Here is a 121535-nt window from a genome sequence, read left to right on the forward strand (position 1 = left end):
TGCAAATGCCATACTCAAAGCAGCTACTCGTCTCTGACTATGGGATGTTCATCTGTGACTTTGCACCTGCTTCTGGTTCACTGCAGAGGAGGGATGCAGATGATGGTGTGACGTGGGCTTGATGACCTTGTGGTGAGGGTGGAGATGGGACACGGGCTCTTTGGTTCCTCATATCCTTCTGTCGTCTCTAGCCCTGAGAGATGATAGATTCATCCATTATACTGGGCTGCAGCCGCTCCCACACACACACACACACACACACACACACACACACACACACACACACACACACCACACACACCACACACACACACACACACACACACACCACACACACACACACACACACCACACACACACACACACCACACACACACACACACACACACACCACACACACACACACACACACACACACACACACACACACACACACACACACACACACACTGCAGAGAGATTTTATTCCCTTGAGGGGAGTGTCTGGTTCCCGTTCTATGTTTAGAATCCAAGAGGAAGGACTGTTTTTCTGTTCCAACTGTTGGTTGACTTTTAAATGTGACTGGCTGACTCAGCTTTGTCCTACAGACTGGACACCCTGATATCCTTTTGTCTCTTTTCATCTCCACTGCACACACTGAACACATGGAAAAATATCAGCTATATTTAGATTTGGCCACATTGGCCAAGAAATGGCTCTAAAGGGGGCCATGCGATTCCACATAATGAAATTAAGCTTTATATGGAAGGCTTTTATCAGGATGTCAAGGGTCCACATTGACCAACATGAGGATGGTTCTGAACCTGCATCTCATCACTCTGGTTTGTGGATGTTTCAAATCTTTATGTGTCCTTCATTTCTGTTACATGACACTGTACACCTCCCATCATGTTCTTGTGTATTTATACACACACTCACACATATAGTGCACACACTAACTGGATAAACAACAACAACAACAGTGTGATGCCATTATGTGTGATAAGAGGTCTGTCATCACATCTTCTCAAGGCCTCCTTGGGGCCAGCTTGTGTGGGCATTTCTGGGCACAGACGGTGCCCTCAGAAGCCCTGGCACCAGTACGTGCTAAACATGGCCATGGCAAAGGAAAGTGCTAATTATGTCTCTAGTATGCCCCAAGGGTAGAACTGGGAGAGTCTATGACAAACCTGTGAGGTCTCTTATTGTAAGAAGGAACTCTAATGCTTATAAGCAGCTCTTGCTTATGCCGCAGCACTGTAGATGCAGATTTGTGTTCGCTTGTGGAAAGTGGCAACATGCTCATTTAGATACAAGTGAGTGATCTCATGCTCAATATAAAAATGTGTGTTAAGTGGCACTATATGTACTATACTGTGGTATTGTAAGGGGTTGTTTAAAACATATATTAATATTCCGTGCAATCTATCAGGTACGGTCCCTGGGGTTCTGTGGGTGGACCCTACTGTATCTACAGTGATCAAGTCTCAGCAAGGCACCACCCACGTATTCAAATCAGGATCACTGCTATTATGTATTACTAAACCTGATTAAATATCAGCTGGATAAAGATGGGATGGAAATAGAGATGTGGATTTTAAATCAACTTTTGTTTTCTGTGACTCTGTCATGAATTTAAGTGTGTAAATTCACCTATAGTTTGTGTTTGGAATAATAAGCACTTTCTCTATCACGAGTAATTCACACACACAAAACACTCAGAAAGAGAGTGAGAGAGCGAAAGAGAGAGATCATCTTGACAAATAGAGTGACAGACACAGAGAGAAGTATACAAAACAGACAGGAATTATTTTAATTTATATTTTCATGAAACAATTGAACATGGGTTTACCATATCATCTGGCTCCTCTCTCCATTCTATTTCCTGACATACCAGACTTTGGGTCTACTGTTATAAACTACAGTAGCACGTAGTCTCTTGATATGAGATTGAGAAATACATTCAGGCATAATTCATTTCACATTGATAAATTAAAGCACAACTTTTCCTGCCACACATGTCAAGGCAAGCTGCTTGAATGCATTTCCATAATTTATGGGGATTTTTGTGCATTACTTCAGCAATAGCGCCCTCTACTGAAATATCCTGATTTCTCAGTTGAAGCCCAAATGACAAACCAAGATCAACACTCATAGGTTCAACTCATGGGAGAGGACCAAAGCACAGGCGAGAATGTAAACCAACAGAAAACAAGATTCTTGCATTTTAATAAACAACCCTTTTCCAAGTCAACATTCCGTGTTTATCCTCCCCTCTCAACTTCTCTGTTCAGTCCTGCAGACATCCAGTAGACTCGTTTTCACAGGAACCCTTCAACAACTACATTTATCTGATAAAGAGAATCACATGAGAATAAAACTGGTGCACTATCCCTTTAATGGCTATCACTCCCATCTGTGTGCGTCTGTGTGTGTGTGTGTGTGTGTGCGTGTGTGTGTGTGTGTGATTGTGAGAGAAGGACCCCAGCTCTGTGATATCAGTGTTTTCCTGCCTTTTAACCGCTAAGCTGCTTGCATGTTGTTATCTGCCAGAGAAAAGCAGCAGGAGACTGAGGTCTGGATTGCCATGGAAACCATTGTAGTTGCCTCCACTGTGATTGGGTGCTGCTGGAGTGAGCAAGTATCTGCTATTTCGGTCATTATTCAACACCTCCGACACAAGCTCAGTCACAGGACAGCCACTGTAATGCACACAGACACACACAGACACACACACATACAACATGAACACACACAAACAATCATCTCATTCAAAGAAAATCTATTTCCAGGCATAGTTCTTTTTTAAAAAAATATATATACACATGTTAAAATGCGAGACATCAGTCAGTTCCCAGGGACAGATATTTATATCTTTTTCTCAGATTTGTGTTGGAAAAAAAACCTACCCGATGTTTATTGACATGCTGAACAGTATCGATTACAAGAGGGATTCATCCATCAAACTATATGTTGAATGATTTCTTATTTGAGTTCACCATCTCACCATCTCACCATCTCACCATCACGATGCTTTTACTGCGATGAACACCCCCTGCAAAACAAACCTTGTATCACACACCATACATAGATTTCCAACTACACCTCTTCCAAAATCACAGCAATCTTGATGTTGAACAACATATTTCTCCACATTCTTGATACACTACAATGATATATACAACAATAGAACACATTGGTCTGTCATGTGATTTATTGAGTAAAAGAATATTGGATTGGTCAGTGATTTGCTCTGCTGTCTCCACAGATCCTGAACGCTTTCACAACCAGAGATGAATTCCTCATGTTGGGAGTACACCCAGGCACAATGAAAGGGGGCCACTGTCACACATTTACCTTTGTAACCGTGCAAGCACACACACACACACCCACACACACTGACACATACAATGTCAAGACCTGTCTATACCAACGCAGCCTTTAGGATATCCCTCAGGAGAAAGTGTAACTCAATGATTCCAGTCCTTTGATGAACAGAATGTTATGTCATACGAGAATATGACATTCTGTGAGTTTTCCACTGGAGCTTTTTAACATTGTTGTTTCCTAACCTGACCGTGATGTTACGCATTATTGGATAACAAAGCTTTTGGCTGCAACTTTGCTAACAGCTATAAGGTGAATCGTTTCGCTAAAACTGTTAATTTAAATTACTGAAAGGAAATCAATAGCGGGTGTATTTCTTTCATGTGCCGTTGTAATAGTTTTACCTACAGAGGGTGCATTATCTGTCATACTCGGCTACCTGTCTCTGTCTCATGGATACAAAGCTATCACAGCACACTTGTAGAATAGTAAACAAACCTATTCTACAGTGAACTGAACTAAGCACTGTATGTGCTGTGGGCTGGGCTTTCTGCATTATAATCTCAGCTCATTAACATTAACCATTGTCGCTTTCTCCCTCAGGAAAGCAGTAATCCACCCTCGTGAGATGGCTTTCACAGGATTGTGATGAGGGAGATCCTGGCAATCCAGCATAAGAATAAAGACGGGGAGAAGTAGCACAGCTGAGGTTAAGAGTAAAGGGGATTTTCTGTCCTATCTGTTGTTGTTTTTTTTTTCTTCTCTTTTTCTTTGTCAGACTGTTTCTGTCAAAACGAACCTGTGTGACCTTGTTGGGGGGCAGCGAAGACGTGGGGAGGAAAAACAAAGACAGGGATCTGTCAAGCGGTGATCCTGAGGGAGGCTACGCCTGTGAGGCACTAAGACCCAGTGGAGAGCAGAGAGGCTGGGTGCTGCCTGCCTGCCTGCCTGCCTACCCGCCTGCTTGTCTGCTCCGCACTGCTCTGCAGTTGCCCTGAGCGCGTGCCGGAGCCTGCACACGTGTGTGTGGATTGGATGTGTGTGTGTGAGTGAGTGTGTGTATGGGCCATTGTGCACCGGGGTTCTTGGAAGACAGCAGAACGTTATCCTGCTCTCCTTTTTGGTTCTCTATTTCTGCTCATGTTCTACGTTCGCCACCTAGACCATCGGAGACCTGGTCAGAAGAGAACTGAGAGAAAGGCATTGTGTGTGTGTGTGTGTGTCGTGTGCGTGTGCCGGGATGTCTTATGTTGTAGGAGTAGAGGGTCAGAGCTGGATGGGGGAAGGATGAAGAGATGAAAGCGCCAGGTGAGGTGGAGACACAGGAGCTCTTCTCTCCCTCTTGCTCCCTGTATCTATTTCTCTCTCTCTCCTGCTTCCTCTTGCTCCCTCTGCCTCTCTCTCTTCAGCTCCCTCTTACTCCCTCTCTCTCTCTCTCTCTCTCTCTCTCTCTCTCTCTCTCTCTCTCTCTCTCTCTCTCTCTCTCTCTCTCTCTCTCTCTCTGACGTGGGGCAGTGTTTGGGTTTGGGAGAGAGCGAAACTGGTCCACTTCCTCAGTAGATTGTGAGCCAGTGCCAGGAGGTAGCAGCTTTATCCAGACTCAGGTATGTCATCCTCCAATACTGACCTCTCTCTACACCTGGACTTTCATGCCTTCAGATCACGATCACGGCTAGGCCATAGCTGTCACAGAACATAGAAGTTGACATAGATAGCCATGAAACAGTACACTTATTTCCGTGTCTAGAAGCCAGGAGATAGACGCTGAATGAGGGTCACTGAATTGTTGAACAACAAGCTAGCTTTCTCGTCGCTGTAAACCCTGAGTCATGTGCATATGATGGGGTCATATGTTTCTCAATTGGCAGGCAAGATTCCGACATTGGCTCAAATTCCTGGTTCACGTGAATTGTTCAGAGCTCCTAGACAGTGAGAGTGTTGAAAGCTGTTTTAACAGACTCTTAAGAGTAGAAGTGGGGGAAAAGAAAATGTCTATGCCATGTTATTCTGTGTGTTTTGGACCAAAATGATTTGGGTTCACAAATTAATTGAGTTCCCAACTTTAAGAGTATGTTCTCCACCAATGCAACCTCTCAGAGTTATGTAACCGAGACAACCGTCTTCTTCTAGATAGGTGGCCAACACAAATGTAGAATTGTGTCTCTATTCATGTAGGAATCAGAATGGATGAAGCCTGGATGATTGACAAGTTGTTGTCTGGTTGTCTGCATCAGCGTGTGGCTGCTGTCCATTAGCAATAGTATTAAAGTGCAGTGGATGCAATGGTTTAACCGTTGTGTGGCTGAAAGGCCTTTAGAGATGAGACATGGTGGTAATCTAAAGACCAGACCATCCCAGATGGTGCCTTTCCAAATGGTTGGAATTATTACGTGATGACTCAATAGCAACTCTTGTACTTTATTTCCGAGGAAAACGAGAAGAAGACGCTGGGCGAACAATAAAGTAATCAATGCTAACTTGACTAAACATCTACAAAGCTTCATGGTTATTACCATGTCATTGTTAAACTTGGTTTATTGTTGACTTATTTTGCCTCAGAATAATTTCAATTAGAAGCCTATGTATTTTTGTGGTTTGTCAGTCAAGATCAGCAACCCTAAGTGGCTGGAAAAGAACAGGCTCAACAACAGTATCGTACCTCACGAAATGGAAACATTTCATATGCAGGTACGAAGCTTATGGAAAAGTACCAAAAGTCTTGGTGTGTGTTCCATGACTGTGACGGTGTGAGGGGTTGTGACCAGGTGAGGTTGTGACAGTAAACACAGGACAAGGCATCCCGATGATTAGGCTCTTCCTGTAATTGGGAAGCAGGCAGTGATGGGGCTGGAGCTGAGTGCTGTGCCATCGTGGCTGTAAACCCACAGCTTATTATAGTACCTCCTTACTTCTTGTCCCACTTTAAAATGAGCTCGATTCCTCATGACATCATTGATATTCAAAGAACACTGATAATTCGATTGCTTCATATTTGGACATTGATAAGATCCGTGAACCGGTGTTTAATTTATAAATAAATTAAAATCATGATTATATGAAATACAATATTTTTGGCAGATCTAAATATCTACATTAGAAGATATGATCCCCGGTGCTGTCGAATGTCAGTCTAAGCAGAAAATTATATCATCTGAGTAGAAAACACTGCGGTACTCTATAAATTATAAATATAACTATAAATGTGTTAAAGTGACATATGGCCTGATGCATGCTTTTGGCTTTTCCCTAAGGGTTTGGGTGTCCTGAAAACACACATTTGAAGATGCAGATGTCAAAGACGTAGTGAAACAAGTCATGACTATAAGTGGATATTCTTGAAGCCTGAGGCATCCTGGTTTTAGATTAGAAGATTTAGTACACATTTACTGCAATGTAATGTTTTACCAACATAAATAATCCCAAATTATTTTCTCTAGGTGTATTGATGACTATAAAAGAAGGATACTGTTTTATTTGGACTTTGATATGTGTCTAGGAGATGTCCTAGACTTAATTAGTTTGATAGAGCTCTATAATGTTTAAAATAAATAAGATGTGGGTCAAGTAGGCAGATGTGAATGGTATTCAAAGCCTTGTTTGATGGGTCCATTTGATGGCTTCAGGTGCACCAGAGCACATGAAGAGAAGATCCAAGCAAGGGTTTCTGCTGTGAACAGAAATACAATTAATTTGACACCCGTTTGATACCTGTTTTGTTTTTTTTACCAGAATTTCCCTCCTCTTCAGAATCCATTCTTGAGTGGAGGCTCCTTGAACAGAGGAAGTGTCAAGTGCAGTCGTCAAGCGCGGCCTTCGATACTACTCTGGGCCCAGGACCACACAGAGTAAACATTGATTCCGATTTCGATGAAGGTCGTGCCATGTCCTGCCCCAGCTACCCTGGCTGACAGCGCTACTTAAGTCCAGTTTTTCAGTTCCATTCTACGGCAGGGGAGGATGGGTGATGGGCCTGTGAGTTTCTGTGGCCTCTCTCCTCATCCCACCCACTCATGGAGCCTCCAATCACGCCCAGCCCCTGGTGGAACACTTCCCTTCCTCCCCCCCCCTGGCTCCCAGCCTCTCTCCACCCCAATGCCTCCTCCAATGTCAGCCAGTCAAGCAGTGGTGGTGGTGGTGGTGGTACACTGACACAGTCCTTGGCGCTGTGTGCCATGCTTCTCATGGACATCCTTGCAGTGGTTGGAAACCTGGCCGTGATGGCTGTCATCACCAAGACCCCGCAGCTGAGGAAGTTTGCCTTTGTGTTCCACCTGTGTCTGGTGGACCTGCTGGCGGCCCTGGTGTTAATGCCGCTCGGCATGCTGTCCAATCGGGTTCTGGTGGACGAGGCCTTGTGCCGGTGCTACCTCTGCCTGAGCGTGTGCCTGGTCAGCGCCGCCATCCTCTCCATCTCCGCCATCAACGTGGAGCGCTACTACTACATTATTCATCCCATGCGTCACGAGGTCAAGATGACCGTGGGGGTGGTGGCGTTGGTGCTGGTTGGGATATGGGTCAAAGCCATTGTGATGTCCGCCCTGCCTTTGCTGGGCTGGTTGCTGCAGGGGGACAGGGGTCCTGTCCTGGCTTCGGGTCAGAGATGCTGCTCCCTACACTGGAGCGGGGGTGGAGAAACCACACGCCTGGTGTTCATGGTCTTCTTTACCTTCATCTACTTCCTGTGCCCCGTACTCATCATCCTAGTGGTGTACTGCAACATGTTCAAGGTGGCGCGGGTGGCAGCCATGCAACACGGGCCTCTGCCCACCTGGGTGGACACGCCTCGGCAGCGCACGGAGTCGCTCAGCAGCCATTCCACCATGGTGGCCAGCCTGGGGGGGGCCCGCACCACCCCTCAGAGGACCTTCAGTGGAGGGAAGGCCGCGGTGGTTCTGATGGCAGTAGGGGGCCAGTTCCTGTGCTGCTGGCTCCCTTACTTCTCGTTCCACCTCTACTCCGCCCTGGTGTCTACCTCGACGACCTCCATGGCCCAGTTAGAGGAAGTGGTCACCTGGATTGGCTATTTCTGCTTCACCTCCAACCCCTTTTTCTACGGATGCCTCAACCGACAGATCCGTGAGGAGCTGGGCCGCCACCTGGCCTGTCTCTTTAAGAGGGCGGGGGAGGGGGAGCAGCTGCCTAGCCGGGAGGCCTCTATCGAGGAGAACTTCATGCAGTTTCTCCAGGGCACCGGGTGCAATCTGGAGTCCCGTAACTCCCACAGCAGGGCCAGCCCTGGGGAGCAGAAGGAGCAGGATCCCCCTCAGGACCCGGCTGTCCAACAGAACACGCCTGCTGACTTCCACATCCCTGGACAAATTATAGAGGAGACCTCAGAGTTCATAGAGCAGCAGCAGCTGAACAATGACCTAAACTTAGATAACCACTGCAGGACCCCAGCTGAGCTGTAGCTATGAAAGTGTAAATGTCCGATTTTGCTGTCTGTTAAGACAGTCTTTTTGACACTCTTGGTTTTGTTCACATTTTCTAAAGTTTATGAAGTATAACACAGTACCTGACAGTGCTTTGAAGTCAATGCTACACTGGAATAGAGCTTGTATCCTTGAAGAATTCAGGTCGAGTTCAATATGCATTCAACTGTCAATAGTGTTAGGGTTCTTTGCAGTAAACAATGACATGTCGCATGGATATCCATTTTCTCAAGACCAAACCATTACATGAAATACACTGCCAGTTTGTTTTTCCCCTAATCTTTTTCTGCATTTTTTTCTTTCTTTGTTAACATCCTGATGAAATATGTATTGTCTTTTGATTTAGCATAGAGGAAGAGAGTATTTGGTCCTGACATTCATTCCCTGCATTTCAAATAGCACACTACCTGCCTATATAGTCTGTCAGACATTCAATGTCCCATTACATGATACGTATGATACACTGTGCCAGAAATGCCAGGATGACAAACTACAATACATCCTTTAGCATTTTTGCAGTATGGCAGTCAGCATGCCTTTCTGGCTATTCTGACCCACAAACCTCTGCATAGCATCAACAACAGAGACGATGGAGACCACAGAACAATAGTAGACAGATACAAACCTATTTGCATCAGTTACATTGAGTAATACTGTTGCATTTCATGCAGACTGGATGCAACAAGATATAATGTAAGCATAGCTGCATTATCTACTTAAAGAAACATTTACATTATCTTTACCATCCAAATGAACCTCAGGAAATAAAGTATATAATGAACAACTATAATAATGTAATCATAATTTAGAGTGAATTTTAAAACTAAGGATTCATATTTTTGGGCTGGTGCAAAAAATGTTTTACATAATTTTTCAGTGTGTCCTTTAGGCCATTAGAGCATCTCCAGTTTCCCCCATTGAATTTATTTATAGTCGCTTAGCTGCTTTTTGCAAGAACAACCTTATAAAGAACTAAAGATCAGATATGAGATAATTCTGGTGGGCCAGTGTTCCAATTAATTTCATAAAGAAATGTATAGGGAGATAAGCACAGAAAGCATTTTCATGAGAGAATATTTATTCTACTCCCTCGTCTTCTAATGTAACCAATAAATTAATGCAAATTTAGTTGTTTTCCTCTTGAGACAAAATAATATTCAGAGCCATTTTGCTAACAAGACTATTTAACAGCTGGTGCTAAGTCTATTTATAGTAAACAGGCACACACATGTTTTTTTTTTTTTAACTAAATTCTAAATATGCAACAATGTTGTATTTATTTTTGTCAATTCACATAGCTAAACTTCAGATACATATAGTCCTGTATAAACAACACACAAAAAAGTATACAAATCGCCTAATGAATGATAAAACGTCATAATCTCCTTGGCTGATATCACTGCTTTATCATCCATTGGAGCATTTGAAACTACAAACGTGAGGTCCAAATATCAACTGCAAGAAATGTGTTTGTTTCAGTGGAGGTTTAGTGAAGCTACTGAATGCCTCATAGAAGTAGATTGTAAAGATTTTGACCAATCACCATCGTCTACCAATGTTGATGCTATTTACAGGTAAACTTTGGAACAGTCTGGGTGCTGTAATGTTTAGCCATAAACAACTTTGGTTTGTTGTGAATACATGACACAGGTGTGACAATGCTTACACATGGCATGGTTTGCCTTTGCCCTCTTTAGCATTAAAGTGGGGGACATCAATCATTTTTCAGATCTCAGGGGGAATAAAAACTACTTGCACAAGTCAGACATATCTAGATATATTTTACAAACACAATTCTGTGGTAAAAATAAACGGCCCTTGTCTTCTCCCCTTTTCTGGACGCCTTTTATCTGTTGAATTACTTTGATCTGTTACTGTTGCACATAACACTGTCTCATACTGGACTTAGTCCATTGGGATAATCACAAGACATGCAAAGCAAGGCACTCTGGGAAGTTTTCGATTTGGTGGATGTTGGAGAAAAAAGGACTCTTTGTCACTGAAGACATAACGTTCCTAATTAACTTGTGTAATGACTTTAGTGCTGACTGTTGTTTTGCATTGGCCTGTTTATATCATCTTGTTAAAATAAAACAGCGATTTCTTTTGCATCAGATTGTGGTATGGTGTGTTACTCTTAAATGAGTGTTAATTGGATTAAAGATAAGCAGAACATGTCATCTTTAGCAAGTACAACACCAGAGTATTAAAATATCCTTTCCATTACTACAATCGACTGTGTCCAGTTTTCTCTGTCATCAAATCCCATGCCATTCTGGGTTGAGCTGTCTTGATTCTTTACAACTAAATCTTAATAGGCTAACAACACGATTGCTGTTGCTTGTCAATTTATTCTGTTTAAATCGCTAGCCCTAGTGGCAATGGCAGTCGAATCTTGAAATTACAGGATGTAGGATTATAATGAAACAGTGGAGCAACTATTGTAGAGAAACAGCACAAATCCCTCTCTGTGTACTAGACAGCAGCCATTCTTCAATCTGCTCTCTTTAAAAATACAGTGTCAGGAAACCTGATACCTGTTTTCCCCTTTATTGGTCAAAAAAACAAAGAAGGAAAGCAACTGTTGACTGTATTGAAGTATGAAGATTTTTAATGATGAATAGATTTCCAATATCTATTCATAAAAACTGACATAGTGTATTGTATGTTTGGATATTGTTAAGTGGTTCATATGAATAGCATAGACATGACATTCATTTAACTTTTTAATGTACTTTCATTTGTACCCAAGATAATGAGTGTTTGTTTCAATTCAGAATTTTTAGGCATTCTTTTTTCTTTTCACATTTCCTCTGTATTGGTTCCCCATCAAAAGTATCAATTAAATACATAGATGCCTTTGGAATGTTTCATTTCACAATTACAGATCACATGACACAGTGACACAACCGCAACTGCCTTCAAGTAAACGTGTGTGTAAATTGACGCATAATGTGTGTCTTGTGCCTGTGTGCCTGTGTGCATGCATGTCTGTGAACACGCAGGTGTATTTCTGTATGGTTGTATAGGCAGCGGGTGATAGCTGTGAAGGTCTCGAGGGATGGAGTCACAGGGGTGAAACGTAGCCCTAGGAACAAGATGAAAGAGGGGTGACATTTGAAGTAGGCAGGACTGACAGACTCATTATGAATGAGAGTCGGTGGGGGGATGTTGTGAGTAAAGCTGCAGAGCTCGATAACCTAACTCACGCCCACACTGACCTGTCTCTCCCTGACCTTAGCCTCTGCTTCAGAATGCCACACAAATGAATATCAACTCAACAAAGATGCCCCCCCCAAAATCTGTTGACACTCCCTGTGGTGACACAAATGTAATCACGTTTGACGATGGTGTGCTAATACAATGCATATTGTAAGGAAACCTGGAAGTTAAATGTATTTTACTCGCATCGCGTCATTAAAGACGCGTGTCAGCGCTTTCAGCACTGACCAAAAGACACAACCTTTGATCCATGGGAAGACAATCAAACGTATTGCCGGTTTTATTCTTAATTTCATCTGTTTTATCTCCGTTTCTCCATCCAAACGATTAATCCCTCTCTCATTTGTCCTCCCTCTAATCGTGCTACTCTGTGATGCTGCCTGACCGATGGGAGTGACTCATAGCTTTGATGTGGCTGAATAGGGAGCCTCCTGCAGGTTGGTGAAGCCCTACCAACAGTCTGACCTTTCTGTTCATTTTCAACAGCAGAATGAAAGAGCAAAAAAGGAGGTCTCAGTCTCAGTTTAGTAGACTGCTCGGTTGATTGGAAAGGGGAATTCATATAGGTGTTCACCAAACCCTCAGTTCAACAATTAAGGATAATAATAATAAAGGAATGATTGACCTGCTATTTTAAGACATTACTTGGTTTGACAAGCACAAAGAGCTTTAAATACATATGTGTTTTGTCACCTATGAACATATGTTATAAAAGCTCAATTGAAATGTCAACCTAACAAAGTGACATTTGCAAGTGTCAGCTACATCTCAGATTTCCCTGGCAAGCACTGAATGAGGTCCACTGATTACTGACCTTGATACTACAATAAGTTAGTTTTTTTCTTCTTTTTTAAGCGTTCTTTGAGTCTTTCAAATTGTAACAGGGTGAATCCATTCCACATGGCTTTCTCACTTATGCCAGACTTCTCTGAGATCAGCTGTTTCCATGGCAACTTATCGCCAATGACATTTTGGGTTGGCTAAGGTAAGAGGAGCGGGAGGATCCAGGATCCTGTTCAGAAGGAATCACATTTACAGAGCTCTCAGAGTCAGACAGATGTGAAAACCTGTGGTATACAAGTGTAGAACAGGGTTTTTTCAGTGTCTGGAAGGTCAGCACTATACTCTGCAATGCGTGAATGTTTTTGTGTACCAGAGATTTGCGAAAGTCTCAGGTTTGACATGGGGCACATTGGACTAAAGGTGAAACACTCTCGGGAATTGGGAAGCACATTCTCATCGACAGTTCCACACTTTAAGATGGGCTGAACTATATTTCAACCACTTTTTCAGTAGACCTAGTCCTATGATGTGTGAATAATGGATTTAATATGAACACATTATTTGGCTATATTAACATACTTGATCTAAAAAACACATGAAACAACCACTAACAAATTACAATGATGTCAACTTTAGCATACAGGAAATGTAATAGATTTCTGACAATAATAAATATATTCAGCCATACATTTCTCATGACCTTAGAACTAAAAGGAATGTAAACTGTAACACACTTCCGGGTGTGTGTGCCACCCTCACGCTCCAATGCTTTGAGCAAATCAGTGCAATGAAGCTATAAATTCATTGGGGGCGCTCTTACCACACCTACGTTTAGCCCAGAAACGAATCGTTGAAAACGTTACTATAGCCTACTTATAGTAGCCCTCTGTGTGTGAACTGTGGTACCTGAAGTGGAAGTCGGAGTCAGACAAATTTCGATTTATTATGAAACATATTTGCACATTTTGAAGATGCTCTGTAGGCTATAATATTCTGACCAATTGAGGGAGGACACAAAGGGCAAACTAAATTCTACTACAATCTTCATAATAATAAAAACTGTTACGGATTAATCTACTTGGCGTATTTTAAAACCTAATTGATGGGAGTCGATAACGTTTTCAAGTTGGTCTGACAAAATACCACATTTCCCATGCAACACAAGGCTCGTCTCCTCGTTTTTCTCGCGCATCAGCTGTAGTTGTTCATGGAGCGCGCGGAGAGGCAGCTAAATCTTTTTTTGCGTTTTGGACGTCCATATGGACGTCCATAGACTGACGGCGATGGCTGCTGATCTTTGCATGGATGGACGGACGGCGATGCTGTTCAGAGTGCCGTCCATAGAGGGAGCATATATTTTGGACGGCGTCATAGCCGTCCATACGGACGGCGATGCTGTTCAGAGTGCCGTCCATAGAGGGAGCAGATATTTTGGACGGCGATGGATTAGCAGGGACGTCCCTCGTGCCGTCCATAGAGGGAGCAGATATTTTGGACGGCGTCATAGCCGTCCATATGGACGGCGATGCTGTTCAGAGTGCCGTCCATAGAGGGAGCATATATTTTGGACGGCGATGAATTGAATGTTTAGCAGGCTGTTGAGCTAACAGAACTGCCGAAGGCTACCATAGCATGTAGCTAGCTACATTAACTTTGGATGACTCAATCTTTTGTCAAGTTAATTTGTATGAATTGCATGTTAGTGCAATATTTACGCCTTCTGTTTTTTTACATAATCAGCAGTATGATCTCATGACAATATAGACTTGAAAAACAATATGTTATGGTTTGGGTTTGCCTATAGGCTACATATATTTTAATTATTTCGAGAATTGTTAATAAAGACTCATTTAAAATTTTAACATTGTGTTATGACCCTATGAAATACAATGCCTTTTAGGGCTTTACATAATCATCAGTATAATCTCATGACAATATAGACTTGAAAAACAATATGCCTATGTTATGGTTTGGGTTTGCCGAGATATAGGCTAGGCCTGCATATGTTTTAATTATTTCGAGAATTGTTAATAAAGACTCATTTAAAATGTTAACATTGTGTTATGACCCTATGAAATACATTGCCATTTAGGTCTTTTAAACCGTCAGTTTTAAGTGTTTTATGGGTGGATTTGGAGCCACCAGTCAGTAGCTCCAATGTTGCGCACGAACCACTTTGAGCGGAGACAAATGCAAAACGTAATAGCCTATGGGCCTAACACTCCAAATTTTAAAATTTTAAATGAGTCTTTATTAACAATTCTCGAAATAATTAAAATATATGTAGCCTATAGGCAAACCCAAACCATAACATATTGTTTTTCAAGTCTATATTGTCATGAGATCATACTGCTGATTATGTAAAAAAACAGAACGCGTAAATATTGCACTAACATGCAATTCATACAAATTAACTTGACAAAAGATTGAGTCATCCAAAGTTAATGTAGCTAGCTACATGCTATGGTAGCCTTCGGCAGTTCTGTTAGCTCAACAGCCTGCTAAACATTCAATCCATCGCCGTCCAAAATATATGCTCCCTCTATGGACGGCACTCTGAACAGCATCGCCGTCCATATGGACGGCTATGACGCCGTCCAAAATATCTGCTCCCTCTATGGACGGCACGAGGGACGTCCCTGCTAATCCATCGCCGTCCAAAATATCTGCTCCCTCTATGGACGGCACTCTGAACAGCATCGCCGTCCGTATGGACGGCTATGACGCCGTCCAAAATATATGCTCCCTCTATGGACGGCACTCTGAACAGCATCGCCGTCCGTCCATCCATGCAAAGATCAGCAGCCATCGCCGTCAGTCTATGGACGTCCATATGGACGTCCAAAACGCAAAAAAAGATTTAGCTCCTACTGAGCGCGCGACTGCGCAACTTCCAAGTGTGACGGGACCATGAGAAAGACAGGACACATGTTAAAACTGTATCAATGGGTTGCCGATGAAAAATGTTTCTATTTAAGTGGAATTTTTTCTACGGCCAGCGCTAAGCAACGTTTTCCAAACAATCCAGAGTTGCAAGAATTACTTTGGCTACCATTTACCAAAGAAACCATACTAGTTTAGTGGCGTTAGTTTACCACCCATCTCCCTTGTGGGTCTAGTTGGGTTGACGAAAAGTGCCAACGCCTTTCAGTCTCTCGGTTACTGGCTGAGGAAGTTCACGCATCAATAAAAGCGTTATTATTTCGCTAACCTGTGTGCACAGATTTTTGACACAGGCATTTTTGACATAGGCACAGGCACATTGTTGAAATGGGTTGCACAATTAGCGCTGAGGATAAAGCAGCTGTGGAGAGGAGTAAAATGATTGATCGGAACCTACGAGAAGATGGAGAGTTAGCATCCAGAGAAGTTAAACTACTGTTACTTGGTAAGAGCTGATTGTCTTAATTTAACCTACAAGGAATCTCTGGCCGAAGGCAATTTTTTAATGTGCCTGCATTTGTCATTTTGTAAAGTTGCAGTTATAAAACTACGTGCCACGATACTTTGTGAAGTTCCATCCGAAAGTCCGTCAATGTGAAGGATGGGGTTTGGAAGTTGCAAAAATTATCTTGATTTTTTACAGTTTCTCACATTCACATTCCGTAATTATTTAAATAGTAGCTAGAAAAACCTTTCTCTGTGTATCCCCTGACATGTTACAACTGCCAGTTTATCAAGAGATGGCTGTAGCTAACTGTTTAGGTGTCAGTTTGTTCAAATGTTGTAAAGTGGTCAAGAGAGGGATAAGCTGTTAAAATATCGGTTACCTGCTTACTGGTCACCCTGGTCACGTAGTGACCTCACAGACATTACGGGTATGGCCTGTCTACACCCCTGTCCAGGATTGAGGATATTTAAAAGTTATTTTGAAACCAGAAATGAAACCTTTATGCATGGAAGAGAATGCATGAACTGCCAAATTCCTCAGTGCAGTGGTGCTAAGGGGGCTGGTGGTGATGTGGTGTGTAGTCTCAGTCTAGAGAATATGGTTGCCAATGGATCCACCCAGCCTCCACCAGGATGTGAATGGATCCCCTTGTGAATGCATTGCTGTCATCACAGGTTAATCTCTGAGGAGCACTGATAGTAGGAAGACACTTTACAAAACAGTAGTGACACAACGATCCCAAATAGACTATTACATCAAATGGAAACATTCTTGTGGTTTGACAACAGGGTGTAGAGGGGAAAGTGATTTTCCATTAACTGCCCCAGCTCCAATGCCTGTGTTAGAGCAAGAGGATTCAGAAAAAACACAATGCCCTTTGGCTGCTGCTCTCCACACCAAACCACAATGTTGGAAGCCTGAAAACATTTCCAAACATTATAATCCTGACCTCGAATGGTGATTTTCAAGTATCCATCAAACATTCTTGCAAAATGAGGCTTTCACTGTGGTTTTGACCCCCCCCCCCCCCACACACACACACACACACACACACACACACGCACACACACACAAAGGGACCTGGAAAAGGCATATGCTTAAAGTAATTATTATTTTAAATACATAGCATGAAGCCATTAGTGCTGTTTATGAATGTGGGTGTATGTGGGAAGGTGGATACATTGATGACCATCCATCCATGTTCTCTTACACAACTTCTTTTTGCAGTAATATATTTGAGTGATGAGAGATGATTCTGTATTTCATGTGCAACAGTATTGTTATGTATATACTAGGCCTATATATATATATATATATCGTTTTTTTTTTATCACTGAATCTTGAAAACCTGATGGCCATTGGCCTGTTTGTAACATATACTACATGAATGTATGCATCTCTATCGCATAAATAATTTTACATTTACATATAGTCATTTAGCAGTCACTCTCATCCAGAGCAATTTACAGTAAGTACGTGGACATTCCCCCGAGGCAAGTAGGGTGAAGTGCCTTGCCCAAGTACACAACGCCATTTGGCACGGCCGGGAATCGAACTGGCAACCTTCAGATTACTAGCCCGATTCCCTAACCGCTCAGCCACCTTTCTCCTGGAAGTTAACCTGGGGTTAACCAACCTGGGATTAACCAACCTGGGGTTAACCAACCTGGGGTTAACCAACCTGGGATTAACCAACCTGGGGTTAACCAACCTGGGGTTAACCAACCTGGGATTAACCAACCTAGGGTTAACCAACCTGGGGTTAACCAACCTGGGATTAACCAACCTAGGGTTAACCAACCTGGGGTTAACCAACCTGGGATTAACTAACCTGGGGTTAACCTGTTGTTAACCCACCTGGGGTTAACCTGTGGTTAACCAAACTGGGGTTTACCTGGGTAACACCTCTTTTTCTGTTCCTCCTTTTCTGTCCCTCTTTTTCAGTTTCTCTCTCATATATATTTAGATACTGTTGTAAACTTTCTACGTTCTACAAAACTCCTATATGTTTATCATATGCACCACCCTGCCATAGTAAATTCTTTGTTTTGCAAACTTACTTGGCGAAAAAATCAGATTCTGATTGTTTTCTATTCATCCAGCTGGAGGGAGTAGAAAGGTGGATGTGGGATGGTGGAATGTTTAGATTTCATACAGTTCCCTGAATAAGCAGGTTCAGTTTTATGCCGTTTTTGCCGTCAGCCAGCACAAAACAATACCACTGTGGTGTCTTTGGTGATGGAAACCAACTTACTCTGTGCTGTGACAGAGTTTTTTATACAGACAGTTTTTTGTAGTGATGAAGGCCCCTGTGTTATATGAACTTAAGTTAAAACAGTGTTGGCCTGCCAACATTGTTTAGAAACTAAAATGCATTTCCTCAAGCTTTGTTTGATACAATACTCATTGGGAACCAAACATGTAGGATAGTATTTGGGTCTGTATTGTGTCATTTAGCATCCACAGCATTATTGTGCCATGCAATTCTACTAATCTTCTGAGCATGCTGGTGCTGAAGGAATGCCTACCTTTCTCAAATCAATATATCTCTTATAGTTGTTATAATTCAGTTGTGTAGACTCCATGATGTTTGCTTATCCAAGCCAAGCTCAATGTGCAGAATGTTTTACTTGAAACTGGTGTCCATATCTCTTCCAATACCCCACCCATACACCATTGTTTTTAAATATTATTGTGGACAATTCTGTAAACAGAGAGCTTGTCTTTCAGGTGCAGGAGAATCCGGGAAAAGCACAATCGTGAAACAGATGAAGTAAGTTCACTTATGGCAGCATGTTGGCAGCATTTTACATTCTATCAAGCTCACACACAAACATGTGACTGTCCCCGTATCTGGGATGACCGTGACACATGCATGCCACTAAGTATGTTCCAATTTCAGCTCTCTTGTTTGAGCGCCTAATGGTGCAGGAAGGATAGCCATCACAGCCGAGTTCATCTCTGTTCAAAGTGCTGTAGAGGCAGAGATATGGCCTCATTTGGCGCCACTCAGGCAGAGAAGGAAGCTCCTCTTTTACATAACAGGCTACACAATGGCCACAAAGGCCAGCCATAGCCTGGCAGGGCCTGAATAGTCTCTCCCGGATTCCCACATTAAGCGTGCACATTCACCAATGCGTAAACTACCTACACTATTAACAGACCGTTTGTTTTCTAAATCACCTCGTCCCAGATGAGCAAACAAAACAAAATGTGTTCAATTTGTCAGAAACAAGAATGACTCCTCAGTGTTATACTGTTGATTTCCATAGGATTAAAATTGTTCATACTAACTTTGTTTCCACTTAGAATCATTCATGAAGATGGCTACTCAGAAGAAGAGTGTAAGCAGTATAAAGTGGTGGTCTACAGTAACACAATTCAGTCCATCATAGCCATCATCAGAGCCATGGGGCGCCTAAAGATCGACTTTGGAGATTCCATACGAACGGTATGTTTATGTTGCAGTATCAGCCTGTCTTTCATGTATGGCCGATGACAGTTTCTTTAACAACAGTGACACAACTTGTTTTAACACAAGCACAGTTTCAGTCTATAAGTCTGAAATGCAGCAGAGTCAGAGTTAGCCACAGAGTCTTACGAATGGGAAATGTGTGTTGCCAGGACGATGCCCGTCAGCTATTTGCCCTCGCTAGCTCGACAGAGGAAGGGGTGATGTCTGTAGAGCTGACCGGCCTGATCCAGAGACTGTGGATGGACGGTGGGGTCCAGGCCTGCTTCATCCGATCCAGGGAGTACCAACTCAACGACTCTGCCTCATAGTATGAGCTCACTAGTGCCTCGTCGACACATTAAAAAAAATCTCAAATTGAATGTGTGAGCTTCAGTACATATGCTTGGAGATTGGTTATTGACTGAAACTATGTACAGTTGCAGTACTGGAAACCTGGGCCAAAAATGCATGTGTATTTTGTCCGAGTGAAGTATTGAATCTTGTGAAAATTGTGAAGTTGTGGCTAACTTTGGCATCTATTTTTCACATACCATGACGAATGTAGGTTAGAAAGAAGGTCATGTCTTTATTTTGGAAACACAGTCCTTGTCTTCCTTGTAGGTGCAATCTGTCGACACTCCTAGTCTAGGGAAAACTCTGGAGTCAGTCAGGGCATACAGTACACTCTGTTTTCACTCAACCTCACCAGAGGCCAATGTTTATCATCCATCAAAATAAGAGCCCATATTTAGCATCACTTATCACTTCTCACATAGTCCTCCGTCTCTGCTATCTGTTTTTAAAGAACATGTCCTCCAGCTCATCAGACCAGATTGTCTTGTCTTGAGGTTATCCTACTCACTGTTATGTCTTTGCATAATTACTGGGTCAAGGAGTTTATCCTGTGTTTTGCTTTCACCATTGGTGTTTCCATGAATTTGGTGAGTCATAAACTGTCAACCTCCTACTGTGAGAGGCTGTGGTTTGATTAAAACCTCCAGTCATCCTCGTGTGTCTGTCTTTGTTCCCCCCAGCTATCTGAATGACCTGGATAGGATCTCCCAGCAGAGCTATGTGCCCACCCAGCAGGATGTCTTGCGGACCCGCGTTAAGACCACCGGCATTGTAGAGACCCACTTCACCTTCAAAGACCTGTACTTCAAGTCAGTACACCGTCTACTCACCTTTCTCCTAGTCAATACAAGTGAGCCTTTGGTGGTGTCATACTAGTTTGGTTATCTGCCCTGTGGATTTACCTAAAATTAGGTCCTTCTGGCATTCGGCATTGGCTTCCTAGGCTTTTTTTTAACATTCAATAATCAGTAAACAAAAATTGAATTAATTAGTGCTTCAGTTTAGTTATCTGTGGTTTAGATATTATTAATCGTCAAAAACCAATAATAATATAATTTTTTACTACAGGATGTTCGACGTGGGTGGCCAGCGTTCAGAGAGGAAAAAGTGGATCCACTGTTTTGAGGGCGTCACTGCAATCATCTTCTGTGTGGCCCTCAGTGACTACGACCTTGTCTTAGCTGAAGACGAGGAGATGGTGAGGAAAAGCCTCTTTCACACTGTCCTGTCCGTATTTTATGAAGACGCATACAATAGGGGTGGGGAATCTTTTGGGAATCTTTTGGTACCTCACGATTGTACATGACAACAGTCTTGATTCTTGTCGTTTCATTCATCCCACAGAACCGTATGCACGAGAGCATGAAGCTCTTTGACTCCATTTGCAACAACAAGTGGTTTACAGACACGTCTATCATCCTATTCCTCAACAAGAAGGACCTGTTTGAGGAGAAGATCTGCCGGAGTTCCCTCAACATCTGCTACCCAGAGTACTCAGGCAGGACACAATGACCCTCCTGAAACCCACAACCAAGTTAGAAGCCTTATGAAGTCTTCATAAACCCTTCATAACAAAGAGTCATCACATTGTTTATGCACAAATGTTGTGTGACATTTGGATGGAAAAGGTGGTTAAACACTTTGCATTTTGTAGCATAAATTACCTTCAGTTTCGAAGCATGGGTTTATGAAAGCTACATAATGCAGTGTGTTATTTTTGTGCCTGTTACATTTACGCATTCTCGCTGATATTAACTGTTGTGAATAACCATATGCTGCTGAATAATTTACTCATGCGTTATAGAGGTTAAGTCAAAATAGAAGCCTTAAATATTCATGTTACTTCCCTGTTGTATTAAAGGTTTTTCAAAGCTTGTCACTTTGAATGACCCAGACCTTTCTCTTGTTCCTGATGGGGTCAGACACCAACACTTATTTTTGGACTAGAAACTCAGGGGGATTCATAGCATTCAGTTCAAAAATTCATAGCATTCAGTATTTGTTTTGAAATACAGGCATACTGGAAAAGATGCCCATGTTCATTATTCAGAAGCAACCTTGCATTTGAAGGACAGTATATAGTCACAATATACAACAGTAATTGATTTGTCTTGGATTTTTGCCAAATTTACTTTAATCTTGTGTGAAATCTGAAAATACTTTTACAGTGCTGTGAATAAACCAGTGACCTCCAAGCGGCCTTTCAAAATGACTTGGCTTCTCCCCTGTCTCTAACAGCCTTTCCCACTTGCTCTCTTGCCCATTGCTTCAGGTGCAAGCACCTATGAGGAAGCAGCAGCCTACATCCAATGCCGGTTTGAGGACCTGAACAGACAGAAGGACTCCAAGGAGGTCTACACCCACTTCACCTGCGCCACGGACACCAAGAATGTGCAGTTTGTCTTTGACGCCGTCACTGACGTCATCATTAAGATCAATCTGAAGGAGTGTGGCCTCTGCTGAGGTGCAAGGACCAGCAGGTCAGACACTTTGACATAAAACAGATATCTAGAAATAAGATCCATGTTAATGTAATCTAAGTAATCTTCCCCTCTTCATTCTCAATGTAGGTTTGGTGTGGAGACCTGGGAGTCCAGGCTGAGAAATGACCCTGGGCAGTCTGCAGTAAATGATCTGGAAAGTAAGGATCAGAGTGTTGGCATTGCCATGCTGCACGCGGGACCGGAATACTGACAATTGCCTCTTTTATTTTGCCTTTTTTTTCTCACAATTTTTCCTGACAGTGGTTCATAGTCTTGGCTCACACTAAGCGGGGCAAATCTGTTGGAGAAACTAGTAAAGCAGTCACTGTGGGTTGGTTTGGAGCCTTGACATGTTCATGGCTGTGGTGCCAGTAACAGATTAAATGCAGATTATTCTCATCCCAGTGCTCACGTCTGCTCACACTCCTTTACACAAGGACCAAAAACAGGAGGCTGATCATTACACTGATGATCTCTATACCATGACAAGTTTGTGCATGTTTTGCACCAATATGATGCTTGTACTTGATAATTTTTGTCCTTTAAAAGCCTTTATAAAGTATTTGTAGATGAATGTTTGTACAGTTATTTATACAGTAAATTGTATAAATAATCCCTATACATTATTAGAAAACATTATGAGGGTAGCCAGCTGATCAAATGGTATTTTCGTGTCCCCACAAACTTGACCAATATCTGCTATCTTTTTACAAATCCATTTGTTTGTAAAAATCGAGTTAGTTTCATACTTTCGTAAATGGCTTATAATGGATAGTGATTATAAAGTGTTTAACCGAAGTATGTTTTATTATTTCTTCGGTGGTTGGGATTCCAACTCGCAATGTATTTTTTTTAATACCCAATCAGACCATGTCTAAAGATGGGACCCTTGGTTTTAGATGTCTTTAGAATTTTAGAATGCACTTGGAAAAAAAAAACACCTAACCGTTGTGTGAATGCTATAATGTATGTATTGATAGGAAATTAATTTTAATTCATTTTATGTACATTAGTTTTAACCTGTTAGGTGTGGGATTTTAAAGTGGTTTTATGAATTCAGTTATATTTTACCCTCCTTGCTATTTACAATTAGAAAAGGACCACATTCTTATAGAACACTATTTTTATAATTTGGGTGCAATGCTCACTATAAAGCACAATTTTGTGTGGAAAACTTTAAAGTAAGATCTGTGTGGATGAATGTGAATATTCCCTCAACACTTTAGATAAATCTAGCCGTAGGAAATAGTTTGACAGTCACTGCTTCATATTTGAAAAAGATTTGTTTTACAAAGAGGATTGTTACAATAGGAGTCATTGTGATCATGCTTCAAGGCTCATAGCCCATAAAGTACCATGCCTACATGTTCAAAATAATGTTGCCAAGTAGCATCCCAAAAATGTGATAACACTAACATAACTTCCTTTTCAGAAGCAAACTTTGCATTCCTACAGATGATATTCAACTTAATTTGACTTTGCACAGATTGGATTGTTCATCTAACACTATTAAATGATGGCACAAAGATCTTAGCTCTTCCATCATTTGTTCCTGTCCCTCTCACAGCAACCAAATCACCAGTGGAAATATCCATGTTTTGTGATTCTGTTGTGTTCCCACTCAGCTTAACCTTTTGGGCTGGACCCACAGCAAGGTAAAGCCCTCTCACCCAAATGGAGTAGACAAGCAGGTCATGCAGAATAGGAACAGTAGTGCAGGCCTCTGTGACGCAACTTCCTGTTTCAGCTGCACTCCAAGCGCTGTCCCATCCATACCGCTCTGGACCCCACAGAAATACACTACTGAAAGATACTGTCTATGGACTTGTTTTGCATGCAACCTCTGCTTTCTTGTTCCCCCTCTATTTAACAGTGTTAACAGCGTGGTCAGTAAGGTTCAGTGTCTGTTTCAGCTACTTTGAAATGATAAACAGAAATTAAGTTAATGCATCTTTTATTTCACGGCTCTACAATTCACAAAAAAAAACAGATTTACAGATTCCAGCTTCTTAACAAAGCGACGTGGCTGTAGTATTTCCTTCTTTCATGGTATTCCATATTTGTAAGTTGACTTTCAAAATATAGGGATTTATCTACTCTTATTTACAAAGTATCTAATTTACCTACCATGTTTCATCCTTTAAAAAGTAGTGTTTACATTAAATGTTAGATTGTGTAATGCAACACATTCAAACTATTAGAATAGTTTGAATTAGAATACAGTTTTGTTTGAAATCTGAACATATGTACTTGTACTTGGAATATCTGTGATACCTATTTAGCAACTTTAACAAGTTAAGAAAGTGAGACCACAGAGACTACTGTACTTCAGACAAGAAACAATGCTGTAATGTTGCTATTCAAAGTAATCATTTTTCTTTGTCAGGATTCGACAGGATTTAGATTTCTGTCAGCACAGAAAAAACCCTCAAATTCAATTACTTTTCTTAAAAAAAAAATTACTGCATGGGCATAAGGGTATTGGGACTTGTTGGTTGGTGTTTCAATCCAGTTGGACTTTGAATGCACTGTGTAGCAGAGTCATACATGAGAATGACGTGAGAGGAGTATCGGTAACCCAGGGCCTCTCGTGGGATCAACAACGTTTATGTAGCAGCCAGACGTCCTGGTACTTCTCTCTGTGCTCCACACCGGTACAGCTCCCAAACAATGCCAATGTGTCAGGTGAAGGTTAAAGGAAGGGAAAGATATTCTAGAGGAAAACAAAAGATAAAAGTGACTTTACAATGTATTTAGATTCTGCATATCTCTCTTTAATTTCCCAGGAATGTTTTTGGTGAATTTGTTTTTGAATGGTTTCATTCAAACATTTAACCAATTTAGAGCATTATTACACTGCACTTTATTTCAGGAAATATTTGTGTCATTCACTGCGATTTCCTCCAACTCATTTTAATGAAAATTCTTCATATAATTGTAAATCTTCTAAACATGATAGTAGGAAGAGACAGAACCATGCAGTTGAAGCAATGTTTAATTATTACAATGTTTGATGAGATCCACCTCACCCTCAGCTGCCCCAAAGGGTCTCAATAGACTGTGTAGTACGAGCAATGTGAGGTTTGTAGCTTAGACCACATATTGTTGCTTGGCAACTTAGGGGACCAGACATTATAATACTGTATGTTTTTTGTTTAATGGCCATCGGTCTGCAACTTGATCTGGCCACAGCTGAGCCTCATTACACTAAACCCCAGGATACTGTAGTGGTCACTACTCACTGGTGTCCTGTCCGCCAGAGGGAAGAGCATACCTTTTTTTTTTTTTCTCAAGCCGCTCAGAAAAGGCCACAATCCTTTAGGTTTTTGATGATGACGTCTGTCACGGCTCCGAACACAGTATCGATGTTCTTTGTGTCCACGGCACAGGTCAAGTGGGAGTAGATTTCTTTAGTGCCCTTTTTCATGTTCAGCTCCTCAAACTGTGACTTGACATAGGAGCAGGCATCGTCATATGTGTTTGGCCCTGTAACAGACGAAAGGGTCACGTACGGTCAGTTGATTTTGTTGTTCTGAATGTTGTGTTTATAGAACACAATTTTTTGGTGTAAGGATGATTTAATTATGGAAGAGGAGTGGGTAAGAACAACTCTGTTACTGTGTTTACTGCATTTTGTCTACTTCTTTCCTCGAGTTGAAACTGCATTTCACTCACCATCATAGTCTGGGAAGCAGATACTGAGGTGAACCTTCTTGATCTTGTCCTCAAAAATATCCTTCTTGTTGAGGAAAAGCACAATGGAGGTTGATTCAAAGAACCTGTGGTTGCAGATACTGTTGAACAGATGGAGAGATTCGTGCATGCGGTTCTGAAAAGATAAAAAATAAAACAAGTTTCGATGACTTCTTTCACTTATTTCCATAGATCAGTGAGGCACAATGTTCATCCCAACTCACCACTTCCTCGTCCTCTACCAGCACCATGTCATATGCACTGATGGCTGCACAGAAGATGATGCCGGTCACACCCTCGAAACAATGGATCCACTTCTTCCTCTCTGACCGCTGGCCACCGACATCGAACATCCTGTCCATCAGATATACCCAGCACATGAGTGAGCGGACAGTGACATCAGACAAATAACAAATAACACTCATATTAGGCCTTGTCGATATAAAATGATACACGCACAAAAGGGGTGGAGACTCACCTGAAGTGCACGTCTTTGCAGAAAAAATGCTCCTCAACAATACCAGTGGTCTCGACTCGAGATCGCAGCACATCCTGGTCATTGGGCACATAATCTGGCTTGGTGATCCGGTCCAGCTCACTGAGGTAGCTGTGGGAGACTTAACGTTAGTTATTGGCTAAACTTAGTTTGTTTTGTTTTTTACACAACTTGGACACAGTACATAGTTCTGTAGAAGTGTAGTGTAGTGTAGAGTGTAGAGCAGTTTGTATTGGGACTGGTCACGTGTATTCACTCACTAGGGTGCAGAGCTATATAGCTGATACTCAGCAGCTCTCTCAAAGCAGGCCTGCACACCAGGGTCCTTCCACAGCCTCTTGATGACTTCAGCCAGCTCAGTGGGCATTGTTCCTGCTTCAGTGGAGTCTGACAGGTTATGCAGCTTATGGCCGTCTTCCTGCATTCCAAACAGACCGATGTTAGCCTCTCAGCAAGTCACTACAGCAACCCTATTGCAGTTCTATCATCAACTCTAGATTGATTTACATTTAGTCGTTTAGTAAACGCTCTTATCTAGAGCGACTTACAGTAAGTACAAGGACATTCTCCCAAGGCAAGTTGGGTGAAGTGCCTTGCCCAAGCGCACAACGTCATTTTAGGCGGGAATCGAACCAGCAACCTTCTGATTAATAGCCCGATTCCCTAACCGCTCAGCCATCTGACCCCACTTCATACAGTTCCCACAGTTTTTACTTTGGATTTTCTCCAGGTTTCTACGAGGCTTTTCTCTGCAGGAAGGCTTGGTGTGTGGCTAGGCCTGTACTCACAGCTGCAGCTGGTGATCCATACTCGATGCCCAACGTATCCATGCCTCTGATGATGGCCAGAGCAGATTGCAGGATGTTGCCATAGATGATGCCTCGAAACCCCAATTTTTCTTCTTTCGTATAACCACCTTGATGAAGAATCCTTTGGAGGAAGAGACAGGGATGACGTACATTAACATTTAAGGTTTTTAATTAGTAAGAAAGTACCAAAATACTGTTACAAATTTGTGGGAACAATTTAAATAAAAGGCTAAGGCAGATACACAGAGTTTTCTGTAAGTCAGACTGAGTTGAATGCTACCAACTAAAGCTTAGAGTTGTGTAAGCATTTGGATGATATGTCCAACAATCAGGACATTGCATATCAAATAGTTGATGGCTCACCCCTGTGTGGCCTACAGTACATACAGCATGGTACAAATCAAGTCAGACATTTAAGACTGAATTTTACTAAGCATTTTCCTTACTTCATTTGCTTTACAACGGTGCTTTTCCCTGCCTGACCAGCACCTGAAAGAGAACGTAAACAATGTCAATGAGAGACTTTTCTATAAATAGATTGTGCCCAGTCAATGCTGGACTGTGGACGAACAGAGTTTACTGTAATGCAACCAGCTTAACGAACAAGGAAAACCTGCCCAGAATTTACAGCTAAGGACAATGATGATGGCACAACGTAAATGCTGCTTTCTTAAGAAATGAATGTGTAAGTTGCCCACGTGGATGTGTATTTCTTAAAGTGACAGTAGTGTAGATAAGCCTTTATTAAAGAGATCACTGACATTGAGACTACCCTGGGATCTCTCCTCATGTTATGCTGTAACTTTTCTGGTTGGTGCCGAAAATGGCTGCCTAGGTAGGCTCTCCTGCCAAAGTAAATTCCTTTTCTGTGCAAACTTTCATGGCGAATAAACACCAATTCTGATTCTGATTGCCTGTCAGAGCTGCACTGACAAAGAGGGATACGAGCAAAACCAAGTCTGATTATATCTAGGTCTCTTGCAAATTCTGTATCCTCCACCTTTTTGACTCACTTCCTCAAAATGTTTTCCTGGCTTTAGCCAACCTACCCTCTACAATCCTACTCTGCATTTTGAATATTGACAAGACAATCCCGAGGTATGAAGGTTAAAGCGACTCTGCCGTTAAAGCTGGTTAATCCCGCCTTGCAATTGGGTTTTTTCCCTGAATTACCCCTGGTATTCTGTCTTGACCTTTCTCCAAGGGTACTCCTGTCACGTCAGTCTCATGTACGACCCTGCTACACCGTGCATTCAATGTCAAACTAGATTGTAACACCAACCAACAAGTCTCAATATCCTTATGGTCCTGCAGTCTAGTTGTTTAAGAAAAGTTATACATTTTGAGTTTTTTTATAGGGAGGCATGGCATTTTAATCATGATAAGCATTGTCTTTAACCCCTGAAGCTGCTTGTATGAAAAAGGGAATAGTAGCATCACAGATCCTGACACTTTTTAAAAGATTGCTTTGACAACTGTACTGATCTACACCCTGTCAAATCCTAACAAGGAACAATTATTACTTTAAATAACAACATTACTGCATTGTTTCTTGTCTTGAAGTACAGTAGTGTCTGTGGTCTCATTTTCTAAACTAAACATGAAACCTTGTTCCACTTCCTGTCTCATTTTGTTGATTGTGGGACTACTACTTACTGTACCATTGTCATACACATCATCACTTCTCCCTACTCCCAATCTTGTTTTTGCTGAACTTCAATATCAGTATGTTAAAATTACAGTCATTTTACGAGTAATAGCGTGCATGTTTTGAGAGATGAGTAAGTGTCTATTATGATTTCTGGGTTATTGGATTTCTGTCATGGAGGAACCAAACAAGAGCTTACAATGGATCTGTACTAAATCAGTAAGCCTAATCGGATTGCTGTACCATCGCCCATGTCCAGTGTTTCAGTCAGACTTTAAGTTGTGACATTTTAAGTGTAGATGTCCAAGAAGTCAAAGATGTATCAACACTTTGGCCAATGATCATGCATCATTTGTTTAATGAGGAACTGAAAGACAATTTAGTAATGTAATTATGTAACTAACAACACACTGTTGTATTGTTTTATAGATTTGTGAGTGGACATGCCATATTGAACAGTTGCTCTCGCTAGAGACTATGCTAATATCACTTTTATGATAGAGAACAGTCTTTATTAGTACTTTGCCTGACTGCATTCATAACTGCATTGATACTTTGTTTGCCTACATTATCACGGTCTACAAGCTGTATACATTTTTTGTAAGGCTAAACACAAATCAAGGTTTATGCACCTGATGGTTCAGAACTTAACTTTCTACATAATGCAATTTACAAACATGTTTCTGCGAGGCGTTTGCTTCCAAAGTGATTAAATTGTTAGAGGGATTACAGGACTTGCTTGTCAATTGCATCTGACACTTCCAAGTGATGAGAAACCCAACGTCCACTTCCTCACCTATTTCTCTCTGTTATAAACCCGATATTAGTCCCCCAAATTATTTAAAACTTTTCTGGTCTCAATTTCTTGTGCCTGTAAAAAATGTTTTAACTCATTTCCTGTTAAGAATATTTAACAGAACTAAAAAGCATCTCATAATCCTGCTATCAAATCGCTCCTGAGAAACTTTGCTTCTGGCCTTGAGCATCTTGGTTTTTGGGCTTTGTTTTTTAACAGACAAAGACCATTCTTTTACTTTTACCATTGTCCAAGAATTTGTCAGCATTTTTTTTTTTTTGCTATTTTCTTTTGTATTTTCCAAGTTTGCCTGAAATATTAGTGTGATTTTTCAGAGTTAAAAGATCTAAAAAAAAATATTCTTTACTTTTTCTTTTTTTTTTCTCAAGTGTGAAAATGTGTCTGAAAAGGCCAAGACAGCGATATCTGATATCTGGAGAGTGTGTACACTTACCAAGCATTAATAGCTTGAATGTCTTAGAATCCTTGTCAGCATCTTCCGTGAGTTGCCTTTCCAACTCCCTGGCTTTCTTTGCCAATTCCTTGTCCTCTGCACTGCCCATTTCTTCCTCCTCATCCAAATCAAGGTCCTCGAGGTAAGACATTTTGACGATTCTCTGAACTTAGCTTACAGAGAAATGGGTTGCAGACACTATTCGTGCTGCAAATCAATTTCCAAATGGAAGGGGATTGCCCGTCTAGGAAGTGCTTGCGCGTTCCTGGTGTCTTCAAATTCTCAAACACTAAGATGATCAGGTAGTCACTTCTTAAGGGTCAAGACGTAATAGTGTCCGGTCTCTGTTCAGATGCAGGACGCTCTCTGTAATTCACCCTCCTTAAACCCCTTATGTCTTAGCTTGGGGATATCAGTGCCCTTTCCTGATTGGCTAACCATTCCAATTAGGGTAATAAGAGCATAAGAGAAGGTTGTAAAAAAGAAAAAGAACACACGCCCATTTTTGTCTTAATTTGATCTACGTGTATTGGACACCATGTAGTAGACCCCAAATGACCACAATATCAATAAATGCTTCACATTTATTTTTCATGTATAATGCTCACTAAAAAAATCTACACCCACTTAAAAAGACTTTCACCTTTTAACAAATGCTCATCTTGACTGCCTCAGGTTGCCTTCTGCACAGGTTTTACTAGAGAATGTTTTTGTACTTAGTTAATCCTTTTATCCTGGCAGAAAGTCCTTGCTGATTAGAAACAGAACACTAATGATGCCGTTGGCATTATACTTCACATGATAGGGGTACTTTTCTTCGAGTGATGTGTTGTGGCACAGTTGATTATTGTGAAATTGAGCATTGCGTGTTGTCCAAAAAAATCCCACCTTCTGTTACTTTTTCAAGGCACGCAAAAAACACAAGTAATTTGGCAAAGTTTTTGTGTATACTGATAAAGTATTTATGCAGAGGGAGTTTGCCAATTTTTCGTCTAATGAAGATGCTCGATAATATGATTATTACCAGCTAGAACACTGCGATCATCAAATGCAGGCCTATTAGAATTCACCAGAAGCAGTCATAAGAAGATTGGTGATTCGACCTTTGCTAATAATGCCCCAAAACTATGGAACAAATTACCCATAAATATTAGGGAAGCAAACAGCTAGACATTTTTTTAAGACAGCTTAAAACCTACCTTTTTACCGAAGCATTTAAGTAATTTTATCTCAGAAGGGTTTTACTTCTTTTATTTGTTATATTATTGTTGCCATTTTAATTATTACTTTTATCACTCGTATTATTGTTTTTATTTTATTTATGTAAAGCACCTTGAGCTACAATTCTTGTATGAAATGTGCTTTATAAATAAAGTCTTACTTACTTACTTACTATTAAATCATCTGGGCACAACTGGCTGGCCACTTGGGGGTGAATAACTTGTTCTGAGGATAAGAACTAAAAAATCTGTTAGCATTTTTTGCAGTCGATGGTAACAGTTTTCCCTGGAACTTAGATTATGGTTACTATCACAACAGACTACTCTTCATCCTTTTATAGCTAAGAGTTTAATTGAAGAACAGTTCATACAGAATGTGAGCCTTCAGTTTGACCGACTGTCTCGGTATCACTGTATCCATTTTCAAAATCTACTATTCCATACCTACAGCAGTTTCCTTATTATGTTTGCCGGGTTGTTCATTTGCTCTTTGAGTATTTCTTTTTTAAATGAATGGATTCTCTATTTTCACTTTGTCAACATTATAGATTGTAACTGTGTCTCCGGCATTATAAGCTTTTCAGGAATAGCTCAGTCAGTCAGTCACAGATGCAGCCACAATGACGTCAGAATCAAATAGGCTCATAGGATATGTGGAAGACTTACAGATATCCTGACCCAACAAGAGGGTGGAACAATAATACATTTGAATACATGAGGATACAATATATAATACATATTCATGGTTGCAAAACTACATGGACTAATATCATATTATTGTTTGACAAAGTTCACTTAACAACTATGAAAGACAAGCATACCCAAACTTATAAATTCATCACACATTTTGGAATGAAGAACTTACTCAAATGAACTCAAAGTTAATTTAAACTTCATTCCACTTTGTGACGTTATTTATCTTAACTATATGTGTTGGGTCATTAACGGTCTTGCATAAAATTCTCTACGTCTATGTCCTCAGAAGACCTCAGTATTGTCTAAATATATTTTGCACACACGTTAACTGTGAAGAAATTAACTGTAGGCAAGACATCTCGCAGTCAACGCTCCCCATTTTAGCTTACAGCTTCCCTCCCTTTCAGCTCACTGTTTGAACTCTGCTCTGGCCTCAGACTCAGTTCCAACATCTACGTCACTCTGCCTAAGAAGCAACTCTAATTGCCTGTGGCAGTTTTCTTGAGACCCAAATCCCTAAATGCTTTCAAGCAGAATATGGCAAGCTATTTATGGCAAACCTTCTAGTCGTAGTGGTCAATCCCATTAAATCCCATTAGTGTCTCGCTGGCATGAACTGGCTTCACACAGTCCCAACAGCACTGATCTGTTGACGAGATTACCCACAGATCAACCCAGCGTGGGTAGGGCAGAGCTTAAACTGGAGTGGCAGATGGCTTCTTGCTGTCTCTTGGTACAGGTAGCCAAGCAGGGGACCAGGGTTGGGCCTGGCTACTGGGGGTACACTAGAGTCAACAATAAGTCCCTGAAGAGGGAAGTTTAAAGATAGAGACAGTCAAACAAGTTGTTTGGGGTTGTTTTCAGAAAAAGCAGTCCTGCCAAGCTTTAACATTGTCACAATGTCTGTTTTGCGTATTCTGGTTTAAGATTTGGGCTAGTACAGTTCTTGGTGAATGTTGTGGAAGAATTCTGTTTAAAAAAGTTTACAGTGTAATGGTTTGTTCAGATGATGTTTTTACAGCATGGCTAATCCCTAGCCAACTCTGTTATAATAGCCTGTCAGTGGTTTAGGCCAGTGATGAGCTTGTGATGAGCTAGGCCTATATTTCTTTGTGCCATGCTTTTCATTAGCCTACGTTAAATACAGAGCCATAGAGAGATGGTTCTCTCTATAAACTGTAAACTATGAAGTGTTATGTAGGTTATAAGTTTGATCTATAGTTGTTTATATTCTGGCGGATAAGCGTGTCCCGTTTTTCATGGCAGCTAATGGCTGATAGCTATCAGGTCCATATGTGGAAAAAAAGTTTAGAAGAAAAGATTTACAAACCTTTTTGTGAAACCTTTTGAAACTCTTCTTTTTTTTTTACTTTCTTACAAAAAATATTTTATAAACTACATTCATATATGTAAAAGTACAATACTTATTTTTTTGTTTTTGTCATATGGGTTGGGTAACATAACACCTAGCATACTAAAAATAAGGCCGATATTATTATCAGTCTGACGACAACCTTTTGAATAATGTTTTTTTTGGTATGTAGCCTACTATTAGAAGCACAATTTCTTTAAATAAAGTATTTCAGATTTATGTAAAATTGTTATGGTGCCATTCTGTTGTGTTGTGATTAGTAGGTCTATCTTTAAAATAATCTAGAACTGAGACACTGTAATGTTAGTAATGGGTAGTGGAGACAGATAAAAAATGCATGCTATTCAGATGTGGTGTGTGTCTGTGCTTCATGCCACCCCTGCATAAATCAGTGACCCTGCGTGCGACTTGGAAGCCCAGCAGGCCAGGGTCTTTGTAGTCTATTTCGACCAAGGAGTTAATCCATAATGTTGGTTCATGACAGGGCAGTAGCCAGACAATGTTAACATTTGGGTTTTAGCCCAATCCTAACATCTGACCTTGAGTAGTCTGTTCTTAATTTAATCTCTTATAGGGACAAAGCCTACACATATGGAAGGTAGATTTTCTGTGTACATGTACAGCCTAAGTATCTGTAAGGTCAAGAGGTCCTGCAGCGAAGCCTCCACTGAGCAGAATATAGCACACAGCCCAGAGAGTAAAGAGACTGTGAGGCAAAACATGTACAAACTGGGACTTGAATGTAATTAACGACCACTTCAGCTGCTGAATGCTCTAGTGTATCAGTGCACAGACCACGGAAGCAATTCTGTGCATTCTATATCTGTACTGTCCAACTCATGTATTTAAGCATGGCTGAGAGACAGAGTTTTCACTCATGCCATCAGTTTGTCTTGAACTGATTGTTTGATCCGGGTACTCGACTAATAAACCAAAGTCAAACTCCTTTCCTTTGTCATGACTCCTTCCGGCCTGCCTTCTTCAGAATAACCTCCTTATCAACATAGAATGCGAAAATGTTTGAATTTTTTTTTTTTTTTACCTTTATGTAATATAAACATTACGTTAGACTCATGACTTGTGTTATCATGACTGTAGGTGCCAAATCTGATTATATCAATCAACAGGCAATTTCAAAAAGTCATTTATAAACTCCTCTTTTGGAGAAAAAAATACATTTACATTTATTCATTTAGCAAACGCTTTTATCCAAAGCGACTTCCAAGAGAGAGCTTTACAAGGTGCATAGGTCACCGATAATAACAACAAGATAGCCCCAAAAACCTTGCGGGTAGCCAAAACATGAAGCACATATTGTGAACAACCAAAATAAGTGCCAAAGGGAAGAACCATAAGAGCATGTAGTTAAACAAGTTACAATTAAACAACATGAATCGCTATAAGTACAAGTGTACCTGTAGAAAAGCAAGCAACAGTAAAAAATATTTCACAGCGAGCAGGGCCGACCAAAGCCTTTATGATAAAAAAATTGATTTGGGGGCCCCTCGGCGTCGCTTATCGTTGCCGAAAAAAAATATATATATTTTCACATAATACATTAAACTGTAATTTCATTTGCTCTTGGGGGCCCTCTGGTAGCCACAGGGGCCCTAAGCAGCCGCTTAGTTCGCTTATGCCTTGGGCCGGCCCTGGTGAGTAGTATTTCATAACCTGCAGTGGAATCATATCTTTGCAATGAGAGTGTTTACGTAGTAATTCTGTGGTTGGTAAATAAGTACACATATGGCTCCATCTTCAGGGCATGTTTGGGTCATACTGCAGATAGGATTAGTGTATTGTCTGTTGCCACTATACAGTGAACCAGTGTGTCCAGCAGAGGGTGCAAAACCAATTGATTGATTTTGTTTGCTTGTGTAAAAATAAGGCACATTTAAAAATGTAATTATTTTTAAACAAATATAGTTAATTATTATAGTGTTTCGCAAGAGGTGTGCATGAACTTAGACAATAATGATAATGAAAGTTTTATAATGCAATCACTAGTTCATATCTAGTTGATATTTAGAGAGAATAGAGTCATGAAGTACTTTTGACAACCTCACTTTATTCACACAGCTTCACAACACAACTCCACATGTGCCACATCCAACTCCCTTTTGTTGTACAACCCCATGTGAGGCATACAAAATGTATTAAAACTGTCAGTAATATAATATGTCAGGATGCCATTCACAGGGTTAGGGTTAGTATCAATGTATCAAAGTCCATATCATGAGATGAGTTCAAAAGGCAGTTCCTACTATAATATGTTAGTGTAACATTCACAGGGCAGTCATCCAATGTTGTCCCCATGTACCTGGGAGAGCTGGCCCCTAAGAACATGCGGGGTGCGATTGGCATCGTGCCCCAGCTCTTCATCACCGTAGGCATCCTCAGTGCCCAGGTTCTGGGCATCACAAACATCCTGGGAAACAGCACAGGTACAAACATGCCACGACCCCCGCAATCGGGCTTGTCTGTGCCTAACTGGTTGAGTCACATTTTGTACAGTCCTACTGGTACTGCAGGTTGAGTCCAGTTATTGTACAGGACTATAAAAAATATGAAAAAATATTTTACCTTGTGTATTTGGGTGTGTCTGGGTGTGTGTGTTTGTGGGTATCTTTTCCCCCAGGCTGGCCGTTGATGCTGGGCCTGACAGGCATCCCTGCCCTGGTAGAGCTGCTGCTCCTGCCCTTCTTCCCTGAGAGCCCCAGGTACTTGCTCATCCAGAAGGGGGATGAGAGGACCGCCAAGAGAGGTGAGACTGACGATACACAGCAGGTCTCCCTTCTTAGGAAGCCAGGAAGGGAGAGAGAGGGAGTGTGTGTGAGAGAGATATTTTTGAACAACACTTAACATGCTCTGTAGAAAGCAGCAACCTGCCAGCAATGGTTCCCATTGTTCAAATACTTTCTGAGACAGCCTTGAATATGGGCCAGCATCTGTCAGGGGTCAATGCTGTGAGTATTTCCAGTAAATGACTAATCATTATACTTTATATAGGGATATTGGGAAATATGTTATGGAACATAAAAACTATTTTTCTTTTAAGATTGTAAATAAACATGTGACAACCATAAAAGCATTTGTGTCCTCAGATCTACTACTATGCAGATTGTATGGTATTAGCTGTATGGTATTGTATGGTATGATTGTATTGTATTTGCTCAACAGATGTCAAGGAAAATCACATCCAGTATGGAACTGGGGCTGGTAATATTTTTATGACCATAACTGTGGTAAGTATCCCCTGTACTGTGCACACTATTTACCTGCATCAAATGTCTCAAAAGGTCAGCACAGCTATACTTACTCTGGATTGCTGCTTTGAGATAACATTGAGGGACTCCCAGGCCCTTAAAGTAGCTGTGTGATCCTCAGGTGTTCATTGTGGAGGCTTCAGGGAGAAAGCTGCTCCTCCTCATCGGCTTCGGGATCTGCTGTGGAGCCTGTGTTGTCTTGACTGTGGCTCTCAGACTCCAGGTACAGGTATACATCCTCAAAAAAGAAGAAATAATATACATAAAGTATACAAAGATGTAAAAAGATATGTAAAGCAAACTACATATTATATACCATATATATGCACTGCAAGGGTCGGGTATATCTTTGTATACTTTATGTATATTATTTATTCTTTTTTTGATGATACATGAGACATACAGGAGATCTACACCATAGCTCTTGGAGTTAAAGTCCCTGCTGACTAGTGTTGGAACAAGGGGCATTTAACAGGGTGGGTCGGGTATGGATGTGCAATCCATACCTGACCCACCCTGTTAAATGTGTCTGTTTAACTCTAAGAGCTTTGGTGTAGATCTCCTGTATATTTTTCCTTTTCTGTATCGGAAAGTGGAAGATTATTATAATCATGACACACTCACTGGCCAATGAACATCACCAGCTGCTCTGCTGTGTTGACAGGACAGTGTGAATTGGATGCCCCACATCATCATAGCCTGTGTCATCATGTACGTCATTGGACACTCCATTGGCCCCAGTAAGTAAGGCTCCTAAAGGCTTGTTTATTTATCACAATTGCAACTCTGAGCTTGGTTTGTCATGTGTTGTTTGGATGTACTAATGCATGAGATTAGTTAAGTGATGATATGTGTGTTTACTTCCTGAGAAGGCCAACTGCTGTGTCAGAGCTTTACTCTGATGCAGTTGGCTGATGTCAGGGCCAGGAATTGTGGGGTGAGGTTCACCACATGTGGTTTGCAGGTCCCATTTCAGTTGTGGTGACCACAGAGATGTTCAGGCAGTCCTCCAGGTCAGCTGTGTTCATGGTGGCAGGATCTGTACACTGGTTGTCCAACTTCACTGTCGGACTGGTGTTCCCTTTTATGGAGGTATGAATTTATCTAATGCACTCATCCAATGTAATGTACAGTGGGGGTAGTGGTGGAAGGGGAGTGGAAGGGATTCAAATCTGCAACTCGCCAGTGAAAAGGCCTATGTTATTCTGTGCTCATTTTTGTTTAGCCTTTACGAAAAGAGACCTAAACAGTTAACATTTGGTCAAGACAAACAAATAAAGAAGATTAAACATACTTCTCATGTTTTCCCTATTTTAACCTTGGTCCTGCAGAAAGGACTAGGACCATACAGTTTCCTCATCTTCTCTGTGATCTGCCTGGTTACCCTGATTTACACCTGGCTGGTGCTCCCAGAGACCAAGAACAACACCTTCCTGGAGATTAGCCAAATGTTTGCCAAGAGAAACAAGGTAGAGATCAAGCTGGGTGATGAAAACAGTCCTACCAAACAAGATGTCTGATCGAAGTGGAGATGGTCTCTACCTTCTGAGAGAGACATGGTGAGCATTGAATTGGAAAGAGCAACAATAATCTACTGCCATCGTATTTGACAATATGAGTCTTTTTATCTTTTTAAGTATGCCCCTTTTCCTCTGGAACCAGACACAGAACGTTGAACATATTGACAGCATATCTCAGATGTAATAAAATAAATGAACAAGATGCATATCCAAGTATTTCAGAAGTTTATTGGGGATGAAAAGATATGTTTATAATAAAGGGCTGATACTTTTGACAACCCACTCCCTGTGTTACACTTCTATAATATACTTATGTTATTCATAAAAGAATTAACAACATATGTCAGAGAGATTTGTGTTTTTAATGATCAAGTGTTGATTTGATATTGCCTCCAACCATAACCACAACTCTCAAACTCTGCGTTGTGTTGATAGTGCAAAGCTTGTGGATCTGGTAATGTAACTCAACACCATGATCTTGTGGTGTGTAAGTTAGGGGCACCTGTGGTCGTTCTGCAACTGCACCCCTCCATACAAGCTGAGCTGGGTCACTCCCCAGCTGAAGGCATTGCCCCTCATTGTGGAATTCCCACACAACATCTGCTCCTTTATCTCTGCCCGACTGAGCACGTAGTCCCACACATTCACGTCCGTCATCTGGCCCACAAAGGCATCGGAGTCAGAGATGCCCAGGAAGCCATCTTGGTCCTTCCCCAGGATGAACACCCCACCGGGGCTTATCATGTACTCTCTCTTCAGATACTGCTCCTTCCCTTCCAGTCCATTAATCCAGAGCTCTGCCCCTCCGGAGTGGGAGGACCAGGTGATGCAGTAGTTGGCCCAGTCTTGTGAATGGAAGCTGTGTGGTAGGTTGACAAACTCGTTGCCAATCCACAACCCCACCTCAAAACCCAAGGTTATAGTTAGCTCATTGTCATTGTTGTCGCTGGAGTAGGAAAGGACGGTGTGCATGCCACCGGGGTGTGTGCGGACATGCATGCATGCAGTGAAGGAGTTTAGGTTCATGGGGTGCTTTAGGTGGGCCAAGCCATAGCTGGCACTATTCCTTTCTGGGAAATGGAGCACTAGCGGAGACAGGGCCCGGGGCTCTAAAAACAGGCGACAAAGGTTAGGGACCTAAACGGCTAACTAACTAAAGCCTTGCAGTATAAACAAAAACGGATAATATTATGTATTTGAATGTTCTTCTGATAAATATATTTATTTCAATAAAAAAACATAGATATTGCTATCACTTATCCTACACCGGATATACTCACCATTTTTGGAGGGCCGTGTTTCCCCAACTAATTGTACAAGAGAAGACAAGTTAGCAACCACAAATAGCATTGGATGTGCTGTATCTACCATGTAAACAAGTTCAATCATGTCATGTTATTAAGGGAGTGAAATTGTTCCACTTACTTGACTCCATCCGCCTTCCAAGTGAAGAGATGAGACCCTCAATCTTTTGGAGCTTTGACTCAATTTCTTCTTGACGACAGAAGCCTAAATTCAGAGGTAGAAACACATAGTCTAAGATATACACTGTCTATTTGAAGTCACATAGGACCCATGATAAGTCCGTTAACATCAAGGGCTAGATATTTGCTGGTTAATTCATAGTAGGAATCCGTTGTAATTTGTTGAGTTACTAAGGGCAGATGCGGTGTGATTTAAGTGATAAAAAACGGTATCATTATTATTATTATTATCAATCCCTTCCAGGTATACATACTGCCTTTGCCCAAGCGAGGCAGGAAGGAGGATTCCACCACACGGTTATTGAGGGGCTGAGCCATGCGGTAGTCATTCCATAGAGTCTTGTTCTCGTGGTCCATCAGAGTACTCTCCAACTTCCTGATCTAAAGAAAGGAAAAGGAAATATTTACTATATCTACTCCGTAATTGTTTTTTCTACATGAAATGATTTTGAGGCAGACAACTGCTATATTATTTGAGTTGTTATTATTAATCTCTCTAAAATGAAGACTACATGTATACCTGATTATGGGAGAGAGTTATGGGTGTGTCAAACACAGTCCATAGAATGCTTTCATCACAGGGGGGAGTGGTCAGTGAGCCTTGGTACCTGAAGTAATGGTTTAGGTTCTCAGGCAACATGGAGCGGACATTTATGGAAGATATATTCATGGCCTGCCCTGTAAGAGAAGTGTAGACAAATGAGAAATGTGGGATGAGAGAATCAATGTGTTCCAGGACACACGTGTTGTGTTAATAAGGTAAGAAAAGAAGACGTAGAAAAAACTGATCACCTGCATACTTGATCTTTGAGAGATTGTTGATGAAATCACTGTAATAGGTGTTCTCAAAATGTCCATCCTAGAAATATGTTAGCAAAATAGTTAAAATACTGCATCAAACAACTGACCTTAAAATATTTGAACAGACGGCTGTGTAAGGAAAAGTTACTAAATAAGTTCCGATAGAACAACCTCCCAGATGGAAACCCTAGCTGGCCCTGTTAGTTGTGAAGCAGCAGCACACCAGCTTCTATCTGCACCACATTAACACTGCTGGGATCCATTAACACTGCTGGGATCCATGCCCCCTGGCTACGCTGCTACAGCAATGACCTCCCACAACTGAAAGTGCAACAGACTGCCAATGGCCTTAAGGCATTCCTCTGTAACCAAAATCTCACTCGATGTGCCTGCACGTATTGGGAAGTGCACTGGGTCATTTGCTAATTGGTCCAACACTTTGTATGTAATTTGTAGGTTCAAGTCATAGAGATTGACACATATTTTGGGCATAGTCCATTATTTGATGGTCACTGACCTGAATTTCAGTATTATTTGTATCTCACCTCATAGAAAAAAGCAAGAACTGCCAGTCCATCTGGTTTATCTATGGCCTCATCGAAGCTCTTGTACTTCTCTGCATTGTAATGGACTATATGGAGCTGAAATCACAAAGCACATGTATAAGTGTTTATCTTCACAAGAAAAATTGGTAGTTTATCAATTCAAAAGCATTTTCATATCTTTAATTGGTACTTTTTTCAACAGCAATTGTATAATTCCTTCTCATCTGGAATTGTCTCCTATTTTATGACATTTCAGAACTAACTGTACAATGCAAGAACAGTTACACAGATAAAACTTAGGCCTATTAAACGTTTGCTTCAATTTAGTTGGTTTTCAGTGTTGGGCTGCCTACCTCTGCCATGTATCGAATGCCGTCCACAGTGTGTTCAGAACCACTGGCCTCCATGTCCCAGCCCCCCCAGTGCAGGTGCATCTGGACCGCTGTGTAGCGGTCTGGAAGACCCTTGGTTATCACCATACCAGAAGGCAGGCTGATTTGAACTGTCAAAAATATTCTAATTAAATGTATGTGACAGTCTATTTCAAGTGGTGGTTTACACGATTGGTCTGATACTGCCTCTATTTGTATTTTGTTTGTATGAAAATCTTAAAAGTAAACTTGATCACAAATACCATAAGATAGAAGTGATTCTTTACCTGAGTGCCCATTGTTGGACATGAGAAATTTCCCTTTTTGCGCTTCATAGCCACTCAGTTCCAGTTGCAGCAGACTTGAGTTGTACAGTACGTTCCGCCGCTGAATATCAATCGGAGATTGTTTTTGGCCGCCGCAAGCAGGATACTCGTCCGCCCAATGCACTTGGTCCAGTGCCCCTTCTTTAAAATGAGTAACCCAGATCAACAAAGTTGAACAATCCAGACATACCACAAAACACACATCGAAAACGCATTATATTTGTTTTGTTGTAGCGACAACTAAAAGTAAACGACTCAAAATAAACTTCAGTTCTTGCACCTCCACAGCACCTTGACGTGTACCGTGGTTGGTAAAGATATTTGCATGCAGTCAATTTTTCACTCAACCCAGTATCTGGATGTCAGCCTTCACAAACATTGTGCGTAATTATTCCGATCTAACCCCATGGGTTTGTCATGTAGCCTATAGCCTACCCACATACGCACTACTTGATATTAACTGTTAGACGTCCACGTTCTAGACATGCTTCGTATTCATTTTTGTATCGTTACAATTATTTGGTTTGAAAATCTGAGTGCATTCCCATTTTTTGAATGCCTCTGCAGATAGATTAGATTCAAAAGCATAAGTAACCAAATAAGATTTTTTTAACGTACCTGTATATGTCCAATGTATTCCACTTACTCCAGCATAGACAGGACTGATGAGAAGGACATTGATAACAACTAAGAAACACTCCATTTCTGTGGAACACGTTTACGCACGACACATCTCAGAGAGGTTCACTCAACAACTGAAAGGAGGTGTTGGTACTATACAAGTCCTCCGGAACACGCCCTTGGGCTAAATTCTTCCCGGTTTCTCGATGTGTTATAGGTCCTCTATTTTAGTACTGATTGTATGAGCTTTTATCCCAAATTATATTACAGAAGAAAGGGCAGTGACTCATATTGCAGTCCCTAGGGTTGTAGAGCTAAATGTACTCAGTTAAATAGAAATTAACTCAAGGAACTAAAGAGTGTAGAGTAACTCGTGTCTTATTTTCTCTTGCCCAGATGTCTTCTTGTTTATATACAAAAAAAAATGGGAAAATAACATCACTTTGCTTGGTTAGAGAAAGGAATAGCTATGATCATCATAGGCTACTCAAAACCATCCAAGCATCAAACATGAATTTACATTTGAAATTAATTTTATTAAAACAATTAAAACTAAAATAACTAAACGAACAAATACTTGCATCTTCACCTCAAGGGTTTTAGGAGACTTTGAGGAGTATTATTCATAGCTCTGAATTGTGACATGTTTTTTTGGCATATATTCCTTTCACTATCAGTCTTACATTTCCTGCCATGCAGGAAATACATGAAAATAATCTCTCTTTTATGGAAACCTTCATGCAAGTATGGTCAAGTCATCTGTCCCTAAATGTGCTAGAGGGGAAATTGCCTTGTAGGAAAGCACCAGATGTGTTCTTGATGATTAACACATGAGTGCATTAGACCTGAGATGAGGAATAAGAGTGTACAAAGCACCTGTTACAACATGTCCCAACACCCTACCTCCAGGAATCTGCCGGTCTACCAAGAATATGCTCAATATGTCTGGGATTGTATGTATGGGATTACAGTATGTACCAATTTTTTGTTGTTGTTGATTTACTTGAATAAATTGCTCTGATGTGATAATCAGTACTGACATTTAGTCCATCTCCATTTTATTTGTATTTTCATAAATAATTGCTGCTGGGATTTCATAACTGTTTGTTTACCAAATCTTCAGCCGCATGGGTGAGTGACGAGTGAATGTTATGTAGTTGTGTAATGTCTATGAATTCCAGAAGGGTGGGGTTCCATGCCCACCAGCAGTGCAGCATGTTCTGAAAGACGTTAGCAGGGTTTTTACCCTCCAGACAAAACAACTTACCATGTGTAAGGGGATGCAGGGAGCTGAAGCGAGATGATAATTATATGTCTGACCTCCACATAGGAATTTTGTGTCTTTAGATTGGTGAGTCGTATCCTAATGATCCGTCAGATCCAGCAGCACCACACGGCTCCGAACGAAGCTTTAAAAATGCTTACTATTTTGATCCTTTCTTTGTCAACACATTCCTCCAAAAATTTTAGATTTCAATTTCAACATATATGGTTTCATCCTATTTTCCCAGCCATCTTGGTCCATTGTGTTCCTGGCTTCAGGTATATGGACAGCTGCTTCTCTGTCATTGGATAAAGATAGGATTATTTTATCTCCCAGGTTCTTTGTACAACACCACAGAGATGCTACCATAGCACTACTTGGACAGTTGTGCTTCTCTGGCAGGAAAAAGGGAACTCTTGTACAGTTACAACACTGTCAGTCTACCTGGAAGAATATTTTTTTATTTTGATAGCCCTGCTGCTGATTTGAAATAAGTATGTAATTTTGACACACACAATCTTTGGCATGCAACATCTAAAGTTAGACTTGTCAGTGACACAAAGTAGGTTAAATATTTCTAGCCATTTTCTCTCAATCAAACTGCTGCAGATGACCAGAAGGAATTGCTGAAAATATCAAGGTAAAGTACAAAATAAAGCACATAATAACATCCCCCTCTTCAGACCACAGAGACCAACTCTTTCTTCTGAGGCCGTCCTCTCTGCCAACGGGTCCTCACTCTGGAAGACACCAGAGAAACCGAATTTACTTCACTACTCTTTACTGCATATTAAAGACATTTTTATTTGCATCAGTCTACCTGCATCATTGCTACACTGTCTCCACCCAACCATGATCTGATACCCGAGCCCCAGAGAAGAGACCTAAGGGAAGTGACACTCGAGAATTTCACAAGATAGCTGCCCTCTTGGCAAGTCCTGCAGCTAATAAAAAGAAGGGGGAACTTTTTCGGAACACATCTGGAAAAGTTTTGTGAAGACCTCACTAAATTGGCCAGCACATTAAAGTTCGCCCAGATGGCATCAGGTCCGGCAGTCTTTTCACCATCCTAATAGAAATGACATATTCATTCTGGCTTTCAAGAGACCTTCTAAGTATGAAAACATTTCCAGATAATTAGGACCTGTCACAGCGAGAGAAAATTAGTTGAAATTGTTTGGTAAATCCGATTCGTCCACCCCATTTACACTGCTGAATTGTTTAATCTAATTTGCAAATTGATTAATAGAGGTCATCGGGTTAATCTCTCGCCAGGCTGTTCCAGAATCACCCCTGCATTGCCATTGCATTTCTATCTTTTTCCTTACTTCAACTAGACTTCCTTATTTCATGCATCTCAACTAAGTGCATACGCACTTTTTCTCCAGTGGGTTGGCTTCATAATTTGTCAGTTTATTTTTGGCTATTAATGCCAGATTCAAGATGTTTTGTTACCCAAAGTTATTTTGAAAAGTAACAAGCTTTTTGGTTGGGAATACTGAGTTAGTAACAGAATGATTAGACAATGAGACAATGTCAGATACCGTCGACTTTCCTCGTTTGGCGTCCCCGCGTGTCGACCACATGTAATAACTGCCGATATTGGCTGTCATTTCGCTGTTCGAAGCTCCTCGTTTTATATTGTGTCACGTGACATAGAACGATGGCACAAAAATAGCTTGCTTTACGAAAATTGCTTCATATCTCCAATGGAAATTTCTCACGGGAAAATAAACCAGGGTTAGCTAGTTAGCTAGCTAGTGTGAAGTTGGTGGTCATTTTTGCAATATGATAATTTGGTCCAAAAAGGTTGTCACCAAATCAACTAACCAACATCTATATGACCAACATCACGGGCTCAAGCACTGAACCAGTTCAGTGAAAGACTAGTGCAGACAATGTACATCCATTGCCAGTAATCTATTTTGGGCCTATTTTGTATCTCAAGAGGAAGCTTCTTTCCCAGTTAATCCTCAGAAAAAGCTATCATTATGTTATAAAAAGAGCTCTAATATTTAGCAATATTGTTGAAAATCAATATTCTTATGGTGTACATGTAGATGTATTATATATACTTCAACACAATGTATTTTCATTGTCGTTCTCTCATTCTCTATCTCTCTCAACAACAGACAAACTGAAATATTTTTGTAAACGCTCTCACTTTATGAGCCACCATCCATGTACTGTAGACTACAGTCGTCCTGTGGTTTACCCTTTCAGATGAGTTTGACTGGCCCCTCTCCCAAAATTGTATGGTAGCAGTAATGCATCATCATGCACTGGGCTAGTATTTTCTATAGGGCAGTAATCAGAATGCTATTATGTAAAAGCCCACAGAGCTCCACAGTGAAAGAGAAGCTTTTGGAAGGATTCCATATTGTGCTGTCATCTGCATTTATGGTCTGGCCTCTTAGAGATTGTATCTACACTGTGAATGTCGGTCAGATCTGTGTCATACAGGAATCAACATTATATTGATACATTGTACCTAGCCTCATAGCATGTATTAGTCTAGATGTGGTTCTTACCATGTACTCTCTATGAATATGAGATGAATGTGTGACATGGGTGGCTGACAGCATTCCTTTAGGAGAAACCTTGTACTTTTGAAACCTATTTGTAAAGACTTAAAAAAAAAAGAAGCCCACTATGGTTTATTCCTTCTTTTGCAAAGTAACTTCCATTTGAGGAGACATTTGGTGTGTGCTTGTTTTTTTTTTCTATCACCACATGTCCCTCTGCCCACATCTGTTCCATATAAAAAGTGATTTACTTCTGTGTATGACCTCCACGTGTTGACCTCCAGTCTAGCTGGTCGCTCCCCCATCCACGAAGGATTTTCCAGCCCAGTGACTTATTTTCCCAGTCTGCTCTGCCTCTCACCACGGGCTCGTCTGTCTGCTCTGCTCTGCTCTCTCTCAGCATCACCTACATCTGTTCTGGTTAGGAGACATGTCTACATTCAGATGTGCAGTCTTGTTGTTATCGCTTGTTGGGGTTTTCACGACCGTTCTGCCAGCGTTTTTCTCACCTGGGTTTGGAGTTGCCAGGGCAGAGGTCAGACTAAAGGTCTGTGAGTGCGCATGCACGTGTGTGTAATCTGACAGGAAGAAGCCGAGCTGTGTTTTCACGCCTCCAGCCTCTGTCAACACTGCAGCCAGGGATGAGAGAGAGGCACGGAGGCGGAGCCTGTCTCACTGCAGCACGAGATAGCAGGGATGCTTAGAAGCTGCTTCCCCACGCTGGATTAACAACGCTGGAATAACCCTCCCCTTCTTACACACACACATATCTCCTCACACAAATCTCAGACTGCGATCAACCCCCCCTTAGCTGCAAGCATCTGTATCTTTGTTCGCTAATTTTCTCTCACTCTCTCTCACTCTCCCTCTCTCTCTCTCTCTCACTCTCCCCCTCTCTCTCTCTCTCTCTCTCTCTCTCCATCTCTCTTTCCCTCCTGCTCACTCTCCCATTGCTGCTTGCTCACTTCGTGTCTCCCTCACGCTCCATCTGCAGCTTCAGCTCACAGCTCCTCACAGGAACACAGGCTGAGAGAGATGTCCTCCAACCTGCCCTCTGGGACTGGGGCCAAAGCCAAGCCCCAATCCCCTTTCAGGAAGAGGGGAAGCCTGCAGTACACTGCCAGCCCAGGTAAGTGGGGGAGCGTCTGGTGCTGTGAGCTCATATGTGAGTTTGCATCGTTCATACTGATGCAGCGCAACTGGGGGATGATCTGACTAGGGCTCAGTGACAGATGTTGCTGCATGAGAGTTCAAGGGGTGCAATGTTTTGTGATGTATATGGGAATATTTGTTTATGTTGTCTCTGAAGACTGAGTCACTGTAGCCGAAGCTATGGTGCATACACATTTTTGTGTATTAGTTTGAGTACGGTTGTTCAGGTGTAGTTTTGGATATAGAGTAGAACCTGTTGATTAAAGGAAATTCAAAAGCTCTAATCAAAAGCGTTTAGTGAAGATTTGGTTTTCCATTCGAGCCACTGTTATTCAACGGATGAACCTTGTGCTGGCTTTTTGGCATTTCCCAAAATTCTTTGCTTCAAATTCCTCATAGGTTGTTGTTTTGTTGTTTGTTCGTTTTTTTGAATTGTATCCTGTAGAGCTCTTCATGCTCAACATTAAACAGAAACTGAATGTTTTGCTAGACCTCCCTCGAGTCTGGTTGTAATGTGAAATGTCACGATGGAGCTGAAGCCAGCTTCTGTGTGAAATATGCCAGAGCCTTATTACTACATCAGTGGTTTTCTGATCCTCTGATCCTCTACTGAATTAAAGGATCAGAACCTTGTCTCGTGTCTCTGATGTGGCCACACCAACAACCCTTTGGATCCAGCAGGACAGAAACACAGCACCCCTTTTCATCATCCAGAAAAACAACGAAAAGATAAACGCATCTCATCAAAACGATCACATTAACAAGACAGTTTTCTTCTTGGAAAAAGAAGTGTTTTATGCTATTGACATGCAAATGATTGACTGTTGTACAGTAGCTAAAGAACGATGGTGTGGTACCCCGCAGTTCCAGACACACCCCAATATGTAAATGAACGACAGCATTCAACCTATCAGCATGTCAAACCCTCTAACACATTAGTCACATTACGATTATATAATGATTACATAATGTATAATTAAAGTATTTTATCATTATTGAAGCCCACACAGTTACACATAAGGATTTGTTGTACCCTGTTTGGATGGTGGATCAAACTGGATACCACTGGATCAAATACTGTGTGCTTTTTTTTTGTCAACACCCCAACACAAAGACACAGAAGATTGTTTCTGTAAAATAAATACTCAAAATACAATTGAGCTGATAGGGTACATTCATTTGTCACAGTTGATAAGACTTACTGCAGTAATAACTGTGTGTATGTGTGTGTGTGCGGCCATGCTGTGTGTGTGGCTCATATGTGAAGGTCTATGGAGCTCATTTTGAGCTCCAATCTGAGTCATTACTGTATGTGTCACAGGGGTTTGGGTGTTTGGTCTGGAGTCCTCTGAAAGAGAGAGAAAGAGATGGAAAAAGAGAGAGTTACAGAGATGCAGAAAGAGAGGGAGAGAGATAAAGAAAGAAAGAGGGAGATACAGAAAGAGAGAGACAGAGAGGAAAAGAGAAAGAAAGAGAGAAAGATACAGAGAGGGAGAGATACAGAAAGAGGGAGACATAGATACAGAGAGGGGGAGAGATAATGAGTGAGAGAGATAGAGAAATAAACAGAGAGAGATATAGAGAGGGATAGAGAGAGAGGAAGAGTCTGATGCCAGACTCATCCCCGTAGGCTGTGAATTATCCTGGCACAGCAAAACACACTGGTAGGACACAGCATCTCTGTTTGTGAAAGCTAAATAATGACAGACTGGGACATTCAGATGACTCACTCTTATCATCATCAGTGTAACCAAAACCATTTATATACGTTTATGTTAATGGATGTATAATCAATACAGGAAGCATTGTTACGTGGTGTTCAATACAACCATCCCATGTGCTTTAATTAAAATTAGCGTCAGCCTGTGTTCGGTTGCCATCCAGACTCCTCTCTTGGATTGATTAGATCAGATGAAAAGGCAGTAAAGCAACCAGGCAGGGACACTGCCCGTTTCTTAGACAACGAGAAATTATTTTACTTTCTTCCTGACAAACATTTGGCAATGTGTGCTTGTCGTCCATCCTCTAACAGTAGCTGCAGGGTGCGTGTGTGATTCCGCAGACAAATCCTGAAGAAGTAGAGGTAGGAGCAAAAGAGCCTGGGTGTGCAGGAACCGTGGATAAAACATTGTTCTCTACGCCCACACACCACTTAGCAACAAATGGATGGAGTTGGTGCGCGTAGCAGAACTCTATGAACGTATCCTTACAATGGGATGGAAGAACGTCCTTTGTTGGCTGTCTAGAAGACCGGTTGTAGAGGGCTGGTATACATCGCTTTCAGTGTGCAAGGGTCTGTGATGAGGCCGCATGTGTGTCATCCATATAATCATGGGTACATATTAGCCATGATTATATATTGCATCAATATATTTTCCATCTGTGAACATTTTGTCCCTTTGATATGTCATCTTTTCATGCTACCGCTACTATTGGATGGAATGATGGACTGGGATGATTGACTTTACTCATCTGTAATCAGTGCAGATATCCACATGATTGTATACAAGACCCTCATTTAAGACCCCTTCCATGGCCTCTGCCCTGCTTTTTAATCTCTGTCAGGCTAATTTAAATGATGTGGGTGATGAACTGTGGACTCTTGCCTCGTAGGTGGGGCCTTGTGCTGCAATGCAATCTCCCAGGGGTTGATGGAAGGGTGGTGAGGGTTACAGAGAGGGAGCTGTAGTCTCTCCATATTCTTCTCACTTCTTCGCACAATTACAGTACGAGAACAGTTCTGGAATTTTTCATTTGTAAACGTCATGGAGAAACGGACCAGATGTCTGGTAGGATCAATCCTTCAGTCTTTTCATACTTTCATACTATTCAATATTTTGTGCTGTTTTTCAGAAGTTGTTAAGTTAGATTTGTACAAAAAAATGGGTTTGACTTGTTGATGTTGGGTATGATGCATTGTGATGTAGTGTGATGTGCTGGAATGGATGGTTGGTAATTCCTATTTCTGCCTGTAATGCACACTTTTGCCCTCTAGGGGGAGTATGAAAGACACAAATGCAATCAGACTGAATCAGGTTTGAGCTTGGTCAGCGACATCATGTTTGCAGATATTGTGGTTGACCCGCAGGGAGGTGATTGGTTGACAAGGAAAATTTTACATGTCTTGATTGCCTGCTGACAAAAGATGAAATTGTTCCGTGAGGCTTTTCAGCAGGCATGACTGTTTCCCCTTGAGTGGCAATTTTGTTAACAGCTGGGTTGCCCGTTAGAATTTGATTGCCTGTAAAAACTTGAGTCCCTCTGGGTTTTTGTAACTGAATATTGGGAAGAAATGGCTGTGCTCTTTCACAATACGCCAAATCAGTTTATTTTTTTAACTCAGGCACAGTTGACTAAGAGGACTGAGGAAGGCATAGGGGAAAGCTTAAAAGTGTATGTATGGAGTGAATTGAAAAGTGACTACCAAGATTCTTGCCTTACTTACTGCTCTAGAAACTATTGTCTGTCAGACTATCAATCACTGCAGTAAGGGGGGAATCAAACAATCCACTAGTCTCACAAACTGAATACCTGACCACTCTCTTACTGTAGCTACCTAGCAACACAGCCTTTATGTAAGAAAAGCTGTTATCCTCTTGACCTCGTCACTGGTCACAATCCATCATTTGTGTCATTGATAAGATCTGTACTGATACTGTCCACAGCCTTCTCAAATGCCTGTGTGGACACAGAAGAGGGTTAGATGGGTTTCAACTGAATCCTATGGACACAGTATTCAGGCCCCAATCCACAAGCACATTGTGATGTCAGCAATCATGTCAATTATAACTGTTCCACTGCTACCAGCTGACCATACCAACCATAATTCCATTCATTCCATACTGGATAGTGCTAAGCACACTAAGATCTCAAATGTGTTTGTTTGGCTCATACTAAATAAGCATTTTCTCCTCCGACCAGTTCTTCTCAGCGAGCATGACAGACAGTGGCATAGCATACATACCCCTAACAAAGCAAACCTCATCTCTCTTCTTCCTCCCCCTCTCTCTCTCTCTCTCTCTCTCTCTCTCTCTCTCTCTCTCTCTCTCTCTCTCTCTCTCTCTCTGTCTCTATATCTATCTCTCTATCTTTCTGTCCTTCCTTCACACGCACTTTCATAAGCACTCCCTTGAGAGAAAAAGCATGCAGAGAGGGCGTCTGATAGGCGGGGGGTGATGTCAGCAATAACAAACGCTAGCTACACTGGGGATGAGTGTTGGTCACCCCTGCCCCTCTGCACCATGTGGTACGTCCCAGATCGATGTCACAGGCATTTAAATGAGAAGGATCAGCTGCAGAGCCGGCTAATGCAACGACAGCTGGCCAGAACCAGAGGAGACACAGGGGGGGTCTGAGACTGGGATGAGGGGGAGAGGATGGATCTGCTGGACCAGCTTTGTGTATGTATTATGACAGAAAGAGAGATATAAGGGGGCATTGTATGTATGTGCGACTATGCATGTGTGAGTGTGTGTGCGTACGTGCGTCAGTGTTGTTAATTTGATAGTACATGCGTGTGTGTCTCTCTCTGTTGCCCCATCCCAGTTTCTCTCTCTCTGTCTCTCTGCTGCTCCAACCCTCCCCTCTCTCCCTCCCATCATCCGGTATGCTAAAGGTGAACAGACGCCATCCCAGGCTGTTTGGCATGTTCCGTCTCTCTGGCAGGGCAGAGTTTTTCTTCCAGACACACTAGCTCACGCAGGCTTTGAGGACAGTGGTATTCTTTTCCACCAGGATGGTGTTGTCAGGATCCCGCACAAACAAAACAGTCTCTCCTGTAACCTCCCCCTCTCCCCTTGTCCACCCCTCAACTCATGTTGTTGCCACTGGCTTGTGGAAGTCCCTTCAGGGCAATGCTGTCTGTATTGTGTTGAAGAGAGTGAGTATGAATGGATAAATCATGGAAGCAGCTGTGCATTGTCTCGGACTGCAAAGAGATGCAGCTGCACACAATAAAAGGGTAATCAATACCGCAAGTGCTGACACCAGTGGAGTGGATGAGAGAACTGCTGAGTGCCGAGTAAAAGGTAGGCTTTGACTGTGTGTGTGTGAGTGTGTGTGTGTGTAATTTTTAAATTATGCCCAGCTGCATCACTGCTCACACTGCATAGTGATCTGACAGGTTTTAATTAGATTGTGTTGTGTTGTGCTGTGCGTGTGTGTGTATTAATTAGATTGTGTTGTGCTGTGCGTGCGTGTGTGTGTGTGTATTGTCTAAAACAGTCATTCTTGAAGGGAAATAATAGTGTATAGCAGTAGTTATTTCAGTTCTAAAAGAAGACAGTCAACAAGGGTTTCATTCAGCCACTTCATAGCCACGAGCCAGGAGCTTGGCCATTTACACCTCCGGCCCCCCAAGATTTCTGATGGCTTACAATAGAAAATTAAGGAATTGTTAAAAATTATTTTTCTCAGGGGCCCTTCATTTTAAGATGGGACCCTCCTAAAAAAAAATTCTGGCTATGGTACTCACATAATGTTTATCTAAATATCTAAATCCCCTGCAGTGTTATGTAACAGACGAGTAGGATCGCAAGGAAACAAGGAAAACTGTCTGAATGTGCAACTCAGTTTTAATGGAAAAGAGAGAAAGTCGGATAGAGAGAGAGAGAGAGAGAGAGCTGAGGGACTTTATTCCACAGGAAGTCTCTTGACCCTACATCCTGCTCTCCTCATCATCTCTATTAAATGAGTTTTCCACTTGACACATCCGTGTAGACTGTTGACACCCCATTTGCCTCAGCGGGTGGGGAGAACTGGAGATTGCACGCCACCATCCTGTGTATTCCTGCTGAAATATGCATGGAGTTGAAGTCAATTAGCAAATTGAAGTAATTTTACCGGGGTCTAGGTTTCAGGGTAACAGGACAGAACTGGACAAAATATGATAGTGCTTTGTCAACAGCAAGTATCTGGAGAGCCAATCCAGTGGGATCCCTCAGTCCCAAACGGATGTCATCCCATAATGGCACACACTTCAGTTAGGTTTTTTCTTGGAGTGATTTTTCCTTCATTGAGGGGCTGGGTGGTTGCATAAGCATGGATGCTGCTGATCCAAATATAGCAGCCATTAGGGGATTAGCTCAGGGCCTGGTGGGCTCAGCTGTCTTTGCTGCTGGCCACATTCTGCCCGCCAAGCCAAGCCTCACCACAGCCCACTGACCACCACTGCCAGCACGCTTGGCCTTATACCCTCCCATGTGCAGTCTCTGAGGAAGTATCCACGTCAGAGTGGTCGAAACAGACTTTGGCCTGCGATTCAAAATGGCGTTAAAAATCATGTGTTGATGGGTGTATCTATGCTTCTCTTTTTAAATTTTTTATAAAAAAAAACAAAAAATGAAGCTTTCTTTCACTGTGTAGGAAGGTATTTTGGTTCATGTTTCTCAGCCGGTGCACACCCTCTGACAGACTGGAAATGTAAGAGGGCCTCTTCCTGTCCCCTGTCTGTGCTGGTTTGAGGTCAGCTCAAAACTGTACAGACTGGAATTTCTAGTTATTACTGGCACAGTAACACTGAGTCTCTCCTATTCTCGCCTCCTAAAGTACTGCATTCAGTATGGGGAGCCTGTCCTCCATGCGAACATGTTCTCTTTGTCGTTAAGTAGACGAGAGTCGGTTAGGGTTTTAAAAGCACTGTTCTATTGTCAGAAACTGATGAGGCACCAAATACCTCTCCTCAAGTATAAAAACTGCTCTTAAATAGCATCTAGGAGCTGTTTCTGCCCCAGTTTCACAGTGCCTACTCTTCATCTGCTATGCTTTGGCCTGGCCCTTCGCCTGCACATTTACAAGACTGCTTGCTGCATTGCAAATCACGCAGCATTGCGTGTTGCGGAGGAGGTGTTGATCAAGCAGTGTTAGGTAGGAGGTGTAGTCAGGCCGGTGATTAGGCCATCACTTCCTGAGCAGGTTCCCCACAGTGTCTGTTCCACCACAGGGTCCTTGTATGTTCCAATGCAGCCATCTATGTCGTAGTAATTGACCCATCTAAGGCACTACTTGGTCTCACGGTGGAGGGATCACAGACAGAGCATCGTTTTTCTGTCGAACGAAACTGTTCATAAAACATTGACTTCCCAATGTGTTATTTTGAGATGGTACACACAAATTATGCTCAGTGACACTAGATTGTTGGTGGTGTTAGCACTGTGAGTGCTTGATGCTCGGTGTGTGTGTGTGTGTGTGTATGTGTGTGAATGTGTTCCTGTGCATGCCTGCGTTTAAGCACACAGGTGGGCAGTAGACCTACAGACATTCTATCACACAAGGGCTGGAAGCTGAGGATGAAATATTCAAGAGGATAATGAATATTTCAAAGGTAGGCAAGAGTTTCCTGACGCCAGATTAATATCATCATACAGAGACACAGTACATAAAGACCCTCCAAATATACTCTTGGGAAATTGAAGATGTTCCTGCTCCAGCTGTCTGGGGCATAGTCGAATTGCTCTCAGCTTTGTATTCATGTAACTATCTTCAGCATGATACTTGGCCTTCCTGACCTCTAGAAATGACCCACCTCCAGTGTTTTCAAGGGGGCTATTTTGTTTTCCATCTCCTTCTCCTTCTCCACTTGGATTCATTAATAGACAATCAAAATATAGTATTTTGAGTCAACAATGGAGGGTATTTACCGCCTTTGTGTGTGTTTGTGTGTGTTTGTGTGTGTGTTTGTGTGTGTGTGTGTTGATGGCTCCTTGACTTGAATGGTGCATTGTGTCTGAAGACACACAGAGTGGCTGAGCTCAGGCCTGTAGCACAGTGTGTTGGTCCAGGACTTAATGTTGGTCTAGGATTGTGTGTGTGTTCCAATACTGTGTGTGTGTTCCAGGGCTGTGTGTGTTGGTGAAGGGCTCTGTAAACTGACTGTTAGACTGAGGAACAACAGGCATCTGTCGTCTGTGGGCTAGACTCTTACTTGGGTAGGCTGACAGAACAAGAAATCCTCCTGAAAAAGTCTTATTGAGCCAAGTTAACTGGGCCTCACTGATGACCATCTTTCTCATCCTTTAAACCTCTCCCTCTGTCAGCAAGTCGGACACAGATGGCTGGAATGCATGGACCGTCAGCATTATGGTCTTGAGTTTACGGCCTCAATTATTGCATGTCCTGAAGATGTTTATTATTTCTCATTCGTCCCATTCTCTCGCCTCTCCCTCCTTCCTCACTCCTTTCCCATGGTTCTCTCTGCAGTAGACCCTCGTAGCGTGCGGCACCTCCTGACATCCCAGCATTCCTTACCGGGAATACCTGTGGCGCACAAACATCCCATTGACCTGCGCACATCCATGGACGGGAAGTACAAGGAGATAGCTGAGGTGAGGGACCAGTACAGATCAAGTCGATCTGTTTACCTGACTGGTGTTTACGATACTGGCACACAAGTATGCCCCAGTTATTCCAGAAGGAGCGTCCTTTTTTTGTTTTTGTGTGTTTAGGAGCTGTTCTCCCGCAGCCTGGCAGAGAGTGACATGCGCAGCGCCCCCTATGAGTTCCCCGAGGACAGCCCCATCGAGCAGCTGGAGGAGCGACGCCAGCGGCTGGAGAGACAGATCAGCCAGGATGTCAAGTAAGAGACCCTGGGGAGGGGTCAGACGGAGGGAAGCATGGATGCAGGGAGGAGAAGGACAGGATGGGATGGAAGGATGGATGAATGAATGGATGAACCGATAAATGGATAAACGAGAACTCCTTATTCTTCAACTCCTTATTGTAATCTTCCAGGTTTGAGCCTGATATCCTACTCAGAGCCAAACAGGAGTTCATGAAGACGGACAGCGCAGCAGATTTAGAGTCAGTAACTGAGCACCAACATTTTCATCCTTTGCTACGGCCTTCATACATTCTGGGCCCTGCATTTTAAAGACTCCTAAAGTTGAACTCCTCTTTTTGTGTTTCCTAGATTCTTGAAGGAACAGAGCCAATCTCCCACGGATCACTACCCCAGCGAGAGAGAGCTTGTTCCAGAACGAGAATACCAGCGAGTCACCATCTCAGGGGAAGAACAATGTGGGGTGGGTGACATTTAGTCCTCCCCAAGAAATCACGTACACAATCTTCTGTTTCCACTTTAAGGCTGAGAAAACCTTTAAAATCCCTGTTTGAATGAGTAATCACATGCTATCTGGCGACAAACTGAATGAATCATCTTTCTTTTCCCACCCTCTCTCCAGGTCCCTTTCACAGACCTGCTGGATGCAGCCAAGTGTGTGGTGAAGGCTCTCTTCATAAGGGAGAAGTACATTGGCCTGTCCATGCAGAGCTTCTGTAAGACCACCGCCCGCTACCTCCAGGAGATGAGCGAGAGACCCCTGGACATGGGCATCTACGATGAGATCCATGAGACCTCTGTCACTGCTGGTATACACTCACACACACACACACACACACACACTCACTCAAACACACCTCTCCAAAAACACTCTCGGCACTCATTGTGAGTTCACACACCCCCTGTCAGTCATACTGTAGATTGAAGGATTTGTTTTTTCTTTTTATAACACTGAACATTGACACATTTGTTGGCAGCATGTTTTTTTGTATTCTCACTTCCATCCAACACCATCACGTAACGTTCTGTCTTTCCCTCCTAAGACGCCACAGTGCACCCACCTGTCTCAGAAACACATCCCTATGAGAACCAAGACCCGGCCAGCATGCCGCACGACATGGGTTACGGCTGCAAGATGGTGAATGGTGTGGTGCATCTGTACACCAACAAGAACACCATGGACAAGTAAGAAGCTGCACTTAAATTTCACCTCACACCTAATGTCTTCGACAAATACAACTGGATGCATCCACTATATCATTGTACAGTAACGTTATGATTCGGCTTTTATTGATGTTATGCAAAGGTCCCTAAGGACAGCCTGAGGTGTTGCTGGTTGCAGATATGTGCTGTGTTTGTGTCACTCAGAAGCACAGAGTTGGATCTGCCCTATCCGGACCTCCAAGAGTACATTGCTGACATGAATGTCATGATGGCCCTCATTATCAACGGACCAGTGTGAGTAGAGGAAGCCTCACAACTGGTTTCGCCTGCCATCCTGTTAGTGTCTGTGTGTAGAAATACATGTACCACGGAATCTGACAGTGTCTGTGTTTGCAAACCTCAGAAAGTCCTTTTGCTACCGCCGGCTACAGTACCTGAGCTCCAAGTTCCAGATGCACATCCTGCTTAACGAGATGAAGGAGCTGGCGGCCCAGAAGAAAGTCCCCCACCGAGACTTCTACAACATCCGCAAGGTGGGTTTCCGTTCCCTAGACTAACTATGGAATGCACTTACAGTGCGGTTCAAAGGGCCTCAAATCCAGGTCTGACAGCATCTCTGTATTTGGGACTCGTTGTGCAGGTGGACACACACATCCATGCCTCGTCCTGCATGAATCAGAAACACCTGCTGCGCTTCATCAAGAGAGCCATGAAGAAGTATCCCGGGGAGATCGTCCACGTGGAGAGAGGCATCGGCCAGACACTGATGGAGGTGTTTGAGAGCATGAACCTCACAGCTTTCGATCTGAGCGTGGACACACTGGACATGCATGCGGTACGTGGATGCTTAAACATCAACCTGACATGGAGAACATTGTGAGACAACGAAGAGTGGAGCTCAAGGAGATTGGGAAGTGAAGGATGCTCAGAGAGAGCTTCTTCATTGCGATTCCTCCTTGAAGACAGATCCCTTTTTGACTAGACTAGACATGCCAGAAACATTCACGGGTTAGGATGATGAACTGTCTTAGGGTGACAAATGTCCCCATTCTCTCTGCAGGATCGCAACACTTTTCATCGCTTTGACAAGTTCAACGCTAAATACAACCCCATCGGCGAGTCGATCTTGAGAGAGATATTCATCAAGACTGACAACCACGTCGAGGGGAAATACTTTGGACACATCATCAAGGTGATGTGGGGGGTCACATGGGGTCAGATGGCTGAGCAGTTAGGAAATCGGGTTATTAATCAGAAGGTTGCCGATTCGATTTCCGGCCGTGCCACATGACGTTGTTTCCTTGGGAAAGGCACTTCACCCTACTTGCCTCGGGGGGAATGTCCCTGTACTTTACTGTAAGTCGCTCTTGATAAGAGCGTCTGCCTAACTGACTAAATGTAAATATAACTAAGAACACTCACTTTACTTTCTGTCTCTCAGTGATACTTAACGTGAGCATGACACAGGGTAATTTTGACTGGGGGATGGGCATACCTCAGAGGTAGTATTTGCCTATTTGAGGCCCCAATTTTAGATTCCCCCCAATATGTCGCTTTGGATTAAAGTGCCCAGTAAGTGTGTGCATTGTATTTCTGTTGTACTTGCGCCCCCTGCTGACTGGTATTGACCTCTGCATCTAAGGAGGTGATGGCTGACCTGGAGGAGAGTAAGTACCAGAACGTAGAGCTACGTCTGTCCATCTATGGTCGCTCCAGGGACGAGTGGGACAAACTGGCCGAGTGGGCCGTCAAGCACGGAGTGTACTCTGACAACGTACGCTGGCTGGTGCAGGTGCCCAGACTCTTGTAAGTCAAATTTTTTCCAATTTCCCATGATATATGTCTCTTGAACAGATCCAAACACATTCTTAATCAACTGATTTTCTTTTTTACAGTGATGTCTACCATGCCAAGAAACAGCTGTCCAACTTCCAAGAGATGCTGGAGAACATCTTTTTGCCTTTGTTCGAGGTCACAATCAACCCCGGAAGCCACCCAGAGCTCCACCTCTTCCTTCAACACGTAAGGACTTGATGCTTCTGAATTCAATCATCTACAATGGGCTTTGTGGCCTTTGTGTGGGAGCACCATGCATGTACAACACTGAACAAACCGTTTGTCTTCAGGTGGTGGGCTTTGACAGTGTTGATGACGAGTCCAAACCTGAACATCATATTTTCAACCTGGACAGCCCTCTTCCAGGCAACTGGACCGACAAATACAACCCTCCATATGCGTATTACCTGTACTACATGTATGCGAACATGACAGTGCTAAACCACCTCCGCAGGTATGTGTCCTCAACTTCAGTTCAACTTTTAACCTGACTGATTATTTTGGCCTACTTCAGTCCTCAAGGCTCGACTGTGAGGTTGAATTGTGAGGCAAACACAAACTCATACTGAACCACTAGAGGGCATGAAGACATAGTTAATGGCAACAATTCTCCCTTCTGTGGAGGTACGTAAGCAGACAATGCAAGTTAAAGGACAAAACCTACTCACAGTGGTATGTCTGAAGTCTAAAGTGAGGCGTAATAACAAATCTACTTATGATCTGAGTTAGGGTCAGGTAAAAATTTACAATTCCATGCAAGTTTCACCAAAATGTACTGAATACTAAAACTGTTTACGTTAAGCTTCTCCGGGTCACTGGAGGTGCTACCTGTTGAGCATGCTAGGTAGCGTATCTCTCACCTCTCTATTATTCCAGGCAGCGAGGCTTCAACACGCTCGTGCTGCGTCCACATTGCGGGGAGGCGGGGCCTATCCACCACTTGGTCTCTGGCTTCATGCTGTCTGAGAACATCTCCCATGGGCTGCTGCTCAGGAAGGTCTGTGTTGCAGCGTCTACCGTAGCTTCCTTCACTAGCACGCAAGCGTCTGCCGTCTCACACGGCACATGGAAGGGATCTGACGAAGAAACACTGTTCCTGTGTGTATCTATTTGGTTCCCCTGTCTCTGGGCAGATTTCTCATAGAGCTTTTGTAATCTTACTTACATTTAATTCATTTAACCAAGACTTTTATCCAAAGAAACACATCCCAAGGATCCCAATTTGAATTGAAGCCCTGAGGGGTGGTGCAAGGACGAATGCAAACCAAGTTGATGCCAACGCTAATCTCTGCCCCATCCTTCCCCTAAGGCCCCAGTGCTGCAGTACCTGTACTACCTGGCTCAGATCGGCATCGCCATGTCTCCCCTCAGTAACAACAGCCTGTTCCTCAGCTACCACCGTAACCCCCTGCCCGAGTACCTGTCCAGGGGCCTAGTGGTGTCCCTGTCCACCGACGACCCCCTGCAGTTCCACTTCACCAAGGTTGGTGACCGCAAATTGATTCATGCTCAATATATTTACATTTAGTCATTTAGCAGACGCTCTTATCCAGAGCGACTTACATTAAGTACAAATATCCCAGTAACTCCTTCTGCTGATTCAATGCCCGTGTGTCATTCCATTATGGAACATTTGATTCGCTTTATTGATACCGAAGGAAATTCTGTCCCAGTAACCACAGCTGTGGTGTGGGTATAAAGCGTGTCTCTCTGTGATGCGTCTCAGGAGCCCCTGATGGAGGAGTACAGCATAGCTGCCCAGGTGTGGAAGTTGAGCTCCTGTGACATGTGTGAGCTGGCCAGAAACAGTGTCCTGATGAGCGGCTTCTCCCATAAGGTACTTGCTTACTATCTAGGTTGTCCATTATCTACATTTGTTTCCCTGGAAATGCATCACAATAGTCCACTGGAGACCTGAAACGTACATAAAGTGTCAGTTGAGTTCAGTTTCCTTATTGTCCCACTGGGGGATATTCAGTTTGCAACAGAGCACAGACAAACCATGAAAGCCCTCCTTCTCTTTAGGCAAAGAGCTATTGGCTGGGCCCTCACTACCTCAAGGAAGGACAGGAAGGTAACGACATAAGGCGCAGCAACGTCCCTGACATCCGTTTGGCGTACCGCCATGAGACCATGTGTGAGGAACTCAACCTGATTACCCAGGCCATACGCACCGATGAGCTGGAGACCATTGAGGAGGAGAGCATCCTCTGCATGGGACAAGCACAGGGGGAGAAGTGAGGACCTCATCTCATGTGGCTCCAAATCAAGCATGGATATCCTACCTGCTCAAATCTCTCAACACAACTCATATCATACCCAGAGTTTGGACTGGTTAGGGAATGTTTCACATTTATGATGGTTTGTGGGTTATGAAGTCGTGTCTGTTGTATTTCCTCAAATGTACCTGCTGTTGAAGGTTTCCCTACCAAGTGTTTGTAACATTTCAGATGATTGATGGAATGCTTACTTTTAATTGTTTCCTGTGGTTTTGTCTATTTATCTATATTTATTTGAGTGAACACATTGTTTATATAGCATTTTTTTGTCAACCAATGTTGTGGACAAAATACATCATCCATTCCTATGTGAAGATCTGGAACATACTGTATCATATTAAATCATAGTTATTTCACTACGACATCTATTACGGCAGTATTTTTACAGATACCACAACTGCTTCTCTGGCTCCAAGAAATACCTGTGTGAGCAAGGCAACATACTCCGCTGTCATTTGTGTGTTCCTGTTTCTGCTAGTCTTTATGGTGTTCTCCTTCGGTGGCATAAAGGCATTTATTGTATGTTTCTTTACAGGGTTCCTGCTGCTATTGTGGCACACGGCCTAATTCATAGCGGTGTACAGTCAACTGTAATAACCACCATTTTTGCATGTAGTTTCCATTCTCTATGCAGTCTGCCCACTCCTCTTCTGAGTAGAGATCAATGTTCAGTACAATGGAAAGAATTCAAGCACATTTTATTGTGCTGGTGATGCATATGTTTTCCTAAACTGTGATCGCATTTTTCAGCTGATATATTTTATGTTCCATGATCCACTTGTTTATTTGTTCCCTGAGACAAACATATCGTGCTAAAACCCTGTATCATAGGTCGTGACCTGGATATTAACTTGACACTTCAGCTTTTATTGCTTATGGTCCACAAACCTCAAATACATTTGTTAACTCTTTCTTTTCCTACATCATTCTTGCACTGGATATGTAAAAAAAATTAATTACTATTTATATTTAATATGTGTATTTTAAGGGGGGGGATTTCGTGAGACAGGTATCTTTTTTCTTGACAGTAAAATGTAAATGAAGTGCATTAAAATTCTGCTTGCATAAAGATCTGCCAGCCAGGATGAGGAAAGAGACACAGATCCACCACCCATCCAGATATTCACATATCTTCAAACAGTTTAAAAGCTTATTAGTTCCAAGGGAAGGTAGACATGGCTCCAAAGGGATCTGTTAATGAGGGTGAGCAATTAGACTAGAACATCCATTTGATGTTCATTTGATGGAAATTAGAGAGGATGATATTGTCCAGACATTTTTGTCTGAATAGGCTCTAGTGTCATCATGAGACAGGAGCTGAATATGTCTCTGTGGACCAAACAGAGGGGACATTATCTGCTGCCTGGAACCACCACATAGCCTCCTCCCAATCATAGCCAAGAGGAAGTTCAGCACAAGTGCATTTTCACAGCCCTACTTTAAAAAGCTGGAAAGTATACAACTGACCACAGAGCGTTAATAACTAATATTCACACATGCCCATTAAAATACCAGAAGCCCATTCTTAGGAAGACACCTGAGTGAATATATATATATCAATTATATTATCAGGGCTGCCAACTTTTCCCAAAACCTTGGAGTGAGATTTACATTTAGTCATTTTTCAGATGCTCTTATCCAGAGTGACTTACAGTAAGTACAGGAACATTCCCCAGAGGCAAGTAGGGTGAAGTGCCTGGCCCAAGGCACTTTGGATTAATAGCCCGATTCCCTAACCGCTCAGCCATCGGATCCCCCTGATTTGGTGGGGCAAACCACATTTTTGCTGCTTTCATTGTAGGTTGTGGTGGCTACTTTTGAGAAGAATAGTCTGATAGCAGGCCTCTCAAATCTGGATTTGAAGTGATGTATACACCACTCCCACAGCTTAACAGTTTAAACTGTGTCAGAAAACAGCTTCACTAACCTACTGCTTAATCGTAGAAAGTTTTGTGGATTATCTAGAATGATCTCTCATTACCCACAAGCAAGAACGCAACGCACCTCTGATTGGAGGTAAAAATATGTCCGCAAACCCGAAAACCTTATTCTTGCCACACGCAAACGCATTACCTGCGGTTTGCACGTAGGCTACTGATAGGTAGAAAAACATGATAAAGACACCTGCTGTGGAATATAAAGGTCTGGTTTCCATTGATATCCCACTCACATGATAGTCTACTCACCACTCCCACATGGTCTTTCTTGATAGGCTGTTTTTACATAACGCCTACGCCGTGGCAGAAACCCGTTCACTCACTGACTCCCGAGTGTGTCTGACTACGTAATCCTTGTACTGCTTTAGCGAGTTGTTAACACTAACATAATGGCGATGAAACTGGCATACTGGGACATTCGTGGGGTAAGAATCTTGTTTTAGCATCAGAATCTAAGCAACGACCTATCCAATTAGTGGCGGGGGTGAAGTTTACATTCTCTGGGTGAAAATTCCTCTGCAGCAAATTCATATATATTTTTTGCCTTGTGCAAACTGCATTATATTGAACTATTTATGGTACTGTTATTACATGATCCTGATTCCTTTCCGTCGATGGAATTCAAAAATCATTAACAAATGAAAAGGTTATGTAACTGCAAACCATCGACAGGCAGCACGTGGGCTCTTTCACTGTTTCATGTATAAATGAAAGTTCTTAATATTTATATGAATGAAATTTGCATTAACATGCCAATAAACATAATTAAATATGTATTATTTCATTGACTATTCACTGTCTGTTAACAGCTTGCCCAGCCAATCCGCCTTCTTTTGGAGTACACTGGGATTAAGTACGAGGAAAAGTTCTACCAGTGTGGTGAAGGTAATTAATGTAGCGGGTAGCTCTAACCCAGAGCCATAGAAAAATATATTTTTCTATGGCTCTGCTCTAACCCATCACAATACAGGCCATTGCCATTTCCTATTGAGGTAAGGTGAAAAGATCTCGTGAGTTAGAATTAGTACTATATCTGTGAGGGGCGGTGTAAGACTTGAAAACAGTTCAAGTCTATTGCCATTTGTAACAAGTTCAGGTACATTGGAATTCTTTGATCCTGCCTCTCATGACATTCCGTAGCAGCTAAACTTCTAATAAATAAAGGTAACCTAATTAAATGTTCCTAACCTATACGAGTTCTTATTCTTAATCTCAACAATACTCAGGTGTAGTTCAGGGGGTGATTGATGGGGTGATTTGCTCACACACAAAAAGCTTCAATATTTATTGTTGAGCTTTTATAAAAATGTATATGATAACAGAAATACAGTTTGATTTTAAATATGTGCAAGTGGTTTAATAACTGATATCTTTGCTTTTGTTTTGTATTTTTGCACAGCCCCAAATTATGACAAAAGTTGTTGGTTTGATGAAAAACCCAAACTTGGAATGGACTTTCCGAATGTAAGTACTGCATACCTACAATGAACTAGAATATGCTGCATTGAAGCCAACCAACTAAAACCCTTTTGAACTCAAGCTGCCTTTTCTGGAGGATGGAGACAGAAAGATTGTCCAGAGCAATGCCATTATGAGATACATTGCACGCAAGCATAACCTCTGTAAGTGTATTCAACAAAGCTGTGGAGACTTCAACTCAAGTGTTTGTCCATCAAGTTAAATGGAGTTATGTTTTCTCATCTTATAGGTGGCGAGACAGAAGATGAGAGAATTCGAGTGGACATCTTGGAGAATCAATCGATGGATTTCCGCAATGGCTTTGTGATGATGTGCTACACTGACTTTGTGAGTGTGTGGCTCATTGGACTGATTTATACATAATTGAAACATGTGGACACATAATTGATTTTAATAAAGCTGTGGTTTACATTTAGTCATTTAGCAGACACTCTTATCCAGAACGACTTACAGTAGGTACAGGGATATCCCCCCCGAGGCAAGTAGGGTGAAGTGCCTTGCCCAAAGACACAACGTCATTTCGCACAACCGGGAATCGAACTGGCAACCTTCTGATTAATAGCCCTATTCCCTAACAGCTCAGCCATCTGACCCCCGCCTGGTTCTTGCTTTCAGGACAAGATCAAACCAGGGTACATGGAGAGGCTGCCTGGCACACTGAAGCAGTTCTCAGCCTTTCTGGGAGACTTGAAGTGGTTTGCTGGTGACAAGGTGGATATTTGAGTATTTTACAATATTGAATGAGATGACCGTTTCCATATCATTTTGAGCTGTGAACCAACCTCATTTCCTAGATCACATTTGTGGACTTCATCATGTATGAGCTGTTGGATCAGCACCGCATGCTTAATGCCAAGTGCCTGGATGACTTCAAGAAACTCACTGATTTCTTGGACCGTTTTGAGGTCAGACCCGTCTTAAAAAAAGATATCCACATCACCATGTCATCAGAACATACGTGTTTGTTTTGTTAATCACGACTTCAACTATTTATTAACTATTTATTATAACTTTTTATTTTATTGTCTTGTTTAACAGGCTTTGGAGAAGATTGCTGCCTACATGAAGTCAAACAGATTTATGAAGACTCCTGTCAATAACAAGATGGCCAAGTGGGGAAATAAGAAAGAGTAAAGAACAAGAAATAAACAAGAAAAAAAACAAAATGAGGAGAATGTTGGACATTAACATTAGATGCTAAGTGGTGTTGAATCATTTCCTAGTTAAGTAACAGAAGAAGACATTTAGAATGTGGTTTAAATAGTTGAAAAGCATTAGGTTCTGTGTATCTCTGTGCAAATACTGACTATACCATCTGTAATTCACTTGGGTGTAACATTTAGGGTAAAGATGTATTTCAATATGTTCAGTAGACTCGTTTTGGTAGATCCTTGTTTAGATTTATTTTTTAATAAGACAAATCATTATTGATAAAAAATCGCATGGTCTTTTTCTTGCACAGTAAATGGTACTCAATTGTCAGGGTTACGTCAGATTTGTTTCCCAGACTAATTACTTATGAATGAGGGGCAACTATAATGAACATATAATTATGGAACATTTGAATTTACAGTCACACTAAAGTATTAACCTGGATACATAAGTAGGCAGTTTGAAAATATAATTCTGTAAAGTTACTGAAATGACAGTCTAGGTTTTAAGATGATAAAGCATGCTTGATAAAGTAAGATAAGGTGAAGGCGAAGCAACACTTCTCTGATATCACCCTACAGAGCATATCAACTGTATAACAAGATCAAATTACATATCCACAAACACTGAACTAAACAAGAATAATTTAAAGTTTAAATATGTTTTAATTCTTCAGAGTGGTTTGTCTTAAGTCTTACTGATTCTACATGGTCTGGTTGAAATCTTGCTATGGTTCTTAAGGGTTTTGGTCTGTTCAGCGCCCATTATAAGCACCATACCCAGATTCACTGGCAAGCTGCAGGTAAAGGAAGAGCAAAAAAATTAAGTCATCTTTCAAAGAAATTGTGACTACTTCTGTCTTGGGTACGTCAGGTCTTGTATTCTGTGTCCAGTATGTGATCACCTACCGCGATGGCAGACTTGATGCTCTGGAGTTGGAAGAAGACCCTGCCTCCCTCCTCCGGGCATGCCATCCTGATGTCATCCCTGGACATCCCCAGCAACAGCTGCCCAGTCAGCACTCCCAAGCTGATCACCGTTCTAACCACACACAACACAGCATTTGTCGCAATGACACGGATACTGATAACTTCATGGGCACAAGCAAACTGCGATAAAAAATGATGTTGTTCAATTTTCACTCCTTACATTTTGGAGAAGCCCTTGTACTCCAACCAGGCTTTGACATCCGCAGGTCTGGACATCATGTTGAGGGGTGGTGGTGAGTGCATGTCCTGAGATAAGAGAACCTCAATACCGGTTATTTTGCTGCCATCCCTCCTTACAGCAGGTGCCTCGTCCACATTAGAAGAGCAAAACTACAATTTTCTCAGAGCACGGGGAATATTCAGAATACATTTTAGAAGCTCTGCAGCTCTGACAAGGTCAGTTTGTTCTCACCTGGTCATCCTCCACTGGCCTTCCAGCATCCACAGGCTCCAGAATATTCTGAGGCACATAACCTTCTTCCTTGCGGACATTACGAATTATCCACCACTGCTTGGACTTGTCCACCACCTTTAAACACACACACATTTATAAAGAAGTAGATTTACCTCAGCAGTTACCCTTAATTTGTTCAGACTTTTTACATTATATTTTGGTACACTTCTTCCAACTGTAAGCTACATAATGCACAGGACTCTGGTGTCTCGGTAAACAAGTCTTCTAAGTGACGGACCCACCTCGACCACCTCCCCTTTCATGACACTCAGCTCCTGGTTGTTTCTTGCCATGAAGTCATATATCACACGCATCATGACAGCCGGCTCCCTTTTGCTGTTTGGAGACAGACACCTTGTGTGAAAGCAGTTTAAACATATACATGTATGATAACATATGACAGTTTTGTTTTACTACAACTCACTGGGTTGGTGGCGGGGGGGCCCATGGATTGTTCACCATGGCCTATGGAGATAATGGCAATATAACATTGAGAAAGCATAATACCTATGAGATCATGAGGTTAACATTACATACAGGCGTTTTTGAACATTTTGATATTGATGGATTATATTGACATTCTACGATTAATTGTCACCAAGTCCTGTAACAGTGTTTGACCAGTACGAACTCTTAGAGTGAAAATATTTGAGCAAATTTTTCATTGAGTCATGAGAGATTATGGCCTTTGTGTGCTATGTTCCAGCTGCACCTCTTCAGCCTGCCTTGGCACAAAGGCCCCTTCTCTCATGGCGTGATGGCTGTTGCTCCTGCTGATTGGCAGACTCTGAGGTGGCAAAGGAGGCTCCCAACCATTACTGAACTGGGGTATGTATGGAGGGAGCATGTGGCCCTCTGGGTGTTTGGACCTGAAGTAGAAGACCAGAAGATGATTGTGGAGGGAAGGGAACAAAAGTGTCCACTGTAGGTGGTAGTCTGAACCGTCGTTTGTTGTGGTTCATGATCAATTATAGCATGTTTATATGGTGTATTCAGCTTGGAATAGGGGTAACTAGGAGTGTTTATAGGTGCCATTTTGGGTGTCATTGTGGGGTAGACTGTGCAGCTCACCTGGGGAGGTTCCAGTTGTCTCCCAGGGACCTCCAAAGCTGGTCCTCCTGTGGAGTAACCACCTGGCTGAGTAGAAGAAGAGCCTGCTCTGTCAACAGGGGGATGTGGACTGTGGGGGGCAGGTCTGGAGGGTAAGGAGACATCAACTGGAATAGGTCCAAAAAAAGAGAGAAAGTATATTGAAACACAGAGGAAAGCTAATCATGAATTGCATGAATGTAACCACACATACTGGTATCTGGAAGTGTTTCAAGGGAACAGGACCTCTGGACAGTATGTTTGACACTCTGAAACAGAGTGAACTCAAACAAAGGCTTTTAAACAGAGGAAGTGCAACGTTGTAGTTTTGTACACTTACCGTGGACAGGATAGAAAAGAAGAAGTGCACGTAGTCAGGAGCACTGGGATGGTCGATGAAACCGTTCACTTTCCCCTAGTATTGAAAACAAGTAGGAGGTTTTTTTGGGGGGGACGTGTCTCTTGATTGCAAACGTGAAACTAAAATATATAGAAAACTGAGGGGCAATAATCATGCATACTGGTATTATGGCACATTTGGCCAACTGAAAATAAAGTTTAAATTTGCATTGGATAGTGCATTTTCATATTTTGTGATAAATGCACCAGGGAGAGGGTAACACACCAGAAGATTGAATCCATACTTAATTTTCTGCAGACAAGACACAAATTCCTCCCAATGGGGCAAATTTTCAGCTGTAGGAAATGGCAAAGCATTAAATGATTGCTATTGATCCTATTGAAAATCAGGATCAATCAATGTGATTCTGGTTTAGTTAGCATTACACTACCATTTGTATTTGCTTTTTTCTTATTATTCTTTTTCTTCTGTTTTTTTCCATTATTTGTCGTAGCAGCAACCACTTGCTGCAGGAATAACTCCACATCATCAAGCACGTGATTTAAGATTTCCTGCAAAAATAAATAGCATGGTTGGCAAACTTTATATTTGGTGTACAGTTTTGCTATGTAAAAAAAGCTGTATGAATTATTTATCATAAATGAAATCATGACAATAACTGTAATGATACATATACAAAAACCCTGGTACTATTGAAATCAAACAAACAGGAAAACATCTTATTAAATGTGTTAATTGTTGAAGTAGGAGGTAATACTGACAACGCTCCTGTTTATGTCTGCAAGTGAAGGCTCCTCTTGACTGTGCTGAGACCCCCCGTACACCTCTGTGTTAAAGACAGGCTCCTCCCAAGGGGGGTACACTGGAGGGGCTGGCATCATCTCTGGAAACACACAGAAAAGACACTTGAAAATAAATACAAACCAGTTTTCAATAGATACATTTTTGTCCAATCATTTTATGAAAAAAGGTAGGACAAATTGCAACAGAAGCAAACTCTGGAGGGATTTTGTATCCTCAATATGCCCAGAACAATCCCATTAGGGGAAAGTTTAGAAAAACAATCTAATATAGCCTATTCATACGCCCATTCATTCTTTTTCTCACGTGAAAATTGTAAAGATGTTAACTTTTAGATATCACCATGAAAATTACTGAGTCGATTACTTACATCAAGACAAACAGAAAACGTAGGGCAAGTTTTTTTAAATTGTTTGTTAAACATGGGCAAACGGTGCATAATCTGATTAGGTATGCGCTAATACACGTTGGGTATAGCCAAGTAAAGTGGCTTGTTTAATCTTGTTGACATTAAACAGACTTCAAGAAAATACCTCATGTTAAGGTCTGAATGGAACCCATTAATACATAGAGGCAGGAAGAAGTACTTTAAACCAGCCTTTATTAATTATTATTACAGAGATGGGGTTTGGGGCTGGGTCGTTTCACCAATAAAACCCCTACAACACGCATCCAGATGTTCCCAATAAATTGTAGTTGATCATCAGGTATGTTTTATCAATGTAGGTTGAATAATCCATGTAGGAGAAACAAAAGGAAATCCTGAGTGACAGTTTAGTGACAGTTGATTGACAGTTGATTCAACCTTGAATGAATGACAGAATCTATGCCCCTTATGGTGACATTTGTTTGCTTCTTTAGTCTTTTACCGAATCAGAATCATAAAACACAGGACAAGATGTTAAAACTGTCCATTGTGCCATTAATCGTCTGATGACATACATTAATTGAATTAAAACTTGCTAAATGTGAAACTCACATAGGTGAGAGTTAGTGCTATCAGTGCTTTTAATGACTACATACTGGAGCTCTCAGTAAAGTGTGGTGAGGGATTGAAAAAGACAGGATCCTCCTCACCATAATCCTGGCCGTTCCAATGAGGGGCAGGGCGGTCTGGGGGAGGGGGGGTTCTCTCTGGCAGCCTATCAGAAGGAGGATGCCCAGGTGGGCGGAAACCACCAGGAACCTGATGGCCAATGATGTTCTCCAGGTCGCTCCTGGGCAAAAGCAAAATAGGTTGTCTCTAGTTACAGAATCTTCTAGTTGTGTTGGTCTGCAAACCCATTTCTGTTATCCTAAATGTTTTTCTAGAAGACATTGTTACCCATCAATGTTGGACAGATTGCACATGCCGTCAATGCAATATCGTACCTGATGTTGTTTTGCACTCTGCGAGGCTCAACGTCTGCCCCTCCATTCTTGACTGCCTTGTCTAAGTCAACCCTGATGTGCTCTGCCTGTAAAACCATGAGTCAATTTCCTCATGACCAAATCCTTGTATCAAGTTGTGAAACATTGCCAAGGACTATTTCTGCAGTGTAAGGTAATGTGTCATTGTAAATCTCTCTTTCGAAATCTCTCTCTCTCTTTCTTTGGAAGCGGATTGAATGAGAACATGATTCTAGTCAACCGTGACTCACCCCAACCTCCTCACACTGGAACATGAAGACCTGGGGTATCTGTCTGTTGCGTTCCTTCACAGTGACTGTCAGGAGGGAGTTATAGGCACAGCTGTCCAACACGGCATTTGTATGCTGGATGCTGATAAGAGGAATCGACTCCAATTCTGCCTGCAGAATCAGAGACAGAGAAAGTCAGAGAGACGAGAGAGAGAGAAAGTCAGAGATAGAGAGAGTGAGACAGAGTACATGAACATGAGACAACAAAAAAACAATGCCACTGCACATCCAAAAGTCTCCATTTGGTGAAAATAACAAAGCAACCGTGGGGACTGTTTACTCTCTTAGTTGAGTCAGTACCACAATACCTTGGTCTCAATATCTGTGAGTTGGAGGTAGCCCCCCAGCACCTGCAGAATCATCTCCTGGCCCCATAGGCGCCCTTTGGCATCCAGCCTCTTCAACCTGGCCACACAATCATTCAGGCTCTTCACCTCCTGACCATCCAGCTCACATGTGAACAAGTGCTGGAGAAGAGAGAGCCCCGGGAGGAGGAGATGTTTGGTGTTGTTAGTGTTGATGCAGAGTTGCCCTACACACAGAGCGTTGTGCTCAGTCTGGTGATTTCACATGGTGACCAAGGCCCTGCAGGCAGACCTTACCTCCACTCTGTACTGAAAGTTGTCTGGTTGTTTGTTCATGGACTCTGAATACTCCCTTCTTTGTACTGATTAGATTACATGGGGAAAATATGATTACTTCCACAGCAAATAGTTATACAGTAAAAGTCCACAGTATATCTGAAGAGTCAACAGTATATGGGGTTGGATGGTGAACTTACAATATATAGATTTGCCAGTGGGTCTGGACATGCTTGACCTCATTATGGACGCTTCCTTATGAGGGAATCTCTAAAACATACATGTCAACACTTTAATCAAGACATTCTTGAGCTGTAGTTCTGCACGAAAATAGAGCTAGCCATAATGCTACATTTGATGTCTGACTTTAAAGCTGCTAAATGTGTATAGTATTGTACATATTTACAATGTGAATTGATTTGATAAAGACCTTGGCAATCGGTTGTGATATGGCCTAAATAACAGTAATCCATTCATAAGCCTTTACTAATTTAAGTGATAATTGTGCTGGTAACATTGACTGACATGACATCGGCTGACATGACTATCTAAAACTATCTTTCCTGATAGAAGGGTCCCGTGTTACCAACCATTTTCATCCTTTTATCACAAATGTAAAGTTCACTGTAAGACGGAAATGGCCTACATGACAATAATGTCACCACACCCATTCTGTACAAATAACCAGACTGCTTTATCAACTTTCCTTGTGAACACAAAGTGACAATTTCCTAAATAAAGAAAAAAGGATGTAAACTACAATAAATATCCTTCTTATTGATGTTCTTGAAACAGATTAAAAGTCTTCAAACACAAATCTCACAGAATAACCTTACCCAATTAACTTCAAACCTAATTTGCCACTGCATAGACTGCATGTGAAACAAATACTTAATGCAGCTGGTGTTTGTAAGATAATGTATGATAGACCACGTGGTCAGTTTGGTTCATGTTTAATGATCAAACAATTTCCAGCCCAGATCAAGATTCAAATGATGGTAGCACATACCTCAGTATCTGACAATCAATTATGTTCTTTCCCTTAAACAGACATACAAATAAATTGGAAAAAAAACCTTTTACTCCTAATAAGATACAATGTATGAGAAACACACCTAAGGTTTAGGTTACGAGAACTAAGTTCCTTGCTGGCTAACTTAAATTGTGAAATTACAAACCATTTATTTTTACAGATCAAAGTATTGTACAACCTTAAAAGAGTAAATGTATAGAACAGTATTTCGTTTACACAAGACCTCAACCATTTCTTGACTCATTACTTTAAATCTTGTCATGAGACTACATTATCCATGTTTTTACCTTTCACGGTCACGCCAATGTTCTTTATCACTGTTCTATTGCTGGTCCTTTCACATCGATATTCGACACATTGCATACATGTCAAAGACAACATCCATTACATATTCCCAAGTACTAACCAAGCAGATATACCTAGCTTCCTGCTTACTCACTAAAGGTCAAAGTACAGCTCAGCTGTGGTGGGGACGGAATGGAGGTTCAGCCCATCGTTCCGTTTTCTAGACGGGCAATTACACTGAAATGGAAGATAGCTGGCATTTGGTATTCATGAGTCCAAAGGTGTGGAATCCCTGGCAGTATACCCTTCCTGTCGAGCAAAGTTCCCCACAACAAGTCTGCGAGTGCGTAAGCCATCTGCGAGTGACATATAAAAGGCATGAGTCAAATCGAGTCATGTTTTTACCCATGTTGTTATGGAGATGAAACAAATTAAATGTTGATGAAACCAAACCCAGGTTAATTAGTATCCAGAAGTTTAAATACACTTATTTCCACCAGTGGTTACAAACAACAGACTAGGTGAGTAGTGAATAAGCAAACCATTTATTTTTTTTAATCAGTTAACGTGTATATACACACCCATAATACGACAGAGTCCATCATTCAAGAGGAAATAGTTTATTTGTAATGAAAAGTGGGCATCTCATGAGACCAGTGAGTTTAGGAGAGTCTTCACTGACAAACTGTACAGTTATGCAGTAGCTTTGGCCTGGGTGGCCTTGGCCAGGGCTTTCAGGTCTGTGATACACTTGGCGATGCTCTCCTGCTCCTGTAAGACAGGACAGAAACTCAAGTCAGGTCACAGGCAATCCTGTGCACCTTAGCCCAAATTAAAAAAATGTTAGGCCGCCACCGTCCTTGCAGTACAATGACTACCTCTAGTGGCAAACCCATGTTAGCGGCAACTCAGTCCAACAACACCAAAGGCCTAACCAACACTCTTTAACATCCTACTTTACTTTCATCATTCACTTGGACGGATGTTCCTCCGAGAGTTGAGCAGTTGCTCTGGTGGTTTCTGAGGCCATCACCGTGTCACTTACCTGCTGGGGGGTGATGCTACTGATGACGTTCTTCTCCACCCAGTTGACCATGTGCTCCTGCTCCATGCGGCGGTGCAGGTTCTGCAGGGCGATCTGGTAGTCCAGGCGTTTCTTCACCTCGTTGTGCACCATGTGCTGCCTCTCCCGGCGGTTGGTCTCCAGCAGCATGGCCACGTTGTTCTGGAGAGAAGAGGACAGAGGGATACGTGAGGCTAAAGGACACCATTATCCTCCTTCGAGATGTCCGATGTAGTGTGTGCCATGTACTACAGGGATGTCAGAGGTTCATATTGGATTTCATCGTTCAGGTTTTCATATCAGTGTTGTCCAATGATACGTCTTGGTTCCTTGTTTTGTATTAGAGACTTGATAAAATAGCAGAAAAGAAAAAAAAAGGTGAAGGAGATTGTCTCAAGACCATTTTTTCTACCCATCTTACCTTCTTAGCTGCGAAGAGCATCTGGCGTCCGTCTACTCTCCACTGCTCCTTCTTCTCGTTCTCCACGGCCAGGGCCAGACTGGCCATGGCCAGATCCTTCACCTCCTGAGCCTTGGCCACTTTCTCCTGCACACCGACACAGGACACGATAGTCAGAGGAATGCCGACACCCACACCTTGTGCATGTTATATTCATTTACAGTTGGTTTTCCAAAATCTTGGTTTTTAAAAAGTGTGTTCGTGGGGGTTGAGGTATTGTGGTGACCCATCCAATTATCTGTCAGACAGGTGCAAATACTAACATTGTCATTGTCCTAAAACATGACCCACCTCATTCAGTTTGTCAGCGAACTCTGCAACGCTGGGGCCAAACGTCTTGACACCGTAGATAATAACTGCTCCTATGGAGGCAGCAGCGAAGGTCTCGTGGTTGATGACGTAGATCTCCTTGGACAGCATGTACAGGAGGAGGCCAGTGCCTAGCATGTAAGGCCCTGGAAGAGAAACAACACACATGAAGAAAATGTTCCGGTGCAAATGGTAGCAAGTCAAAAGCAGTTGAATTCACGAATTCAATAATCCAGTACTAAATATTCTGTACAGTGGAAAGGAAAAAAGGTCAATTAAATGTGCATGTGCACAGAGGGGAGAATGATCATTCAGTTCTGGGTGGTCATACTGACCTGTGACACCAGTCTTGGGGTAAAGCGTCTGGAAGATCTCATCAGGGATGATGCCATGGCGGACCTTGCCCCCCTTCTCTGGCAGGGGGGGTACTGGGACCAGACTCTGGGGAGATGTGTGGAGGTGGGAAACCTGGACCAGTCTACAGAGGAACACCAGCATACACTTTGTAAAACACAGACAAATAGCTAGAAGACACCTTGTTAATGTTTACGTAAAATTATATACAAGTTCTTTAAAATCAAGGGAAACACTTGGACAGGAATTACACTCCACATTTCGTTAACAAACATTGTAGAATATTTTTAAGTAGATAATCATGTCTACGTACCCAGCTCCAATGGGGCCGCTGCCTTTCAAAGCATTGGCTGAAAAAGAAGAAAACGTCAATTGACTTCTGAAAGTCATTTCCAAAAGTCATGACATGACAGGTGGGAAAGCAGCAAGAAGGGCAGTGTTTCGCCCCAACTGTTCAAACAGCACCAACAAATATTTGTATAGGATTCACCTTGAGTCTGCAATCTTTCATTGTATTCACTTGTATATGACAACTGCATCTTTGCGATATATATATATATGTCTTGTGAATATGACTTTTTCTACTGTGCCATTTGACATTAGCAATACTTAGCTAGCAGTCAAAGATGTTGTCCATCAAAACTGTAATTACACTGACTGTTAATGCATTGCAGTTATAAAACATTTGCCAGCCCTCACATTTACCTTGAGAAGTACGTTTCACCATCCAGCATATATGTAACCAAACAGAACAAGTAACTCATGTAGCCTATAGCTACCATTGCTAAAATAGCTAGAGCTAAGTGCCTTTCACTGGCAGATGAACGTCAGCTACAGCTTTCAAATTGATTGCACAAACTGTCCGGCTAATACTGTGTGCACAATGTTGTCAAAATGCACTGGGGCAGGCTGACATTTAAAGCATTCAACAAAACTCATTCATTGCTAGACATGTTAGATGCGTAGATACTGTATTTTGAACAGTCAATAAGGTAATCTAGCTATCGAAATAGGGGTTGCTATTTGACGCGAGGCATTCCAACTTTAGCTAGCTAGCAGCATACTCCATTCAACGTGAGGCCTTCACTTTACCCTTCAGCTTCACATTCATATCAAGTAAAAAATAGCGTGCTTTGTTTCGTAACAGTTGTAAGTCACGCATATTTGACATCACATCTTTAACGTTAGATCATACATACCTGAAACGAAAACGAGCCTGGACAGCATATTTGAAAGACGAAGTGCCAAGTCCTTGCTTTACTTAGCACCTTCCCTCTGTTCCCTCTGTTCGGCCTCTTCGTGCCCTTCTAGAGAGCAGCAAGGATGGCGGACAGACAGGAAATCGTTTTCAAATAACGCGAGACTGCAGGATTTTGTAGGTTTGTATTAGGTCATACAAACCTGTTTCCACTAGGTGGCACACGTTTGTTACATTGAATGAACAACTATCAGTTGCCGAACGTTTGTCAGAATAGGACCTTTGATCTTTCCATGCTTTTGATATTTAATTTCACTGTGTATTTAAAGAATATACAATAAATAAACAAATAAATAAATAAGCCTACATATTATTTAATGTACTCAAAAACTTTAGAGGGAGCACAGCACACACAATCATCAAAAGGAAAAGAAAATGTATGTTATCATCAAATGTTAATATTGGTGAGCCTGGACACAGCTGAAGTGCAATGAAAACACATACATCTATGGGTCTAAAACAGGTATTTCTTCAGACATATTCCATCTACTGACACAAAATGAAAGTTTTCAACAACATAACAAAAATACTTTTATTTGAAATGTATTTAAATTAAATTAATACAATTGGACTGTGATATAATTTATTCTCCAAACATGGTACAACAAATGTTTTACTGTGGGAACTGGCTAAGTCCATGTCTAATCTTAGGGCCCACATGTGTGTGGCATCACTTGTAATGTGGCTGGCTGGTGAGATAGAGGAACATATGACTGGTGTGGCTCTCCACTTCCTGTTAAATATACAAGACAGAAAAAGGCTCAGAGAAAACCGCGACATATCAGTCTTAGTTTTTGAAGAAAGAGTGTGTTGCTTGTTGGAATATTATTTACTGTCACTTCAAGACCCCTTTTCAAGAAAAATAACGAGATAGATCACTGAGCAGGTAAAAGGCAATCTCTTCATGCATGTATTGGATCTAAAACTTCCTTACCCAAGCTCTGTGCTCAGCGATCTCAAAGCAACTGTCATTGTATCATTATAGAACTATTTTGTTTGCATTGAATTAACCTGGACATATACAGAACATTGTTGAACATATTGTAACAGCTTTAGGTGAGCATCAAGAAATCTAGATTTGAATTTAATATAGGCCTACACTTTATATTTCATTTAACCTTTTCTGTGCAGACTGTCAAGGAGAATTCAAACAACATGGTCCTTGGGGCTTGCAAAAGCCTGTGAGAGAAGTTTATGGTAGCTCTAAGTGGTTTGAAGTAAAGTGAAGTTGTGGAACACCGAATTGCACATTTCCCAACAAGGTAATTGTTTGCACCTGCTGCGTTTTAACTCCATGTGTGAGAGATGTAGGCTGGTATGCAGCACTCTTTAACCCAGCCAGCTGATGTAGGCAGATCATAGACATGTGTCATCTAAGTACATCTATTGTGAAGTTTGTGCTTATTTATTTCAACTTCTGAGAACAAAATGTCATGATATTATTCCATTCCATTGCAGTTTTACTAAACTGTCACAAGACCCCCCCAATGGAGACCTTAGAGTTTAGAGTCCCCGAGAGAGAGTCTCCAATGAAAGAGTATGACCAGATGCTTGAGGAACGTGCAGAGAAACATGAATCCCTTCGAGGTCGCAACAATCAGACATCTTGTCGAAGTCCAACACGAGGCATAGACACAAAGTGGATGAAGACAGAGATGCAGCGAAAGAGACAGTTGGAGTTTGACAGAAGACGGTCAGTGAGCCCAGATCGGACCTGTCCAGAATCGGGGAAGAAATCTAAAGGTCAATCGTCGATCAAGAAGTGGAAATCAACCATGTCTCAGACTTTGCAGGGAAAAGTATGCAAAATCTCCACTTCCAATGGATGCCCAATTACAGTGTCAACAAGCGAGAGACTGACCAATGAGGATGCTAGCACCAATGAATGGGTAAAGGTTTTAACTGTCAGCTATCATTGTTTTACTTACTGTAGTCTTGCTCGAATATTTACCTCCTGTGCGTCAATTTAATCCCTTTAGCCACTCAAACATTTCTCTGTGACAATCCAATGTCAAATTGTATGTGTATCAATATCATCATCAGTGAACAGTAGTGTTTGAGTGTGTACTTTAGTTTTACTTAATTGATTCTAATTTCCCCAGGCCTTATTCTGGATAGACCAAGCAGAGTCTGGACATGAGAGACACGCTGCCAAAAAGCCTGAGAACTTTCTATCCACTCCCAGGCCGATCAGAGAAGTCCCTGAGCAAACACGAAAGGTTTCCAAGAAGATGGATCGGAGTATTGCAATGTATGCCTCCCCTGGATCCAAGACTGTGCCTATAGGTCTCAAGGCAGGCATGGGAGAATCGAATCAAACCCATAAGATGCAAGATGCCTGGGTACAGACGGAGTGAGTCTAAATGATGTTGTCTTCCATCATTAGATGTGTAAGAGGAGTTGTTAAGTTTCAAATGTGTGTGTTATCTTCATTTGTTACCAAAATATGAGGTAATAAATCTGTAATCTCATGTTTAGGTGTTAACCATGTATTGTCTTTGGACAGGTCTGGGTTTGTCACTGTCAAAGAAAAGGTACGTTTCCATCAAAGTACACATTTCCAAGTCAATGTTTTGTTTCTTACACAACCTGTAAATGCGTTTTTCATCATATTGTTAAAAAAAACAATTTATCCATTCTCCCAAAACAGGAAGTTATTCAGCTAGCTGATTACTTACAGGTAAAGAAATTGTAATATAAAACCATGTACTGCAGGGAAGCGTTAACGAGAAGGACATTGCTGTTAGAATCATGTCCCACCACCCTGTACAGGGTTGAGTGATGGGCTTGCCTCTTCTGACTCTGCACCTACATAGGAGGCTCTGTGGAGAGAGGATACCCTGAAGAAGAAGCTAGGAGTGCTGCAGAAGAATGCTTCCACCCTGATACACTCCTCTGACAAACTGTGGACAGTAAGACATACTCTTCACCATTACAAACTGTTGGCTCTTTCTCTTCTTTTTTCTCTCTCGCTCTCTCTCTCTCTCTCGCTCTCTCTCTCTCTCGCTCTCTCTCTCTCTCTCTCTCTCTCTGGTTTGGAGTTTCTTCTGCTGTTCTCTACCTTGCTCAGATTCAGTCGAAAGTTCTTACACAGGAAGGGTGTGTTTGAAGCATTGTAATGCAGCTTGAAGCACTCGTATACTGCTTCTGTCATTTACCCTTTATGCTAACCTCTATGATAAATTGACTAATAGGGTTTTTCATCTCATTGAGAAAATTATAGTTGTTGGTGTGTCATAGTTTGCCCGTGGATCAGTTGAATGTCATGTTAAATCAAAAAGCTTGCAAAAAAAAAAAACTGGTTGCTATCTCATTTTCATAATGCAAGCTTGGCTCTAATTGGTGCAGCCGTGGTGTCAGCCGTTACGTTAGTTATTTCCTGTGCAGGTTTTAGTGTGACACTCAGGCATTTCCTGTCTCACCACACAGATCCGCTGCAATGAAGACCTGTTGAAAAGCAAGATCAAAGCTCTGGAGGCACAGTTACAAGTCTGCCTGCAGGTAAGGAAATGATATCTACAGCTGAACATCTTCACATTTAATGTACACAGAGAAATGGCATTTAATATATAATTAGTAGCCTAATAATAGTAGTGATCATTTTAGGAATGTGGTTGTCACAGAGTTACACCACTTAATATCAATAGAGAATGGACCCACATGGGTCTATGTGCCCTTTAGGGATCCAGAACTGTATCAAATCATCAACCTGGCTGTGATGTAACCTTGAGGTGATGTCCCCTCCTTCCACAGAAGTACACTCGGGATGGACTGAAGAAGCAGGTGCTGCAGATGGAGAAACAGAATGGTGCGTACGAGGAGAAGGCCCTGGCAGCCATCCAGAGGGCCACGCATGACAAGGCCGAAGCCTTCAGCAAGACCGAGACTCTGCAGGTAGGGCCCCACAGACTCTTAACCCACGACAGAATCCCTGTTTAAAAGTCTATATCAACAACTCAAGTCTTTCACTCAGATAAATTAAACGTGTTTCTCCAGGAGGGTCTGAGGTCAGCCAAGGCAGAGGCCTCACAATGGCAGGTCCGGTGTGATGAGCTGAAGCAGATCTCAGACCAGTTGAGGATGAGTCAGGAGGTCAGCGCAGGACAGCTGCAGCAGCTGCAGACCCAACTTGAGGTACAACACGGCAGACCAACATCCCCTTGTTCTGACCCTAAACCGTCTGCGTATCAACGTTTGAGGTTTCTTTGTGGGTCTCTGCGGTGTAGATTGCCAAGTGCAGAGAGGCGGGGCTCCAGGGGGAGGTGGAGGCGCTCCAGCTGGCTGGGGCGGAGCTACGCTCCTGCGTTGCCTACCTGGAGGAAGACAACCAGGCCCTGAGGGAAGAGGTCCAGATCATGAGAGGTCAGGGGGATGGACGTGCTTCAGAACAGCAGTCTGGTTCACGATTTCTAACATAAACTCACGTTGCACTCACATGGGTGCATTCAAAATGTGCAAAATGTCAAAGGAAATTCCACAGTGAGGACATGGAGGAAAATGTGTAGCTGCATCCATAACGCATGTACGAAGTAGGGAATTGTTATGTATGATAATTGAATGAATGTTGTTTTTGGCCCCGACTCTTAGATAGCTGCATTAAGCTCCAGGACTCTGAAGCACAGGTCAACGAGTCCTCCAGGAAGCCCGAAGAGGAGCACCTGGGATGGGGGAGCGCTCGGCTGGCAGAGCAGCTCTGTCAGACGCAGGACAAGCTCCAGCTGAAGGAGAAAGAGGTGGGGGAGGGTTCCGGAAAAAGATTCTCAATGTGTGTGGCGCTCACGGAGACAGAATGAGAATCTGAAACGGGGAGTGGTGTGTGTGTGTGTGTTGTCAGTGTGAGGAGCTGCTGACAGAGTTGGAGGCTGTGGGCCAAGAGTGTCAGTCATACCAGGCCCGACTGACGCAGTGCAGGGACGAGCTTAGGCAACTCAGTCATCACCGCAGCAAAAGGGTGAGCAGACTGTGTGTGTGTGTGTGTGTGTGTGTGTGTGTGTGTGTGTGTGTGTGTGTGTGTGTGTGTGTGTGTGTGTGTGTGTGTGTGTGTGTGTAGGCAGGTTCTATCATTTCCTTTATCAAATTCACTGGAACAGCTTTTCTTTTTGTCTGGGTATGTTCTCACAATGTGGAATTGATTCATATGTCTCTATTGATCTTATTGAAATACTTTTCCTTGCGCCTTCTGAGCGCCAGTACATAACAGAAAGTGCAAAGCATTTAGGTTTTTCTCATAAAACCTGCTGTGGTGGGAGCAGGACTGTGAGTCTGAAAAGCTCCACTGCACTTTGAATTGCATACTAAGTATCTGATGTCCTTTTTTCTCCACTGTCCTTGAAGCAGTCCTGTGGCTCCTGGCTGGGAGTCTATGTCTTCCTGGTCCTGCTGCTGGGCGTGGCAGGGGTTGCCATGTTGTGGCTGTGGCATCCCCCCTTCAGGGAGCAAGTTGAGGTCTTGTATGCAGATCTAGAACAACGTGTGGAAGACTATCTAGTGGAGGTTGCATCCCCACAACACTCACGGTGCCTCAGACCTATCTGAAAGGGGCAGTTCGAAAGGAATAACATTTCTAATGTTTTTTGTTACATTTATTTATGTGTACAAATAAATATATTTGTAAAATACACATGCTATAAAACTGTGTGCTTTCATGTGTGCCGATCAGCTATTTTATATTTATAGTTATTATTTATAGTATTGAAATGACTGACCTTGGTCAATAGTTAAAATGCAGCACGAACACTGGGAAACTGCTTTATAGTACTCTAGATAAAAGCAATAGATTATTCAATCTGTCTCAGGAATCCCGGAATCCAGTCTCCATGACGGCCAACAGCGAGTTTCCCGGTCCCATCCAACGTCTATAAAGCCGAACAATGGATTTTGGTGTTTCAAAACCCATTGACACTGTATGACTATGTTTAGCTTGTGTTCTGCTCCTCTCTCTTACCAACCGTCTCTGGAGGAGGGGATCCCTCTCTGAATTGCTCCTCCCAAGGTTTCTTCCATTTTTTCTCCCGGTGGGAGTTTTTCTGGGAGTTTTTCCTTGTCTTCCTTGAGGGTTTAGGTTGGTTGAGGGGCAGTTCTATGGGCGCATGTGAAGCCCTCTGTGACATGCTTGCGTGTAAAAAGGGCTATACAAATAAATTTGATTTGATTTGATTTGATTTGATCTCAGCAGGATCCATAATGAGCAGGGTCTATGTAAATTACTAGATCACTTCAATCAATAAGCACGTCTAGAGTGTGAGAAGTGGGAACCGGCTGAGTGCACTCTAACAGTGCAGCTGCAACAGAGTCATGTGGCTCCCTCTATTGCTAGGTAGCACTCAAACTTAGGGACAACACAGCCAAAGTTTTCTGAATAGGACCAGAGCTCATTGTGCTCCGTTCTTTAACGTTTCCAGATAGAGCTCCATTCTCGCTGAACACTGACGCAGCAGATCCTCCAAACGTACCCCTGCCCCCTGTCTTTTATCCCTGTTACCTGTATGTTCCCAAATATACCACAGGTCTGTCATATCATGAATAGTCAACAAGCGAGAATCAGTTACCCTGGAACACTGAGGGTGAGAGACACAAAAAAATATGAGTTTTAGACAAAGGTTATTAAAGGACACATGTTAATAGTTTCATTTTCTGAATTTTATTTACAGAATCCCTCTATGCTGCAGAATGAGGTCGCCAGTACTTCTAATGTGTTTCGTAGGATTTTGTCTTTGGAACATTGCACTGTCGCTGAAAATTTGTGCCTTTAACGTTCAGAGTTTTGGGGAGGCAAAAGTCAATAACAAAAAGGTTATGGGAATTTTGATCAAGGTAAGACTTAAAGACACTGAAAGGGGTTAAGGTTGGAAGCTCCAAAGCTTTTCCTGCAGGTCATGAATTAATGTTGATCATTACTGTGAGTGACTGATTATTTTGATATTCCAGTGCCTAACTAGATGCAATCTCCTGTTTCTCAGATCCTGGCCCGCTGTGACCTATGCTTAATTCAAGAGGTGCGAGACTCCAAGGGTAAAGCCATACCTACACTGGTGAAGGAACTGAACAGGTACTGTATATAGGACCATTGATGAGGTTAACTGTTATTATGGTCCAATCCTCATATTTACAGGGCCTTTATTAGGTTTTAAATAATCACCCAAGGTGCCTTTTCTTTCCAGATTTGACAAATCTTCATATTCCTACGTAGAGAGTAAGAGACTGGGGAAGAAAACGTACAAGGAGCAATACGTCTACATTTACAGGTAGCCTTTTAGTATAAACACATTTCAGCAGAGACTCAAATCAATGTTTTGCCTTTTATTTTTCCTGGCTTTGCTCTCTTCCTTATTGTGTGTAGGAAGGATCTGCTGCAGGTGCAAGAACACTACCATTCTCCTAAACTGGAGAGCAAAGAAACCAATGGCACTGATATTTTCTCCAGGGAACCTTTTATTGTCCGATTTCACTCCCCCACTACCTGTGAGAGCTATGTTTAATATGTAGCAGATCATTTGTCAAAACATGTAACTACTATCAACATAAGGAAAGGCACAATTTTGTAAGGGCGGCTTCTATACTTGCAGTATCATTGATTAGTCATTGCATGGATACATATTAAGAGCATGAGGAATTCCATGAGGTTATTTATTTATTTATTATGTTTTCCAGTGGTGAAGGATTTTGTCCTGGTTGGCCAGCACACCTGTCCCAAAACAGCAATGAAAGAGATTGATGAACTCTACTCTGTCTTCAAGGGAATCTACAAGAAGTGGAAAACTGAGGTTAATCAAATATTTTTTTTACCATTTATCAGGTTTTTTAATCCTCTTATTTGTTCACAAAATCATTTTAGATGTTCTAATCTCTAACTAAGGTTACATAGCAAAATAGGTTTTAACATCTTTTTTCTCCTTCTTTAATGTGTGACTTTGGCCCATTCTACTTCCTGTTTCTCCCCCTCAGAATGTAGTGATTTTGGGAGACCTCAATGCCGGTTGCAGCTACATAACCATCAAGGGCTGGAAAGCTATCCGTCTGCGGAGCGATCCCAAGTTCCGTTGGTTGATCGGAGATGAGCAGGATACCACTGTGCGAGAGAGAACACACTGTGCTTATGACAGGTCAGTAAAAGCACACAGTGCTGTTTCAGTTTTCAGTCAGTAGAAATAAGTCAGGTGGCTGAGCGGTTAGGGAATAGGGCTGGTAATCAGAAGGTTGCCGGATCGATTCCCGGCCGTGAAAAATGACGTTGTGTCCTTGGGCAAGGCACTTCACCCTACTTGCCTTGGAGGAATGTCCCTGTACTGTAAGTCTCTCCGGATAAGAGCGTCTGCTAAATGACTAAATGTAAATTACTATAAAAATGCATATTTGCATGCTTTCCCATACACACCCCAAAATAGGATTGTTGTCCATGGGCGTGAGGTCCTCTCTGGCATCGTTCCGGAATCAGCTCAGCCCTTCAACTTCAAGGAGAAGTTCCATTTAACCGAGGAGGAGGTACACTAACCTATTCAACTTCAGTATTTTTAACTTGAGTGAACTTGAATTTCTTGATTTCACTGTGTCAGTTACATGTCCCTTTTCTCTTCTATGTGACTGTTTAGGCTCTGGAAGTCAGTGACCACTTCCCAGTAGAGGTTGACCTGAAGCCCAACCATCGCTATATGCTCCGACATGAACTCTAAACTGAGGCTTCTCTATGGACCCTTCTTAAAATCATGTTTTTACCTGTGTCAACTTCCACATTTTAAATGCCAAAGGTGTATTCACTGATATCAGATGTTTTAAATCAATTCTGTAACTGAACATAATTAAAACACAAATTCAGATAAAGATTCTAATAAACATATTAGGACATTCAAATTTCTTTGAGCTTTGTGATCTATATAACGGTAGATAAATCCAACTGATTGGAAGTATCAACGAGCACAAGTATAAAGAAGAAATGTAATGCCTTATGTGTACCTTGGTTAGCAGGAAAAACAAAGCTTTTCTTCTGCCTTACACAGAATTAAACCACATCAAACATGACATCATTACAGAACATGGAGCTTCAAAGTAAATCAGTATAGCAAAAAACTAAGCGTACTGTTGTGTTTTCATTTTTAACAATATAACTGTGATCATTATCATTATGTGCATTTTGATTTGTCAATTTGTCCATTTTCTTTGATCTGAGACGATTTGTCAATGTTTTGTGTCACTCCATTTACAGGAAGTGATTTAAAGCGACAACAGACGTGAAACTAGGCTCTCTCTTCCTCATACTCCTCATAGTCTGAGGGGAGTTGCAAATGTTACATTTGAACATGTTCGTGTTTTGTTGTTGACTGCATGGTAGAAGTACTGTCTGTTTGAACATGTTGTTCTGAACAAGAAAGAGTCTGAGCCTACTGTACGCTCATTTGTCGTATTTAAAGGCAGGATGGAAGAAAACTTTGCTGATTTGCTAACTGGTGCATTTTCAGGTAAGCATTCTACGGATCATTAAGCCTCCTCTACTACACAATTACAAAACTGAATTGTCCCTTTACTTTAACTATTTTGTAGTATGCATCATTCTGTTGTCAATGATGTTGTTGCAGATACTTCCTTACCATCTTTCCCAGAGGGAGAATTAGACTTTGAGCCTTTGCATTTTGATGAGTACCTTCCTAATAGAAGATTGCCGGCACTTAAAGAGGAGGATGAGGAAATTGGCCAAACTATTTCTATGTCTGTGAGAGATGTACTGGTGACCCATGAGTTAAGTTTGACTGAAGATAACACAAACAACACTGACGAGGAGACAGACTCAACGGAAGACCAGGAAGGAGCAGGTGGAACAGAGAGGTTTGGCACAGGTGTAAGGAAAACACCAGTGAAGCACCCGCGAGTAAAGACAGTGGTTGCGCACAAAATGGAGGAAGAGATAACTGACTCTGGAGAAGACATAGAAGAGGATATAGGAACAGAAACCCTTTGTTCTCCTGGTAGTTGGTCTTTGGTTGTTCGTAGTGAAGAGGCATTTTGGGACAGAGAGCAGGAGGTCATAGGGATAGGAGTCTCTGAGGGCCAGGCGCTAGCCCTAGAGGGAACTGAACATCCTCAAGTTAGAAACGAGCAGCAAGGTGAAATTCAGAATAACGATGTGACCTATTTTGGGAGAGTCAGTGCACATGGCAGGGTGAAGATGACAGAACATGTGTGTGACGTGCTTGAGAATGTAGAGAGGCAGAGGGAGGAAGAAGAGTGCTCCTCAGATTCAGATCAAGAGGGTTCCAACTTTTCAACTGAACCTCATCAAGATACTGAACAGGCAGTGAGCATACTCAAACAGAATGCCGCTCTGGTTAATGACAACAATGAAGATGAGAAAGACAGGATATCAGTGGTGGTTTCTGAGGTACCTGATGTAGCCATGCCAGATAGAGATGATCTTGTCGTCTGTAGTTGTGTGCAGCAGCACATAGAAGACAAAACAAAGAGTTTCTCTGAGGAGGACCATCAAGAGGCAGGTGACAGGCAGGACAGGGAACAGAGTGACAAAGCGACAGGGGATGTGGGCAGGAGCTCAGGGGAAGTACATGTTGCGCGAGAACTACCGAATTCTCTGTATGATATTCCCGCTGAAAGGAGCATTAAGACATTTGAATGGAGTGTTGAAGATGAGAGCGACAGTTACAAATCAAGTGAGGATGAGGACCAAAATAAGACTTGTGAAGAACTACCACCGGGCTCAACCCATCAAGGTCTTTGGAAAGACAAGAGAGCTGGGGATCCCCTACTTCATAGAGAGGGTGGCAAGAACAGCTTGCCCCACAGTGTTGATGACCAGCGTATTCGTGAGACATCATCTTTTTGCCCAACTGTGACCATTCTACCAGCAGAGCAGTGTAATGCAGAAGTCCAACAGACAGGGAGGTTGGAAACAGACATTCACACAAGAACAAACGCAAACGAACATGGCACTATAGACGACAGTTTCATGTTTGATGACCAGTACAAAAACTGGGGAATCACAGAGGAGGAAGATGATGAGGATGAAGAGAGCGAGAGAAACTGGGAGAAAGAACAAGAAAGAATTGATGCATTCTACAAGTTTTACAGTGATGAAGAGCAAGAAAACATCACAGGTAAAAAATAAAACCAAATAACTGATAGTTAAGCCAGTTTGTGATACTGATTCAAAACTGTGTTGTTTTTTGTGTGAAATCCTTTTCTTTCAGAGACAAAGACAAGACGAGTTCAGTTCTGCGTAGATTCTTTGTCTCAAATCTTTCAATATGACGCTGACAGGTATGTGCAATTTTTTGAATAATCATAATTGAGATGAGAGGTCTGTACTACCTGGTCTACTCTGAAACTGTAAAACTGTTTTCATTCAGCAGTTCCTCAGAAGTGGAGGAGGATCTAAACCCTGGCAAGGACTGTAATGTAAGCGTAATTATACAATTTACACTTTCAGACACTCTTTCTCTCTCTCACACACACACAAACAGACACACTCAGGCTTCTGCGCAGCAGAATATTTTGTCTAAGAGACTGATTTTCTGATTCTATTTCAGTTGGAGGATGAAACTCAGATGATCCACAACAAAAAGAGGGTGAGGCACCTTTTAGAAGATCTATTCAGTACATTGTGTACATTGGATGAATAAATCACTTAACAACAAGCTATTAACCATCAAACATTTCTCTCTTTTTTATTTCTCTCTTTGTGTTTTTGTAGAGTTTGAGCATGCTTAAGTTCATGTTGAATATGAGTCTGGCGACACTGATGGGACTGGCTGTTTTTTGGTGGGCCAAAGACCAACTACACTGGTTGGATTGACGGGAACCATGTATATTCTGCTGTGTACCTGCATGTAAATAATAAAGCAGTAATTTAGTTAACAGGCTACCTGTATTCTGCTTTTATCTCCCACCTATAGAGTATAAATGCATACAGTATTGTTTAATTTTACTTTGAACAATTAAAAAAAACGAACAATTCATTCAAAAAGTTATGAAGTATGTCCTGTTTGTCATAAGCATGGCCAATGTATCTGTGATTGTGCTGGAATTGTATTTGTTGTCATTACATGCACCCAGTTGAGCCACACTATGAGATATGGTCCATGTTTGTTAACTTTAAAATGATCTTTTGAATTCCATTTCACCACACAGGCATTCGTACAAAAATGCTTTTAGGATAGTTTCTGATCTTTACCTTTCAAATCAGGAGAGGGCGCTGTAGAAAGAATCAAATGTCTTGAGAAGGGAAGCGGAAACAACGCAGCTATCAGATGGGCGGGGTCCAAGTTGTTGATTTTTGTAAAGGAAACTGATAGTCGCGAAAGTTATTTTTTTGAATCAAATACAACAACCTTGATATCACCGAAAGTATGTCTTCGCTAAGTAGTAAGTCTGAACAAGAAATAAGTCAGCTGCTGGATGAATATGACATCAAGCATGGGCCTATTGTTGGTAAGTTGCTTCTTCAATCCACATTTGAAACCCACATTGGAAAACACACTTTACTTGGTTGTTAGTTAGCTAGCCTACAGACCACGTCACGTCAACGAATATAGCGATACATACTTAACCTGGATACAAAAATACGAGGCTGCATACGATATTGTAATATTCGCATCACACATTTAGGTTCAACAAGAGCCCTATATGAAAAAAAGTTGAAAGAAGCAATGGCCAAAGACAAGGGCGACAGTAAGGTGAAATCGTCGCCTGACAAAACCTATTACAGAGAAGAGGGTAAGGAATGACCATACATTCACATTGTGCATGACAACCTACTACAGTCACTACATATCTATAGACAAATACACAATTCGCCATATGAAATGTTTGTATTCTTTAATTGCAGCGGAGGAGGTCACCTACGTCACCTATCGATCTCCAGTAAGAATTTTGAGTTTTGAACATCTTTAATTTGAATTTTATGTCAGATTGCAATTACTTATGCATGGTCCCTTATTCTTTTTTTTGTAGATACATGAAGACTCGGGAGACAGGTATGTGAGAGATCTGTTCTGAACCTGTGTTGGTTTGATAGCAGACATTTTATCCCAAAGCATCTCTCTGTTGTAGGACTTCATATACGAGGTCGCGGCCAGCCTACTCTGAAAGGGATTTTGTGGATGAGTAAGTACAGAAGCAGCCCCTCATATTAGGATCAATGTGAACTGTTCCACCGTTGTCTAAAAAGGGTCGAATGTAATATTGAGCAATGGTTTCTTCCTTTACAGGAAACCTTATTCAAGATCAAGTGGAGTGCAGTACAGTGGAAGGGATTTTTCAAACGAGTAAGTCCATTCAGAAAGTATTTATGTTGTGATAATCATCATCATCTAACAGCTTGGTTATGGGTCTGACTTAATGCCTCTGGTTTTAGACCCCTTGTGTACGACACTCCATCATCGTACAGAAACGTGTCGTATTCGAAACCAACAGCAGTGAAATCTGTGGGAGACTCTCTGAAGGGGGAGAGTGGCTCTACAAGGCTGATTCCCCTCTGGGTTCAGATCCTGGTATTCCTGCTGGTCGCTGGTTTTCTTTATCTTGTGTTTACCAACATGGAGTCAGATACGAGGGATCCTTTCAAAAAACTGCAGTGATCTACTGCGTTCAGGCATTATAATTGAACTATTTTGTATCCTAATTTAATGAATGTATTTCGGGTTATGCCATTACATTACTCCTGTACTTTGTTGCTTTAAATATTGATATTTGACAAGTGTGGTTGCATCGTCTAGTGTTCACATTTAGTACAAGCTATGACAGGTTTCTCTCCATACATAGTGTTCCTACAATTATAGTACTTCCTAAAATATAATACTGTAATATTGCACAGCATTGCAGTTAACAGAAACTGACAGTAAGGTTGTATTTTTTATGAATGCATGTTGCATGCAGTTTATCCAAGTGAAATTGGTAAAGAAACAAACAACATCTACATTAGTGTCCGTTTACAAGCTCTTTTGATGTAATGTAATGCCCAGGTGTTGAATACAGTTTAGGTCTAATTTAGTGCCTTATTAGCTATCAGTATTTTTCCTAAGAAACAATGGTGATTCAGCCCATGTACAGGGTGATGGTTTTGGGAGCTTGTGACATTTTGGAACCAGTGTCTGATCAAGGTTTAGTTCTTGTTTTCTTCTCCTTAATAAGAAATGCCTAGTAGTCCCCTGCTATATAAGGTTCATGCTAATTATATCCAATGTACTATTTTAATCAGTCACATCTTTTGTATTCATCCAACTTTAAAACATGTCTTTTTTTATATAAATTCCAAATCGATCATTTTATTACTTAGAACTTGTGGGCAATAAATTGATTGCGATGTATGCTTTTAATAAAATCACAAAAACAGGTTTTTGAAGAACAGCTTTGAGGTGTTTCTTTTATTTGAAATGTGTTTTTAGCTGTGTCAACTAAACATTACAGCACTACAAGTGTATTTTACATGTATAGTTCAATAACCAAGTGAAATATAAAATCCTATCCGACAAACTCTAAATAATAAAAGACAAACATGGTAACTACAAGCAGACAGGGCATTGTACTTATCAGCTTGATGCATGTCGTCTACTGCAAAAATATACAAAACATTTGTTCCATTTGCCATGTATACTATTGTTGCACGTAGATATGCATCCCAATAGTGTTGTTATAAATACAAAAAAGGGAATAACTAATAAATACTGTTTACAGGCTATTCACAAAGAGATCTGAGAAAAACCAGTTTGACAGTCAAGCTATCTGAACACAAGTATCACCCTGTTACCAAGCCTGAGTGGACAGTCCAGAGCTGACTTGAGTCAATAAATGGTTTTCACTGAATGCCAGTCTCATATAATTTAACACTTAATTTTTACTTTAGAATACAGTGCTTGGTCATTAATGTCCAGTCTTGTCCGGTTGCTGATGCTAATTAAGAAACTGGTGCTAAAAGGCAAACGCTGTTTACAGTTCTTGTCTTTAGGAGTAGTGTTGTTGATGGTGTCCTGAAATACCTACAATATATACCTAGTGTTGTTGAGTTCTAATGAAAGACCTAATAGCAAGATGGTGAGTGACTAAGTAAGGTGCTTTGGTACTTAATTTCTTCACCAATCCCCGCTGGGTTCAGAACCAGTTCTGAGGGCTCCTGTGGGTTGTTTAACAGAACAAGAAAGCCAACTTAAAGCTTGAACGCACAATGTACCTCAATTAGAAGCACAGCAACTAGCCAGTGTATACATATAAGAACTGCAGATGCACATACCTTGACATTACTTCCATACCTTTGGGAATCGATGATGTCTGCGCATCCCATCATTTTATTGCTAAGGCAACATACGTGTTATCCACACCTAGGGATCAAAATTGCATTTAATTAGAAGAATGTTGACAAGAATGCCTAATCAAAACGTGAGCATGTGCTGAGTGTGGATGAAGTTTGAACACTCACAAGTTCTGGTCTCTCTCTCTAGTTCAGAGGTCTTTTTCTCCCTCTTGCATAGCATTCTAGCCACGATGATGATGATCACTAAGGCCACCACAAACGTCAGAGCAGACACTAGCCAGCTGATCACCATGGGACTCATCACTGGGTCTGGGTCTGGGTACAGAACAACGCTTCACGGTTACAAGGAAGAACAGTTATGTACTCTTCAATCACAACGAGCATTCTGGAGGTGGCAGTCTCAACAATCGTGCTTAGAAACACCCCCTTGAAATGTTTTTAATGATCAATTAGACACACATGTACAGTTAACACTGATCCAGAGCTTCTTCTCCAGGGTGTTTAGCCTCACCTCTGACAGATATAGGCAGGGGTTGGCTCTCCCGGGAGACAAAAGTGCGCCCCCCCAGCTGCACCCGGTACAGGCAGTAGTAGTAGCCCTCGTTGGAGCTCTGGGCGCTGGGAAAGGTGAAGGTGACCGAGGGGCTGAGGGCAGGCAGAGACTGACGCACCGTCCCATTGGAACGGATGAGGCGCAATTGGAATGACCCCCCTGGGTACTGTGGCTGGGTGGAGCAGGTGATACTGAAATTGTGGCCTCTAATGACAGAGCCTGCCGGAGCCTCGATCGAGGTGTTATACCAGTGGTGAGGGGTGAGGAGCTCCACTGAAGGGGGAAATGAGAAAACCAAGGAGAGATTAATTCAAAACGTTTTCATCTTTCAAATATCCCCCCGTTTGTGTCCGTAATTGCAGTCAATGACATCGGGTTAACTCTTCAGTTCAGACACAGGAGTAGACGTAGGTAATGTGAAGGGTCACGTATGACTCACCCACGGTGATGTTGACATAGTTGCTAGGCGGGGAGCTGAGGAGCTGAGAGGGGGAAGTGCCCTTCATCCTATAGACGCAACTGTAGCTGCCCTGGTGGAACGTCTCCACGTCTGACAGCGTCAGTTCAGCCTGGATCTGGCTGGAGTCCACCCTCTGAGTCACCAGCGGGGTGGCTGCGCCCTTCTTGAACAGGTGGAAGTCGCTGACATGGTGGCCTCGCTGGACGGCGCAGCTGAATCGAACCGCCTCCCCAGCGGAGAACACGGTGTGTGGGGACAGCAGTGACAGGTTGGGCACCAGGAGTGCACCTGCGTGGATTACACGACAGTGACACACTTACTGTCAGTGCATATCATCATCTAGGGATAGCTAAATGTAGCATACACAGATCCATGATATTCTATGTTTAATTCCTAGGAAGATATAACTTATTCATTTATTCAAATATTTTGTTGCTGCTATTGAGGGATGTATGTCTGTTTTTCATTCTTATTCAGTAATCTATATTTATTGTACGTTTACTGTACCTGCCGACCACAGTAAATTCACTGTGTAAAAACACTTACTTGGCAATTAAATTCAATTCTGATTCTAACTGCACATGGTGTTACCTAAACATCAATAAAGTGTAATGATTGATGTCTATGATTGAGAAAGGGAATTTTAGAAGCACAACGTTAATCGTATGCAGCATGTGAGTCCAAGCCTGTGTTTCTTAGTGAAATGCAAATGAAGAGCTCTGCCAGAAACAAAGATGAGTAGAGAGCCACACAGGCCTCTCACCTGAGCACTTCACCCCTGCGTTGTTGCCATGGGTGCAGAGAGAGGACTGGTAGATTCTGGGACAGTGATTTATGCTTGCCTCGTGACCTGAACACTGGACAAGTGATTGCCATATATCCCCACTGCCCATGCCAAACGCAGAGCCACGCAAGGCAAGCTCAGCCAGACCACAGCCCAGCTCCAGGCACACCACATCAGACACCCTCAAGTCCCAACCATGGTCACACACTGTCCACCACTTGTTTCGAAAAAGAATCTCCACTCTCCCTGAACAATTGTCGTAGCCGTTGGCTAGACGGATAGGTATCCCATCTGCAGAAAAAACTGTGAAGTGAGCAACACACAGACTGTGCTTGGTTCAACAATGGTGAGATTTCAAGTACTTATCCTAAACAATTACAACATCCCAAACGGTCCCAAACTCACCAGCAGCATCGACTCCATCCAATGTGACATTGATGCAGCCTTTGTGTTGGGGCATATAATCAAATAATTAATGCACAGACCATTTTAGAGGCTACTGTCTGTAATGCGCTCAAGCAGAAAGATAAACTTACAAGTTTACTTTAAGTCTTTATTTAGAAGCATGCTAGCCTTACACAGTGCTCACATTTAGCAAAAGATGGATCTAACTGAATCTAATCAAACCTAGTATTATGCTTTATGCTATATAACTGTTTAGAATTATCCACGATGAACACTGACCTAATGTTGATAGGATAAGAAGAATCTTCAGCATTTTCGTCACCGTCCCATTTGACCGCAAGACAGGACGCTGGCTGATGTTGGTACCTCGATGCGGTTTTCGGGGTCTGTCAACTCTTCAATTGACTCCAATTTGAAACAGTAAACCTTGATAGAACTTTGGCTAGTTTGGCACTTAACCAACTACCTAGCCGAGAAGGTATCAAAACGCATCCCTTTTTGGAGCATTCAATTCGTAATTCAATAGCACACAGCAGACGCACGTGATAAATTCCTTCAGCCGCTGCGTGTCAGAGTTGGTCGCTATTGCTTTTACTACTAGCCCAAACAGGTAACTAACCTCTTTCGTCCAACTCCTTTCCCACACAGTGGACAAATATCTATGGGTACTTCATATGTCAGCAACTCCATATAGGTTTAAGAAAATGACAAACATCGCATATTGTTAATACTCTTGTAGCTAGTTGGCTACAATTTCAGACAATTTCACAGGCAACTCGACTGCTTCTGGCAAACTCCGCTAACATTAGCTAGCTAAGCTAGCTAGCATAGCACCGTCAACATGGCTAGGGTAGCAGCCAATAACACAACAGGATGATGATCTGTGCTGTATTATACATCATGGAGATGAACGGCGACACATACTTTAACACGAATAAACGAATATGTAGAGTATTTACCCTCGTCATCAGACACTTCACTGTACGGCAAGTGATGGATTCAATCGCCAAGTGTTCTGTTTACGAAACTATACAACCGAGACATGTCCACGACTCGTCGCACTTTCACGTCACCATTCCTTCCGGAATGTTTTGTTCAGACGAGCTGCCACTGAGCACCGACAGAGGTCACTCACAAGCCAAAGTAAGTTGGTTGCCTCTGAAGTATAAAAACAATTACTTGGCATTCTCAGTTTACTTGATCATTACTTGAAGTCTTCGTCAGTTACCTACTCAATCGATGCTGATGTATACTGTCGTTAAAAAACATTTCCATTCCATGTAGATGATCAAGGTATCCTGATAAAATGAACACTGACTAAAAGCAGCCCCTGTCTGTCTGTCTGTCTCTGTCTCAATCTGCCTCTCTCTCTGTCTTTCTCTCTCTTACGCACTCACAAATAACAAAAACTTTTGCTCCTCATCAAAACAAACCTTCTGACTAAACATAATCTCATCAGTCATGGACTTTACTTTATTGCACACTTGTCTGCAGTTGGAAGGCCTGTTGTCCAAGAAGTCCAATAAAACTCCCATTTGGTTTTCACTGTTTTCAAGGACGTCACATAGGCCTTCTTGAGGGTACAATGAACACTTCATTCGGCAGAGAATCCGTCTGAATCTCATGCAGATCAAACAAGCGAGAAAAGAAGAGGACCAACAGCAGAAACAGATTAATGTCTATAATCATGTCTGTCATCTCACATCACTTGACAACCCTCAATATCTCTGCACCAATATACACATTTGATTCCTTGTCCTGTATTTAAATGACAATCTACTGTGTATGTTGTAATTGTGCTTAAAAAATGTTTTGTTGTTGATTAAAATACCTCTGGGAAAACTATATGTTATGCTATTCTATTCAAATGAGAAACCCTCCTGTCTTCTCATTCATTTGCATGCTGGGTAGCATGACAACTCAAAACTGAAACCAAAAAGTTTACGCTTGTTTCAACGGCACAAGCTGAAAATCAGGTAGGATTTTCTTGTTTTGGTATACAATCATCATGTACATTATTAGTGTATGTTTAATATGTTGACATTCAATGTGTGGGACTTTCTTTCACCTGTTTAATCTGGGACTCTGGGAATAGTCTTATCGTTGATACACCAAAGGTTGTCTGAAGGTTACGTTCTTCGGGTCTAACATTTTCCTCAATGCTGTGTTTTATCTATTAGGCTTATGTTCCATATTAATTACATTATCTGTCATCCAGAACAGGTTGAAATTATTGCATCACAATGAAGAGTGAAGCCATAACAGCTGTTCTTCTACTCTGTGGTGGGGAAAAACTATGGAGTTAGATTAGTTTCATAATTCAAACAAACAAACGCAAACCGATCCAAACAAACTTAACACGATCCAAACAAACGTAACACGATTCATACAAACATAACACGATTCAAACAAACAAACGTTACACGATTCAAACAAACGTAACACGATTCACAAGTGTATTTCGTGATTCACAAAAGTAACGCGATTCACAAATAAATGACCCTATTACATTCGTTTGCAACCTGACAAACACAAGTTACAAATCCCTGCATTCGTTGGTGTGAATCCTTGCATTCGTTCGTGTGGATTTTTGGAACTTTCCTGACGCGCTTTGATCCACAAATGCATTTTTTCTAAAAGATATCCTTTGCAGCCTATCTGATCGTCTCTTCCAATTTTAGCCAATCACATTAACGTGTCTATGTGGACTTCAACAACCTGCCATAATGACGGACATCGTCTCCTTCAGATCACGAGCAATGTCGTCTGGTAGCATGTAGGTGAAATATTGCTTGTTAATCTTATTAAACCGATGATCATACCCGTTTACCCATATTAGACATTCTCCGGTGATTGGCTAAAATTGGAGACATCTGATAGGCTGCAGAGGATATCTTTTAGAAAAAATGCATTTGTGGATCAAAGCGCGTCAGGAAAGTTGCAAAAATCCGCACAAACGAATGCAAGGATTCACACCAACGAATGCAGGGATTTGTAACTTGTGTTTGTCAGGTTGCAAATAGGGTCAATAGGGTCATTTATTTGTGAATTGCGTTACATTTGTGAATCACGAAATACATTTGTGAATCGTGTTACGTTTGTTTGAATCGTGTTACGTTTGTTTGTTTGAATCGTGTTATGTTTGTATGAATCGTGTTACGTTTGTTTGGATCGTGTTAAGTTTGTTTGAATCGTGTTGCGTTTGTTTGTTTGAATTATGAAACTAATCTAACTCCATAAAAAACTGCTTTTATAAAAAATAAACATGTGTCGCAGTTTTAAACAGTCCGACCATAGAAATTTAAACTTTCAAACAACGTCAAAGGTCTTCACCTGTGTCTCTATTTTTTGTTCTGCAGCTCTGGATTTAAGTGTTTGTGTGACAATAAAGTTCCCCAGCATCCACTCACAAGTATCTGGTAAACTCATTTCTCAGACAAAAGACTGCCTCTATTTGCAACCAGATGTCCATTTCATGTCATTTGTTATACATAACTTTGTTTGATCTTTTAGACTGTATTAACTTGCGATGTGTCAGAGGAATCAAGGCCTGCATGGATACACATGGAAAAGTTCTTACAAGGAATCTGAAAGGTGATCCCCATGACAGGACATCTATGACATATTCAGTGTCATCCAAAGTAGCCTTTTATATCCTTTACACACTAGCATGGGCTGATCTAGAGATTTACATTCGGGGTGGCAATGGGGTGGCAGAAGGAAGTTGTTGGGTGGCCTCCTGGAGGCGAATCAAACCCAAAGTAGGGGGGTACAGTACTCCCTATGATAAATGATTAGGCTATAACATTGTAGTTTAAATTAAACAGTAACATTAATACTATTTATTGAAATGTTCTGTAATGTACAACAACAACAAAATTCCATGGGAAGATTGGGGTGGCAGTATTTTTTATTGGGGTGGCAGCTGGCAGTGCCCCTTAGATACGCCACTGCACAATACTAACTCGTTAATCCCTTTTTGTTTTTGTATAAGGATGTGTTGTACAGAAGTGTAAAGGAAATACCAAGATCTGTATCACAGAGCTTCTGGAACCAATCATGCCTCAGTTAGGTGAGATATGGGAAGTGAGACTGTTCTGCTTAAACATTTGAATACAGCATACAGCTGATATAACTAATTTTCTTTGTGTTTTCTCCCATCCAGAGTCACTGTATCCCCAATCTTCATTATTTGTGAATCAGTATGCAGGTATTTAGCTAATTTGAAATAAATACAGTATCATATAAAACATGAGGTGTGTGTGTGTAACCAAGTTCTCTCTCTCACCATAGACACATTTCTTACTGAAATGACTGACTCATTTCTTCACTGCTGGGTTGAAACAGCCCAAGCCAAACACCTAGGTAATGAAACATTCAGTAGTCAAGTATTTTAATGCTTGAGAAAACATTGCTGTTTTTAATTTAAAGGTTGACTAAAAGAACATTTACAGCTAGAAAATGTGTATTCACTTTATATCTTGCAGTGTGTTTTGGGAACAGACTTCTAGATGTTGCTCAGCCACTCATCAATGCGGCATCTAAACTCCTCATCAATCATGGAGGTTTCAATCACTGTATTTCAGCTACATTTTCTAGGAAGGGAGAAGATTACTTAACATCCTTTTATTACAAAATATTACTGTTTTTCCTTTCAGCATTTGTTTCCTGCTGGCTTACTCAATCTCTGAGAGGCTTTGTGAATTGCACTGATCATCTCGATGACAAGTACTTCAAGGAGCTAAGTAAGAGATGGGCTATACTGGGTATAGACATTTGCTTTAAGCTGTAACATATGTTCCATGTGAATGTATTTAATGATGGATGTACACATATATACTTATGTGTATATATATATATATATATATATATATATCTTATTTAGACTAATATTAATGGATTATCACACCACTGAATTCAGTTCTAACCCCACCCAACAGAAATCATTGCAGAAAGAGAAATGCGACAGAATACAAAAAGTAAGTTAACTCATCTAATTACTGCAAACATTGCTGTGCCTTGAAACAGATCTGGTCAGGTGACACAAGGGTACATCTGTTATTAAAGATTATCTTCCATCATTTTTTGCAGGATACGTCTTATGCATCAGCAAACTTTATATGAACTGGAACTACTGTAAAGAGTTTGTGGATACATTATTGGGTGAGTAATGAGGGATTTAAAGTATTGAGTTAAAGATGAAATATTGATCCATGTGGGAGAATTTCATATTGTATTTGTCTGGGTTGATCTAGCATCGTCAGCTACAAGAAGACTTCAGTACAAAGGTATATATTAACAAAGCATTCACTCAGGAATCTAATGGCGCTACATCCGACGTGAATTAAACAAAATACATTCTCTATATGATTTTAATTCCAGACTACATGATATGTTCATTCCACAAAGTAATTTTGGCAACAGCTAAATGCTGACTTTACCAGGTAATAAGCATTCAAATGATAAAATTGTACAAGTATTTATTTTACTTCCTTCTTAAATTTCTACAGTTTAAGCTTGAATTTCAATCTTAAATTATTTACAGTTTTTTTTTTTTCTTATAACCAGTAGGTTGAAGATCTGTGATGAGATCATGCAGAACCTGGGTATGAAATACCTATAAATCTCTCTTCTTAACTATGAGCATTCATTTTAAATTGTGTGACCCTTCTTAAATGCAGTTATGTTTCATTGGTTTCATTATCAAAGTTTAAGGTAATACTAGTTAGCTGTCATTGTCAGCAGGCCAACTGCTGTTTCACCTATCGCTAACTACACTTAGTGTTTAGTTAACATTAATGAAACAGTTCTAATGTTAACTCATGGATATCAGCATGTTATCATGAAGCAGAGAGGTTGCCTGCATTTAGTGTAATGTGTCGTGTTCATAGATAATACTCTGCTGACTTGGTGTTGCTGCATAATTGGAAGTTGATTTTAAAGTTGATTCCTTAAATCAAAGTCACAGTCAATTTGTATAAAAGAAAAGGCTGGAAAATGACTTCTGCAGATATTATACTGATAATCTCTATCTCTGCACTTTTTAATCCTCACCCCTCAAACGTTCAACATTTAAAAAGGCAATGCATTTGTTATTATGTATCTGACCAAATGTTACTTGTTTATCTAAATACAAATGAATAAAATCTTCTTTCGGACTACTGTAATGAAATGTCATGACACATGGTGAATTAAATGGATGCCAAAGTGATGTAAATGTTCATGTAAATATTATTTTGCATGTGTAGAGCATTAGCCCTGTCCTCCTAAGCAAATATTGTATCAAAACCATGCAGAATCCAAATGATCAATTCCCCCCCCCCCCACACACACACACACAATACTGTAGCAAAATAATTCAGATCTTCTAACAATTAATAAAATAACTGTTCACTGTGCAGTTTTATTTAGCCACTGGTCAAATAAGCATTCTTCTTGTCATTATATTGAAACATGTGCCTATTCTCAAACAAACTAAATATATACAGATAAACCTGTATAGTTCATGGAAAATATGAAAAATAACTAAAGTAAAACTTTAGAATCATCACCATGAGCTAATGAATAAGCTGAACTATCATAATGGTAAGCTTGAAAGGAAAATTCTGTACATACCTAATCTTTTCCCTTCATGTAAAAAAGGAAAGAACCTGCCAAGTGATGGATCTTTGTTACATTAACCATTGATAAAGAGTAAGAACAGACAATGACTGTAACAATAAAAATAATACTTATAATAATTTAGTTAACTTAACAGTACTCTATGCAGATGACCTTTATTCTTGTGGGATAGCAAAAACAAAGTCCTGGAGATATGGAGTTTTCCTGCGGTAACGCATTATCAACATTTTCAAATAACATGCTTCCAGCAAAATTCAAATCGGTTTCAGGTCTTAGGATAACCTGCTTCAAATTCCTCAAGATAAATTATTCTCTAGCAGCCTGTCAAAAAAAATGAGCTGCAATTGTCTTTTTTCCCCAAATGTACCAGTGGTATCCTGTATCTTTGGTGGCCCCATTCATTTCCCACCATGTCTTTATTTAGAAGACTCCCCCAGCAAGTGGATGATGAGTTCATAGGTGGAGAGCACAATGGCTGTGTTGGGTATCTGTCTGATGAGCTGTGGAATGAGTCCTCTGTAAAAAGCAGCGTAGCCTTCCTCTACAGCCACCAACCTCCCCGTCTGGAAGAAATACTTGTACTTGCTGCCTTCTTCTCGCAGTCTTGTCCGAATTACCTCTGAAAAGATGCAGAGGAACAGTAGAAATGAGATATAACGTACCAATTCATTACATATAGGGTGGCACATCCGACCAGTGCTCACCGTGGGGGTAGGCTATGCAGGATGCACAGCCTTTTGAAACAGCAGCAGCCATCATCAGACCCAGGAAGACTGATGCTCCTTTCTCTGTGTCACTGTTTGGTGATGTGAAGCGACGCTCAGTTAGGTGTTTCTTCAGCGTCTCATAGATGAGGAAGCAGATCATGGTTTCCGAGATCCCGGCATAGGACGCGGTGAGGCCTCGGTAGAAACCCCGGATCCCCTCTGTTCTGTAAACGTAGCGGGCACACTGCATTGCATTCATCTTCTTCTCTCCTCGTGCTCTGAAGGGGAGGGCAAAGAACGTCATTTTCGGATGCAAATAAGTTTTTTTTTTATTTTTTATTTTTAAACCAACTGTACTTTTGCGATGCCTGGACGACCTTTTAGATGACAGCATTTTTTGGTTTTAACCCACTTAGTTAAAACAATATTTACTTAATCTTAAATGCTGATTTTTGAGCTTTTAAACCGATATATGACAACTAACAAGTAAAATATTTAGTTTCTCCAATAGAATCATATTGGACCTCATTCATACGATTGCTCATGTGCTCTTAGCTGAGTAAATATAGACTCTTCCTCTCAATGCACCAGGCTGCGTCAGCATGGGTATTTATGGACGGTCACATGCTAGATCATGCGTACCGCCAAGGACTTTCCCTGTCCCTGTCAAAGGTTAAATCACATAATTGAATGTGGTGACAATAAAACACTACCTAGACCCACGTAGCACTCCTGAACACACACTGGAATTACAGTCTCATAAAAAGTAACAAGTGAAAATAAGTTTGTACACACTTTTTTTCCAACTGCATCCTGGTCTTGACCATCCATATGGGGTTCATAAGAGAGTTTGTGACAAAGGCTAAATCATGAAACAAATGAGAAGGGTCATGTTACCACACAGGAATAAATCGTTTTCTGACGGGCAGCATATGCTGAGATTGTAGCTTTATGATTTCATTTGATACAAAAGACAGGTGTTGGGAGCATTGTCATTCTTCATCCTGCATGTGGAGTAGTTGTGGGCTAACCGGGGGTTGTATGCAATAAACACACCGTCTCACCTGCAAACCCTGCAGAGGACATGTGCACCACTCCACTGTTAGGAACAAAGATGCCATTGAATGTCTCTTTTGACTTCTTGTAGGCAGCAAAATAGATAGCTCTGGAAATCAGAAAAGAGGGTACGTTAAAATCTGCAAAAGAATGTAGTTAAATATAGCGCTAAACCTTAGTTAGGCATGAGTTTTTAACAAGGGAGCGTTTTGAAAATGGCACAGTGAGTTTATGTAATCATCACATGGCTGCTGCAGTGAATCATTACAGTCTGTTCAGAGCAGTCGGTTCACGACTGCCTGCCCTCACTCGCTCTCTCTTGCCCTCTCATTCTCAGTTACGCTTCTGGAACAACCCGTGTCAGAGCACCAGAATGAGCTGAATAAGCACTGGGCGAGCGAGCGAGAGGCCTCTGGACCTATTCTGAAAGTGGGCCTTTGAAAGTTGGGCAATGGAGCAGGGGTGCAGCCAAGTCTCTGACCAAAAAGGTGTTCTTTCAATAACCACTCATTTATTCTTTGGGTGTCATTTTCAAATGCATCTCCATTAGGCCACTGGTTTACTGTGGTGGGTCTTAAAATAGTACAGTACATCAAAGCCTGGAACAAAGATAATCATGCATGAAAGACACAAATCTAATGAATTAAAAGGAAAATCTTCTCAGTGCAAAAGACAAATATTCAAAACACATTTTCTGAAACTGTGGTATTATGGTCTGTTTTGATTACACCATTTTAGCCCCATTGTGGGGATTCTCACCAAGAATGCTTGAACATCCCTGCTCCCTTGGTTACATTGACATCTTAAAATATGCATGCATGGTTTCTCAACAACGCTACACTGATAAGCAGACATGTTGCTTGTATTTTAAGAAAGGTTCCAGTTTTGCGTCCCTTCTCAAAGCTTGACAGGAAAGGGGAGCTAAGGGTGGATTTTGATCAAGTAGCACATCAGTATCAACAGGGTGTTACATAAAAAAAAAAATCACCCTTCCGAAATGCAGACAATGTTCAGTAGTAGAAATTACCGTGAAGGAGCAACACCAACTAGATTGGGCCCCAGGCCACGGAAAAGAGATCTTGGTCCCTCTTTTTCTAGAATTGACCTGGAACGGAAAACAAACATACTATAAATTTAAAAACACACACACAAGTTAACTGAACACCACATCTATTTGATTATTCCTGAACCTTGTATCTAACAACTGAGCTTATGTCAACTTAACTGAGGCTAAGCGTACATGCGTCAATGATCACTAGCGTTTGAGTCAAACCAACCGATTGTTATGAACAGGCCTCTGCTGTGTACATTTTAGGAGGAGCGCACCATGAACCCTGTGTCCTCTGGTGGGCTGACAAACAGGGTATATCAACACTCCTTGAATTATAACCAGACTGACCTTTATTCCACAAACACACTAACAAGGCTGGGGGGAGTTGATAACTAATGCACAAGTGAAGCTCTATAAAGTACACCTGTAACTGTTTGCACATCTCTATCACTGAACACCCATGGTAGAAAAGAAATGCAAAAAGGGTTTGAATGGTATAAATGAGCGTGGGTGTCAAAAGCCAATACGGTATTTTGATATCAAAATGGTTTCCTATTGACTCATTGTCAAAGAAAATGCAGAAATGATCACTGGAAAAAACAGGAAAGAGTTAACCTATTCCTGAGCCTCATAGGGAAATTAAACAACCTCAGGGGGTGATGGATGACAGATTAAGCAGTATTTAAAACTAGGCTTAACATTTTAATTGCAACATCCCAAAATTCGAAGAAAAATAAGTCTATCAAGGAAGCGGTTACATCGCAAGTTTATGATCTCCAAATCGCTCATCCGAGTCCAGTCCAAACCGGTTTAGGGAAATGGCCCCAGCAGGCCTTGAGGGGAGTAATATGAGACTGTGGCAACGACATCACACGGCACATCTTTTCCCACGTGTTCATTTCTGCACGTAGGGGTGCTGTGGTAACCACCTCCCCGAAACAGGCCTCAGGAGAGGGGCAGACAACTCAATAGGTGCCTGAATTCAAGTGGGTGACACGGGTGAGGGATGGCAGGGTATGGTTGGGTAGATGTGAGCAGGGTGGAGGGGTGAAGGGTCTCTTGTCAGACTAGGAGGGGACCTGTTAAATACCACTGTACAGATAGAAACACATTTTTCATTCAGCCTACTGTGCAGCCACATCTGGCATGTGCAAAAACAACAACATCCCTATGGCAACATTGCCATGACCACACATCTGGGTATGGATACATAAGCAGGTTCCTTGGCAACTAGCCACTGTGACATCACTATTAAACACATACAGGCAATCTAGAACTGACTGATCTTTTTGATTTCGCTTCCCCAAGTCAACATGGTAGGTTAACATTCAAGATTGTCATGTGTGTCAGCACACAGCAATACCAGGAACAGGATCCAGCTTACCGTAAGACCTGCAGCAGGCCTGGGGTGACCGTCCCTGGTCGGATGACTCCAGCGCCACTGAGGGTGCCCATCTGGACCTGGAAGACTGGCCTAAGCGAAAGACCCGAGGACTGCAACCGGGTTTTCAGCACCTCCAGGGGGCAGGTCATAATTGCTCCCACCGTGCCACTACATCTGGAAAACACAGTTTATGCTCAGTTTAATTATCAGAAGGCAGACACACAGAATGACCCTCCTAGGACAATGTCAGGATGTTTGTAAAAAAATATATATACATAATAATAACACTTGGATTACTCCAGAAATACAGTATTAACGATGTGATTCAAATGTCAGCACTCCATGCGTGTTATTTAACACAGAACATTATTCTTTTATTTTTTGTGAACTAAAGCCTAGGCCATGTTCTATGCTCTTATAAAATACAGTAATTTCCTCTATCAAAAGTTTGCAATTCAATGAATCCACACCTCTCCGTCAAGGTCAGAAGGTTCATAAGATAACACTGTTAAAAGGGACAGTGGGGCAATCTTTTTAAACAGTCTGCCTTACAAAAGACAAGCTTAGTACAAGGTAAAGGCAGCTTAGCATAAGTATTCCTTTAGAACGTCTGGAGGACAATGTCCTGTAGTGGACAAGCTAAGGCTGTATCTTCTTTACAAGCTTAAGCTACCCAGTGGGGTATAAACATAGGCAAACTAGGGACAAGAATTTGGTTAGGCAACTTTGAATGTAGTCTGACCTGTTTTGCCATATAAAAAGAAAGTAGTTAGCAGTCAAGTGAGCTAGTTGTGTAATTTAAAATGTCATAATAAATTATCTAAATTGTATACATGTTTCCTAATACTGTAAGAGCAAAGATTTCTAGGACAATGGTTGTAGGCTACATTTTCACGCCCAATCATATTGAGAGGAAAGTCATATTATATGACCGTATACACCTGGTTAGTCTAGCTAACATAAGTGTATCTAAACTAAATTGAAAAATGCCAGCCAACACGTTAAATTGATACAATGATGCTAATACATGCTAAGCTACGAAAGGCAGGCTAGTGCAGACTTTGGAGGAGCACATTATGCAACACTGCCGTGAGGACATATTCTAAGGTCAGACTACGAACAGAATCCGCCACTTGCCAGACATCTCAGGACCCTGGCAAAATAAAGTACCAATAGTTTCAGGTGAAATGTTCATATTTATTGCTCAACAATCGTTTCATAACATACTAATTATTTGTGTTTAAATTAATGGTAAACTGATCAACTGTCACTGACTCACGAGCTAGTCTCATTTAGAAACGTTAGCTCGCTATGCTAGCTAGCTAGCAATAGCTGGCCGTAGTCTTCAAGGCAGAGTACTAATCACCCACGCAGCCGATCGACTATCTCACATCGTATAATGTACGATGTGTAATGTAAAAAACAGTAAGGTCTAGTTCACTTGTAGTTTAGACTACGCTAATTAGTTAGCTTAGCTGTGCTAGCTTTCAAACACCGGCCGGTAGTATTTAACACTTAGCTACATGAAGCCAGTTATTTAAGATGCCTTTGTCTGAAAGTTTAGCACCACTAACACTAACAGAGAATTCAAGCTTCAAAACGGAATGTTTTAAGATATAGCTAGCTAGCTAGCTAGCTATACAATGTTGTTCCACGACACCAACACGTTTCACTCGCGGAAATACTGTAGTGAGGCTATAGCCTACGATAAATACATTTTGGTTGGAGGACCTTCCGCATACTGCTTAACGTTATTTTTAGAATTAACAAAAAAAACACTTACCCCCCTGCGAAGAGATGCAATAGTGTGTCTTTTTGCACCATTTTTAATCTTTGACCATACTCCTTTTGTGCCTCTATGTAAGTAAGGCAAGCTGAAACAGCTGGCCTGCTCAGTCGCAGCCGGTGTCCGGGTTTATGCGTTGCCCGTCAGTCCTGCGCAGTTTGCATAGAAAACACATGCGTCATGGGGGCTGGTCAGGGGTGTTGTTCATGACGTAAGCAGGGTATAACCTCTCAATTGTTGGATCAAAACAACACAGGTTTAAAGGAATATTAAGATTTTTCTTTTTCTAGAAGGCCAATAATTATGTATTTATTGAACATGGGAAATAGGGCACATTTTCCCTAGGCCAGTTGTATACAAATAAATGGACAGGCCAAAATCTAGGCGACTTTATAAACAATAAACAGACACTTAGAAAACAATTGTAAACAATTATTTGAATTAAAATTGACATCCGATATCTTTAATAGTAATCACAGATTTTTTTTCTGAGTAGGGAATAGGGTAACATTTGGAAGAATCTGGCTGGTCCCTCATTAAATACAACCATTATTTCAGATCATGTTGAATAGACAGCATGTCAGAATGTTAACCTGAACAGCTAATTTAACAGTATTAAAATGTATTCATGATGTTAGTGGCACTGGGCTGCTGGACTAAGAACACACTAGTAACACAGGTTCTGTGTGTCCTGTAAATACTGTAGTTTTCAAATTGTTTAAACACGCCATCACCTCTTTTATTCAACAGCCAACTCACATTACCAAGAAAATAGAGGCGAACAGTGTCAACTATGGGTAAACATGACACCATTACTTCTCACAGTGGCACCTCACATGGTGTTATGGACTCACAGCCAATGGGTGGTGGAGGTGTGTATCTTGAAGTAACTGAGTGACTCTGGCTCATTCACATATCAGGATGGGTTTAACCTACCGATAAAAAGTGACCAGATAGTGTCTGGAAATGTTTACAGTGACCACATGTAGCTGTGTGTCAAAACATTTTTTTCCTCGGGGGAATTCCAGAAAGCAGGTTATGCGCAAGTTTAACTATCCAGCTGAGACAGCAATGTTACTGTGCGTCAGCTGGAGAGAACTTGAATTTGAAAAAGTATTGAATACTTATTATGGAAATGTAAACACCACTGAATGTGTCTGTTTTGAATTCACCTTATTAAAATTGAATTATACATTTATTTCAATGTAAAAAATAAATTAATCAGATCCCCAAATTCTATGTTCGGAAATTCAGGTTGCTCAAATTCAAACAGTAAAATTCAGATCACAAAAAAAATTCAAGCGTCAGAAGTTCAAATATAACAAAATTCAGACTGTTGAAATTCAAATAGCAAAATTCTGATCCAAAAAAATAGAGCCCAAAAAATTCAGAATGCAACATTCGGGATACTTCAGACCGAGGCCTCTCTCTTCAGACCCCAGCCAGGCTGTTGTTGTAATATGATTGATCTGCATGTATGACTGCCTGTAGCTACACTTGGATGAGAGGTGCCTGAGGAGATACAGGTCTGCATTTGGACCCTTCACGGAGAAGTGAGATGGTTCGATCGCATTCACACTCGATTGCCTTACCCATCCATGGTATCCCGGATGTTGCAATCTTTTTTTTGGGCTCAAATTTTTTTGATCAGAATTTCACCATCCGAATTTCAGCAGCTTGAATTTCCGAATCTTAAATTTTTTGATCAGATTTTTTACATTGCAACAAAATTCATATTTCAATTTTAAATAGGTGAATTCAAAACCAACAAATTCAGTGGTGTTGAAATTTAAATATTAAGTATTCAATGCCTTTTAAAATTCAAAACATGTTACTGATTTGCTTCCATAGCAAGCAATCTTTCACATCCTCAGAATCAGTATTGGACAGAGCATCGTTTTCGGGCTTTATCGTTCGGTTTCATATGACACACCTGATTCTAATGAATGGGTCGTTATGAAGCACAACAGAAGCCTGATTAATTAATTTGAATCAAGTGTGTTGGAGCAGGGAAATATCTAAAAACATGCACTGTCCTAGTGGGACCCGAGGACCAGGTTTGAGGAACACCATTTTAGGCCATGCTGGGTATGTCATCAACCTGCTTTCGGGAATACCCCCCAAGTTAGCCCAACTCTGAACCTTAACAGTAGTAGACGCATTGGATTCCCTTATTAAGCCAGGAGAATTGCTGAAGAAATCAGCCCTTTGGCTTTACCTGTCAACATGAGTAAGCAGCAGTCTGGCAAGATGAAACATTTTCTTCATGCTCTTATTAAAGCAGTTGTTAGTATTCACTTTCAATTTCCAGCACCTTCCCAATCCAAGAGAAAATAAAGTAGAGTTGATGCAAAACATAATTTATGATCAACTTTTACTAGGTAGTTACAATCTACATCAAGGAATACAAACAAAATGAGCAACTGCAAGCTGGGGTGAGCAAGTGCACTGTACAGCGTATTCATGCTTTGCCCAATGATAAACAAGGAGTACATCTGCACATTTAAAAATACTTCTATAAAAATGTATTGATGGGTATTTTGCCATATCTTGTGGACCCCCCCCCCCCCCCCCCCCATAGTGGATGGTCTAGTCCGGATGATCACTGCACTGTATATTACAATGCATGCACACAAAAACAAGAAATGGGTCACCTATTTAAAAAGGCACCATATCAGACCTGCTTTTACAGCTCCCAAATTAATATTTAATAATCAGTTCTGTCCTGTATATATGCTTAAAGCAAGGAGTGACAACAATGAACATGTTCAAAGAGTTTAGTACAATAATTGTATTGCTTGGCCAAAAAAAAAAAAAATTAACTCCTGCTGGTTGCATGCTACAATAAACCACAACATTTCTTTTTGTACTTTGATAATAAACATCTCTTGGGTAATGGCATTGTGTTCACAGTCTAGGGTGCCCAAACAGTATAGAAACAGGCACTTTAAATATTGCAGAGAAAACCTGATAGGGAGAACTATAACCTCTCTGCACTAACGTACCAACACTGTTGAGTTTTACTGTGACAAACTGAGGTCAGATGCTCTGTCCAGGAAACCCAACAACTGTGCAGCATATACAGAGAATTATAGACTCAACATAGATAGCCAAACACCATATCCTAGCATTGAGTGGGTTGTGAACAGTAACCTGGCGTATTCTGGAAAATGTTCTAAAAAGACAAAGACAACAAAAAAAAAAAATCTGATTTCGAACATTTCACCAAGTGGAAATGTACAGTTTAAAAGGAGAACAGCGCCACCCTGTGGTCAGAAACAATGCTGACATACCCCGACTAATCAAGACTAGGATGTCAATAGAAAATATTCTAACTAGCAGGATATCATTTACGCAGCCATCATATTATTAAAATTTCAGTATAGAGGTCTGGGTTAAAGCAGAGGTACCATCAAATTCAATTCACTGAAGAGACTGGAAGAGGACTGGCCACAAGGCCTGTCACCATCTGGTCAGTATCTGCATAGTTTTCAGCCCATCACACACAAGTCCCACTTATATGATTGTAGTAAGCCATAAAAACAGGATCATTATTTTAAAAACTAAGACACCAGTAACCCCATCCAACCTGGATGTGTTCAGGGATTTAGGTTGAAACAGCCCTTAGTTCCGGGTGAGCCCCGAGTCAGTTCTGGAGGAACTAAGTTCCTCGCCCTCCCAGAGAAGAGACAACGAAGAGGGCGACAGCAGAGTGTGTGCAGTGTCGTTTCACGTGGCGGCGAGAGGTCATTGGTACAGTAGGTAGTTCTTGAGGGAAGCAGGTAGGGGCAGGCCATGGATCTCTCCCAGACGCTCCCTCCCCAGAGCCACCCTCACAGAACGCCTGCAGAGGTCCATCAACGGGAGGGGCTCCGCTGTGGGCAGAGGACACAAACACTGTCACTTAGAAAAATAACCAAACAACTGGGTCATTTACCATCCATTCATAAAAGTGGTTTTAGAGACACATTTCAGGTATTGGTTCATCTGGGCTGAGGGCGGGGACAGTTGTGTATTGTCCTTTCCTTCAGATAACCCATGTCCAAGCTGAAAAATAAATTTTAAAATGGTGTCAAGCTACCCCAATCCCCATGTGACATCAGGGAGAAGAAGTGTTTGGCCCCGGCACGTACACTCCATACTAATGTACAGCATGTTCAATTCCTGCTGTCTCTGGGCCATGGGTTAAGGAGATTAAACAAATTATGTAATTGCACCTTTACCAGGTGTGGTCTTGGCAGGTTTGCATAATAGTTGGACAAGGGGTTTGGCAAACTGTACTTTGGTGCCCTGTGGTAACCTCAATCTGCAGGTTTTCATTAAACCAATCCTTGGGTGTCACACCCATGTTCATTGCATCAATAAAACACTGAAACCGGGTCCATGACCTAGTTATAAAATGACTGCCGTGGCCAACGTGCAGCCACTGTTACTCAAGCTTCCCTTGAGGGAAGCAGAAGAATTAAGGATTAGGACACATTACAGGCAGGCAGAGATGTCAGTGTGGCTGGTACTTACGATCTAGTCCATTTATGTACCGGATTCGGATTTCACAGTGTCCCCACACTGCACTAACGACAGGATACAGTTTCCTGCCCTTCAGTCCTCGAAAAGCAACTCCCAGATACTGTCCGTCCACAATGTAACTAAGAGTTCCCTCGTCCATGTCCAACACTACCAAGAAGGAGTCAGGCACTATGAAGGTCTCGTCTGACTCCAGGAAGGCTGGGTAGGTTTTCCCTGTCTGGTTCTTGCCGTCATGGAATAGTTTATTCCTCCCCAGGTCCCAGCCCCAGGACTCATGGTTGTTCCCTATCAGGGCCGTGTAGCCTACAGAGTGCAGTGGAGCTTCACCCGTTGCCACGCCAACCACGGCATGCGTGCCCCGCTGACGCATGGCCCAGCTGATCTCCCAGACGTGCAGTCCCCGGGTGTAGCCCACCCGACCCCGGATGGCGTCCGTGCTCTGGGCCACGGGATGACGGTGGAACACCAGCTTGTTGTCGTCCTTGACGAAGATGTTGAGGGAGCGGTCGTCGTTGTTCCACGAGTGCTGCACCTGGGCTTCCTGGTTGACCTGGGGCATGTCCAGCAGCAGGTCCAGCCGGGACGGCTTGGTGTGGTCCAGGGCCTGCAGCTCCAGCTTTAGGGGCCGAAACGCTGGATCCCGCATGTCGATGGTTTTAATGCCGCCTGGGACTTTCTGCCCCATGCTCCGGGTGGTTGGACCAGTGCCCTCCTCTCCACCTCCTCAAAACGAAGAAAAAGGGAGGGGGAACTAATCAGTTTGTGCCCCTTTGCTCTCCACCTCCCACCACCCGTTTACCCAATCAGGGGACTGACTTTGGTCCCGGCGTTACTAGTTGCCAGGAAACGGGGGTCAGGCTAGGTGTTGGTTTAGCCCACCTAGAGAGATTAGACAAAAGATGAGAAGAAAACGTTAATCATTACACACATACACTACGTGTATAAGAAGACGACCTTCAAAAGGCATCAAAGACACAGCGGCACCACCACAGGGGAGTATTCAGCTCAGTGGGTTAATGGCCCTGAAATCTTCACCATGACCTCATCTGATGAGAAAACACAAGGTACATAGAGTACAGTGTGCAGATGCAACAGTGCATGTTTGTTTTTCATAATGGTTGGTGTTAACCCACAAGAGACCTCCACTGTCTGATATTCGAAACACAAGTGGTTTCACATCTATGTGATCCCAGGGTAATACAAGATTATAAAGGAAGCCTTTATGATTCACACCATCTAGCCAGTTATCCTTCAAAACAAAATACAAAAATGCCCACACTGTTGTGCTATACAACATGTTGGCCAGCCAGTCTAAAACCAAAAACCCACCATTTCCAAAAATAGACAATATGGCAACAACAAAAAATCCAGCCATTTCCTATTACATAGTTGTCTAGTCAGAAGATACAGGAAACGCAATAATAAAATGTCTGGCTTAAAAATATAAAACATGCTATGGCAGTGTTTTCAAGGGAAACATTGGTGGCAAAGACTGGACCACAAATTGTCAAACTGGCAGTGGATTTGGCTGTAGACCTCAAGAGTTGGCGCCGTATGTCTGATGAGAACCGGACAAACTATACTTTACATCTGTGACAATAATGTGACTGCATTTTATAACGTAACCAGATCAACACAGACTCAAAAAGCCATCAATACCTGCACGCCCTTTGCATGTTGTGTACTCTGACACTTGTAATTGATTCTTCATTTCATAACGAAAAAATAAAAGGAAAACCCTACAGTTAGTGTACATCTGCCCCTGTTGCTATGCCATTCAGGGAACTGTGATACGTTGAAAAACTGGCTGCTGGGAAGGCCCCTCTAATTAAATTGTAGACAAGAGTTCATTGAGAAGTGTTTTGGCTCTTTTTCTAATGCAAGTAAACAACCATTTAAATGGGTCATGTCTCCTCAGTGACGACAAAACAGGAGGGAAGGAGAAGCAAGCAGCGGGTGGTCAGTCTCTGAATGTAAACAATCTCTTTTTCAATGCCTGTCCAGCCTTCAAGGAGAGTGAAACATGTTCATTTGTAAACTTTGATACTGTTGAAATGTAACCATTTCCCCCTCAGTCCACTGTTGATAACTACACATCCTCAACATTCATAGTAAACAATGTTTAGAAACAGTTACAACTTCTAAAGAATTTGATTCTTTGTCGCTTCAAACCTTGGAAAGGTAGCAGGGGCTTGTTTCGGTATTTGGGCAGGAGTCCGACAACCAGTTGGGGGTTCGCGGGCCCCTAGGTAGTGAGCTGATTGAAATGCCGGAGAGGCCTTGGTAGATTAGCTGGGCCGAAGCACCACTTGTCTTCTGCAAAATCTCACGTTTAAACTTGTAATAAAAACGTGTTAATTCAACCCACACCTTGGTAGGTGTGATTCATTAGTTGGATTGTTTTAGTCATGGAGTTTTCAATGGACAACTAATACTCCCATCGAGACTACCCATTTAGCAATTTTTCAATTAATTTGAAGAATTCCATTGAAATTCTGAGTGGTACAATTAAAGCTGGCATGAGTTTGATTAAGGTAAAGCATTTTAAGAGATTTACCATGGTTCTAGAGACAGATTACCTCAGTAGCGTTGTCAGGACCACCTGCATGCAATTGGATCAATTAGACGAGATTAAAATCTGCATTTCCAACCTTTTTGGCATAACAGCCTACATATTTTCGACCTCATTTACGGGTACTAAATGTAGTTATTAACCTAACCACTTTCGCTTGGAGCTACTGTAGTAGAATCCTGTGTGTATAGCCTAGCCTTCACAATTGGGCCAGGATGAGTCCTTGCGCGAACATTCGGTCTGCACGCGCCAACAACAATCAATGTTGACTTGTAACATTGAAGGCTATGCAATCGTTCCGCGTATGGCTACTTTGTTACACAGGAAGTACATCGCTAACATTTTAGCCACACACAGGCGCGGCACAAAAACACAATCCCCCAACATTCCAACGACAATTATGATTAAATTACAGCTGAAATGTGTGTTTTACAAATTCTGTACTGGAACAAGCAACATTTTATAGCCATCTCGAACATAATGAGCATATAAAACCATGAACAAACTCGAAAATACACGCTAATAGGCACCGTATATATCATAGGCGGATATCAAACTCACCTTGGCAAGAGTCTTATAAAAACAATAAAATAACAGATAGAATAGTAATATGTGACTTCTCATTCCCGGCCTACTCCATGGCTGCTCGTTTCATCCCTGCTCCTCTTTCCTCTTTTGGGTTGAACATGAATTAGGTAAAATGATGGCTGCTGTAACATCTATCCAGTCACGTGGTAAATAGCTCCCAGCTGCTGTACTAGATTAGGACCTCCCTTGGACGTCTTGACCGTAGAAATAGCCTACTATATAGCCTAATGGAGTATACAATGATCGTTATGTTAAGGACTTGCAGAGCACGGGTTGATATAATTTGACGCTCGTTATGAGTAACTTGACTTTTCACAAACGTTGCATTGTTTGTAATTACTTCCTGACCAAGAAGTTGTAGAAGCCCAAGTATATTAATCAAACCTTGTAAACTTTACTTTTGGATTGGGGCATCCAAATTGATGAGGGTTACGATATGTAAAAAAGATTTTACATTTTTCAGCACAATGTGTAGATTATTATTTAAATAACAACGTCAACGTTTGCAACGTCAGTGTAAGCTGTACAGGTGTTGTCGGTAACATTTTATTTTTAAATGTTGAGAGAAATTAAGATTTACTTAACCTTTTGCAAAAATAAATATTACTAAAAAATTGAAAAATATAGGCCATAATGTTTGACTATGTAATTTGACCCAGATGCACCATAACATAATTTTATGTAATGTTTAATTATTTATATAGGCCTACCAATATTGCAATGTGTGTTCATTCATCCAGTTTAAAAGTCTCTCAACTGATGTCAGAAGGATGCATCCCTGAAGTTGAAAATCCCTTTGCCACTTTAGTGCTCAGTCCCAGGCAGAATGTCCTGTAAAGTAAAGCCATCCTGGTAGAACTGAATTTACTCAGAGGTTAAGAAATGTATGATGTAAAAAGTGATGGTAGAGGGTCAATCAAGATGAATCACTTTCATCCCTTATAAATCAAGTATAGCAGGTCTGATGTCATCCCATTGAATTTATATCTCTGCATACAGGCGAATGTATGTCTTGATGAGTCAGTGAAAAGAGTGTACCAGCATCCTCCTGAAACAGTGGCGTGCCACAGTGTGATATCGTGTTAATCTGTTGCCATCTAGTGGCTGTATCCTACACATTCATCCGAGTACATTTTCGTTTCTGATTGACGCTGAATTGAATTTAGTATACATTCTGTCTAGAATTACCATCACTAGACATGAGGACACACAAACACAAGTGGCATAGGACAGCAACTATTGGGATAAACCAAACCTACCCAGTGCTTTCCATGAAGAGGCATAGAGTCTGCTCTGCTGAGGATTTTATAGACACCTCTTGCCTTACCAACAAATTAATTACTTTTGATTCAATGATTAAATGATACAAATTCTCTCAGCTAGTATATCATACCAACAATCCTCTTGATATTACTTTGACAACCACCATAACCTAGCATGCAAATGACCTTATTTGTCCACTGAGCATCGTGCCTGAAGGTAATATGGCTCATTTTACATCTCTAGCAGAGAGCATAGCTCAATGACTTGAATTACCCTCTGCTCAGCTGTCTAAGAGAAAAAATGCAATTTTCCTGTTGGGCCAGAGTGCAAAGTGCTGAGGAGGGGGATATCTCTGGCCAGGCCATGGCGACCCACACGCTGTGGGAGGAGTACAGACATGCTTACTGCCTGCCTTTTAAAAACCATCATTTCAGCAGGATCAATAGTACGTCCCCACTCCACAGATCACAGAGTGATCTGCTTTTGTTGGACAGCACATGTGGCTGGCAGCCTGCAGACAAGTCACAGCCACAAAAGCCAAGGTGAATGATGACGGGCTGCTTCGGACATACACTGAGCTCCTTCTATTTATGGTTCTCAGGTGCAAAATCCTGCTTAAACCAGAGGGTGGATGCTGTCATTCAGATTCAGATTCAGATTCATCTTTGATTGTCTTTTCTATAGGTTCCCAGTTTAGCAACAGTCAGAGGCTTCCATGGTAAATGGAATGATTCACTTCCGGTTTGCCTCCAGTGTATTTTTTGACACAGAAGATAGTGGCTGGGTGTTTCACAGCATCCTGTGTGAATGTTCCCACACCTTTTTGAAACACCCACACTTTTCTAATGTTACTAGTTGGTATAGTAGAGCAAGCTGCTGTACTCTACTTACTCCTGATGGACAGAATGGATTTTTTATGGACGTGTACTCTAGTGAAGAGGGAGTTCTGTGTGTGCTTCAAGGAGAGAGTTAGAATGCAAAGGTTTAGTATGGTTGTGTGTCTACCTATGTGCACTTGCAGTTATGTCTGTGAGTTGTCCCAGAGTGTGGAAGATAAGGAGTGAGTGAGTAAGTGAGGAAAGAGGGGAGAGCAGGAGTGTGTGTGTGTGTGTGTGTGTGTGAGGGGGGGGAGGGGCGGGGGCGCTTAGACTCAGCAAAGGTATAACCACTGCGGGTCGGGATGAAGTAGGATGGGGTTGGTGGTGCAGTACAAACACCCCTATGCTACGATCGCTGCTCATTTGTCAAGTTGCCTGCAGACTTGAATGGTGCATTGCTGCTAAAACAGAGAGGCAATCAGCTCTGAGGCTACATACCTCCAGAGGGGATGCCCATGGGAGGGGGGAGTCTCTTTGGGTGATTGAGAGAAGGGTCTTAAATCAAAACCGCTGTCTAGATGCACAAGACTGGAAAAAGATTTGTGTCACACACAGGCAGAATTGGAAGAGGATGGAAGCAAAATGTCCAGTGCATCGTCGTACCACAGATAACGTATTTTTTCATTTCTAAACTCTGAACACGACAATGTTGCTGAAAACACACACAGTTTTACTCACACATACACACAACAAACACTAACAGCGCCACTTTTATTATATGCCATCATCTTTTTATTGCATAGAGTAAGAAGTCTTCAGTATTTATCCTTGCATATAAGCAACACTGATATATTTTCCATCGAGGGACACCTGGAGAATCCCAGTGATGTCACGGCGGTCATGGCGGGATGGTTCTCCCAGTTGACGTGACAGTAAAACCGGCAGGCCCATGGTACTCACCTTGCGCACCAGCGCTGCGGACAGTGCCATCAAGTGTCCGGCCCTCCGGTATTCCGGGGAGGTGTAGGCTATCCTCAGCTCACACAGCTTGTCAGACAGCATCCAGGACACCGGCTGTTCCCTGTTGTCTGTCACACAGACGTTCGGCAGGTGTCGGATACAAGCCCTAACGTGGCTCACTCTCTCCTGGGTCCCTCCGTAAGGCAGGTGTCAGTCCAATACCTCTGTGTGGGACACATCCAGGCTAGAGATTTTCAGAGGGTGCTTCTTTTTGGTCATGGGAGAGAATGCTAATGATTGATGCAAGGTGAGGTTAAGAGTATTTAAGTTGTTGATTTGACGTGTACAAAAACAAAGAAAAGTAAGCCAAAATTCTGTTGTAAATAGTCAACTGTGGCTCATCGTACCCATGGTATGCCATGCTGTGTGAACTGCGATGAATGTAGGTATTTTAATCACCATATTCATTTATATCCAGTCCATTTAAGGAAGCACTGTCTTTTATAAGACCACCTTGGAACCTAGAGTGACCTTGGAATGCTTAGAGTGACCTTGGAATGCCTTTCAAAGACAACAATTAGAAATTGATACTTAAGACAAAAAAAAAAAGATTTTAACCAAGCATGACAATCCTAACAAATAGAAGCATATTGCATCACATAGGGATGAGGCCAGGAGTGCCCTACCTCTAAACGTTAGCCCGTTCTTCCAGTTTACAATTCTGGTCTCAAGGAGCATTGTTCTCAAGGTGTCCGGGCTCAGGGTGAAGATAGTGCATATGTCAGGTGAGCAGTTGACAACAGCCTTAAAAATGTCATGTTCATTTCAGAAGATGAATACAGCATCCAGTGTCGGGTCTGCGACGTAATACATGATCTGTTTTATATTTCCATCTTGCCTGTTTTTTTCGACGATAACAAATGACTGCTGAATATAGGCCAAGAGTCGACGCATAACTCCAGGTGACAAGGGTTATTCTGGATAATATGCAGCACACCACCAAGAACCAAAGAAAAACACAAACAGAAAAGATTCAAAGCCAATCAGAGCCATAAAAGACCATGCACCCTTGATAACTAATTACTTGGAAATACATAAAAACACATAGTAGGACATAAATGTGCAGATTATACGGAACAAGGATACATAATATATATTTCTCATTTAGACTATTTACACAAATTGATCAGTTGTTTTACAGCTTAATAGGTTCAAGCTAAAATTACCGCAGGAGATTACATTGAGAAATATAAAGTCCACGGCTTGGTTGATATACAGTATATAGGTATTTTTCAGAACATACTGGGTACTTATGGCTTGGCAGACGGGCACTATTAGGGAAATACCCGGTTGTGCCACCAAATACAGGTAATTAAAATTTTTAATTCAAAAGATGAAAACACTGATTTATTTTTAAAGAACATCCTACATTATAACCCATATAATATACCTGGATAGTATTCATTGCATAATTGGCAGTGTTTTATCTTGTATATTCCATTGTATTTTATATGTTTAGCATTTTGCTGTTCCACAACACTCCTATAATCTGAACGATAAATGGTGTTGACGCTGATAGATGGCAAAGTCACAGCTTACTTACCAGTAGCCCCTGGAGTAGCCACTCACAAAGGTTCCCCCACTCAACATAATGTTCATCCATCATATGCTTGTTACTCCAATCTCTTTAATTATTACTTCTCTTTCAAACAGAAGACAGTTTTCTTTCCTCATATTTCTAGGTGCCAGTTCAAGACGTCAGAAGACATTTGACCTTGGAAGAGGAATATTATCAGGGATTTTGACAACCATTCATTCATCATAATACTATGTTAACTTAATTTGTGAATGTGAAAATATAGCTATGGGATGCTCTTCAAATGAGGATTGATGATAAGGAGGCTGTTTTATGTTGAGTGCTTAACAATTCCAAATGATCTGTGAACGACCCTCTTTAAACTGCATGTTTCTATGGCTCTAACTTGTTTTCCACCAGCTTGGCCTTGGGAGAAATCTGCCCAGTTTCACAAAATGAGGTCAGCAAAGAAACACTGGCGCAGTGAAATACTGCACTCGCCTGCCCCAAGTCTGCATCCGTCAGTATCCGTCAGTCTACATGGCCAACTCTTTCAATTAAATTCCAGTCTGTTCACCTGAGATGACTCCTGAACACCACTGCTAATTAGCAAAGCCAGGTTTTCCCTGGTCTGTGTTGATGACAATTAGCTTAGCACAACATGCCCCTCACAGCAAAGCAAGTCATGAAATGTTATCTGGTTGGATATGAACGTTGCTCTTCTGCGAATGTTCAAATCATTTGGGATAGGCCAGGAAAAGACTCAGTCAACACACTTTTATTCATTAATTGAGCATAATTTGGAATGCGCTCGGAGTGATGTCTAAACCAAGCAAGTTGCTGAGGATGTGAATCAATGTGTCTATTATCTGTTCTGGGCAGATCGATAGAGAGGAGCAGTGGGCCGAGGTAACACACACCGCATCCTCGGTGCTTCGTTAGATTCAGCTCTCCGGACCAGGTTACGTCCAGGTTCTCCATACATCATAGATAACCTCTCTCCCAAGATGGCCTTCTGGACCACTTCCTGTCACATCGCATTAGCCATGTCGGTGACGTTTTTTAATAGCCGCTCATCCTGTAGTCACAAATTGCGTGAATAGAATGTGCGGTCCGTTTTGATCAACTGTCCAGTCAGCAAGGGCAGTGCATAGACCTGCATCATGTACAGTCATGTCCATAGAAATAGACATGTACCTATGATTTAAACCATAAGATGGCAAGACTGATGATGAGTCTGCAGGCCTCAGGCCATATACACATGTTCCCTGTGAGAACAGATCTAGAAACCTCATCCACAGCCGACAGCCTGGAGCCATTGGTTGCGACAGTGTCAGGTATACAGCAGCAAGTAACGTGATAGGACAAGTTAAAAGGGCCCTTCCTCATGCCTTATTTATCAATGGGGATGCCATTACTGAAGAGTTGGGGCGTGTGAGGAATCTGCCGGAAGGGGCATTTTCAGCCATGTCACCGCTGTGCACATGACAGACGCTGTGTGAATGAGAGACCCTGTCGCACTGCCTCTGTCGTTGCTAGCAGGTCCCCCCCGCCAGAGATAGCACCGCGGAACGGAGCTCTGCCTGATAAGTTGAGAGCTTATCCGTTGAGTTGGACGTTTGGAACCCGGTACCTAATACTCGCAGCTCACTGTATGACCGGCATGAATGACATCATACACTTGACCTCCAACAGTCATTGATTTTCAACACAGAAAGCCATTGTGCAAGCTCTGCTCATTCAGGATTTTCCTTCAGCGCAAAGTGCGTTTCTGCCATTCAGGTATTTTTGCCACGAGAGGTGGACTCCAGAGACTCTATGGGCTAACCTTACATGCTAGTTGAGGTAAGCCCAAAGCCCTTCTGCCTGGGGGGTTAATGTGCAGCTACCCAGTGCTACTGCACAGTTACAGAGAGAGAGGGAGAGAGAGAGGGGGGGAGGGGGGAGGGGTTCACAAGGTTCATTGGGGGCCCAGGAGAACAGTCATGTGAACCAGCCTTGGTTCTGCAGTGAGGACCCCACAGTGCAGCAGCAGTGCTGCAGAAAACCCTCAAGGCGCCGTTGTGTAGGATCTCTGTAGGGTCCAACAATGATTATAGTAACGCATTACTTTGAAGAACCTTAAAATGATACGTTATTAATAATTGAGTGCACTTTTCGATTTACATACGTAGTGAGGTTTAGGTATTAAAACAGCTGAAAAAGATTACGACAATGACCTTAATGATAATGAATGACTATTTTCACGAACTTGAGAAAGATAAATTTGGTAATTAGATCATTTCTATATTTCTGCGCAATGCAGAATAGCGGAGAGTCAGAATGGTGCATGATGGATCAGGAGAAATTTGAATTGGTAGAGAAAAAAGCTAACCTTGCCAATGATGACACTGTGTCCCATTGCAGTACATTGATTCTGTACCATGCATCATGTACAGTATGTGGTACTTGGTTTGTCATGACTTAAGGCAATAATGTCATTCAGCTCTTCACTTCTTACAGTACAAATGTACTACTGTATCCATACGGAACCATTATCACCACGCATCACGTTGGCCTATTTTGAGCTAATACC

General features: G+C 41.8%; 18 protein-coding genes and 2 long non-coding RNA genes across 45 annotated transcripts; 10 read left to right on the forward strand and 10 right to left on the reverse strand.

Annotated features, from left to right (window-relative positions):
* The first annotated feature begins 4267 nt into the window (after positions 1-4267).
* Positions 4268-10390, forward strand: gpr61 (G protein-coupled receptor 61). 4 transcript variants are annotated; one of them, XM_047040303.1, is made up of 2 exons: positions 4268-4615; positions 7037-10390. In XM_047040303.1, exon 2 carries the CDS (start codon positions 7318-7320, stop codon positions 8716-8718), a length of 1401 nt encoding a protein of 466 aa, XP_046896259.1. In that variant the 5' UTR covers positions 4268-4615; positions 7037-7317; the 3' UTR covers positions 8719-10390. The 4 variants fall into 4 exon arrangements, with proteins under 4 accessions (XP_046896259.1, XP_046896261.1, XP_046896256.1 ...); XM_047040305.1 differs by having other exon boundaries at positions 7055-10390; XM_047040300.1 differs by lacking the exon at positions 4268-4615 and adding an exon at positions 4751-4911.
* Positions 9021-11581, reverse strand: LOC124480735. Its single transcript, XR_006957576.1, has 2 exons — positions 11306-11581; positions 9021-11269 (listed from the first exon to the last, which is right to left on the reverse strand). It is a non-coding gene; the product is annotated as an uncharacterized LOC124480735 (long non-coding RNA).
* A 4029-nt stretch (positions 11582-15610) lies between these two features.
* On the forward strand, positions 15611-24281 carry gnai3 (guanine nucleotide binding protein (G protein), alpha inhibiting activity polypeptide 3). The gene is made up of 9 exons (XM_047040603.1): positions 15611-16132; positions 18866-18908; positions 19445-19586; positions 19760-19917; positions 20624-20752; positions 21012-21141; positions 21288-21441; positions 22216-22423; positions 22514-24281. The coding sequence occupies exons 1-8, from the start codon at positions 16015-16017 to the stop codon at positions 22404-22406; spliced, it is 1065 nt and encodes a 354-aa protein (XP_046896559.1). The 5' UTR covers positions 15611-16014; the 3' UTR covers positions 22407-22423; positions 22514-24281.
* Positions 24282-24349: 68 nt separating this feature from the next.
* Positions 24350-30692, reverse strand: gnat2 (guanine nucleotide binding protein (G protein), alpha transducing activity polypeptide 2). Its single transcript, XM_047040915.1, has 9 exons — positions 30323-30692; positions 27871-27913; positions 27404-27545; positions 26876-27033; positions 26598-26726; positions 26344-26473; positions 26102-26255; positions 25701-25912; positions 24350-25139 (listed from the first exon to the last, which is right to left on the reverse strand). The coding sequence occupies exons 1-8, from the start codon at positions 30471-30473 to the stop codon at positions 25725-25727; spliced, it is 1095 nt and encodes a 364-aa protein (XP_046896871.1). The 5' UTR covers positions 30474-30692; the 3' UTR covers positions 24350-25139; positions 25701-25724.
* A 5213-nt stretch (positions 30693-35905) lies between these two features.
* LOC124480201 (solute carrier family 2, facilitated glucose transporter member 5-like) lies at positions 35906-38604 on the forward strand. Its single transcript, XM_047039306.1, has 6 exons — positions 35906-36051; positions 36246-36394; positions 36995-37096; positions 37538-37613; positions 37838-37965; positions 38205-38604. Exons 1-6 carry the CDS (start codon positions 35922-35924, stop codon positions 38391-38393), a joined length of 774 nt encoding a protein of 257 aa, XP_046895262.1. The 5' UTR covers positions 35906-35921; the 3' UTR covers positions 38394-38604.
* LOC124481085 (carbonic anhydrase 6-like) lies at positions 38602-42700 on the reverse strand. The gene is made up of 10 exons (XM_047040855.1): positions 42539-42700; positions 41882-42061; positions 41577-41725; positions 41224-41319; positions 40670-40736; positions 40398-40555; positions 40132-40258; positions 39819-39902; positions 39674-39700; positions 38602-39502 (listed from the first exon to the last, which is right to left on the reverse strand). Exons 1-10 carry the CDS (start codon positions 42621-42623, stop codon positions 38886-38888), a joined length of 1590 nt encoding a protein of 529 aa, XP_046896811.1. The 5' UTR covers positions 42624-42700; the 3' UTR covers positions 38602-38885.
* Positions 42701-51659: 8959 nt separating this feature from the next.
* ampd2b (adenosine monophosphate deaminase 2b) lies at positions 51660-62226 on the forward strand. 9 transcript variants are annotated; one of them, XM_047040313.1, is made up of 19 exons: positions 51660-51882; positions 54711-54803; positions 55679-55803; positions 55924-56054; positions 56210-56278; positions 56388-56499; positions 56659-56845; positions 57080-57221; positions 57405-57494; positions 57604-57733; positions 57841-58035; positions 58261-58392; positions 58843-59006; positions 59096-59222; positions 59327-59490; positions 59913-60033; positions 60346-60519; positions 60763-60873; positions 61062-62226. In XM_047040313.1, exons 3-19 carry the CDS (start codon positions 55774-55776, stop codon positions 61275-61277), a joined length of 2295 nt encoding a protein of 764 aa, XP_046896269.1. In that variant the 5' UTR covers positions 51660-51882; positions 54711-54803; positions 55679-55773; the 3' UTR covers positions 61278-62226. The 9 variants fall into 9 exon arrangements, with proteins under 9 accessions (XP_046896269.1, XP_046896272.1, XP_046896268.1 ...); XM_047040316.1 differs by having other exon boundaries at positions 54718-54803; XM_047040315.1 differs by lacking the exon at positions 51660-51882 and adding an exon at positions 52434-52509.
* Positions 52867-59976, reverse strand: LOC124480741. Its single transcript, XR_006957578.1, has 2 exons — positions 59897-59976; positions 52867-53273 (listed from the first exon to the last, which is right to left on the reverse strand). It is a non-coding gene; the product is annotated as an uncharacterized LOC124480741 (long non-coding RNA).
* A 1253-nt stretch (positions 62227-63479) lies between the features above and the next one.
* On the forward strand, positions 63480-65892 carry LOC124480818 (glutathione S-transferase Mu 3-like). The gene is made up of 8 exons (XM_047040438.1): positions 63480-63677; positions 64062-64137; positions 64652-64716; positions 64793-64874; positions 64961-65058; positions 65347-65442; positions 65526-65636; positions 65770-65892. Exons 1-8 carry the CDS (start codon positions 63642-63644, stop codon positions 65863-65865), a joined length of 660 nt encoding a protein of 219 aa, XP_046896394.1. The 5' UTR covers positions 63480-63641; the 3' UTR covers positions 65866-65892.
* A 186-nt stretch (positions 65893-66078) lies between these two features.
* eps8l3b (EPS8-like 3b) lies at positions 66079-73607 on the reverse strand. Its single transcript, XM_047040435.1, has 20 exons — positions 73158-73607; positions 72847-72878; positions 72038-72107; positions 71859-71923; positions 71565-71723; positions 71218-71367; positions 70949-71034; positions 70655-70794; positions 69538-69659; positions 69207-69327; positions 69041-69111; positions 68756-68830; positions 68398-68543; positions 68039-68195; positions 67751-67791; positions 67569-67662; positions 67285-67401; positions 67033-67118; positions 66792-66924; positions 66079-66679 (listed from the first exon to the last, which is right to left on the reverse strand). Exons 3-20 carry the CDS (start codon positions 72078-72080, stop codon positions 66638-66640), a joined length of 1848 nt encoding a protein of 615 aa, XP_046896391.1. The 5' UTR covers positions 72081-72107; positions 72847-72878; positions 73158-73607; the 3' UTR covers positions 66079-66637.
* Positions 73608-73681: 74 nt separating this feature from the next.
* On the reverse strand, positions 73682-76678 carry atp5pb (ATP synthase peripheral stalk-membrane subunit b). The gene is made up of 7 exons (XM_047040437.1): positions 76541-76678; positions 75655-75691; positions 75323-75465; positions 74970-75133; positions 74640-74765; positions 74201-74380; positions 73682-73926 (listed from the first exon to the last, which is right to left on the reverse strand). The coding sequence occupies exons 1-7, from the start codon at positions 76566-76568 to the stop codon at positions 73849-73851; spliced, it is 756 nt and encodes a 251-aa protein (XP_046896393.1). The 5' UTR covers positions 76569-76678; the 3' UTR covers positions 73682-73848.
* A 619-nt stretch (positions 76679-77297) lies between these two features.
* On the forward strand, positions 77298-82219 carry LOC124480537 (TRAF3-interacting JNK-activating modulator). Of its 2 annotated transcripts, none has more exons than XM_047039956.1 (14): positions 77298-77485; positions 77731-77861; positions 78058-78488; positions 78702-78952; positions 79106-79133; positions 79250-79279; positions 79416-79511; positions 80029-80100; positions 80353-80493; positions 80596-80733; positions 80826-80961; positions 81187-81332; positions 81434-81550; positions 81934-82219. In XM_047039956.1, exons 3-14 carry the CDS (start codon positions 78087-78089, stop codon positions 82132-82134), a joined length of 1758 nt encoding a protein of 585 aa, XP_046895912.1. In that variant the 5' UTR covers positions 77298-77485; positions 77731-77861; positions 78058-78086; the 3' UTR covers positions 82135-82219. The 2 variants fall into 2 exon arrangements, with proteins under 2 accessions (XP_046895912.1, XP_046895913.1); XM_047039957.1 differs by having other exon boundaries at positions 81937-82219.
* A 489-nt stretch (positions 82220-82708) lies between these two features.
* On the forward strand, positions 82709-85578 carry dnase1l1l (deoxyribonuclease I-like 1-like). Its single transcript, XM_047040382.1, has 9 exons — positions 82709-83162; positions 83250-83412; positions 83559-83647; positions 83760-83843; positions 83939-84060; positions 84250-84362; positions 84544-84701; positions 84984-85080; positions 85188-85578. The coding sequence occupies exons 2-9, from the start codon at positions 83269-83271 to the stop codon at positions 85266-85268; spliced, it is 888 nt and encodes a 295-aa protein (XP_046896338.1). The 5' UTR covers positions 82709-83162; positions 83250-83268; the 3' UTR covers positions 85269-85578.
* A 246-nt stretch (positions 85579-85824) lies between these two features.
* Positions 85825-88463, forward strand: si:dkey-183p4.10. 2 transcript variants are annotated; one of them, XM_047039920.1, is made up of 6 exons: positions 85825-86051; positions 86169-87698; positions 87792-87861; positions 87951-87999; positions 88131-88169; positions 88295-88463. In XM_047039920.1, the coding sequence occupies exons 1-6, from the start codon at positions 86009-86011 to the stop codon at positions 88394-88396; spliced, it is 1833 nt and encodes a 610-aa protein (XP_046895876.1). In that variant the 5' UTR covers positions 85825-86008; the 3' UTR covers positions 88397-88463. The 2 variants fall into 2 exon arrangements, with proteins under 2 accessions (XP_046895876.1, XP_046895877.1); XM_047039921.1 differs by having other exon boundaries at positions 87954-87999.
* A 360-nt stretch (positions 88464-88823) lies between these two features.
* LOC124480358 (emerin-like) lies at positions 88824-90948 on the forward strand. Its single transcript, XM_047039577.1, has 7 exons — positions 88824-89031; positions 89209-89316; positions 89429-89463; positions 89554-89576; positions 89653-89706; positions 89811-89867; positions 89957-90948. Exons 1-7 carry the CDS (start codon positions 88950-88952, stop codon positions 90177-90179), a joined length of 582 nt encoding a protein of 193 aa, XP_046895533.1. The 5' UTR covers positions 88824-88949; the 3' UTR covers positions 90180-90948.
* Positions 90837-95150, reverse strand: si:ch211-150o23.3. Of its 3 annotated transcripts, none has more exons than XR_006957543.1 (8): positions 94331-95150; positions 94052-94090; positions 93626-93949; positions 92842-93150; positions 92361-92675; positions 92015-92164; positions 91829-91916; positions 90837-91711 (listed from the first exon to the last, which is right to left on the reverse strand). XR_006957543.1 is itself a non-coding variant. In XM_047039565.1 (8 exons), the coding sequence occupies exons 1-7, from the start codon at positions 94362-94364 to the stop codon at positions 91879-91881; spliced, it is 1197 nt and encodes a 398-aa protein (XP_046895521.1). In that variant the 5' UTR covers positions 94365-95150; the 3' UTR covers positions 90837-91711; positions 91848-91878. The 3 variants fall into 3 exon arrangements, 2 of the variants coding, with proteins under 2 accessions (XP_046895521.1, XP_046895520.1); XM_047039565.1 differs by having other exon boundaries at positions 91848-91916; positions 93626-93937; XM_047039564.1 differs by having other exon boundaries at positions 91848-91916.
* Positions 95151-95923: 773 nt separating this feature from the next.
* On the forward strand, positions 95924-100202 carry LOC124480357. Of its 9 annotated transcripts, none has more exons than XM_047039573.1 (14): positions 95924-96027; positions 96270-96334; positions 97411-97470; positions 97565-97645; positions 98046-98123; positions 98217-98261; positions 98345-98416; positions 98539-98616; positions 98710-98796; positions 98992-99030; positions 99143-99214; positions 99307-99339; positions 99434-99495; positions 99620-100202. In XM_047039573.1, exons 2-13 carry the CDS (start codon positions 96295-96297, stop codon positions 99484-99486), a joined length of 738 nt encoding a protein of 245 aa, XP_046895529.1. In that variant the 5' UTR covers positions 95924-96027; positions 96270-96294; the 3' UTR covers positions 99487-99495; positions 99620-100202. The 9 variants fall into 9 exon arrangements, with proteins under 9 accessions (XP_046895529.1, XP_046895525.1, XP_046895530.1 ...); XM_047039574.1 differs by having other exon boundaries at positions 95935-96027; positions 96275-96334; XM_047039569.1 differs by having other exon boundaries at positions 98539-98796.
* Positions 100203-100425: 223 nt separating this feature from the next.
* Positions 100426-106802, reverse strand: slc25a33 (solute carrier family 25 member 33). Its single transcript, XM_047039566.1, has 7 exons — positions 106654-106802; positions 104871-105044; positions 103463-103540; positions 102444-102544; positions 102175-102241; positions 101377-101657; positions 100426-101291 (listed from the first exon to the last, which is right to left on the reverse strand). Exons 1-7 carry the CDS (start codon positions 106692-106694, stop codon positions 101089-101091), a joined length of 945 nt encoding a protein of 314 aa, XP_046895522.1. The 5' UTR covers positions 106695-106802; the 3' UTR covers positions 100426-101088.
* Positions 106803-109013: 2211 nt separating this feature from the next.
* spsb1 (splA/ryanodine receptor domain and SOCS box containing 1) lies at positions 109014-114494 on the reverse strand. Of its 3 annotated transcripts, XM_047040472.1 has the most exons (5): positions 114317-114493; positions 113356-113785; positions 112000-112062; positions 111175-111906; positions 109014-110531 (listed from the first exon to the last, which is right to left on the reverse strand). In XM_047040472.1, the coding sequence occupies exons 4-5, from the start codon at positions 111866-111868 to the stop codon at positions 110404-110406; spliced, it is 822 nt and encodes a 273-aa protein (XP_046896428.1). In that variant the 5' UTR covers positions 111869-111906; positions 112000-112062; positions 113356-113785; positions 114317-114493; the 3' UTR covers positions 109014-110403. The 3 variants fall into 3 exon arrangements, with proteins under 3 accessions (XP_046896428.1, XP_046896427.1, XP_046896429.1); XM_047040471.1 differs by lacking the exon at positions 113356-113785; XM_047040473.1 differs by lacking the exons at positions 112000-112062; positions 113356-113785 and having other exon boundaries at positions 114317-114494.
* A 2745-nt stretch (positions 114495-117239) lies between these two features.
* LOC124480202 (glycine N-acyltransferase-like protein 2) lies at positions 117240-118391 on the reverse strand (the record flags this gene model as incomplete). Its single annotated transcript, XM_047039307.1, is given in 6 exon segments — positions 117240-117359; positions 117361-117584; positions 117587-117628; positions 118044-118183; positions 118284-118307; positions 118309-118391. Coding segments are annotated over 6 exon segments (633 nt in total), but the record flags the coding sequence as incomplete, so codon positions are not given.
* Between the last annotated feature and the right edge of the window lie 3144 nt (positions 118392-121535).

The sequence above is a fragment of the Hypomesus transpacificus genome, chromosome 18 (genome assembly GCF_021917145.1).
Source record: "Hypomesus transpacificus isolate Combined female chromosome 18, fHypTra1, whole genome shotgun sequence".
Lineage (NCBI taxonomy): Eukaryota > Metazoa > Chordata > Actinopteri > Osmeriformes > Osmeridae > Hypomesus > Hypomesus transpacificus.

Excerpts from the sequence above, each read along its gene's own strand:
- gpr61 (XM_047040303.1), top strand. The coding sequence starts at position 7,318 with ATGGAGCCTCCAATCACGCCCAGCCCCTGGTGGAACACTTCCCTTCCT.
- gnai3 (XM_047040603.1), top strand. The coding sequence starts at position 16,015 with ATGGGTTGCACAATTAGCGCTGAGGATAAAGCAGCTGTGGAGAGGAGT. Across the intron at positions 18,909-19,444 it reads ACAATCGTGAAACAGATGAA|AATCATTCATGAAGATGGCT; the intron begins GTAAGTTCACTT and ends GTTTCCACTTAG. Across the intron at positions 21,442-22,215 it reads CTGCTACCCAGAGTACTCAG|GTGCAAGCACCTATGAGGAA; the intron begins GCAGGACACAAT and ends CCATTGCTTCAG.
- gnat2 (XM_047040915.1), bottom strand. The coding sequence starts at position 30,473 with ATGTCTTACCTCGAGGACCTTGATTTGGATGAGGAGGAAGAAATGGGC. Across the intron at positions 26,474-26,597 it reads TGCAAAGACGTGCACTTCAG|GATGTTCGATGTCGGTGGCC; the intron begins GTGAGTCTCCAC and ends TCTGATGGACAG. Across the intron at positions 25,913-26,101 it reads CTGCTTCCCAGACTATGATG|GGCCAAACACATATGACGAT; the intron begins GTGAGTGAAATG and ends CGTCTGTTACAG.
- LOC124480201 (XM_047039306.1), top strand. The coding sequence starts at position 35,922 with ATGTACCTGGGAGAGCTGGCCCCTAAGAACATGCGGGGTGCGATTGGC. Across the intron at positions 36,395-36,994 it reads AGACTGACGATACACAGCAG|GTGTTCATTGTGGAGGCTTC; the intron begins GTCTCCCTTCTT and ends TGTGATCCTCAG. Across the intron at positions 37,966-38,204 it reads TGGTGTTCCCTTTTATGGAG|AAAGGACTAGGACCATACAG; the intron begins GTATGAATTTAT and ends TTGGTCCTGCAG.
- LOC124481085 (XM_047040855.1), bottom strand. The coding sequence starts at position 42,623 with ATGGAGTGTTTCTTAGTTGTTATCAATGTCCTTCTCATCAGTCCTGTC. Across the intron at positions 41,726-41,881 it reads GTCCAACAATGGGCACTCAG|TTCAAATCAGCCTGCCTTCT; the intron begins GTAAAGAATCAC and ends TATTTTTGACAG. Across the intron at positions 39,701-39,818 it reads TGGAAGGCGGATGGAGTCAA|TTGGGGAAACACGGCCCTCC; the intron begins GTAAGTGGAACA and ends TTGTACAATTAG.
- ampd2b (XM_047040309.1), top strand. The coding sequence starts at position 52,383 with ATGGAAGCAGCTGTGCATTGTCTCGGACTGCAAAGAGATGCAGCTGCA. Across the intron at positions 57,734-57,840 it reads ACTTCTACAACATCCGCAAG|GTGGACACACACATCCATGC; the intron begins GTGGGTTTCCGT and ends CTCGTTGTGCAG. Across the intron at positions 60,520-60,762 it reads TGCAGTTCCACTTCACCAAG|GAGCCCCTGATGGAGGAGTA; the intron begins GTTGGTGACCGC and ends GATGCGTCTCAG.
- LOC124480818 (XM_047040438.1), top strand. The coding sequence starts at position 63,642 with ATGGCGATGAAACTGGCATACTGGGACATTCGTGGG. Across the intron at positions 64,717-64,792 it reads TTGGAATGGACTTTCCGAAT|CTGCCTTTTCTGGAGGATGG; the intron begins GTAAGTACTGCA and ends TTTGAACTCAAG. Across the intron at positions 65,637-65,769 it reads ATTTCTTGGACCGTTTTGAG|GCTTTGGAGAAGATTGCTGC; the intron begins GTCAGACCCGTC and ends CTTGTTTAACAG.
- eps8l3b (XM_047040435.1), bottom strand. The coding sequence starts at position 72,080 with ATGAGGTCAAGCATGTCCAGACCCACTGGCAAATCTATATATT. Across the intron at positions 70,795-70,948 it reads AGAGTGCAAAACAACATCAG|GAGCGACCTGGAGAACATCA; the intron begins GTACGATATTGC and ends GCTTTTGCCCAG. Across the intron at positions 67,792-68,038 it reads TGCCAAGGCAGGCTGAAGAG|GCCATGGTGAACAATCCATG; the intron begins GTGCAGCTGGAA and ends TTATCTCCATAG.
- atp5pb (XM_047040437.1), bottom strand. The coding sequence starts at position 76,568 with ATGCTGTCCAGGCTCGTTTTCGTTTCAG. Across the intron at positions 75,466-75,654 it reads AGCGGCCCCATTGGAGCTGG|ACTGGTCCAGGTTTCCCACC; the intron begins GTACGTAGACAT and ends GTTCCTCTGTAG. Across the intron at positions 74,381-74,639 it reads TGCTCTTCGCAGCTAAGAAG|AACAACGTGGCCATGCTGCT; the intron begins GTAAGATGGGTA and ends TCTTCTCTCCAG.
- LOC124480537 (XM_047039956.1), top strand. The coding sequence starts at position 78,087 with ATGGAGACCTTAGAGTTTAGAGTCCCCGAGAGAGAGTCTCCAATGAAA. Across the intron at positions 79,280-79,415 it reads AGCTAGCTGATTACTTACAG|GAGGCTCTGTGGAGAGAGGA; the intron begins GTAAAGAAATTG and ends GCACCTACATAG. Across the intron at positions 79,512-80,028 it reads CCTCTGACAAACTGTGGACA|ATCCGCTGCAATGAAGACCT; the intron begins GTAAGACATACT and ends CTCACCACACAG.
- dnase1l1l (XM_047040382.1), top strand. The coding sequence starts at position 83,269 with ATGAGGTCGCCAGTACTTCTAATGTGTTTCGTAGGATTTTGTCTTTGG. Across the intron at positions 84,363-84,543 it reads ACAAGAAGTGGAAAACTGAG|AATGTAGTGATTTTGGGAGA; the intron begins GTTAATCAAATA and ends TCTCCCCCTCAG. Across the intron at positions 85,081-85,187 it reads TCCATTTAACCGAGGAGGAG|GCTCTGGAAGTCAGTGACCA; the intron begins GTACACTAACCT and ends GTGACTGTTTAG.
- si:dkey-183p4.10 (XM_047039920.1), top strand. The coding sequence starts at position 86,009 with ATGGAAGAAAACTTTGCTGATTTGCTAACTGGTGCATTTTCAG. Across the intron at positions 86,052-86,168 it reads GCTAACTGGTGCATTTTCAG|ATACTTCCTTACCATCTTTC; the intron begins GTAAGCATTCTA and ends ATGTTGTTGCAG. Across the intron at positions 87,699-87,791 it reads AGAGCAAGAAAACATCACAG|AGACAAAGACAAGACGAGTT; the intron begins GTAAAAAATAAA and ends CTTTTCTTTCAG.
- LOC124480358 (XM_047039577.1), top strand. The coding sequence starts at position 88,950 with ATGTCTTCGCTAAGTAGTAAGTCTGAACAAGAAATAAGTCAGCTGCTG. Across the intron at positions 89,032-89,208 it reads CAAGCATGGGCCTATTGTTG|GTTCAACAAGAGCCCTATAT; the intron begins GTAAGTTGCTTC and ends TCACACATTTAG. Across the intron at positions 89,577-89,652 it reads CATGAAGACTCGGGAGACAG|GACTTCATATACGAGGTCGC; the intron begins GTATGTGAGAGA and ends TCTCTGTTGTAG.
- si:ch211-150o23.3 (XM_047039564.1), bottom strand. The coding sequence starts at position 94,364 with ATGCTGAAGATTCTTCTTATCCTATCAACATTAG. Across the intron at positions 92,165-92,360 it reads CCTGCCTATATCTGTCAGAG|ACCCAGACCCAGTGATGAGT; the intron begins GTGAGGCTAAAC and ends TTCTGTACCCAG. Across the intron at positions 91,917-92,014 it reads AGAGAGAGAGACCAGAACTT|GTGTGGATAACACGTATGTT; the intron begins GTGAGTGTTCAA and ends TTTGATCCCTAG.
- LOC124480357 (XM_047039568.1), top strand. The coding sequence starts at position 97,317 with ATGTGTCGCAGTTTTAAACAGTCCGACCATAGAAATTTAAACTTTCAA. Across the intron at positions 97,646-98,045 it reads TCTTACAAGGAATCTGAAAG|GATGTGTTGTACAGAAGTGT; the intron begins GTGATCCCCATG and ends TTTTTGTATAAG. Across the intron at positions 98,797-98,991 it reads CAAGTACTTCAAGGAGCTAA|AAATCATTGCAGAAAGAGAA; the intron begins GTAAGAGATGGG and ends CCCACCCAACAG.
- slc25a33 (XM_047039566.1), bottom strand. The coding sequence starts at position 106,694 with ATGGTGCAAAAAGACACACTATTGCATCTCTTCGCAGGGGG. Across the intron at positions 105,045-106,653 it reads TTGCATCTCTTCGCAGGGGG|ATGTAGTGGCACGGTGGGAG; the intron begins GTAAGTGTTTTT and ends TGTGTTTTCCAG. Across the intron at positions 101,658-102,174 it reads AGGATGCAGTTGGAAAAAAA|AGCACGAGGAGAGAAGAAGA; the intron begins GTGTGTACAAAC and ends CCTCCCCTTCAG.
- spsb1 (XM_047040473.1), bottom strand. The coding sequence starts at position 111,868 with ATGGGGCAGAAAGTCCCAGGCGGCATTAAAACCATCGACATGCGGGAT. Across the intron at positions 110,532-111,174 it reads GTACATAAATGGACTAGATC|CGGAGCCCCTCCCGTTGATG; the intron begins GTAAGTACCAGC and ends CTCTGCCCACAG.